The sequence below is a fragment of the Strix aluco genome, chromosome 3, assembly GCF_031877795.1.
Source record: "Strix aluco isolate bStrAlu1 chromosome 3, bStrAlu1.hap1, whole genome shotgun sequence".
Classification (NCBI taxonomy): Eukaryota; Metazoa; Chordata; class Aves; order Strigiformes; family Strigidae; genus Strix; species Strix aluco.
This window is the reverse complement of record NC_133933.1, coordinates 39782222-39891612: the sequence shown is the minus strand read 5'-3', so window position 1 is coordinate 39891612 and position 109391 is coordinate 39782222. Positions and strand designations below refer to the sequence as shown.

At 46.3% G+C, this 109391-nt stretch overlaps 4 protein-coding genes across 12 annotated transcripts; 1 reads left to right on the top strand and 3 right to left on the bottom strand.

The window, feature by feature from the left end:
* Positions 1–7139: 7139 nt before the first annotated feature.
* FAM98A (family with sequence similarity 98 member A) lies at positions 7140–25983 on the bottom strand. Of its 4 annotated transcripts, none has more exons than XM_074818234.1 (9): positions 25572–25983; positions 25200–25278; positions 22055–22203; positions 20143–20277; positions 17302–17486; positions 14909–14989; positions 13452–13568; positions 10524–10691; positions 7140–9005 (listed from the first exon to the last, which is right to left on the bottom strand). In XM_074818234.1, exons 2-9 carry the CDS (start codon positions 25250–25252, stop codon positions 8250–8252), a joined length of 1644 nt encoding a protein of 547 aa, XP_074674335.1. In that variant the 5' UTR covers positions 25253–25278; positions 25572–25983; the 3' UTR covers positions 7140–8249. The 4 variants fall into 4 exon arrangements, with proteins under 4 accessions (XP_074674335.1, XP_074674333.1, XP_074674334.1 ...); XM_074818232.1 differs by lacking the exon at positions 25572–25983 and adding an exon at positions 25469–25543; XM_074818233.1 differs by lacking the exon at positions 25572–25983 and adding an exon at positions 25377–25487.
* Positions 25984–36197: 10214 nt separating this feature from the next.
* ZNF318 (zinc finger protein 318) lies at positions 36198–64115 on the bottom strand. Of its 2 annotated transcripts, XR_012622456.1 has the most exons (11): positions 63644–64115; positions 57903–58048; positions 52532–53165; positions 49989–51413; positions 46890–46989; positions 45858–46144; positions 42825–43028; positions 42243–42342; positions 41099–41217; positions 36558–40652; positions 36198–36441 (listed from the first exon to the last, which is right to left on the bottom strand). XR_012622456.1 is itself a non-coding variant. In XM_074818225.1 (10 exons), the coding sequence occupies exons 1-10, from the start codon at positions 64013–64015 to the stop codon at positions 37230–37232; spliced, it is 6810 nt and encodes a 2269-aa protein (XP_074674326.1). In that variant the 5' UTR covers positions 64016–64115; the 3' UTR covers positions 36198–37229. The 2 variants fall into 2 exon arrangements, 1 of the variants encoding a protein (XP_074674326.1); XM_074818225.1 differs by having other exon boundaries at positions 36198–40652.
* Positions 63958–87051, top strand: ABCC10 (ATP binding cassette subfamily C member 10). 5 transcript variants are annotated; one of them, XM_074818227.1, is made up of 22 exons: positions 63958–64009; positions 71361–71557; positions 72493–73861; positions 75127–75354; positions 75560–75716; positions 76305–76444; positions 76908–76987; positions 77135–77306; positions 77937–78035; positions 78246–78435; positions 78822–78899; positions 79289–79480; positions 79902–80037; positions 80391–80586; positions 81361–81704; positions 81864–82033; positions 82338–82498; positions 82921–83174; positions 83498–83643; positions 84110–84207; positions 84407–84519; positions 86542–87051. In XM_074818227.1, the coding sequence occupies exons 2-22, from the start codon at positions 71397–71399 to the stop codon at positions 86675–86677; spliced, it is 4620 nt and encodes a 1539-aa protein (XP_074674328.1). In that variant the 5' UTR covers positions 63958–64009; positions 71361–71396; the 3' UTR covers positions 86678–87051. The 5 variants fall into 5 exon arrangements, 4 of the variants coding, with proteins under 4 accessions (XP_074674328.1, XP_074674329.1, XP_074674327.1 ...); XM_074818228.1 differs by lacking the exon at positions 63958–64009 and adding an exon at positions 70126–70457; XM_074818226.1 differs by lacking the exon at positions 63958–64009 and adding an exon at positions 70625–70928.
* Positions 87052–87719: 668 nt separating this feature from the next.
* DLK2 (delta like non-canonical Notch ligand 2) lies at positions 87720–95855 on the bottom strand. The gene is made up of 5 exons (XM_074818231.1): positions 95783–95855; positions 94115–94178; positions 91510–91640; positions 91011–91155; positions 87720–90007 (listed from the first exon to the last, which is right to left on the bottom strand). The coding sequence occupies exons 1-5, from the start codon at positions 95853–95855 to the stop codon at positions 89230–89232; spliced, it is 1191 nt and encodes a 396-aa protein (XP_074674332.1). The 3' UTR covers positions 87720–89229.
* Between the last annotated feature and the right edge of the window lie 13536 nt (positions 95856–109391).

Below are 109391 nucleotides of genomic sequence, written 5' to 3'. Positions count from 1 at the left end.
TTACATCCTTTCATCAAGTTATAAGCCCTCAAGACCAGAGAGTAATTTCATAACTTCCCTAACCAAAACTGGCAGCTCTGTGGTAGTTTAACTGTAATCTGCAGCGCAACTACATGATGCCTGCTCAGGTTTACATCTTGAAACCTGCAGGTTTCCTTTGTTTTCCAAGTAATGATGTTAAATCTGGGGAGAGAAAAAAAACCAACATGCTCTTACTGTGTTAAACTCAAAAGAAAGAAGGACTGCAGAGAGCACCAATTTCCAAGCTAGGACGAGGGCCAGCAGCATACTTCACTCTTACTGCTGTGGGCAAAGGAACAAGAATTAGCAAAAATATGGTCTTTAGTTCCTGTGCTGGGTCAGGTGACAGGTCACAACAGGCTGACCGCATAGCTACCGTTACAGCGTACAGCTTGCACACAATGAAAATTATGTGGTAGAGAATTTGAATAGAGAAATTTGGTCATGATCCAGGCTGTTGATGGATCTGTTCAGATAAGCCTTTTAACGCTTTATAAATGAAAGGTTCATGTGCAACTTCATTCTTAACATCACGTTAAGAGTATTAACCAGCATTTAGTCTGTAGACCTCATCCCATTTCTTGCAGGCTTTTAAAAGTTAGTTGTAGCTCTTGGTCTGAAAAGTACCTGCTTTCCTATTTCTATCAGGCCCACAAGTCATGCCTGTCTTCATTTGGGTTTTAGACAAGAATGTTTCTTGTACATAACCTTCTCACCCACTCCCCAAGATACTTAACAAGTTTCTTTCCTAAACTGTTTAAAAGGGTAGGTGTTCTATGTCCTTCAGAGGAAGGCCATTTCAAGGACCCATTTTTTTTCCATGTATACTGTTACCAAGGCATAAACTCATATTAAGCAAGAAAAGTGATGCTTTCTACAGAAGCAGCTCCCACTTTCTGGGGAACTGTTCTGCTAGCAATTAGGCTGCTTAAGCTTCAACCCACTGTAGAGACTTCATCAATACATCTCTTGCAAGCCTGGTAGCTTTGGTCGGTTAGGTGCTTACCTCAGCAGCAGCTGCAGATCAAGCATAGACTGCAGGCTCACACAGCTGATCCCTCTAAGCAAAATACTGCAGTGTCCAAGAAGGACTAACGCTAGGTGAAAATTTCAAGCATCTGCTCCTGCTGGCAACCCTTTGCTTTAGGCATGTCAAGAAGGAGAATATTGAGAGCGTGTTGCTGGCACATTGGAAGTGTTCTTGGCCACTGGAAAACTTGAGAAAAAGACACTGGGTAGAAATAAACCCTTTTTTCACTTTCCCCGCCCCCCAAAAATGAATAGATTCATCATAGACAATGTAATAATTACAAAAAAATTTAAGCATTAACAGGCTGTTTGCAGCAGAACGGTGATCTTCTAGTTCTAGTGCTAGCAAGCACCTGAGTGAGGAGAGCTGACAGGGCATGAACAACCATTTTAAGAAGTTGGTGTAAGCTCTTTACCTTGGAGGAAGCCTGAATACATGAAATGAAAAAATCTTTTTCTCTCCTTTCTTTAAGTTGACATCTTTTTGTAAAGAGGGGCAAGACTTTTCCTCACCTCACAAGAACAGTTTTAGTTCCCCAGTCTGGGCAAAGCAACAAAGAGTTTCTTGTTGCCCTCCCCTTACTTAACAAAAGGCAAGACCTATCAGCCATATCAGTTCCTGACTGAGCTATGTGCCTCTGCTGGTCCTGGTGAAATCCTGCCTGCTAGAGGTAGAGCAATTCCAGGAGAGTGTCCAGGAGAAAAAGTGTCGTATGACAAGAGTACTGGATTAATGAAGTAGCTAAAGTGACATACAATCCCTTATGATGCTGGATGCTTCCACCACATCTGTTCTTCCCTGTCTCAGGATCTTTTAAGAAACTGAGGGGAAAAGGAGGGCCATTTAAAAAAAATCCAAACAAACAAAATAAAGTGGAAGGAAGGAAGTTTATAATCAAACCTTATTTACAGCCTGATCTGCAAATGCCAAAGAATACAAGCAACATGAGTAGGTGAAAAATGCAAGTGCTTGGATAGACCCTGTAAGAGATGATTTGGCTGTTTGAGCCAAACCCACTAGGACTTTCTGTGCTTGTGTAAAACCTCTGCAAAGCCCTGTGTCGCAAATAAGGGAGCTTCAGCTTTGCTGTCAGCTTTATGGAGTAGCCCCCTGGGTGCTATACAAGGAGTCCAAGAGGACACTGGGCTCCCTCAGAGTGAAATGCAAAACCAGGTTTGAACTGTAGTGCTCTCCTCTGCTCTAGACTGCCTGTTTTGCCCTCCTCTGCCCACCCCCACCCCCCACCCCCCCTCATTTTACCCAGCTTTTGGGCTTTAAAAGAATAATCCCATTTTCCTAGACAGAAGCTATCTTCTGAGGTGCCTTCCTCAGGCAGGTGAAGGCTGAGGAAGGGGAGGTGAGGGGCACAGTAACATACCTGCTGAGCAGAGCTAGTCTGAAGCATGGATTTTCCCCAGCTGGGAGAGGTGAGCTGTTTTCCTTTCAATACAGAAGATAAAGAGCTCAGCAGCAGAGCAAGTTTAGGGGAAGCTGCTGTCTAAAATTTTATATTTTCCAAATGGAGTGGACTGGCTGCTGTCACTTCTCTGGAGTGTTGCTCAGGGACTCCTCTTTGGAAGCCAAAGCGAAAGCATGCCCTAAGGCAGCCCCCAAGGTCTTCCTCATAGCCAGCCTGAAAGCCTTTGGCTGAGCCTGAGCAGTCACAGGAGGGTCCTCACAGCCTGGGACACTAGTTCCAGAAGCTTTAAGCATCTGTATGGGAAATAGTTGCATGTCCAGATACTGGACACAGGTGGAAAAAAACAAACAAAAAAAGAACTAATGACAGACAGATGGGGAGTAGGCGTGGGAAGAAGCATATTAAGAGAGCTCTCCCTCTCTACGTGACACCAAAAATGGAAGGGAATCGCAATGGAGACCGATCAGAGGGGGAAGGAAGGAAGGAAGAAAGGAAATCTGAATGCAGATTTTGTGAAGACACAAGAGGCAGGAGAAACAAGGGCTTGTTCTTTCATGATTGTCATAGACAAAAAAAAATCTAACCAAGGTTTGCTTTATTCAGTATCAGCCTGCTAACTGATAGGCCTCTGTGCAGCACAAAAAATAGCTCCAAGTACTTCTCAAGCAAGTCTTGACAACAGAGTTGGCCCACCCAGGGACACCGGAGAAATAGATGTAACTTTGGAACAAGTTTTTGAGTTATCAGCACTGATTTGAACTGAATTTTCAAAATAAGCACTGCAGCCAACAGGCTAAACTCATTGGAAAAATCTGTGTGCTGAACTCTGAAGTGCTGTTTACAGCTGCTGACAATCTGGTCCTAGGAGACAGAAAAGCCATCAGCAAAAGGCTACTGCTGGGGCAGTATGAAATTTAGCCAAAAAGTCTGCTTTTTCCATGAGTTAAGCTAATGCCGGAAAGTTTAAAGAGCCTTTATCACCTTCATCTCTGCTTCATGTGTGAAAACGAGTTATGACCTTCCACCTGCCCACAGCGCAGGCAGACTCCCTCTTTCTTTGGTTTTACAATAGTGTTTTCCTACTTTTTATACTTGTTTTTCTCTCCTCTGTTGTGGGAAAGACCCACGTGGACAAGAGGGGAAATTACTGGACAATAAAGGGGAAACAATGACACTGACAGCACTCAGAGCTGTAAAAAGCACAAAGTAAACACAAAGGAAAAATATTTTTTCCCTTCTAACCTTGTTTGTTAAGCCATTAGAGGTGTGACTTATTTTCAGCCAAAGAGGGGAGAAGGCAATGTTTACAGCTGGAAAAAGCACTTGCTTTTTCAGTTTCTGTGCCTTTGAAAAGGCATAACATGAAATAAACAAGCACACAACTATTTTGAGAGCCGGCACAGGGGAAACAGAAGTTCACATCCACCTCGGTGTATGCTCTCCAATCACAACACTGGTGTGACTCTAACCTAAGGGTATGCTAGGAGGCTGATAAAGGAAGCTTGCAGTTTAGCATGAGCCAGCTTATTTGGGACTGTTAAATCACTCTCAACACCTTAAAAATGCACACATATTTCTGTAACATCCCTGTCATCCAAGGAAAATCCAAAGTTCAGAGAGGAAGCGAGATCACAAGCCTACAGTCTTTAGCAGCAACACTTCCAAGACTCTCTACTACAGACCTAAATATAGCAGAACTAAGAATAAATCACGTGAGATGAGCAGACAGATGAAGGCTTTTTGTGTGCTGGCCTTCATTAACCAAACAGGGAGCTGAATTAGCTTCTAGTACTTTAAGGACCCACAGGAGCCTTTTGGACACCCAAAAAGAGTCATCAGATCTGTGAAAATCGTCTTACTCCTCACTCAACTCTGCCCACTTCAACACAGTTTCATTTTAATTTCCCAGATGCATAACCTGTTAATGGGGAATACTCATGCCACAGGACTTTTCCAGCTCCAGCCACTTCTCAAACTGTCTACTGACACAAATCTTGCTTCCCTTCTTCCCAGTTCTCTCATAGGTACTTGACTGGTAAGTGTCTAGTTTCCAATGAGGCCAGGGGTTGGTTGAGGCACTTGCCACTTTCATTGACTAAGATGCAAATAGCAGTTTAATGGACACACATAATCAAAGGCCCCACCACGTTAAAGCAGGTTACCCACATGCTCTGGCTGAGAAGTCTAACCCATAGCTAGAGGAGCCCCTCTGGGGGCCAACAGCTATAACGGCACTTCAGGGGTTTGACTAGAGAAGTGGAGGAATCTCATCAAGCGAGCTAGGGATTACCAGCCAACACCAATCCTAAAGATGACAAACTACTCAAACTACTCAGGGAACAGCTACAAGCAAAAAGGCTTCCTGGGGTGCGTGATGCATAGTGCAAGTTCAGCTTGATGCCTTCCCTTGTGTTACCATTTTACACACAATAAGGAATAAATTTTTATCCATTCCTTAGACCGTCAAGGAAAACCCAACTGTGACCACAGTGCACATAGATCGTAGTATTCTCAGTCACATACTAATACGTCTGATGTGGGAAGAAAGCATGTCCCCTGCTCCCCATAGTTATTTTACCACACAACAACACTTGAGAGGGTGATCCTAATAGATGGAATGGAAGGGCAAAGCAAGCAAAGCCTTTAGGAAACAAAAGTTATTACAGAAAAGCAGATGGGAAAAACAGAACAAGATGCCTAAAGCTTGTAGAAGAAGAGTGGCAAGAACAACCGTGGTCAAAAGGAAGAACACTATTCCCCTGTATAAATGCTTGCTTACTTAATTGCCTTCTTCATCTGATGGTGTTCTGCTTTCAGTCACGACGCACATGAAATCAAGCACATCTATCCAATCCACCACAAGCCTAATGATGTCCACAACCCATCTCTCGTCTCCTAGCTTCCAGTTAAGAGATACCTTCCAGTGCAGCAGGAATCATCTTTGGAAAACAGTAAATACCAGAGCATCATACAGACAGTAACAAAGCAGTGGCTATTTGCTTTCATTAATCAAAGCTGCTCTTCTCTACATATACAAAGCTTGTTTTCTCTGGAGAAGAACAAAGTCACAGCACACTAGGAGGAAACAATAGAGTAAGGAAAAACAACAACAGCTGGCAGAAGCAAAGTGTTTTCTTTCCTGTTGGAAAAGTAAAGCCTCCTGTTTTGCCACCTTCTGAATTGATATTTTTTTTTTTTAAGCTTTCCCCCTCAAACAGCAATAAAGTGGGACTCAGCTTACCGTAAGTCCTGGAAGAGAGAGGAGGAGAAGCAACATATTTTGAGGAGAAAAAGCTAGCTGGAATAAGGGGAAAGTTCTGTGCTCCTACTCCACCTCAGCATCATTCACCATGTCACAATGTGCAGAGAGACTATCCACTGCAGCAACAGCCATAGCCTCACAGAGAAACTGTCAGCTCTAGCACAGAAAGAAGTCTCTGAAGGTGCTGATTCAACTCAACCAGAGGCTCTCTTAAGAGCCTCCTGGGTTGCCTCTTGCTAGGAACAGGTTTGCAGCACTCTAATGCACTGATAGTAAACACCAAACTCTTTACAGTGAGGAGTGGTGTGAACAAAAGCAGGTGTCACCTTGAAGATATCACATTCCCAGAAAAAGGCTCTTTAACTCTGTCAATCTCTCTACCAGTCCAAGGCTGACTCTGTTACAGGAATCTTAATTCTTAAAAAATTCACTAATCATTTTTGCAGCTAGTTACCAGCCAATGCTCATGACAAAGGAGATACCTTCTCCGGAGCACCGTCCTGTGAGAAACCATCAATACATTTGTGAAGCAGCAACATTAATTTTTAGATGTTCATAATTTGAACTGTATTATGCTGAGATAGATCTATATCGGTGATCCTCAAAGACCTGGATTCAATATAGAAAACTTTTCCCTCGTCAGGCTTGTTAACGTTGTTTGAAACATTAAAAAATGAGGAGACGTTAAGTCAGATTCCCAAGTGCCTTTCAGAGACCTTTGCTTCCAACTTGTGAATCATTAGCAGCACCTAGTGGCTGCAATAAATTAAACAGATTTTCAGGTTGATCATGGAATTAAATACACAGAAATGTTCTAAACAATGTTTATCAGCTTATTTACATGATTGGCTTGAATTACAGCGTCACACAGATTCTCTCAAATGCTCTTACTGTTTCTGTAATCCAAGGAACTCCTCCTGCCTGCATCAATCTGGGCTGAGCCCCAAGGACACTTCGGGTAGCCAGAGACTGCCATCAGCACAGCCTCTGCTACAGCAATCCAAGCACAGTAGCAGGAACCTATGTTTTCCACAAGGCTGGAGAGCATCAGGAGAATTCCCAGAAGCAGCATACCATGTTCACATGGCATGCAGAAGCATCACCTGGGAGATGGGTGCTCACACAGAATAACTTTATACAGTGACACCCAAGAGAGCCCATACTGTTACACCAGGTCAGAGGGAAGAATAGAACAAAACTCAGAGCAACTGAAGATCAATTCCTCCTGTCCACTCTTGCTCTGACAGCTTCTCAGGGCACAGAATACACAGTACGGCTGGGATGACTAGAACATCTAAAATAGATTAAAACATAAAATAGATGAAGCAGAGAGAAATCCCCACAAATTTCCAGCTACTGTAGCAACTGCTTTTTACTACCACAAAGAAAAAGAAACTAAAGCAAAGTGAACATACAGATACTTTTATTGCTCACCTTTTATACAACAGCACACCTTCAGCCATTTTCTTTCACAGCTTGACAATGTTTATGTACACAAAAAACCCAGCAAGAAGCATTATGTGGCTTTCAGTAAAGAAAAAAAAAATTAGAACATCAAACTCAGCCAGGCTTTGTTTTCTGCAGCAATAATAAAAGGGCTTCCTCCAGGCAGGAACTAATCTTCCCAGGCCGTAGTGCATTTCTTTAAAAAGACAACCCCCAAAACAAATTGCCCTAGATTTGCTGAGCCAGTGGTATTAACTTGCAAATAAAATAAATTTCAATTTGTCATTTCTTCTAGCTGATTTCAAGTAAAAATTAGGTTTGGAGAAGGAGCAACTTGTTTTGGATGGATGCAGGTCAGTTTGAATTGCTACACCTAACTACAGGCCTACACACACTATCGGTTCACAATTTAGCTTAGTTTTAAATGATCTTTGCAGATTTTGGCGGCAGTCAGTCTTCAGAGTTGAGCAGGTGGGAAAACTTTGTTTAGCAGGAGATAAGGCTACCGAACATGGCATCCATAGCAGAGCTCATATAATAGACAAATAACCTGTTTGTCAGAGGGCATTCTCTGTGCGTGCGCACAAGTGTGTGTAACGTCTTCGTGACTAAAACAAGAGGTCAGCAAACCAAAAAGCAATACTCAGAACTGGTTTTAGAACATGTAATTGAACAATGATTGGGGGAAAAATGCAGAAGTTCTATTGTGTATTATAATAGACAAATCAGACCAGACAGGTCTTGATATTTCTCTAAATCAAAACAGAAGGCAAACACAGCAGGTAGTTTCAGAACAAAAGTGTTTTGAGCAGAGGGAACCAGTCCAACACCTAAAAAGCATGGCTACTAGTTGATGTTTAGGGTGCAGTGGGTAGGGATGATGCATTTAGTTCAGCAAGGTTGGGGGCCGGTCTACAGAAAGTTGTTCTTTGCTCAATGCAAAACATCCCACCCAAACAGATTCTACTGCCATGTACAAACCTGTACTAATTCAAGCAGCAATTAAGCCAGGCCTCTGAAACCAGGTTTCCATTACATGAACTCTGCTGAAGCAAAAATTTTTAGCAGCCTCAGCTTGTGAAGTGTCTTCCTTGTCCAAAGCCAGATTGATTATACTGATAACCTCCATGCTGGAAGTGCTGCTCAAACTGCCCCCCTTGATTAAAGTTCTGTCCACCTCTGCCCCCCCAGCCTCCTCCTTGACCTCCACGGCCACCACGACCGCCACGGCCACCCCTCCCTCCTCCACGCCCACCCCCACCTCGGTCACTGTGGGACCCACCATCTTGGTATCTGTTGTCTTGCTGGTAGCCACCACCCCCTTGGTAGCCACTTCCTGAATATGAAGATGACTGGTAGCCACCATAGCTTCCTCCTTGGTAGCCACCGCCACCACCACCACCATGGTAGCCGCCTGTTTGAAAACCTGCCTCTCTGTAGTTGCTCTCCCTGTAGCTGCCATCCTGGTAGCCACCACCTCCACCATCTGTCCAACCTCCTTGAAGCTTGTTTCCTCTTCCACCTCCTCTGCCACCATGATCATAACCACCACGTCCTCCTCGTCCCCCTCGGTCATGGCTTCCTTGTTCATGACCTCCTCGCCCTCCATATGATGAGTCATAGCCTCCTCTTCCTCCTCGGTCATGACCCCCATGGTCATAACCTCCTCGCCCTCCATATGAGGATTCGTAGCCACCTCTTCCTCCTCTGCCACCTCCTTGTTGCGGACCAGCCTCTGGCCTTTTCTGCCACGGTGGCATCTCAGGGGGTGGTGGTTCAATTTCATTGGGCCTTCCTCCTCTGTCAGGCACTCTGCCCATTAGCACCTGCAAAGGAAAAGGGAGAACTGCTGTAGGAGTTGTAACACCTCACAGAAGAGTCACATTTACTGATACACACCACAAACAGCAGCCACTCAAGAGTTCTTGCATCCAGAGGATTTCATCAAGGCAAACTTTTGTCTGTTTGAATGTGACAGACCTTCGTGCCCAATTAATAAAAACTGAATAGAGATTATCTAGTACTCCAAGCACTACTAACGAGACAAGTCAGGAGACCCGGGGTTTTTGTTCAAACAGCAGGCACACCAGTAGAGGCAGCATCAATACAGTCTTTCACTAAACTGTTTACTAGTGCAGACTGCTAGTCTCAAACAACCACAAGTATAGCGCAACACAGTCCCTCTAACTAGTGCTCTGAATTGCTGTAGAAGCCATTGGCTTGGTAAACAAACTGCAGATTTTTATTTTCAGTAAGGACACGCAAAAACTTAAACACCAACTAACAGGTGTCAGACAGCACTGATCAGAGTTGAGCAAGACTCTAGGGGTGTTTAGCTGTCTAAGGATGCTGTGACATTAAGAATTTAGCAAGACAAAATGGGACAGGACATTTGCATTACTTGAAGATTTTAAACGATGTAACAGAAAAACTTCAATGGAAGCAGGTTACTTTGTTACTTTATGTTACTGTCTTGGAAAATATTTAATATTGATAATGGAGATAACAGAATATGGATCGGCACCAGGGCAGTATTGCATTCCTAGTAAAACATACATATGGTCTGATGATAGTCACACCTGCCTTCCCATTTAATTTCTTACATTCCAGACTCCAACTACACTAAAAAGTTATTGGGGTGGAGTGGTCAAATCAGCACACCACTATTCTATCCCAAATTAATTAGAACTTCATCTGAAATACAGTTGGTACCCAGAAGGCAGAAAAGCATGCATGTGCACCCATAAATTTTAAAGGAACAAGTACACTGCTGTACATAGCTACTGAGCTTTGAGTTCAGCACGTGTGCTTTTGTGAGCCTACTAGTCCTATGAAATGATAATTTTTGAAACAAAGTAAATAGCTTAGTCTAAATCATGTTCCTACTATGTCTTACTAAGACTGCACACTTGACTATAATCTCTTTTATTTGCATACATAGGGGACTAACTTGTAAGAGCCTTGCTTCGTGATCTTAATACATTCCATTTAGGTAGACCAGAAAAACTGTTACTATGTAGGTGTTATTTTAGACACAGTGACAGAATTAGGTAGCAGCAGTGTAATGACATCAGTAATTCTGGTAAGACAGAGCAGGCCTACTCCCACTGAAAGTAATCAAAGATACTTCAGCAATTTTTTACTGTCCTAAGGAGCACTCTGAACCTAAAAGGTGAAATTGAAGTTCCCATAATGTACTGATGCATAATCTGGAGTACAGAAACACCAAGTTTCTCGTCCTTTATTACCAAATTCCACTTAAATCGTAAAAAAATGGGATTTATTACTACACTCAAATTAGTTAAATATTCATAACAGAACAAGCCATTTGTCACCAAAGGTACCTTATTAATGGCACATGCAGTCTTCTCTCGGATGGACCCACTGCTCGTTCTCATAATCTTTGACAGATCCTGCCGAGCTGCCAAGAGATTGGCAATGGAAATAGTGCACTTAGTAGATAAGAGGGCACGTTTTGGCTGATAGACTTTAGCCAGTTTTTCTGTTTGACTCTGTTGGAAAGAAGAGAAACAAAACCCAGTCAGCTAATGTAATAGGAAAGCAATGGGACACCTCACCAAAAGAATCAAATCAATACTGAAGAACAAGACACTACTACAAACAACAAAAATTAATATAAAAACAATGAGAACCACTTTATAACTAAGAATCACTGCAACAAAGCTAGCATTTGTCAAATTAACTTCTTAATATAGGAAACACTAATCTGAATTGCCAAGACACTGATCTTCTGACAGTTTTAAGATTAACAATATATACATGCAGACTGTATTACTTTCAGGCAATCACAGAAGTGTGTTGTATGGTTATACAACTTACTGCTAATGTCTAAAAGATACTGAAACACATCTGTGTCCAGCCTCCAGACCTCCTCCTGTGCCTGCACCCTGAAGCACACCCATTCCAGTTAGGCTAGCATCCCATCACCTATCTCAACACTGCATCAGCAGAAAAAGGCTGCAGTAGGTCTTTCACACTCTTCATTCCAGTCAGCTTCTTCACAAAGGCAAGCCGTCAAAAGGTACTTGCAGAATTCTCAAGTGCTTGCTCTAATTCAGTCCTTTGTCTCACATATGTAGTGCCCAGGCTAAAAATGACATCCTACACGTAAACTTTTCCTTGTATGTGGAGTATCTCTCTTCCTCTATTGCCTTTTGGCATTAACCATACTGGCTTTTTTGAACACCTCAAAAGTATGACAGCAGTTTTCCAGATGACGGAGACAACAGAAATCTGTGCCACCAGCCATGAGTTAACACACGAGTTACATCTATCTTCAGTTACCAACAGAGTATAATGTGTAGATACAGTTAGGATAAACCAGATTGCAATCTGCACACAGACAAAAGGGCTGCTTTTTGTCTGGACCCCAGATGACAGCAGTGGGGACAGGCAAACCAGGTTTTCCAACAAATCGCTTGACACAGCAAATTTTAAAATCCTATTTTCCATCTAAAGGCAGAAAACTGGAATTGGGAAGAAGTGAGAGTATGTATTTCCAGTCAACTCAGTGATAAGTTTTTAAACCAAAAGCTTCTACCTTTATATTACAAGTTGAACACAGTTTATTCCAAATGAAGGAAGACATGCACATCATTTACCTGACACTGGCTAAAGACAGGAAAAGCAACAGTATTCACCGGAGTAATAGTATATTTCTCCCTGGCAAGTTTGACTGAGCTCTGCGCAGAGCATTTCGGTGCTATGATATTATTGTTTTAGGTGAAACTCGAAATTTTTGAACTTAAAAAACCCCTAATAAAGTTTTTACTGGTGTTTCTACTATCTGGAGAAGTAGCTATTTAGTTATACTACTGAATTCTGATACTTTTCAAATTTTAAAATAAAAAAATTACCATCATGTATTAAAGCATCATGAAAAGTTACTGTTAAAACAAACTGTATTGAATGTCTGGAATACCACAGCCACATTCTCCAATTTTATATTGTTATGGTCCTAAAAACTTTAGATTTGCATTTCAATAGATAGAAATGCATATATATAATTCTTGTGAAACAATTTCACATAACTAGTCTAGTCCAAAGACACCTGGAAAGTCTCCTAAGGAAAAAACAAACAAACATAGATTTGGATGCCAAAGCTGCAACACAATTAGAAGCCCCTGGTTTCTAATCTAATCCATACTTTTCCCATTTTTCATTCACTATTAAAATATTCAATCAAATAGTTCTTCAGTCATCTACTAAAAGAACTGAGGAACACAAGGTTTAAGAGATAGTACACCAATAGAAATCCTACTCAGATGATGAAGTAGAAAAGGGGAGAGGTCACAGTTTATTATTAAAATAGTTACTTTTTGAATAAATCATTTATCAAGAAAAAACACTTGATGATTCATGTGTCACAGTTTATCACTAATAACTCAGTCTTAAGCACTGCCAGCAGCATAATCAACAGCATGTTAGCAGATCTGGTTTAGTCCTAGACAATAAATCATATGTACTATTTTTTAAATCTTGTCATTCCTTTTTCACTATGAAATACAGGAAATAGGGAAACCATGTCATTATTTTTAAAAGCAGAATATGTATCACACATTTGAGAACGGTCAGTGTTACGTTAACGGTTGGACTAGACGATCTTCAAGGTCTTTTCCAACCTAGATCATTCTGTGATTCTGTGATACTCAGAGAGAACAGATGTCATGTCACAGCCACTTGCACGATTCAAAGACAAAAGCAGCACATAAAATATTACTCTGTCTATGAGGTAAGAACAAGTAGTGCCTTAGCAGCTTTTCTCATGTGCATCTGTGGAGCTGTGCTTTCAGACACACTTTGAGTTAAGGAAACCTGACCACTGTGGACAGCACAACTTACTAGTTAAAGGATGGTCTAGAGGAAGATGTTTTTCTACCATCACACAGAGACAGCACTTAGTGATTCACATTATGGTACTCTGAACACAAAGGGTTGGATCAGTAATCTCCTCTTACTATTTTTTTCTAGTGGCCTATTTAACTGTATGTTTTGGCTTTGGTGTATAGTTACACACCATCTACCTTCTCAATTTACATACTGTTTTAAAATCCAAACAAATCAGTTTGAAGTAAAATTTTTTTAGTCATCTTACATTGTCATAAACTTCTTCAGAAACTCAAACCAAAACCAGACAACTCCTGTGATTATTTCTTACTCATGAAGGATGAAACAACAAAGAAGCAGTTTTCCAGAGATACTTATTATAAAGCATTACCATCAACCAGAACTTCACAGCAAGTTGTTTGTACCTTAGCTCTATCTGACCAGCCAAAGGACTGCACAGTAACATCCAAACGTTTGACTAACAGTTTTCTTCGGACTTCATATTCATTGACTATGGCTTGATTAATTGCTTCAATTTTTTCCTGAAACAAAAAATTTGCAAACATAAAACCTAGAGATTATAGATAAAATGTTTCTACTTAAGATAATAAACTATGTGGATGGGAAAGAATAACCCACAGAGATATTAAAAAGGGCTTAGGTCTGCAATTATCTACCTTGTCAAATGGGCTCACAGCAAGCTATGCCTGCTGACACTATTTTTCTGAAGGCTTCAAAGGCTCCGCTATCCTCATGTTTAGCCTTCTACCATTTCTAACAGCACAGTTGTCTTGTTTTTCAGAAGGGACATAAAAACTGCATGCACTGCTGAGGCATTTCTCAACACCCACCAGGACAAAGAAGTGAAAGTGAGAAAATACTACATGCTACAAACTGAAGGGGATGCAAGGACATACGTAAGTCCTAGGGACCAGTGTCCTTGCCTTTTTAAAAAGTAGTAAGCTTAAGGACAAAAGATAGAGCAAAGAAAGAGGACTAAAAGTAAGTAACGTACTGTAAGAGGATCTTGATTAAAGCACAATCTGCATACAGACAAGACAACTAAGTGTCGCATGGGGAGAAGTCACCACTAGAAACACACCTGGTAGCAGACAATGGTCTAGTCAGAGCAACAGTTGAGATATGCACCATTAAGGAAATAATTTATGTATTGGCTGAAGCCTGGCTGGATGGGGGCAGTGGGACCCACTTTCAGCCTCAACAATACAAGCACTGAAGGAAGCAGACTGCTGGGACTAGATGAGCAAGAGACACAAGAGAGACTCGCAGTCTTGCAGCAGTAGCCATAGTTTCGTGCTGGTGCAGCAGCAGTATCTAACACAGGCACCATCCTTCTAAAACCCAGCTGGAGATGATTGTGCCTCTGCCACCTGCCACACAGCCTCTCCCAGCTTTCACCTGCACACTCACTGCTTCTTGGAGAAGAGGCTATGAAGGAAGCAGACTACTCCAGCAGGACAGAAAGAGAGGAAGAAATGATGGGAAGACCCACAGGTTAGCTGGAAAGAAGCCACAGGAGGGGATGTGACAAGATCTCAGCAAGGCTAGGTCACACAGACAGCGCTGGCAAAGGGCAGGAGAGGAAGGCTTAAGCTACTGCACAAGCATGCAGGTCAGCACCACCACTGTAAATCTCCCATTTTGGAAAACTTTTGCCTGCATCTGGACATACAGATTCACGAGCCTAAGATCTTACCAGTTGCTGAACATTTATTGTACCAACATATATGTAAAGTACTGCAAGAAACTGTCTTATTTTCAGAAAGAGATGAGAAAAATCATTTTGCAACATTACACACAGAATCAGTATTTTTATATACCTGAAAAACGGAAATAAGCTTTAACATCTGCAACTACTTACCCAGTGAGCTGGTCCCAGTTGTTTCTTCAATAAAGGTTTTCCAACATGATTAGGTGGAACCTTTGCTAGAGTTTCCTTCAGCTGTTAGGAGACATATAAGACTGTAAGCATTGGCTAAAAAAAAAAAATAAAAATATCAGCTTTTCAAAGATTAAAATTACAGGAGAGGACTCTTGGACAGTCATAGGCATGTCAGAGCAACCTCCAATATCAAGTTGTTTTCTCTGGGACAGAGAACCAAGCACACTTCCTTTGGAAAGCAACTATTTTTATATGTCTGGTAGTCTTGGCTGTAATTATTTAAAAATTAAGAGAAGGAACTATAGAGTAGATCTACAGTTAAAACAGAAAGATACCATGAGGTACAGTGCCCCTTGAAGACAGAGGGATTATTCTACACATCATCTCTTTAATTCTGAAAAAACCCACACTTGCATCAAAGAGTTTGTATTATGTGAAATATAACACAACCTAAAGAAGGACCCCTCTTTACAATCAAAAGGAGAAAATCTTCAATATGAAAATTTAAATTTAACTTGCATTTTAGAAGTTTGGGCACAACTTTGGTTATCTTTCACATCTCAGGATTTCTGAGGACTTCACGGGGAAGAAATGGAGTAGCAGCGACAAAAAACTTGGAACAAAAGCAGGCTGGAGTTATGAAAACACTTTTCCACTGCTGCAAGCCACATTTTTCAACTTCCTTAGCTGTTCATTCCAGCAACTGATTTAACACAGTGACTGACTGGTTTTCCAAAGGTGCTGAGCCCAATTTGTTAACTTGAAGATTTTAAAACCAAGTGCTTTCAGAACAGTAGAGGTAGCAGTTCATTCAAGTATCAGCAGTTTCTTTTTTAATGTGGTGGATCATTAACAAAGAGAGTCAATTATACAAAGATCCTGCTCCAAACTGTACTGTGTATGTGTGAAGAAAAGGATAGCTTGATTTTCACATGCTAGATCAGCATATTGCCATTCTAAGACTCACTTTTTAAAAATCAAGAAAACTTTAGGGTGATCTCTTAACTATAATCTTACAGTCAAGAGTCAAATTTTCACTCTATGTTAGTTTTCACACCTTCTCAACTTTATGATGCAATCTCATTTACAAAGTGAAATAATTTTTTTCAGTTATTAGTCAGCTTTACTTTCTTCTTCTCAAATACTACCAACATCTGAAGTCTTCAGACTGTAAGCACCACAGCTATATATGATTTCTAAAAAATCCTGTAGGTTAGAAATTCCTGATGTATTAAGCTATAAGGACTGTTCCAGTGTTTTTTTAGTATAACCACCTACGGATATAAATAAATCAATGAGATAACATTCATTTAACCTTAATGATTTCACAAGGTGTATGCAAGTTTTGACTTTAAAGAAGATTTTGATCTACTTTGTGTTCTGCATTTTTATATAGTCTCTTTCACCAGCAAAGCTTGCTAGCATTGTTCATTGTTATGAATATTTTCTACCTTTTACAGAAAACAGAAGCACTATTTAATGCCCCAACCAGAAAACAGACTGCTTCCATTCTACACCTTGGACTTCTGCTGGAAAACCATCCTCCTCTTCTTAAAGAAGTAAATCCAAACTGCTTTCTTGCAAAGAAATGAAGCACTATTTTCAGTTGCTTGGGTTTAAGTACAACGCAACTAAAAGGTTAGTCAAAAAACTTCTCAAAGTATTTTGGGGAGTTGTCTTTAAAGTTCACAAAGGTTCTCTTCTGCTGTTCTGCTCTCCCCTATCCTGCAAGTTATTTAATGTAACTTAAAAACTTTCTGTCCTCCACCTTGGGTCTGTGCACTGGACAGTCCACTCCATTTCTCTGCTTTATAAAAATTACTCAAACAAGAGTAAATTTATTTTTAAAAAAACCCACAACAACCTGGAGAACACATACATGTAAAGGAACAAAAATAAATAACGGAACCACAAGAACTGATGAAGCCTTAGGGAAAAGGTGTAAGCTTTACTTCAGTTACAACACCTTTTAACCTAAACATTTTTAAAACAATAGGTTCCTGTAAAAATTTATTTAGGTGTATGCCTTGGAATATGTTTCTCCTTAATATTCTTCCTGAGGCCTAAGGTCAGCATTTTCCATGTCTTCTGCAACAGGTGATGACATTAAAACCTAGAGCGGTAAGAAATACCTCACCCCATAAGGCAATGATAGCAGTAGTCCCTGACCTCGTGCCTTGGCGTGGAAAAAGCCTTTAAATTCAGTTTCAAAATCCTGACTCTTGGCATACTCAGTAAACCATGTTAACTCTCCTTCACAATTCAAACACTGGAGTTTCACAAGAGGCAAATCTGTCCCTGGTAGCAGAACTATTTTCCATCAAAACAGTAACATCATAAATATTCTATTTTTTTTTTCCTTTGGATCTTACTTTTTTTTCAATTCCACTGAAGAACTGGAACATCGTTATGTTGGCTGGAGGCTTGGACATGCCTAAAGCAATACATATGCCTTTTAGCTCCTGAAAGACTTCACTGCCACCTCCTTCCTGTGCTTTTTTAGGAGGGGCGTTCACACACAGCATTCTGGCAGCTTCCAGTTCTGAGATGAGGTATGCTGGGTAAGAAAAATTAGATTTCAGCATCAGATATAGCCGAGTTAAATTATTTTAGAACCAGTGAGAACTCAAGTGCTTACAACCAACAAATGTGCAAATGGACTGTTTTAGAAATAGTTAGGGCTGTAATTTTGGTATCCACAGAACGCTCATATTTCTACTAATCACTGACCCCAATGCTAGAAACACAACAAACAGGGGAAAGGTTTAGTACAACCAATTAAAGCCTGGAAAAAAATCCCTATGATTCCAACAGGTATTAATCACATAGTTCAACAGAACACAGCTCTTTTCCTTCAGGCTTTGCCCAGCAAAGACAGGAGACTAGGAACATGGAAGTAAGCAGGATGAGGGACTGGGACATGCACTTTAAGCTAGACAAGCAAGCACTCGTTAAGGCTCTAGGAAACAAAGCAAGGATATGAGTAAAGAGAAGTGAAATGCTGGATGAATCTCCTCTACTTTCCAAGACAAGATGCAGAGTGGAAAAATAACTCCACTTTTAAAAGTACTGTTGAGAATTCAGGTATATAGTAACTCCAGAAAGAAAGGCAGTAACTGATGAAATAGAACCTGCAGTGTTCTTCAATATCAGAACTGCAAGAGCCTATCATCACATAATTGTTTTATCTAACAAAAAAAAAAATCAAACTCACAATTTCTGAATGTGATATACACCCAAAATTTCAGCATTAAGTGTCATTCACTGCGATACAAATTTAGCACACAGCCTCTCCTTGCAACTGTCACAGCTTTAAAGTTTGAATTGAAAAAATACAGAGGTTTAACAATACTTTTATCATGAATCATACTGGGTGGCGATAACAGTAACATAAATATTTCTAAAAATAAGGATTGAAAAATAGATACTGCACTGATAAAGACAGACTTGTGAGCGGGGATGTAAAACCCACGGCTATACAAAAGATTAAGAAAAGAACAAAACATTTTAGTGATCTCTAGAATTTCTTCTAGATCTCCAGAATGTCTTCTGCTAAAGACGCAGAACACCTTATAAATGATAAAGTTCTTAAAATACGTAAAGCAGTGAAGAATTCTTTGTAAGTTCTGGCAATGGTATTTTATACAGATTTTTCTTGTATTCAACTTCCAATTATTTACACCCTGTTAGTACCTCCTGAAAAAGAAACCAGCAGCAGAATTTTGTTTCAGGAATTCAGAGATCACTTTCAAGCTACCTTCAACCTCCTCTGACAAAGACTGAAATTTTTAAGTCTACCACTGTAAATATTCTCCAGATAGTGATTCTTTTTTGCAGACCTTTTCTGAACCAACCTGAAACTCCTGTACTTTTTATCTTTGCAGATGCCAGTACTTAATATTGTATTTTCGTGATGCTGCACTCCAAGATAATCCTAACTACTTACATTTATTTGGTGCTTTCCTCTACCAGCAATACTACCACATCTTCCAATTGACATAAACTGTGCTGCACTTCGTTAAAATGTAAAATAACCTGGCATTCCATTAAAGAAAGTTATTCTGTTTCTCCTGAAAAGATCTGGGTTTACAGCTCACATACAAGAGGATACCCAATAAATTAGCTTAATGTAGGTAAAGAAAGCTATGCAACTATCATGGTACACAAAAAAGGAGTTTGGCATCTATTTCAATTCCACATTTGAGAGTAAACACAGTATTCCTGCCAGATGGGATACCAGAGCTCAGCTTCTGAACATAGCCTTATATTACCAAAAGGTACATCACAGAGGACCTCTGGGATAAACTGTGTGTCACAGACAAGCCAAATTTATTGAATGGCTTAGCTTCCAGAGAATAAGCTGAAGGGCAGATTGTTTGAGCTACAAAATAGTTTAAATGCAGTAATTACCTCACTTCATCTGACATTTTTGAACATACTATCAAAACAAATTCAGATAAAATCTTACTACTCATCTTTCTCCTACTGTTGAAATACAGGAACCTAGTCCGTAATTCATTTCTTACATCTTAGCTGCAGGCAGAACTAAATTTCTGTTTTGAAAAGTTACAAGAATCATCAGCAACTGAGGAAGCAAATAAAACATTATTTTAATGTTAAATTTAAGATCAAATTAAAATTAGTATTACAATTTCTGACACTTGCAAAAATCTTTTTTGAAGCTATTTGCTTAGGGAGATGATCAAACAAACTGGGAGCCAGGGTAAAACATTTTCTCTTTTTCACAATTCCAATGGCTGTCAAAGTGTAGGAAAATGCAAGTCTTAGTGCACCTTGCAAGTCATCATGGTGGGGGCTCCAAAATGATGATGCATCTGATGTTAGTGGTCATTTTTACAACCCTTCTAAACAAAGTTCAGTGATTAAATAAATCCTGACAGAAGTCTTCAAATTATTCCCTCTTCAGAGAACCTTTTGAGAAGTCATAGGACAGGCTTTTTGCTGGTGAACACGAAAAAGGTTAATACTCAAGAGTATCTTCCATCATATACTGGCTGCAGAGTGACTGGTAAATTTGAGACCCAAAAGTATAATATTCTGACACTGAAAATTACAGTGAAAAACAATTCATAATTTTAGGTAATGATTTTTATACATTGTGGTAAACAAAACAGTATCTCATTAAGTGTAAGAAACAATACTATGATTCTTTCACAAAACCAGATTTGCTTGCAAGCACCCCTTTAACTTACTAAGCAGCAAGAGACAGTTCTTCTGATTATGAAGGCGTTTTGTCACATCTCCCGATGTTAATGATGCATATGGACAGTTCATTTCAGCCAGCAACCCACTCATTTCAAGTTGAAATTCTTCTGCTTCATTTGGACCTTAGAAGGAAAAGAATAATAATTTTTTTACAGTAAATATATATATGGCTATGATTAGAATGAATTAGCTATTTAAAAAAAAAATAAATTAAGCTTTGCTCCAGCTGCTATTTAACATTAAAACCTCGCTTTTAACGGAAGCCAAATGCTTTCTTTGGGTTTCTCAAAAAGACAGCACAACCTATTTGAAGCCATGATATTCCTCATTATTGTAAAATTACATTTCATTGACAGCTTTTCCCAGCTACAACAGACATTGGCAACTTCTACAATGAAAAGCGACATTAAGAACATCACAAATTTTACAGGGGTATTTTAAGTATCAACTAACTCTTCCCACTACAAATGTATTAGATACTTCTGAATAATATGGTTTGAGCTCTTACGTTTTTACTACTTCTCCCTGTAAGCTCAACATTTGTCAACTGATCTTACTTCATACCAATATCCTTTAAAAATAATTGAGTCACAAAACTTAGACTGATACTTGTGTCAGAAATTAGTGAAACTAATCTGAATATGCTAAGCCAAGTTATGCAAAAAATAGTGATTAATGAGAGGTAACAAGTTTTTCTTCTGTTGAAAAGGGACTTCAACCCAAAATGTCTGTTATTCATAAACTCAAGTCCCAAAATTAAGGTAGGACTTGATGCTACTACAGATGTTTCTATCACTGTATTTAGAGAATTTGAAATAGGTGTTAGAATACTTCTGGCTTGTATTTTTACACAAAATGTATAGTAGGAACCTTACACTACTAGAAGAGGTGAGGTGATGTATTGTTACAGAGAAAGGGAGTCAAATACACTCAAAGAAGAAAGGATGGACATGTCAAAAACAGAAAGAGGAAAAGAACAGATGTTGAGGTGAAAGGCAGCAATCTTTGGCCACTGAGTAGATTGATAGTTAAGCTTATAAAGGCATTATGAGTTAATAACATTAGATATTCAGAAGTACAGGTTATCATAACAATTTGATCTGTAGAATGTCATGACTAGTTGACAAAAAATAACATTTTTTGAAAACTACAGTTTGCTTCCTCCACCAAATCAATAAACAAACATTTTATGACTAGATATTATTAGATATTAGGAAGAAATTCTTTACTGTGAGGGTGGTGAGGCACTGGAACAGGTTGCCCAGATATGTTGTGGCTGCCCCCTCCCTGGAAGTGTTCAAGGCCAGGTTGGACGGGGCTTTGAGCAACCTGGTCTAGTGGAAGGTGTCACTGCCCGTGGCAGGGGGTGGAACTATATGATCTTTAAGGGCCCTTCCAACCCAAACCATTCTATGATTTTCAGGCTCCTTCTCACAGTGTTTGATCAAGAGGGAAAAATACATAGTAAGCATAGAGTTGAGGTAACCAACAATAAAAAGAAAATATGGTTACTGTAGTCATGAGAATTTTTCCCTGAACAGTAGGTATTTCTTACATCAAAATTACAGACAGAAGCATTGAAATAAAAGTATTCTCATGATCCGATTAAAAAAACCCCATTGTTTCCTTAAATCCATCCAAGAACTTTAAAAAAATATCTATGGTTGAACAATTAAAAGAAAAAGCTAATTTCAGAAGAAAGACCGTTTGATCCTCACTATTATTTCCACCTCTACTGGCTATTCATTAGGCAAGTTTGAGGTGGAAAATATCCAAAATCTAACAGCATAGAGACAATACTCCTTGGTACAACAGATTTAGTAATTCTCAGCCCAAATCTTTACGGCATGCAAGAACACACATTAAGTGCACGTTTGTGCTAGAGTTATGGCTACTTACTGTTAGTTGCCTGCACATTTTCCTCTAGTTTACAGAACAGCCGTAACTCAGATACCAACCAAGCACAGAGTTTGGTGAATTCAGGGGAACTGGCTCCACGAGAGACTGCCTGAGCCAGCGCTCCGTCATCTAACAATGGACCTTTGTAACTGACAAGTAAAACAAAAGCACAGTTCATTAACATTTGCTATGACCGATGTCCTGTGATATTTATTTTATGCTGTATACATATTGAGAGCTACACCCTCATCATATCTGCAATGCTGAACATCTAAACTGATAAGTACTGAACTGTAAGAAAAAGCATATTGAAAACATCTGAGTAAACTCGGTATTTCCATGCACATTAGCTTACTGCCAAAGAGACTGTGTCACAAATTATCAAAGGTTTCATCCTAGAGAATGTCATCACATATACAGTGGCAACTTCTCTGCCTCTACCTCTTGAAGATGTTACTTACAATATAACTATCTAGGGCAACAGCAGTTTCAAAGTATCATTCTCAAGCACTGCTTTACAGTATGTTGAATAATTACTGCTGAACTAGTGCATCTTTTCTGTTATTTCCTATCATGTATTAAAGGATTGCCATGCAAAACAATGCCTTCAATACAAATGTTATAAAAGTGATCTGCAAAACAATATCCTCCTTTGAAAAATTACCTTTTTTAATGGGCACAAGAAAAATAAATAGAAATATTTCTTTGCATAAACAAAATAAGCCAAAATGAGGCCTAGTGTAAGAAAACATGAGTCTACAGATCGGGTCTTAGAAGACATAGTTTTCGGACATCTGTGTACTGATACTCTGTCAGGGGGAGGAAGAAGAATAGGGAGAAGAATGCCTTATTAACCAGGTAGAAGCACAAAGTCTGAGCTTACCAGAGTATTTAAGAAAAAATGCACAGTATTGTTTTGATAGACTGCATCCAAAACAGAAAGACATCCAAGAGTGAGCACAATCAACCGAAATCCCTCTTTCAAACCTCCAGGCAAAGTCACCCACTATGTCACAGCAACCCAGTGAGTCCAGTCAACTCTTGGCAAACCTCAGAAGTAAAAAAACCCCTCTCAAACAGCAAATTAAAATGTTAATTTCCACACTTTGTTCTTGTGCCTAACATCACATATAAAGGATTTGGACTTCACTGTAACAGCCTGTTACTTCATCCAACCAAAATGAAGAAGTCACACTCAAAAGTAACTTTTACCTCACAGAGCAGCTCGATTAGTGACACAGAGTTAATCTACTAGCAGCTGGTGGGAAGCTGTAATATGATGTATGACAACGCTACTACATTACCACAGTAGGCCAGACAATTCCAACAGGCTAATTAGAAGTTGTTTAAGTCCTGTCCCAGGGACATTTCAGACCTACACATGTATAGGCACATCTGGGACTCAGAACAGAAACATTCAGTTACAGATCAACATAGAAGGGAAGTGATGACAAGCCTTTGGCTTTGGCAGGATCTGTATTTAATCACTGGTCACATCAGAGGACCCTTTTCTAGAATTTTTCTTTGACAGATATGACATTTTGTCTGTGTTATCTCTGCTATTTATGACTTCAGCTACACATCTACCTGGCCAGTAATCCAACTTGGAGATTCCTGACAGCAAGCAGCTTTTTCCTTCCATTTTTGCCAATGGCACATGTTCTAGAGCTACACTTCTCTTTTGGTAACATTCTGCTGTCCGGTTTGTTTGCTTTTTTGATAGTTCAACAAACTGACTTACAAAGCAAGAGGCCACTATTTGAGCACCTCAAGCACAAATCCAAAAAGAAACAACTCTTTGATGTGTAATGCTATTAAAAAAAATAAAATCAAGTAATATATTAGAAATGTCTTCAGTATCTGGTTAGAAAAAATAAGTTGAACTGTGAAGGACCATGTTGCTACTGCCAGATCTTAGAACCTCAAACACCCCAGTCCTTCCAGAGACAAGGAAACAGAAATCATTTAGTCACATGCAGCAGTTTTCCTAGCTGTTACTAATAACTGTTGAAGCCCCATGTCTTTTGCCCTCCAAATTTTCTTTTCAACCACTGTTGACAATCTTGGTTGATATGACTTATTTTTTAATCTCCTTTCATTGTTTGCTTTATTTATTTATGTCAAAAATAGACAGCAATGTTTTCTGTCTATAATTACACAGATAAGAAGCACAAATCACAACTCCTTCAAGTCACTAATATCCTTTTAAGCATATGGCAGAAAAAAGAAGCCAATCACAGTATGTGCATCATGGCAGAGACCTTTTCACATTTCAGTCAGAGAAATACCTGTCAAAACAGAAGCCTATTTGTCAAGCTTTGGAACTATCATCACCAACTTAGCCTGGAAATATAATCTTTGTTGCAGTATAATGACTCTAGCCACAAAGTGATTTATGGGAATGTGGCCAATGTGAGTAAATACAGCTGTTTGCCTAGCAGCAGCAGTAAAATTGTAACTGCTTCTTGTCTGAACTTCAACAGTTTACAGACATGCAAGCTTACAGTAGGGCACGTTCTCCTTGCTTTCCCTTTCACATTTATATAACCTTTACTGACTCTGACAGAGTAACAGGTTTAAACAACAAGTTTCTTGTGCTATCTTATATTTTTAAAAAAGGGAAAAATACTGTCATTTTTCTTGCTATTATTTTTCACGAAATATGAAGCCTGAAAGACTTCCTCTCCCCTGACTTCTCTTAAAAGGATTCTTTCTTCCTTCTTCACCCTCACTCCATCGAACAGAGGGGTTACCGATGAGATGGCATCACGAGAATCAAGGAGATCAGCACGCACTTGGAGATAAAATGTTTGCAAAGGCCGTACCGCTAAAACACCGCCTGTTCGGCTTGGTACTTTTCTCAAGCCCAAGCGGCACCACCACCAGCCCCGCTCTGGAGGCGGCACCCCAGCTCTGACGAAAAGAGACCTCTCCGGGGGCTGCGCTGGGCCGCGGGCCTCCGGGGCGACACCGGCCCCGCCTGCCCTTGGCGCCCAGCGGCGCTCCCCGCGCCAGGGAGCCGCACCGGGGCCGCCCTCCTGCTCCCGGCCCACACCGGCCGCCCGAGGACGCCACGGCCCCGCCAACGGCCGCCTCCCCCCGCCCCAGCCCCGGGACAGGGCGTCGCTCGGCCGCGGGCACCTACCCCAGATCCTCCAGCGACTCCAGCACGTCGCTCTCCAGGAGCTCGAACTCCATCCTGCGGCGGGGCACGGGGGGCGAACCTGCGCGACAGCGGGACTCAGCACCCCCGGTACCCTGGTACCCCCAGTCCCGCCACCCCTCCCAGCCCGGCCCGGCCCGGCCCCGCGGGGGGGCTCACCGGTCGCACCCCGCACCCGCCTTGCGGTGTGGGGGGAGCGCGGAGCCCCCGGCGAGCTCCCGTCCCGTCCCCACCCCGGCGGCCCCACGTACGCTGCTCACACGCTGCTGCGCCGCCGACTGCCGGGTTGGCATGTCAGGGTGGGGAGGGAGGGAGGGGGGAAGGGAGGAGCAGGGCCCCGGCCTGACCCCTCACCCGGCTTTTCGAGGGCCGCCCGCCGCCACGCCTGATCAGCGCGGCCTCCTTCCGCGGCGGTCTCCGCCTACCCCTCGCGCCAGAAGCGTTGCTAAACGAAGACGTGGGTGCGAGGATGGACGCCGGGGTGCTTCTGTGGGGAGGGAGCCCGAGACGCGCAAAGGATCCCACGTTTCTGTTCAGGCGGCACGGCGGGCAAGCCCGGAGGAAGGACCCCCCTCCCTCCCCACCGCGGAACCCACGCTGGAATGTGCTGTGGCGAGCGGTGCCGCGGCAACAGGCGGCGGGGGACGGGGCGGCAGAAGGGTCAAAATGCATCAGTGAGCGAGCGCTTCCCCACCCGGGAGGGCCCACGGCACCACCGGGACCACAAATCCCAGCATGCCCTGGGCCCCGCGGGGACACTAGTGGCCGCCGTCGGGCCGCCTCCCGCCGCTGCTGGGGGCCCGGTGAGCTCTGGCGGCGGATGGAGGCGGGGCCTTGTAGCAGATGTTGCGGTTGCGGGGGGAAATAAAATTAATAAATTGAAATTGCTGCTTCCGTGGGTCGCGTTTCTCTCTAGGCGGGTTTGCGCCAACCGGTGTGTGGTGGCCTGTCCCTGCCGAGGCGGCGGGAGCCCGTGCCCGGAGGCGGCAGCGGTGCCTCGGTATCCTACTGGTGATGTGGTTTTTGAGGATGCTGAAGCAGTGCTGGCCATAGCAGAGCCTGCCCCACTTTGTGCTGACGGTGAAACTCCTTAAGGCATTGCTCTGGCAGTTTATTGAAATTGTTTTAAACTTTGGGGGCAGGGGAGGGGTGCAATCAGTCACTGCTTTCAGTTGCTTAGTTGCCAGCATCTTCAGGAAGGAAAGCCAAGCATGTGGATGAAGATGCATCATTAATAATGAAAAACTCAATTATAGGGTCATAGGGAATAATTCTGTTTGCTCTTTCTAGTTCTCTTCAGCAGTATTGCCATATTGCCTGGGACGCAGCAGTCCCACAGAAAGCACATCAGTACTAAAAAGGAAGCATGAGTAAGAGAGCAAAGTATGTTGTAATAGCTAGGCCATGCCAGGGAAAGCCAAAAGCGCTCATGCCAAAAATAATCACAGTCTGTCACCAGCAATGAGTTGATGCTCCAGCAGAGGAGTCCTAGCTGCCTGTACTTCATGAACTTGTCAGGCATAAAGAAGAAAAGCTGTGGTCAAATAAGTAGGGATCTTGTAGCCTCATGATAGGTAGGAGGACAAAGAAACTACCTTGAAGGGCTAGAAAGAAGAAACTTCACTACCAGCTCAGTCACCAGTTCTGCTATATTAAAGACAGGTCAATCTACACATTTAGGAGAAAATTGCCTTCTAAAGACAACTTAATGTGAAAGGAATAATATGGGTATTCCTGTCTCTTTGTGTATTTGCTTCTAGTTGTATAGTGGTTGGTAAAGGGCAACCATAGGCTATTTCCATTTTTAAAAAAACCTAAAATAGATTAAGGCTCCTGGCAAGCTGCCTTATCACTGCTGGTCTAAACTTGGCTGTAAGAATTTCCTGCTTTTCCTTTAGTCTATTCATTTTGGATTTATTCAAAGCATCTCAGGTGTTCTGCCTGGGAGCCTTGCCTGGGTGGGCAGTCTAAGTCGGGGGTTTGGGGGACTGAGTTTTTTCCTCCCAAATTCAACATAGTGGCTGAAGGCTTGTAACACTTTTTTTGATGCAACGGTTGGGTTCAGCTTGCTTGCACAGCTGGAAGTGTACCGAGCAGGGCAGTATGTCCACAGTCTGCCCCTGCTCCTCAGTTCCTGCTGCTTCTGGTCATGATAATGTTTAGCCCTTATTTCTGAGCCTGCTGCTTTTTTTCTTGTCCACAGACAAGGACTAAACATAGGGCTTAAAAGTCTTCATAGTAGCAAGCAGTACATGATACGATTAATTTTCTCATATGAAGACTGTTTTTGTGTCAACTCGACTCTGCACATGTTGAGAAGCAAGGATTTTGTGTTAATTTCATGGAAAGACTTGCTGTCTTATCCTATATTTACTGCAGGTGAACTCTGATTTACACTACTCAGATGATTCAGATAAGCATAGGCACAGGAGAAGGGTTGTATTCATCTTGGTGCTCAAGTTAACACCTGCCTTTTGTTTATTTCTCTCTTTGATTCAGTTGTGGCAATACTGCAGGGTAGAGACAAGATGGAAGGCACCCTCTCTAGTCTGTATCATTCAGTTCCACAACTGCCTTATTGTCCTTTCTGTGTTGTGGGAACCAGCGATTTCTTGAAAACTGTATGGATCTCATGGCTGGGGAGAAGACCAGTTGGAGTTGTGATGCTAACCTGGAGCAGGCAGCTACAATTTGCCCTGAGGACAGGGAAGAGAGCTTTGCTTTGTCATTCTGTGTCTTGTCAGTGGTGATATTTTTTTTTTCCTAGCTATGTAGGGTTTTTTGGAGGCATGGGAGGTGTGAATGGCAACAGTGCAGCATCCTGGCCCCTCTAGAAGAAATTCACTTGGACTCTGTACAGTTAGTTTTTGTTTTGCATCCCAGTGTTTCTCAAACAAACTAATCTTGTCCCAAGCAGTTAGCTGTTGTGCAATGAGATCCATGGCTTTGCAAAATGGTTACTTCTGGGAGCAGCAGCCACTCGGGCTGTCACCTCACACCAGGGCTGTAACTGGGGTAGCTGATTTCCATGGGCTACCCAAGGCTCTGCAGACTTGTCAAGCTGCAGAACTGAGCACAGCTCTCCTCGTGTTTGTTCTCTTCCTGGTAGGGTTTGTTATGGCTCCTTCCTTCCCCACCCTCACTCACAGGGAGTTGTAGCTCTGGGAGGCCACATGGTCCTCAGGCAGCCGCACTGCAGTGTGCTGGCTGGAGCCATACATGACTCCCTACACTGTGCCAGCACTGGAAAAGCCGTGTAATACCAATTTCCCATATGGGAAGAACCACACCAGCCCAGGCTGATGCTTCCTGTCCATCGGACCCCTGTAAACCCCTTCCAGCCCCCTTAGCCCTGGGGGGATGTGGATGTGTATGGTGGATCTTGGTCAGGTGCTCTCAGGCTGTGACACATAGGTTAAGGAAGTTGGCAGCCTTTGCATGGCCTGAGGCTGTGCAGCAGCCAGAAATATTCGGAGAGGTGTGAGGTGCTCCACTGCTCTGATGCCAGTTGTCATTTAACAAAGGTTTGCTGTGTATTTGCCTTTTGTGATTGATTGGCTTTGGTGTCCAGGATGATGTGAGCTCTGACTGAAGATAAAGGACTTTGTCCTGAGCAGATTCTCTCAGTCTAATAAAGTGTGAGTTGATGTTGCAGCCCCTCCTTCAGCTTTGCACCAAAAGAACCTGCCACCAGTGTGGAGACGACTTGTTGAACTTGCCTGGAATGGGTCACTGAGTTTGAAGATAACACACCCTGATGGTTTAAACCTCACTTCCATAGGAAACCTGGCCAAAGATTACAACCTTAAAGGGGGCATTATTTCATTACAGCTAAATTATTTTCACAATGTTTACACCACCCCACCTCAGGTCTTGGCTGTTTGCTCTACGGTCATCAGAAATCCCCATGACAGAGGCATCCTGAAATCTGCACTGGTGGAACAGCATGAAACACACTTGAGTGTTACAAAGTGCAGAGTGTGCATGTTAAGGTGCTGCTAATCACTTTTGCATCAATATCAAATGTTTTACTAATTTCCCTGATGATGCTGCAGCTTTTCCAGAGTGCCTGGATGCAGCAGTATCCAGCCACTGTGTTGCAGATAAAAGCCCACTACTGGCTGCCAGACATACAGCTGTATTTACCAGGTATCTAGGAAAGTCAGTTCTGGCTCAGACCATGCTCTGGTTAGCCCAATAGCCTGTTAGTAGTATTAACTAAAACCAGATACCATGGGAAGATCAAGATCAGGACAAGCACGTATGACACTCGCCCTAATGCTCTTCCAGCCTCCAACTACTTTCAGCTCTCCAGAGTTTCTTCAGTCCTTACTACTGTGTGGTCAGGTTCTGCCTGAGAGCGCTAGAGGTGAGAGAGCACCAGGGCCAGGTACAGGGTGGGCTGCCTAAGGCCAGTTATTGAAGGGGTCCACAGTCTGTGTGCGCCTGTGTTTGTGGGTGCAAGGGGGTCCGAGTACCAGCAACCGGAGTGGGGCAGTGGGCCTCGGGGGCTTATATGACCAGGTGCCTGCACCTGGAGAGAACAAGGATCTGGGGCCAGCTAATGGATAAATGAACACTTAAGGCCTGTTCCTGGAGGGACCCATGATGTACCTATGTCTGTACGTTCCACTAAGGACCTTCATTCCAGAGAGGGGAACAGGATGATGCTGTTGGTCCTGTTTCCATTTGCAGAAGTGCTGTTTTCTGGTTTTATATGTGTTTATCTGTGTGGTTGGCCATGTGCATACACATACATGTGTTAGGGCATGTGTGTGCCTACTGGGAGTACATACTCAGTCTTGCTACTGGCTGGACCTGGGGAGATGGAGGTGCAGGCAGCTTCACCTCTATCAGGCTACCAGGTTTAGCAACTCCAACCAACACTTTTCTCCTACTGCAGGCAGGAGCTAATTTTTGCTAAAGAACAAATTTAAAATGCAGCCTTTGTGTGGCAGTTAATTTTTTCCCTAGCTATACTGTACCATGTTCATGAATACCTTATCAGCAGAAATACATGCTTATTTAATTTTCTAGAGTAGCTGGATCTCTGCTACTCTGCTGCTTTGGTTACTGAAGAAAGGGAAGAAAGTACAGGAAGTCTTTTCTAGACACAGTGTTCGAATCCATCCCTGGATTACAGCTCTATTAGCCAAAGGATGTCAGCGCTACGGTAATTAGTTTACCAGTCAGTCTCTGCAGTAGCAAATTAAGGAAGGAGAAAGGGCAAGTTGATCTACAACACAACAGCAAGCTGAGAGCTGACAATTCAATACTTAAGGTTATACAGATGGGTAAGACTTACCAGGCACTGCTGCTAGGAAACACATTAGCATTGTGTGGGGAAAATAAATATTTCTAAAGTGCTCTTCTTCCCTGAGCAGCATCAACAATCTAGTTTGTGTTTTTTCATCACATATAAAGCAGGATGAGCCTATCTATATATTGTAAAGCAAACTCTTACACATTATTTTATAGAATAATCAACAGCTATGATAAACCTATGCAAAAAAGCAGCCTGTCTGTTGTTTGTCTTTATTCTTTTACATGCTTGGTAGCTGCTGTCAGCACATTTATGTTGTTGAAACACAGCGCCATCTCCTTCAGGTGAAATAATTATGAAAAGAGTTAACAAGGGACTTCTGTGAACACATGACAAAAAAGTTCGCATGAATAATTTAACATGGTAGCTGAGTTTAAAAATAGCTGGAAGATTCCAGATTAAGTATAGATACAGGAGTTTTAAAAAGCCTTTTCCCTACTTTAAGTAGCTCTTCCAAAAGATACAGAAACTACTGTTATTGTAGGGCCATAAAGTCCATGAATCAAGAAGCTTCAGAATCTAGCGCCCTCTCTTGCCACTATTAATACCTTGAGTAGCCTGCATTTTTTTAATCCTCTTCAGACAATAATTTTTAAACAAACAGCACTCAGGATCCAGTGTTCTTTCATAAAAGTTTAATGTTTGTTTTTAAAATAATTGTTTAATCAAGAGAAAGGAAGCATCCACATGTACACAGTCTTCCTGGATGCTGGCAAAAGAACTTAGATTACAGACATACCCATGAACAGCATGTTTAACCATTAAGAATATAGAAAAAGCCTCACTGATTAATCACATTAATAATAATGAAATGAATGTGCCCTCATACCACAGAGAAGAGAAGGATACCATTCCAGTCATGCATCTGCACCCACCTTCTTAGAACAGGATTCCAGAAGTCCAGCAGTTCCAGATAACATTTTCTTAGCTCCTGTGGAAATTAACCAAAAGCCAGCAAAGAAAATGGGCTTGTTACAGCAAACTCAATGTTCATCCTAAAATCCTGCTTGTTGAGCATCTGGTGAGCTTGACTGTTACATTCCCAAATCTGAGGCCCTTTTAATTATTTTCCTCTCTGCATTAAAAGCTTTCAATACCAAAAGCTTTTGATGTAGTTATGAAGAAATCTAGCAAGCTTAATACAGAATGAAAACAGCTGAAGTTGAACAGACTGTGAATGTAGGTAGTGCACTAGGAGAGGAGATTTGTAAGAACTAGGATAACCTAGGATGGTAACCTATAAAGCAGAGGGTTGCATCTTACAAACCTGAAATAAACTTTCAACCTGTAAGCCTTTCTTGCATTCTGAAACACAAATTCAACACTCAGAGGAGTAATTACAGGTCGTTTAGGATCTTGGATAATCTCTTTTCTGTAGACATTGTAGCCAGCTTGAAGCAGGCTGTCCATGCCTGTATCATATCAAATGCTAGATAGATCAAATGTGAATTATAAAGTACTGTAGCAAATGCAGATGCAGGATTTTTTTTTTCCCCCCCTGGCCAAACTGAATCCATTGTATGAATTCATTGCACTGAATACATGAAATACAAGTGCTAATTGCTTCTGTAATCCTATCTTGGATGGTATGGCTGGAGACACAATTAAGGTACACTGGTTTTGAACCTCTCTCATACACTTGGTAAAGCAATATAATCTGTGAAACTAACTGGCAGTGGACATGAAGTTTAAACAGTACCTTGAAAGCATGATATTAAATGGGTTGAATTGCCTCAAGCCTCCAGTTCTTAGGAGAAAAAGCAGTGACTGATACTCCTTTGCTAATGGACTTTATTCTTTTTTTCTCCGCTAACAATACCCATCTTTCAGGTGCATAGCTACATGAGTCCTTCTCTAATCTAATTACTTGACATTTACCGTTAATTTCTGTTTTTTCATATCTGACAGGAGATGAACACAGTCTAATGCGAGTACTGATGTGAGGATCATCCCTACCATTTTTTTAGCAGATAGCTGTTACAGGGCTTTTCATATTCTTTACAGCTACCATCGCTCCTGAAGTGTTATTTTGTTCCTGCATTCATACGAAGTATGTAAGCAAATTAAACAGGGTGGTATCCCAGGTGACTGGTACTATTTCAGTGTTGCTTAGGTTCTGGCTAAAGCTCCCTTACAAAAGCAGTTTTTTGAAGAAAAATTGTATCTGATTAAGAATTGAAAACATTACCTTGTGTGTGTGCTTTCCTGTCTGTAAACTGAAGATTCTTCAGTCAGCCTACTAATAAGAGGGAGCATTGCTTTCCTTGAAGCAGCTCTGATACAGGTTTCATCTGCTGCAGCTACTGAACTATTCTCCACCACCTGCCTGAGCAATTCTGATGGCTCTGTTCTTTGCACCCCACTGCTGTACAGCTTCATGGGAATTATCACAGCAACTTGACTCATTTTACTAGAGCCTAGAACTGCTAACATATGGTAATCAGCCTTCTCATTGCAAGCAACAAGACAGCCCAAGAAGAGGTGGAGATGGGATCGCAAAACAACCCCCAGAAACTAATACTAAATATGGAGCCTCGGGTTTCTTCTCTAAGGCAGAATGTAAGAGTCTGCAGCTGTGTTATTTTGCTCAAGCTGGTTACAATCAAATATACATCCATATTGGCTGAAAACAGCTAGCAGAAAGGATGGTCTAGCAACCATAACCTGCATCTCTCTCTCCTTCATCCTAGGCAGAGGCAGAGGAGTCAAGTAAAATCAATTTTATGGCTGCTTTATACTCCCACAGTGGCGGCACATAGGCTGTTTGCACTTCAGTGCCACATAAAAAACTATACCATGCGATTTCTCTTGCCCTTTGCACTAAAGAAATAGTTTTATCACGCTTTGGGATGCACTAGTTTGGTAGATTGTTGTGGGTTTGTTTTTTTTAAAGAGACTTCTGCTACCAACACTTACTTTCACTTGCTATTTCTGTTTAGGGTTTAGCAGGCTAAAAAATTATCTGGTTTTGCCCCCTTTTCTTACCATCTGTTTCCATAGGCAAAATTTAAGATCTCTGTGCAGCTTCCCTTAGCTAAGAATTAGGCATTTATTTTCACCTTTGGCAAGAATTAAGTAATGGCAGAGACCATATATCTTAATCTACTGCTTGTACTTTTTACCACTAAGACACAAATGCATTTGGAAAAAATTAACAACAGAATGCTGGTTGATACATTTCTTCCCTGCTCACAAGTCATTTAAAAGTCTGTAACAAAGAAACAATCCTCCCAAAAGCTTATCTGCTGCTTAGTTAAAACTTAAGTCAAAGAAAAAGATTCCAGCAAGCTAGAAGCAAGATTTATCTGCCCAAGAGACTACCCAGGAAAAAAAATTTACTGTATTTTGTCTAAAAATTACTTTTGCTTTTAAAGTTCTCTGCAAATCGTAAACATTTGAAGGCTGCTTCTCCTTTCCAAACGCAGCCACAAATGTTAAAAGAAACTGGAGAAATACTAAAAAAAAACCCACCAGGACATACAATACAATGACAGAACACCAGCAGCTTTTCCATGGCACTTCTTCCACTGCCTCTCAGTAAAGCTTGGTTTTGCAACAAACTTCATCCGGGAGAAAGGCCTTTCTGCCAGCCTCCATCATGGCAAACTAAAGGTTGCAGCATCAAATGAAGGCTTAATCCATTGTCCTTTGAATTCACTAGGTATTTGTGCCTGGTCTGAAGTAGTGTAAAGAAAGAAACATTCAAAGTAGGCTTATTTTCCTCCCTATCAGCAGCCTTCTAAAAATCAGGAGAAAGGTAACTTCTTATGCCTTATGCAGCTTTTAGAGAACTAGGTCGGGAAGGAGAGGTAATGCTGTATTGCACCGTTCAAACACACAAGTAAATCCCCTCCATTAACTCACCCCTCCTCCTGAGGATCTGGAGTCAAGAGTCCAAGGCCAGCCTAGAACTTAAGGCTTCCCAGTCAGTGCACTATGCTACAGCTCTGCCAGCACAGGGGACCAGTACAGTGGATAAATCATTTACTGCATGCCTCTGGAAACCACAGCAAAAAAAAAAAAAAAAGAAAAAAAAGAAAAAAAAAGAAAAAAAAAGAATACATAAATAAAAATATATGCCATTTCATGAAATTGCATGACAGTGTTAAAGCCTCTGTCTGGCAATCTGCCTAGATGTCATCATCTACACCATCTGTTTTGTTCTTGCCCATTCCAGCAGTTCCAGGAGTACCTTTTACTCCTACCTCAAAAAAGACCAAATTAATCTTTCTTCCAGTGTGGGATAGAGCCCTACTCCACTCAGGGATAGAGGAACAATTATTTGAATAAACAGCATGAACAGAAGTACAATTTAATTTGTACCATAGGAAGGTTCAGCTTCTGGAAAGCTGAAGACAAATATGGGGTAACAATTCTCAGTTTCTCATTTGCAAAGCTCTTGCTTTCCCTTGGTGCTAGCTGCTCTCCATTCGTGGCCAGTCAGGTTCAGCACTGAACACCACTACTTATAGAAGCAACTGTAAGAGAGCAGATAACAAGGATATTGGATTTACATTGATGTCCTTTCCCCCAAAATAAAGTTAATCAAGAGTATGTCCCACATAGGTATCACATCATTGAATAAGGTTGTCTGAAGAAGACAATTGTCCAAATTACTCTGTTTGCCGTTGCATGCACTGAGACCTTCATGAAAACCAATCTGCAGCAGGAAACTAACCAGAAAGCAGGTCTGTATTCCAAAACACCACCATCTAAAATGCAGAACTGTGGAAAAATTCAGCCTTCCCTTTAATATCTTCCTTCCCTGCACTGATATCCCTCAATACAAGGCAGGCAAGAAAATAAGTTCCCCTCTTCCTCTGTGGATTTACAAGGGACCAGGCACTTCACTGAAGAAATTGGAGAGAAAATGGGGGGAAAAAAATTTAGCTGTCAAATGTAAACAAATAAACTCAGATATATAATTAAAAAAAAATACAGAAGAAAACTGAGAAACACAGGACTTATTTATAAACCAGCATTTAAGCAATCTCTACTCATTACCCAACTCCATTTTGGAAGTATCAAAGCATGTCAAACCCTGCTTTCTTTGGTTTTGACAGCAAATGGTTATTTGAAGAAAGTAGGGCAATGATACTAACAAAGACTTCTTATATTCAGTGCAGTAACTGCTTAACATCATAAAAACAGCTTAAAGAGCCTTTCTGAAAATGCTCTTCCCTTCTTAATTACCTTTTTTTTTGGTGACTTGACCATTTATACTAGATTTCCAAATTCAGCTTAGATAGTTCTTACATTTCTAATATGAACACCACCACAATGACTCTGAAAAATGTTTCATACCTTCTTCACACACAGTCATGGAAACTGAAGAAAAATGGTGATTTTTCCTCCTCTGGAGGTCCACACGCTGGTAGTGATTACAGAAATATGAACTCTGCTTGGGTTCCCCCCCCGATGCCCCATCTCGAGCTTTACATAGGGCTTAGGACTTCAAACAAACTTCCACTGATGATGCTGACAGTAGTTCTTCCATTGACTTCAGCTGGGAATAAACCAGTTTTTTACTGAGCAGGCTAACTGTTGAGTATCTTCATCATCTACAGTTTCTCAATTTTATCAGCTACTACAGGAGTTAGAAACTAATTGAAATAAAACACTTTCCTTAAGAAAAAAAAAGAAAATCAAGAAGAAAGTCTTGTTGACCACCATATGTTTATTTTTTAAACAATTTACAAGTAAAAATGTTATATTTATCCAAGCAAACACATTTAATACTTTAGTCTTTAACAAGCTATACAAATGAGAACCACCACACTAGAGCTTTTGATAGCTCAAGGACCATTCAGGGTAGGCATGCATGTGTCTGTATCACATGAAGCGAGTCCAATTCCTGACACCAGGGTTCTGATCTTCTGCTTCTTCAGAGCTGGTCAGCTGCTAAATGATTTAACACAAATAGTTACTGGATCACAATACAATGAAAGAAAGCCCATTTCAAATCATGTAAGTGACCTCAATATGTCTGGTCCAGGTGTCAGGCCACAGAGCCTTACCGATTAGTCTTCTTCTCCAAAAGCCAGTCGGACAGATTTTCTCCCCTTGCTTAGTGATGTGGCATCCATACATGTGCTTATACAATACAATGAAACAGCTTAAGCACAGATGTAATACAACAGTAATTACAAATCACAGAGACAGATAAACAAACAAACAAAATCAACTCTAATCACATTCTTGCATTTCAAACAATGAAAGTAAACAAAACCATGCATTACAGTTTAAAGAAATTTTCAGGTTTAGCTCTTCTGCAAGTCTCCATTTCCTCAAGTTCTAAATTGCTGTTCTCAAGCTTGTCCCAGCGGCTGGGCTACTCATGGTGCTACTGACACAAACAGGGTGAGCTGGAAATCATCCAAGAATGGTCAAAGAATAAAAGCCCCCAAAATAAACAACAAAGACGCACGCATTATAAACGAGAGATTCCATTTTAATAGCAGAGTGTAGAAAAGAAATTGGCAAAAAAATTCACATGAAAAAACATTTTACACAATTAATTATGTACAGAATAAAGTATGTGTCTGGTTTCCAATGATGTAAGTTTCACTTTAGTCAAATCCTACCACAGGATGCAAAATACACCCAAAACCCTCAACTGGAACAAAAAAACAAACATATACATAATCCCAGCTCTGGCTCCTCAAATATTGGGACTGGCTGGGTTCACTTCAACCCACTGGGCTTTCTGCTAAACTTTCAGCAACTCCTGAATTTGTTGTAGCTTCCAAACTATTGTCAGCAATTTCTGTTTGCTCAGTCTTCTTGCTCTGGATGGTGCGCACTCCCTTGCCTCCCGAGCCACCCTCCTTTTCATGTGTTTCTTTGAGCCCAGGAAGGAAAGTTTCCACACACCCAGAAGCCTGACTTTCTGTGCGGCCTCCATCACAACTCAGTGATGGCATTTCAACAGCACCACCTTTGCTCTCCTCCATTTGCAGAAGGATCTCAGACATGGGAGAAATGCCCTGTATTTCTAGAACTGGCATGACCACTTCTGTAGTGTCACTATTTGAGGACTGCAATCCCAGCTGCGGCATAGCTGTTTGAGAAATCCGTGTGCAAAATTTTTCTTCCCGACTACCAGAAGTCAATGTAGCAAAATCAGTAATCTCTGTCTCATCCACTGTTTTTTCAACGCCCAGCTTCTTAAGTTTACTAGACTCCAGCCTAATGGATGCAATAGTTTCTAGTTTTGAGACTTCTTCTGTATTCTCATTTAAAAGTCCTGCTGTAAGGATGCTGAAGCATTCATGTTTTACCTTAGTATCTCCTAAACTGAAATCGGTGCTTTTGAACTCGAGCTCTGCTTTCTGGGAGGAAATCTCATTATGTTTCACACCTTCTGATGTCAAAAAAACTTTCTTGTCATCCATGTGAACATTTGCAGAGGGACTTCCGGATTGCTCAGTGTTCAATCCTGAGTGAGTGGTATTCAGATGAAGGTCGTTGCTCACTGAGGTTCTTACGACCTTATGCTTTGTTTCTGGGGAGTGGACAGCTGCTTCTGAAAGATGCTCCCTATGGAAATCCGCTGATAAAGCAACTACTGACTCCTGGACAAGATCAGAGCGAGCTCTAGAAAAACCTCCAGTCCCTACTTCTTTTGCATCTCTCTTGATAAAACCATTATCTAATGTTGCATCAGATCCAGTGTGTCCTAATGATTTTTTTTCAACTTCAACTACTAATTCTACACTGGATCTGAGTTCAACAATGTTCCCAGAGCAGGCATTGACTAACCATGCAACCTCCTGCCTTTGGGTTTGGTTATCTAACACTGCATGGCCTGAAGGTTCAGGTCGAACTTCTTGAGCTTCTAATATGCTACTTCTAGTTTCTGTGTTGGCGAGACATCTGTCTGGCCGTACCTCTGTCAGATCTGAAGCACTAACTTCATTAGAACCAGTTTTTATTTCTACATTTGGAGTACTTGATAGATCCCAACCACTTTGAGAAGAAGAACGGTTTGTGATGAGCTGTTCTTCTCCATTACTAGTTCTGGAAGTGTCCCATTCACCAGGACTTCTTGTCATTTCTGAAATCTTACTTTGGGTTCCGGAAATTCGGTGAGCTTCGCCAAGGTCCCCTGGCTGAGATACTTCCAGAGCTATGCTTTTCAGTTTTGCATCTTTTAAGGAGGCATCAACAGAATTCTGCTCTGTCATTACTGCTACTAAAGCTTTTTCTTTTGAAGTGTTTTGAAAATCACAGAGCAAATCTGGACTATCAGTTTCTGAGTGAGTTCTACAGTTATCACTTAACTTTTCCTCTACCAAATGGGAATTTCCCAAATTTTGAATTTCATTCTGTGCTTCAGGTAACAAAGTCTTTGGATGTAAGCTAAGCTCAGGCTTTACCGCTTTTAGTTCCCAGTCTTTCATCTCTGCATCTTTCTCCAAGGTACCAGGAATGTTTGTGTTAGTAACCACAGTTTTATTTGCATCTTCCTGTCCAACTTTCTCTTGGGCCTCTTTTTTCCGTAGATCACAGAGTTCCTGACTGCCTACCTGCTCTCTACCTCCTATATCCACAAGTCCAATTTCTGCAGGCATCTGGATACCAGAAGCAGTTTTGGTTTCTGGCAATTCTGTGACTGACATTTCTGACAGCTGGGGCTGAAGCGGTTTTCTGTTCATTTCAGCCTGATTCTTGCCAAGAATCCAACTCCCTGTTACTTGATTACACTGTGAGGAATCTTCTTTCAATTTAGTCTGAACATCTGTTGAAAGAGGAGTCTGAAATTTTTGTCCTACATCTTTCTGAACACCATTTTCAATATCAGGGCTTATCTCAGTATGAAGTATTAAAGTCTCCTGAATATCAGTTTTCTTCAGTTCTGAGCTCCTCTCAGCTGAGTGGACTTGGCTAACTTCAGCAGCCACATTCTGAGAATCCTCTTTCAAGGAGGATGAGCTATTATTTGTTCTAGGGTTTGCAGATAAGTCTGCAGGTTTTGTTAGATTACAGTTTTCTCCATTTGGAAGTGCAGAACTTGCAAGCTTGCTGTCAGCTGAACCCTTTCCACCACTACTATAGAAAATATCATAGAGATCTTTAGCATTGGCTGTGGCCAAGCAAGAGTTTCGTTTCTCTACTTTTTTTGCCTGTTCACTGAAAGCAGTTGAAGGTGGTGGTGGAGGGGGTCTCACTGGCATTGCCAGCATTGTCTGTTCACTTTCAGACACACCTGGAGCTACTTCATCTGCAGGGATGACAGCTGTCTGCTGGACTGCTGCTGAAAGAGTGGGTGGAGGTGGTATATCAGAAGTCTGAGAAGACTCACTTTTCTCTGCTGTTTTCAAATCCTCCTCTGCCCCTTTTAAAATTACTTCTTCCCCTCCAAAAGCTTTTGAGATGATATCTGGTGGCAGCAGCAGATCTGCATTGGTTTCTTTCACCACAGGCAGTGGTTTGGTGGTAGCTCCAGAGGATTTTATGGATAAAAAGGTGTTCAAAGGTGCTGGTTTGCTAACTGTTGCAGTAGTAGACTTTCTGAAAATCATGGTGGGGACTGGTAGATTGGGTAGCATTTTTGCTGGTGTTGAGGTGGAAACAACTGGTATCCATGGGCTTGTGTGTGGAATAACAGTTTTCCCAGAAAGCTTGATTTCAATGGGCTTGACGTGGGGTTTCCCAGACTGACACTTGTTCTCCTCTTTGTTTCCTTCTGTACTCTCCTCCTTTATAATAGCTCCTCCAGGGGTTTTATCCTCTCTCTCAGCCTTTTTCCAGCTGAATTTCCCAAAGGAAGTCTGGCTTGGTGATTCTTTTTTAGATTCCTCTTTCTTTTCTTCTTTTTTCTCCTCCTTATCCTCCTTCTTCAGCTTAAGCTTGATACCCATTTTTCGCCCAGAAGAATCTATTTTGCCTTGAGTTTCACTAGTTCCTTCTCCAAGCTCCGGGATGCTCTTTGCTTCCTCTTTCTTTATTATTTTTTGTTTCTTCTCATCCTTCTCTTCTTTCTGTTTCTCGACTAGTTTCCGTTTCAGCTCACTCTGCCGCCTGCGCTCTGTTTCCAGAACTACAGCCAAACCAGCCTGACGGTCTAGATTTCTCCTCTCTTCGTAAAGCGGGTTTTCATCTATGTATTTCTGTGGAAATAAATGTCACAATTTTAGCCACTGTTTCCATGAAAAATAAATACATAAATTAAGCTCCGTAACAGTTTTGACTTGTTTAGTTAGTGCCATGTCAACACTAAGGGAGCAAATTACTGCTTCCTACCATGAAACTGAGATGCTACAAACTCCACATTCTGTAATTTAATGTGAATTGAGTGGTGGCTTGCAGCAATGCTGTCACTTTACAGAAGAGTTTGAAAATCAACACTGGGACTTAAACGCCATTTCAACCTCATGCAGATGAAAGATTAGTCTCTATGTAGTGGGAAGTTCTGCTTATTTAGTTCAGTAGAACGTAGTGAAGATAACCAAATACATATACTCCAAGGAGTCAAACGTCACTCTTCAGGAAAGAAGACAGAACAAGTAGAAGCTAACACAAAGAATGACTCAATCCTGGTACACCGGTTACCAACCTTATATTTCTCATTGTGGGGATGACTTTTCACATGCTGCTCTGCTGAGATTTGATCTCCAAAAAATTCATGACAGAGCTGGCAATAATATCCAGTGATGGGAATCAGAAACTCAGAGCCTGAAAAGGCCGAAGAAAATGATCAGAGAAACGAAACTTAGTAAGTGCCAAGCTCTTGACAAAGCCAGATAAACATATCAAAGAACAACAGCAAAACCTCCAGCAGTTTCTTTTAGAATAATTAATGCTGCTCTCCTTATGCTTACAGTATGTGAAACATCACTACCAGGAGCAAACATGTAAAGTAAAGAAGCTTGATTACACTGATTAAATAAATTATTTTAGTGCTCTCCATCATATTAAGGCTATCCCTTATTCAAGTAGGTTAACATTTCCTACAGTCTTAATCTATTTTCTATCTTTCTGGCATAGTCTGTTCAAATACTAAACACCTGGTTTATAAAAAGAGCACAAGTATTTTCACTGAAGTTCGGCAAGACTGCATCCTTGTGCCTACAGAACCAGCTGCACTTATCTAACACACTGAAGATTCTCCTTTAGTGGGCACTACTAGAAGTACACAACGGATTAAGAAACTGAGATTGATCACTGGCAGATCTATTTAGACACTCAAATTTTAAATCTTATATGCATTTTCAAATCATTTACAGTCCCTTCCATATGGCTTTCTCAGACTCTCTATCTACACTCTACCAAGTACTCATCAGTGATTTTTCAGGGACACCTCTACTAAAAATGTATTGAACAGAAGAGTCTGTTGCAAAACTTTGGAGTACTGCACAAGATCTGCCCAAACACTGCAAACTCTTCTGGTCATGTTCTGAATTCTAATATGTTAGCAAAAATCACTTCAGAACTACACTGGAGAAAGAAAAAGTCACCTGGTATTCGAAATAAAAAACTAAACTCTAAAGAAAAGAGAAGGAACCATGCTATGTTTTCCTACACTCTTGTTTCATGACCACATGAACAACCAGGAAAGTAAATCATTTGCCTATTACCTAATAATACAGTATATGTACTCCTATAATAACATAAAAGTTTGAAATTCCTTTCTGTGAGCAACTGGAACCTGCTGGAGGGCAAAGGGAGACGATACCCAAGTTAAAAAAAAATGAACGTACCTTTGGCAGGAACAGTTATCTTATCGATGCGTTTTATGGAGTCTTGTTTGGTCTCACTCTGGGTCTTCGAAGCCCAAGGTCTGTTGTAAGGATCCAGGGTCTATTTGCACAGTGACAGAGGTATACAGGCTCATATATTACACTAGCAAGGCAAGTACACTTGTCTTTTTCCTTTTTAACATCCTTTCAGAACACTGAACATTAAAATCAATGTGCAAATATTTACAGCAACTATGTTTTCCTCTCTTTCCCCTCCCATTTTGCAATTTACAATGAGAAAATAACCTGTGAAAAGGGTAAAATGTAAATGATGGCAAAGAACAGGTAAACATATGAAACACAAATATCAAATGCTAGTTCCAAAAGAAACTGAATACAGGCCCCATTTACACTAGCTGGAACACACCGGTAGCTGTACAAACTGCTCAAGTCCAACATTAGGGAAAAAGAATTTGATAAGCAACTTCTTTGGTTCATTATTACTTCAGGTTTTCTTGTAAAATGTAGTTCTGCGATGTATGTTCTAGTGTTAATACTTATAGCAATATGAAATGCACTTAGTGAAGGAAGCCTGCAACATACCTGTCTGTGTTTCTTATTATGCATGTGTGTGAAAAAGTCAAACATGGTCCCGCAGATGGTATTGCAGTCTTTGCACCAGTGATTCCCTGCATCATAATACTCATAAATATTGGCCAACTGGAAAGGGTGTTTGGAGGACTGTGAAGAAGATTCTGATGGCTTCGGGCTTCTACCTCTGGATTTTTCATTAGGAGTTTTTGATTCCTAAATTGAACAAAAGGAAACACTTCTCTAAGACAAGGCAGGACAGACATAATGCTCTAGAACTCAGAACCTGCCTCCAGCAGAAGCCACACACACCAAAAAAAAAAAAAATGTATCACCTGCTTTTCAGCGCCCAGGCTAATTCCACTGTTTCAGAGAGCTGGTATTGCCGACTAGGACGCTGCGTGGCCACAGTGAAGAGCTTCCAATAAGGCTCCCAGATGTAATGGCTGGATGGTTGTAGGTAATCAAGGAACCAAATGAACAAATTCCCTACGGCATGCACCCTTCCCACTTTATGGGTTTCACATAAAGATCTGAATAGTTCCAATTTATCATACTAGTCAGACAGTGCCCAGAAGACCTAAAATGGTTCCCCTAGAAGCATTCAGAAGTTACTGTAAAAGTAGCTTGGATGAAAGAAGAATGAAAAAGGAAGTAAGAATTATTTGACTGAAGGTATTGAACTCAATCAGCTTTATCAGATTATTTGAGAGTTCCTGAATTCTCCAGAAGACTCGTTGCTTAGCAATAACAGAAAGATGATGTTTTGTTAATTACCTAAGTATGTAAGGTGAAGCATCCTGTGATTTAAGCATGTGGTATCTGCACTTACATTGATTTGTCCAGGAAGACGCCATACAGTGATACATAAACATTTCAGGACTCTGGCCAAAATTTATACTAAACTAACACTGCAGAATAGCAAAACAAATAATCCCTGACATAGATCATGAATGAGCCCTGCTAATTTAGATTATGATAGTACTAGATGTATTTTGAGCTTTGAGTTACATTTTCAATGGCTGAAAGCCCATTATGTGTTATCATTTCTAATCTGCATGGCAGTCTGTAAAGAATAGCATGTTAACTTAGCAGACCTGAGTTGACTGCATGATTTTCAAGTTATTCACTGTTGGCGTTGAACAAATTTACTTAAGCAGATTCAAAATCGTTAAATAACATCTGCCTTACTTGAAATTCCTTTTGATAAACAAGGAGAGATTCTCTCCTATTAACACCACCCCACACAACATACATTGTAAATCAAACAAAGAAGACACTCAGGCCACTATGCACCCCACAGATATCCATATCCCAATACCATCTAGTCTTGGTAGCAGAGTAGGAAGTCACCCTGTGAATATTTGCATATATCCTCTCTGCAAGAACACAGCAAAGCTGACATTCTCTTAAACAATGAGATCAACTTATGATCTGAAGGAAGTGCATGAAAGGATGTTCATGATGTCATTGTTTATGTTATTTACAGACATACACCCACCCAATATGCCCTATAAAAATACTATCTCAATCAGAACTTTAAAAAGACAATGCTTCTCACATAGATAGGTGACAGCCAACTCTTAACCCCAGTTTGTGCTTAAGAGCCCAGAAGGAACAATCTGTTTAGTACAACAAAGCCAGCTTCGCCTCTGCACTCGCTACATAACTACAACACACAGACACAGGTTCAGCAGCAAGGGACCACAAGGTAGCTTGCAAATAAGCAGAAAGGCATATGTTTTTGCCCTTAGGTTGGCAGAGTCAACCGATCTCAGTGTCAAGAAGCCTGCACCATCTTTCTGTTCATTTAACAATCAGAATTACAAGGTGAATCTCGGAGACTAAAAGGTATCTGGAAATATTAAATATTCCTGGCCAGAAATCAGAATTTTCCATGTTAAAATAAGGAACTATGAAAAGCGGATCAAGTCATTATGGGTTTGCAACAAAATACAAACAATGAAAATTAAAATAATGAAAAATGTATTCACACATGCCATATCTCAAGAAAAGAAAGCAATATAACTTAATGCAATGTAGGATTTAACAGACATTGTTGCCTACTTTAGTTTTATGATGCGGTGACTGAAGCAAAAGATTTGTAAAAGTAAGTGGATACTAAACTTCAGTGATATTTCAAGAAACAACAAAAACAAAACACAAAAGCAAGCCTTCAGATTAAAGACATCTAATGAGTTCTCTGAACCAGACCAGGATGAAGTAAGGAAAAGTTTACAGGATACACAGATTTGAGTGACCTTGTAGGAAATACTTCTTACCCTACTAACATCTTCCTCTCTGCAAAAAGTACACACTAAGGTCTACACAAAAAAGCATCTACCATCTCCCATCAGATATTTCTGTTACGTATTTGAATTAACATCTGAAAAGCAGGATAATTAATCTCCTGAATACATGCATAACCTTTCAGATGTTACTATCATACACTACTTCCAAAGTAAAAACGATCTTCTGGAATGCAATAAGCCTGTTTTGGTATATCCAGCACTCAACTGTATAGACCATGTCAGAGAGACCATACTGATGCATACTAACATTTCTTAAGAGAGAACACGTAGTGTGTACATAATAATCTTGTTAAACTGACAATCGTATGTAAGTCTTGCGATTTGTTAATATCACCACCCAGTGAGAAGACCAACATGGTCTAAACTTGCAGAGAGCTTCGCTGCTACAAATATTCCTCCTTGACAGGCCATGCCAGAAATGTTGTAGAGAAAAAAAGTCTGTCTTCCTGGTATGGCACTGAGACCGAACAGCTACAAACAGTCATGATACTGTTCAATCCGACCAACACCTCAGCAAAACCAAGATCAAAAACAGTAAGTGGTACTGAAGTGAGGGAAATTATAAACACTGATACATTGACTCTCACCTGCATGCACCATCAAAACCAGGGTATGAGATGTGATAACAAATGACATCAAATGATCCTCTAGTAAATGTTTGGGAGCAGCTGTCTCCCCGGTGCCCTCTTCTCTTAGTGGGAAAATCATTAGCACACAAGCCAGAAGACTTTACCTTGTTGGAGGAAGATGGTTTCTCCAGACCTTTTGCATTTTCTGACTTGCTAGTCTTTTCCAAGGAATCTTTGGTTTCCACAGGTGGTTTTCGGGGTTTTTCAAATATGTTAATCCCCAGGATTTGTGCTACTTTGTCTAGCTCAGACTGCTTCTTGTCAGCTGCATCAGATTCTTTATGCAGCTCTGAAATCTCCTTCATAATATTCTCTTGTAGCCTGTTCACCTCTACCAATAACGGGTCTTTGTGTCCATCCTTCTCACGACGTTTTTTCCTCAACATCTCTCCTGAGCCAATCAAGGAAGTAGAAGAGTTGGAAATGCAATAGGAAAATTGTCTTAAGATCTGTACAACTATTCCAGCAACAAGTAAAATACTAATATAAAATACTACATCTAAATCTTGACTAGGAAGTTGTAAAGATGGAACCGACTCTCAGGTACAGCATCTACACGATCCACCTCTATAAGGACTGCCTTAATGTACACCCCTAACAGAGGCACCATAATCATCAAGAGAGAGAATCAGTTTAATAATTGCCACTTCCTTGTGTGACCAAACAAGCAAAAGTTAATCATACATTCTAACCTGAAAGTATAATTTTCCAATGGTGAGGGAAATCAGTACTTACTTGGACCAAACAAACATTTTAAAAATAGTTAGCTCTGTCTAGAGCACTTTTCCTTCTCCAAATAAGATTCGTGAAAAATTGAAAGGCACAGTGACATGTCTTTAGTTACTATTTCAGTCACTTCTTCTAAAGAAGCACTAAAATGCACAAAGTGCAATTCATTTTATTTATCAAGCTGCAAAAGAAGATGCAAGAGCAACTGTTTGCTTCAGTGTAACAGCCAAATTTTGACATAATTAATTTTAATATAGTAATTAGGTCTCTGCCTTCTCGAGAGTTCTGCATTGCCCAGAGTATGAAAATATTAAACTATAGACTACTATTATTTTGGTCTTCACTCTCCTAGCAGGTACTAGGACCCATACCAGTAGAAAAAACAAAGCAGGGGGGATGCACTGTACCTTGCTGTTTACGAAGCCTGTCCAATTCAGTCTTGAGATAATAAAGCTTCTTCTGCCGTGCTTCTCGTTCGTTCTTCAGTTTTTCTCTCTCTTCTATCACCTAAACAGATTGGAAGTGGACTGGATTTTCTTCTCTTCCCAACATAAGTTAATCAGTCTTGCAAGAATGACTGCAAGACCTCAGCTTGCCAGTCACAGAACACTGCTCACTATTCTCAAAATGTTCTTGAGTATTTTAACACAACAAATATACCTCTTCCTCTACAGGTAACTATATCATGTGCTCATGCTATAACCCTATATAAAGGTGATTTTTTTCTTTTGGGCAGTGTATTCCCCAAAACTGCTTTGTTTGTTGCACCATTTCCCAAGGCACTTAGGCTCAGCTGACTATCTTCTACAGGCGTGAGCAAGACCAATGCTAAATGACTCTTCAAAACTGATGCAGTATCTCTACAGCTAGCATGTTTCATCTGTGACAAAAGACTTCACAGCCCTTCACCTTGCCTCCTACTTTGACTCTGGTCAATTTTCACTACTATTTAGGCTTCTGCTTCAATCTGATCATAACCATATCACCAAATATTTTGCAGGCAAAACTGTCTGAAATGAAACACCTGAATGAAGTTTGTTTCTTGGTCAGTAAGATAAACTCTGGCATGAGGAGCTCACAAATCCGCTTTTCACTGGTTTCCATTGATTCTCACAGAAGGAAACCAGGCAATATGAAACCTGAAAAGTTCTTTCAATTTCCTTCACAGCTTTATTTTTCAAGACACAAATTCCAATTTTTTTACCTTCACAATGTTCCTGAAGTTTACTACTGACTCCTCCCTTGAACAAACAACAACTGACCCAAGGCCTCATCGTCCCTAAAGAATCACTACTAGTATGGCAATGTAAATGTTGGCAGGATCCCTAGATCCTGCCTGGAGTAAGCCCTGGAAGGAGTTCTACCAACACAGTTAAGCCATGTCTTAAATGCCACAAGTTTTTTTAGGTTTTTGTGTTTTGGGGGTTTTTTTAATCACCATAACACCCATTCTGCCATTAGGGGCATCAACTGGAACATGTGTTTTTATACTCCAAGCCATACCTGCAAAAAAATGGTGGACTAAGCCCAAGCAAAAGACATTTGTAGTGCAGACCAAGCCCAAGCCAAAGACGTCTGTAGTACAGACAAAGCCCTAGAAGTTCGGCCAAGATGCACAGGTGAGCTACCAGGGTATGTCACGGCAGGAGAAAACCACACACCTTCAGCCAACAGAGCTCTTCCAGAAGTGCCAAGTTTCATTAACAAAAAATTTCAAACATGTCAGCTGAAGAAATTATTATTCCTGCAAGCAGTGAAAGCTCACTTATCTGCTGATGTAGCACATTGAGGAAGTACTCCTCTTTAAGACACCTCAAACAAAAAGCAGAGAGGTTATCTCAGACCAAAAATTTAAAGTGACTTCTTTTGAGGCTCTCTTTGATTCAGTGGTCCATTCTTCCATGGTCTGATTTGTTCTGAGGAACATGATATAACTGAGAAGGAAAAAAGCTTCCAGCCTCTGCCATGTGCTGCTCTTCTACTAGCCTATCAACACAATGTACCATTAGCACAGCTACACTGAAAAAATGTCGCTAATGCAGATACGCATACATAGATGAAAAATTAGATATGAGCTGGCAATGTGCGCTTGCAGCTCAGAAAGTAAACTGTATCCTGGGCTGCACAAAAACCATGGCCAGCAGGTCAAGGGAGGTGATTCTCTGCCTCTATTCTGTTCTTGTGAGACCCCCACTTAGAGTACTGCATCCAGCTCTGGGGCCCCCAGCACAAGAAAGACATGGACCTGCTGGGGTCGTGAAAATGATTAGAGGGCTGGGACACCTCTCCTATGAAAAAAGGCTGAGAGAGTTGGGGATGCTCAGCCAGGAGAAGAGAAGGCTCTGGTGAGACCTTATTGTGGCCTTTCAGTAAAGGGGGCTTATAAGAAAGATGGAGAGAGACTTTTTACCAAGGCCTGTAGTGACCAGACAAGGGGCAATGGTTTTAAACTAAACGATGGTAGATTTAAATTGGACATAAGGAAGAAATTCTTTACAATGAGGGTGGTGAGACACTGGAACAGGTTGCCCAGATACGTTGTGGCTGCCCCCTCCCTGGAAGTGTTCAAGGCCAGGTTGGATGGGGCTTTGAGCAACCTAGTCTAGTGGAAGGTGTCCCTGCCCATGGCAGGGAAGCTGGAACTAGGTGGTCTTTAAAGGTCCCTTCCAAACCAAACCATTCTATGGTTCTATGGCCTTATTTTAACAACAAAGACTGAGTGGACACCAGTTTGAAAACTCAAACAACTTTCAGGAATCTTCCAGTCCTTTGACAGTTATGTAACTACAGTTTCCTTTTTAAAATACATTCTTCCCCATTATCATACAAACCAAGGTAACTAGAAGAGGAAAATATTAACACCCATAACCTAAACTGCTGTCAGATGCACCAAGTAAAGAAGAGTTTCCCTGAAGTTCTTCAGATTTTGTGATTCTTGTAAGAGATAATTAACACTAATGTAGAGGAAAAATTGTGTGCAACTGTGTATGACAACATCCTTTAGGATGTATTTAAGACTGTCTAATATAGATAGTATTATTGTACCCTGTACCATGTTCAGATGGAGCCTCCTGTGTTTGTGCCTCTCATCCTGCCACTGGGCACCACTGAAAAAAGCTCAGCTCCATCTTCTTTATACTGTCCCTTCAGGTGTTTATATACCTGGATACCTTCAGGTATTTCAATACTTAAAGCTCAGCAGAGTAAAGCCAAGCCGTGGCCACCATGTTTTTTCTGTAACATTTTGACTGGCCCCAAGATCTTCAACTTTGTGCTTGATTTCATCTGTTCAGCCATAACCTAAGGGTGTACAATTTGGGGGGATTTTAAACACATTTTTTAAAATTGTCGCAGAGTAATACAGACAAATGCCTGGAAACATTTAACAAAAGCAAATTTAGTCCAACTGCTTTTAAACTGGAGCTACTCAGGAAAAAAAAATGTGCACCTGAAGACAGCAATCAAGCAGTACAACATATTTTGATCTATCAGAATACATAACATACCTTCTGCTTTTGAGCTGCCCGATTTTTTTCATCCGACATCTTTTCTGTGGTATTTTTGAGAGGGTGTGAAGACAAACGAAGGGGCACTTTGGAATGGGTAGGAGTGGTAGGGACATGAACGAGCACAGAACCATCTCTTTTTAAATCAGGGACATCCTTTCCCATGGAGACTGTCTCAATCACCCGGAGGTTGGGACGCGTGGGGTTTGCTGACATGGCCATAGTAAGAAGACCATGAGCTTCTGGCAGTGTAGGATTAGGCTGCTGAGCAGGGGGGTACATGGTCCAGCCAGGGGCTGCATATGCCATATAGTGCCCATATGCATCATATCCTGGAGGAGCCATTGTGGGAGGTGGATAGTTTTGGGGCATTTGAGTGGCAGTGAACTGGGAATAGTTAGGAATTTGGTACTGGGAAACAGAAGTAGGTGTAGGCGGCAAACTAGCAGGAGTTGGTGGAACTGAAGGAATGAGAGAGACAGAAGGAAGAGGCTGTTCTGGTGCACATGGAGGTATATCCTGTCCCACTGGCTTATTCTTAGTATATTCTGGTTTCTGGACAGAGGATGCATCTTTAGACTGCTGGAAAGAGACTGGAGGTGATGCTGAGCGCTGCTGGCCCGACTCGGGAGAACGAGTGTCACTCCGGCTGCGACGCAAGTCCCAAGGATCCAGTCTGCGAGGATCTGAAGAGCGACGATCCGGAGAACGAGACGCCAGCTTTTTGCCATGAAGGCGTTCCTGGGTACGAACAGCCAGTTTTCCAATTTCAGCAACACCGATGTCAAGTCCAATGGTTTTGAGTAAGTCATGGATCTTAGCATACTCAGCATTAGGCTCTTCTAAAGGATCCAGCTTGACAGCTGGAGCAGGAGAAGGAGGTGGACTCACTTTCTGGCTTATTACCTCATTGCCACAACTTACTGGGGGCTTCTGAATGGGGAGAGATTCAGTTTTGGTGTCTTCATCCTCATCACCATAAAGAAATTTCTCTTCATCCTCAATGTCAGGAAAACTACGTCTCCTCTTTTCCTGAGCACTGACAGAATCAGCCATCATGCCCAGAATTCGGGAGAAACCACTGCCATCCTGACTGGCCCTCTCATGAGGCAGCAGGAAGTCAGTATGGCGGTCAGCAGGCTCTGACTTGGGTTCTACCTTTTCCTTGTGACTTAAGAAGTTTCCAAACTTCTCTTCAAATGTGAAAGCATCTTTGGGAGCTCCAGAAAGCGGGCTCCACTCGTATAAACCATCACGCAACTCCTTGTTTGCGGACTCCACAACAGAATCTTTGTTAAACCGTTTGAGAAAGTTCTCCACTTCAGAAGCAAAAGGAGCCATATCATTGCTCTGGGGCAAAGATGAATGACTAGAAAGAAGTGGAAGATCCTTGCTGGGAGCTGGACTGCTTGAAAAGCCTTCAGGCTGAAAGAGAGAGAAGTTACTATTTACTACAGTACCTTCTGAGGCAACTATGCACCTCACAGAACAAACAAAGGAACAGGTTAATTTCTCCTTGAGTTCATAGCTGAAGGAAGGAGTTAGAAAAGACAATATACAGTTGAAAGAGAACACAGAAGACTACAAAACAAGTTGCATAATGGTTCTGGAATGTCATGTCCAGCAATGAACACTTATCTCAGAGAATACACAAAATCACAATTATATTTCTTGTAACTTTTTTCAAGCATAAGAACTGAAACTTTTAAAATTAAACCCCCTAACGTAATTTCGGCTATGCTTTGAGTTTAATCACAGACAAATAGGATTTCAACACATTAAGACAGGTAGAAACAACTGCACTGGGGTTACTCCCAGTCATTTCTTCAGATATGCATAATTAATGTCATGTTAAAGAGGATTTCCAATAAAAGGTATAGAATGGGATCCTCAGTATTGCAGGTGAGATAAACATGTCACTGTCAAACCAACACTGATCAGTACAACAGGCAGATCAAAAGCGATGCGCTAAAATATGAGAAAAGTGGATTTATCACAGTGGTTGCAAGCCCTTATCTTCCCATTGCTCTAATTTTGAGACTCAGTTGGTATAGTTTGGGTACAAATTAAGTAGGGTTGTGGGCCTACAGTCCAAAGGGAAAAAAAAATAAGGAAATTCAAAGTTGTTTTCAGTCAGAGGTACTGAGGATGCACTCTTAAGTCTATAAAGAAACAAGAAAGAGGCCTTGTGACAGGCAGAGAGCTTTGATCAATGGACCAACTGCCTGTAGTACAAAAAGACTCAACTCCTCTATAAAAGCTGGCCCAGACCTCAGCATCCAGGGCTGAATTTCAACAAGGACATTTTATTCTGCCTCAGATTTTACATATATATGATTCTTGAATAAATGCCTTCACCATTGGAAGTTTCTAATGCAATCCTAACTCGTATAGGCCTGCAAAAAGATACCTGTCCTCTCAAAGACAGAAAAACATGAAGATCTGGCTTTTCTATTTTAGAACTCAAACTAACATTCTGTATCATGAAGTGACTGTTTTGGGAAGTAGAAACGTAGAGACAGACAGAGAGACAGAAATCGAACCTGAATAGGAGACTCTACTTCCATCTCCACTCGTTTCTTCAAAATAGATTTTTTGGGCATGGATGGGATTTCCTCAGGCCTGTATGTATACCGAGGTTCCGAAGTCTGTAGTGTGTTAGTCAAGCCAGGGATCACATAACCACTGCCTGAAACATCATGATTCAAGTTTCTACTACGCTCTTCTTCTTCTCTTTTCCTCCTTGCACGGTCAAGCTCTCGGAATTCTTCATTCAAGTATGATGGGCTTGGGCTTCTACTGCGGCTGCGGCTTCGTCTGCGATAGTTTCGTGTTCCTGATGAGAAACTCTGATGCTCTCCACTCACACCATGCATCTTCTCATCTTTTTCATACCGTGGACGCTTTATTTCTCGTCCCCTCTCTTCTGGCCTCAATGGGTAGGACGATTTCCTGAGTTTGTCACCATCTCTGTCAGACCCACGAGGCAGCTCTTCTCGACGACCATAATGTGGACTATAATCTGAACGATGGAGGAAAACATCTCGGTTGCGGTAGTCTTCATCATGTCTCATGATGAAGGGACTTGAAGGCTGATCTTCATGCGATGGGTATCTCTCAAGGCCTCGAGGACATGAGAGGCCTCTAGTGAATATTGGACCATCAGCCATATCATCCCTGTATAAGAAAAGCATAGAATAAACGTAAGTACTTGAGTCAGGGTAAACTAAGTCTTACTCCTACTCAAGAGTAAGACATTTCCAAATCTGTTTCAGAAAACATTTCCATCATTAAACAGAAGCAACGTTTTATATACTTAAAGGGCAGGGGAGAGAGGGAGACAATGGTACTATACATCCCTCCTAGGAAGTCACTTGCAAATGCAGTGACATGAACAATTCAACTCACAGTGTAGAAGGAGAACCTTGAAAAACTGATAGGATGGATTTATTTCCGTGAAGGAGAAAGACTACACGTTTTAAAAAAAAACTTACTATCATATTTCAGACCACAATCCCTTTCCTCACCTCTCCCAGCAAGACGCCAAGCTCACATTTCATATGAATTATTCAAGGTACAATTCAGTTTCACACTCGCAAATGTAACCAGATCCTCTCTTTATTCAGCTGTGGACAAGGACCACAAATTCTAGCAGCATTTTCTGTTGCAACAGATCTGTAGACTGGACTGTCACTAATCACATGAACTGCTATACCCAAAAAGCAGCACAGTTTTTGATAAGGTATCTATGAACCAGGGATAGTAAATGTAATAGTATCATTCCTTTGTGCCAGCCCCTGCACACACAGAGGACGTGCAACTGGCACACCACCAGAATAGCTAGCTAACATCTCTTGGAGTATCTTCTTTTGGACCAATTCCTACACATACCTCCAATTAGGCATACTGCTTTAACTAAGGCCTTTTTCCCCAGTCCTAAAAACTTTCCTGGGACTGTTCTTTAGATCAGGCAGAAACAAAACAAACACCAGCTGCTGTTTTTACTCATAGGTATTTCAAAAACCCAGCAAGATCCTTCAAGAATGAAAAGCAAATGTGCTCCTTAGTATGTATCATTGCCTGAATCCTCAAAAATCATCTCTCCTCCTACTAAGAAAAGTCTCTTCATAGATCTGAGAAGGAACAAATCAAGTCATGCCAGGTGAAATCTTAAAAAAACCCTGCAGATAAATTACAGCCCCAGTTTTTAAAGTCACCAGACTAAAGAATAACAGGCATAAACAGACAAGGTCTTTTTCTTCAGTATTTTCATAGTTTACACATGGATATTTAAGAACAAACCAACACAAAACTTCAATTTATCTCTAATCTGCATCATTGCAAAGCATTTCATATGTTTTTAGATGCTTTATCAGTCAAACACATCTTACAAGGCAAATATTGCATATACCAGTACCCACAGTATTAAATGGTATTTTTCCAGTTTCTAGCAAACTACACACATCCACCCCCTCCAAAAGCATGAAAATATCTAAAAAGTAGCTAGAATTAAATTTCATACATAAATTTTGCTGCTCACAGCCTACATAAAGGTATGTCTAACCCCAGTGTCCCCTTTTCTGAGAGACTGCTAAACCTACACAGGCTTCATGAACACACCTGGTGGAGTAACAGATGTATTTCACCATACACCTTCAGCTGATTTCTGTGCAAATAATTTGCATGCATGCTTGCCAGGTGTCACCTACGATTCAAATGCTCTGACTGCAGTGATAAAGCAGAAGGAGTATTTAATCCTACTTTGGAAAGAAAGGAACAGCAAACCTACCACATTTACAACTAGAAAGATGTTCCAAATACACTCTGAATGGCTAAGATGCAAATATAAAATTCAAAGATTAAATACAGGTATGAGGGAAAGGATTACTTGCCTTACAGAAATTGTAACTCTTAATATGTTTTCTGTAAATAAAGTCCATCAGAGATATGTCCCTCTTACCTGGTTTGGGTGCTTTTAGCCAGCAATGTCTACTACAGGCCATTGCATCCCTGAGAGAGGACACAAGGTGGTATCACTGTGACCATCCCAATTCCTTCACCAACACAGAATCCATGCATTACTGGAATTTGCAGTTTCCAAGAACAGACCACAGACTACATAGACATGATGCCTCAGAGAACCAGTGTAAGGTAAGTTTACTTTTTGCATATTTATTCACATACACAGAAACAGAAATAAATAATGGTATTCTGCTGTCAGCAACCAACAGGACTCCACCTTAACACACAGTATTTGAATAGGAAGTCAGATGAGCTGTTCATACTCAAGCCAACTGTCACTCTTGATATTATGCCAAAAAAATGCTATTTCAGAGCACAGCTTAACACAGACCAAGTCTCTGAAGTGATATGGTCTAATCTTTTGGATTAACCTCAGATGAAAGAATTGGTGGGATGCTCTGTATAGTTTATGCCAGCTCAGATAGTAGTAAAATGTCTTTAAAATACTGACAGAGGGATAGATGGAAGACAGGGAGAGCGATAGAATAACTGAGATTCTGGAAGACAAAGAAATACTAATCTGCTCAAGTAGAAGACTGAAGATGCTTGGGTGACCTTGAAGTCAGCAGCATTCAGTATTCTTGCTTAGACATGTGCAGGAGGCCAGCTGCCCTAGAAACTCGGGGCAAGTTCCTACAGATGTTTTAGGATGGACCTGCACGTGAACACACACCCTGAGAAATTCTCCTGAGGCATCCTGAAAAATCCACTGCTGCAGGAGAATCCAAAACTGTCTATGATTTCCATCCTTTGGTATTTTATTTCCTTCATACGCTAATGAACCTCTCTACCATTCCAAGCCCATGCAAATTACAGAGAATAACTTGGAAAAGTGATTGCCTGAAATCTCTGAGTAGTTAGCAAAAATAGCTGAGAATAACTAAATTCAGAACTATTTGCTCCAACTACTTCACAATTTGAAAGACATCTTCAGAAAACACTATTTTTTTTCTTTTTTAAATGAGATTGAGAACATACCACATGCCAAATAAGAATGCGGTATGCCCAGTATTAAACCCAATGATGATTCACAACGAGGGCTACTTTAAAGCCCCATGATAGATATAAAGTCAGTGTTCCAGTACCAGGGCAGCCTCTCAGAGGGGAAAAAAAAAATACATGGTGAAAAAATACATGATAAACAACGTCCTTAACCAAATACAAAGTGTCTTTTAAAAACAACCAAAATGGCTAAACAGGGAAGAAATTTGGAAGTCAGAAGCAGTACCTAGAAGATTTAGGAAAAGCCAAGGGATGACTAAGTTGTCACACACTTTAAGGTTCTGGACAGTGGGCACCACTCAGACAAGTGCAGCCAGCACAAAGAGACTGGACAAAAAAAAAAAAGTAAATGTTACCCCGTGGAGTTCTTGCATACCTACACTACAAAATATGGGAAGTCACGTAAAAAATGAGGTCTACATGGTCTCACTTTCTCTTATTCTGATTCATCTGTCACTTTTATACCTTCTCAGGAGTCTATTCTGACCATTTTTTTACATCCATGGGTCCTATAACAGAGATAGCAGAAGTTCTTTGTCATTTTCACTCTTACATTAAAATCAACGCCGCTGTACTCGATGTTACTTCTAACCACGCATCATAACCACAAAACAGGTCAAATATAAAACCTCACTGGAGAGAAGGAAGCAATGGAACAAACACCACCCCCCCATCCTGCATGTTCTTAATTTGCCAGAGCACTGCCAGTTCTCCTACATACCATTCCCTGCTCCTTCCAACCACTGTAGTCTCCCTGGGTATATGCACTCATATCATTCAGAAGACGGCAGGCTGCACAGGGGATTTACAATCGAACACTGATCCCAGGAGAATTGAGGTAAAGCCATAAAAGTGACAGTACTGAAAACTAAACTATCATTTGGTTTTTCGCACCTGCTGAAACTTAACCTTACACTTGAGAAAGACGGGAAATTCACTTATTCTGCTCACTTCCCTCTTTTTCTCTTGCTTTTTTTTTTTTTTCTTTTTTAACAGTTGGGGATATTTGCATCAAAAATGGAAGTTACAGTGCTTTTTTTGTGCTGGATGCTTATCGCTGACCTGAAACTGCAATTGTATGCTCTGGGGCACAAACTATGCCATCTTTAACTACACAATTCAAGACAGAAAATTATTTTATTTGCACAAAATCTTCTGATTTTACCAGATTATACCTGTTCTCCTACTGAAGGCAAGTATTTCCAAACACTATCTATTAATAGTTATACTTAACTGTTCACAGTGGTATTTTTAACATAAAAGATGTCTCTTCATTAACTGTTTGCCTCCAATTCCAATCAAGGGACCCTGTTAGAATTCTAACACTTACTTGTATGAGACTGTCTGACTACATTAACTTCCATTCTGCAGCATTTTTAAAGTCAAAATAATAATAATAAATTTTCTTTAAACGACACTAGAGCCTTCTTCAAGACTATTCTCAAAAATCAGAAAAGTAGATTACTCTTCCCAATAAATGAGGAAGTTGAAGCTTTACACTATCCATAAACAACCTTCCTTTCAGTCAGGACTAGGTAGGTTCATAAATGACAGAGAAAGGTGGCTGAAGCTGTGAAACGTCAAATGAAGCTCCTCCCTCCTGCAGTGTACTGTGTGCACTTTTAGTTTATATGGGATTTAGAAGCAGCTGACAAAAATCAGAGAAGCAATAGATGTTTAAAGCTACTATGAACACAGGCAGGGACTTCTGTTCAGGAATCCCCAGCACCACAACTTGCTGGAGGCTGGGGGAGTATTCCAGGGAAGCATCACTACATGCTTGCCCTCTTACCCTCGTTCCCTAATTAGATGTTTGGTCTCACCCACTACAGCCATTCCCACATTCTTACTGTTTCACACACTTGAATCCCCATCTGTGGAGGACCATACCTGTCACTCAGGTTATCAATTGGTGAGCCCAGTCTATCAGGCAGCCTCCTTCGCTCTGGTGTGCCAATGCAATACCGGTCATTACCAACAGTAATCCGCAAACTCTGTTCCAGTGAAGACTCAGAGCGGAGACTCGGTGAACGTCTCTGTAAATTGAAGAAAGAGTGCAAGCCCATCAATCAGGGAACTTTAATCTCAGCTACAGAAAGGCAAGTGACTCTGCTCTGCTTAATATATGAGACTTGGGGTGGATGGATCAATTAAAAAAATCAGACTAGAAGAACAAATGTTCCAAATATTTCAACTGGTTTTAGTTACTAAAGAAAGGGGAGGTTATTAACTGCATTTCATTTTTCATCCTAGCTGCCAATAACATGCTCTGTATTTACATTATCCAGAAGGGAAATTTTCAACACAAAAATACATTTCATAAAGCACCATTTTGGAATGTGGAAAAACAGAGAGAAGTTCAAGAAGTCCCAGATTTGCTGCTGTCCTCCTTTCTTTGTAGAGGAGAAGCAGCTAAACAAACATTGCATAAAAAACAGTGCCAGGAATTTCTTAATAAAAGTGTCTGGATTTCTGGCGCTTTCCAGCTTTAGTAACAACACGAACCAAAGTATAAAACAGTGTAAACAAAGATTTTCCTAGCAGTGATGTTTTCGAAAGTTTTCCTCACCTCATGCTGCTTCCAGCAGATAAGCGCAACATAACGCTAAAAACACCAGTGACTATAGAAACACTTTCTATAGTAGAATTCCCACTATCATTATTTATTATTGATAGAGCTAGACCAGAGCTAAGTAAAGTTGCCTTTGAAAAAACTACAGCAGAGAAGGCCTGAGCTAACTGCCTCTGCACAGACCTTCCCTTGGACACATACTCAGTACAGAACATGTCATTACTGGCAGGTTATGCTCAACTAATTACACCTCACATCATTCTAGAATATGGCACTAGAATACAGGTGTCCTGGTTTCAGCTAGGATAGAGTTAATTTTTCTTCTTAGTAGCTAGAATAGTGCTGTGTTTTAGATTCATTATGGGATTTGGTATGAGAAGAATGCTGATAATACACTGCTGTTTTCAGTTGTTGCTAAGAGATCAAGGACTCTCCAATTCCCCATGTCCTGCCTGTGTGCAGGTGTACAAGAAGCTGGGAGGGAGCCTGGCCAGAGCACCGGACCCAAATTAGCCAATGAAATATTCCATATCATGCAATGTCATGCTCAGTATATAAAGGGGTGGCCGGGAAGGAGGGGGTTCTCTCTCGCTTCTGCGATTGCGATTGGGGGATCTTGGTATTTTGGGATCACTAGCCGGGCACAGGCTGGGTATCAGTCGGCAGGCGGTAAGCAATCGCATTGTGCATTACCTGTTTATACTTTCTATTATTGTTATTGGTTTACTTTATTACAATTATTAAACTGTTTTTATCTCAACCTAATGAGTCTCCCTTTACCCCTCCAATTCCGCTTCCCATCCCCTGAGTGGGGGGAGGGTGAGGCAAGTGGCTATGTGTGTTTGGCTGCTGGCCAAACCATGACAACAGGAATGATCAAAGTAAGGGGAGTTCCATAAGAAACATGAGACTGCTTGGAGATGGAGATACCTGATTTACTTTTTTAAACCAACATGGTTTAGATTCTGCCTAACAGGAAGCAATGAAACAGCTTCAGTTCTGCCAAACCAGTCATGCACTGCATATTGCTTTCACCGCTGAAAACTGCAGTAGCAAGCAGCAGGTGCACTATGTTGTCTGCATCCACCCTGAGAAGATGCAGCAGATTCAGCTCAATCCTCCAAGAGACCAAAAGAAGAACAGTACATAACCTCCAACAAGAAAGCAAAAGAATTCCCTCACAAATTTGCCTGTACTTGCAGTACAAATGTGCCCTGGAATCCACTGGGCACATAACCTTGTCAACATATTAATGATTTCTGGTTTGCTCCACTAATCTGAACCCCAGCATTTCTCAGAACACATTTTAATTACTTTCTAAGGCCAACTGTGTTGCATAGCACAATATGATCCTGCAACAGCCTGGCTGAGATAGAACATATAGAACGTGCATGCTGAAGGCTCACTGGTGCCCAGTATAACACTGAATTTTGAGGGCTGCCTCAAGAAGAGATTATCTTGAAGGGCATCTTCTTGCCATCGAGACTGTTGGCAAGTTGGGCACATACGTGACAACCATCTCCAGGAACTGGAGACAGAAAAGTGATGATTACATCTCAGAACAAACTTCTGGGCAAAGGAAAGAAAGAGTTTACACTTACAAAGTTTGGGATTTTAGGATTGCCTGTGACCACCATACAGACTGTGCAAAGACAGCAGTTATGGTGGTACATATTTGAACTTTACAATTATTTTTTTTCAGTTTGAGAAATTCCAATTTTAACAGCTTTTTCATTTGGAGCACTGAACACCACCACTAGTCATTCCTATCTATACACTGCACTGCATTTTCCTCCCTTCCTGTTCTGGCACCTAAATTGCAGTTATCATTGCCAGATTATTGCACAGGTAGCATACCAGCTCTTCATTTCTTCTTTCTCTGTTGACCCAACGTGCTCCAGTCCTCTAATTTCAGCCAATTTTCTTACAAGAAAGCAAAGAAGCTGAGAGAAACTATAAAAACAAAGCACACAGGTCGGCAGGGACAAATAAAAGCAGCACGTGTCAGTCTTGCAAGAGCAAATAAAGTCCGCCAAAATCTCTCACTGTACAACCCTGACCTTCCTCTCCTCCATTACATTTTTCAATACTCACCCCAAACCTTTGCTGTCACTCCATTCTCCTCCAATTTCCACAAAGTTTTCCCCAGCTGCTAAGACACTAACACCATCCGTGCCTACAATGTCCAATACACAGCTCCACCAGCAGTCAGCATCCCAGTTATGCATGAGAAAATGGCTAATGATGCTCATAACCTGGGAATGCATACACTCCATCTCAAAAAAAAAAAATCAAAAAACAACTCCCAGAATCAAGAAAAGGGACTAAGAAATCTCTAAGACTGCTCCTTCCATACTCCAATTCATATGACGAGCAGGGACAATAACTTAGAGCTTTTTCTGCATTTCAACCCCATGCCCTTACCCCATCAGTGTCTTCATTCCACATCCTGTATCTTCCACTTTACACATATACTCTCCTATTTCAAGCCCTCCTTCTTTCTGTCTCAATTCATCTCCTTTCAGTGACAGCTCCAAAATGCCATTTATTCACACATTTGTGTAACTTTCTACATTTTCAGACTTTGTATCTTCAAACTTCTGGAGAGGGGGTCTTAACACATATAAATCTGAAAACTTTATTAAAACTTTACCCGATCATGCTGACCCAACATATCTGCTGTCTGCTTTGTTTTGACCACACTTAGATCCACTGTTTGGAAAACATCAGCATAATCCCAGCTTTTATCTTTCTCTAATTCTAATTTTGTAAAGAGTACTTCTAAAAAGTAAAATCAACTGTATACGTATTTTATGCTGTGTTGGTCAAACACCTGGACAAAAACTTCCATGGAAAAAATGTACATAATATATACTCTAAATATTACTTACACTGGGCTTTAGCATATGCAAGAGACAGCACAATACACGTTAAAGGGCTATATTTAATTGCCTCAAGATCCCTCTTATTGTGAGAGCTTCCTCCTAGAGAAAGGTTAAATGCAGTAATATTCTCGTAAATAAAGAAAAAATCTATTTGGCTTAGCAGTTCAGCACTAGTTAACTCGCTAAAACCTAATTTCTAGGATTAATAATTTTTCAATCCTTCTCTGAAATTAGAATAGGCAAGAAAAACATCAAGAATCTGCAACAATTTGCCAAAATGACTACTGTAACTTGAACCAGAAGGCTGGCTCAAGAGTGGAAGAATAAGACTGGAAGAATAGCATTTGTCAAGAATAATGTTTGTGTGAAGTGGGGGGTTTTGGTGGCTTTTTTTTTTCCCCCTAAAGGGAAAGTGGAACACTTCCAGTCAAAAAGTCCTAGTTCAAATTCCTCCAAGTCTGAACCACCAACACATTTGCCATTGAAGGTTTTGTTACAGCCAGCATAGGTTCAGAGCCTACCATGGATACAATGAAATGGCAGACCGAATGATGGTGAAGTCCGTGTAAGAAAGTTCTGCTCCTGTATCCCAGTTTGTCATTCCTCAAGTTGTGACCATGTAACTGTCAATTGAGCCACGACACGAACAGACACGAATCAGATTAAAAATTATCTCCTTTAAAAAAGTTACTTATTTTGAATCTGGGCCTTAATAGCAATGTAATTTGCAGGGCAGACAACTTATAGGACTGAGATAATGGTGAAATACAGCCTAAAACCAAATGGTTCTCGGCCTAGCTTGGTTTAACTGTCAAATACAACATTATCTTCCCCTACCTCCAGGACAGCTCACCTTTAAATAACAAATAGCACCAATAGCTGAATTTTAACTCCACTACAATCACCTGTGATCTCTTCTACGGCTCCAGCTCCAAAGAAATCCAGTAAGAACCAGTACTGCCATCAGAAAGAGCAATCCCCATTCTCTCTTGGGGTTCCATTATGCAATGAATAATTGCAGACAATATATTTTTGTTGGATCAGCCATATCATTTCCTCAAATCGGCTCATCCTGCAACTTCACAACTACAAGTGTGAGCACAAGGGAGGGGGGCAGAACAGACTGCACAACGGGAGGAAAAAGCAAGTGTACCTTTCTTTTTAATTGTACATGTGCTGGATTGAGTGATCACAGAACCATAGTCTAAAATATCCCAGTATGAAAATCTCTTCTTTCAGCAAACACTCGGTGCATCTACTACATACCGTAGGTAACAGTAACCAGACAAGACAATCACTGCACCAAGGAGTAACAAGAGAAAACCCAAGTAAGTGAATGCCACTCGCTCAAAAAAAAATAGTACAGCTATACACTTTGGTTTAGCGTGAAGGCGTCCACATCCACGATGGTATCACTTTGGACGCCAAACCAGAGTTTCACGTGCCCAAATCAGATCTTGCCAAGACAGAGTGAGAAGACTGGAACACCTTGTACACAGCTCCAACTACAAAGTACTACCTATCAACGAATACCTCTCCAAGATACAAATCTGTAACAGAGTCTGCTTTGTACGCCCATGAGAGCAGTAAGAACTCAGACAAAGTACTCATTCAACATCCTATTAAAAAAGTTATCTTCCCATAAATTAAACTGTATTTGTACAATAACACAAACCACATTAAATGGAGGAAAGCGACGAGTTACATCCTTTGCCTTAGCAAAAGATAGCATCGTTTTTGAGCCTTATCTAAAATGGCTCTAACCGATAAGAGAGAAATAAAAACGTAACGGAAATTAAAGGAAAAACAGTATTTAAAATGGAAATTGGTGATTTTAATTTCTTCTGCCATTTGGCTCTCTAAGGAACAGGGGGAAAATCGCCCTTCTCCCTCCGCACAGCGAGAGCCCGGGGCCGGTGCAATTCCGCAAGGACCCCGCGGCGCCAAGTTTGGGGCCCTCGCCCCGCTGCTCCCCGCTCCGCCGGCGGCGACACGGGCTGCCCCCAGGGCCCAGCCGGCGGGTCGGGGTACCGCTGAGGGGAGGCCGGTGCCGGGAGGGAAACGCCCGCCATCGCCGGGGGCCGCGGAGGCGGTGGGGACCCCCCGCGGCCTGACAGCCCCGAGGGAAGGGGCGAGCCCCGCACAGAGACCCCTCAGCGCACGAAAGTAGTTACCCGGCTGCTGCTGCCGTCTCCGTGCTCGCTCCCCCGGCGGCCCCGGGTCCCCCCGGGCCCCGGTCCTCCCGGCGGCGATGGCAGTCTCCTGCTGCGGTGCGGCGACGGGGATCGGCGGGAGACGCCGCGGTGGCCCGACGGGGAGCGGTGGCGGCGCGGCGGGGGACGGGGCGAAGCGGTACGCGGCGGCGAGGCGGCGGCGGCGGCGGCGGCAGCGGCGGCGGGCGGCGGCATGGGAGGCCGGCCGCGGCCTGGCCCCGGCCCTGACGTGCTGGAGCGGGAGGTGCGAGACCCCGACGAGCTGCCCTCTTTCAGCCGGTGGGAGGAAGACGAGGACGAGGGGCCGGAGCGGCCGCTGCTGGAGCGGTACATGATGGCGCCGGCGGCCCGGGGGTCCCGACGGCCTGCGCGGGCGCCCCAGCTCCAATGACCCGGCCCCCCCCCTCCACGGCTGCCCCCCTCTGCCCCCCGCGCGTGCGCGCCGCCAGCCGCCCTTGCGCGCGCTCCCGAGCCAGGCACCCCCGGGCCCGGCGGGGGAGGGGGGGGGCGGGGTGAGCCCAGGCCGGGGAGGGGGCGGGGAGCGGGAGGCGTTGCTTGGGGGACGCCCGCACAAAATGGCGGCCGCCGGGCCCTCGTCACGTGTGGCGGGGCGGGCTGCAGCTCGTGCGGAGGCGGGTGCTGTGGCCATGCTCGGTGGTGCGGGACGCCACTTCCTTCCTTTCTTCCGCTGCTGGTTCCCGGCGGCCGTGAGGGGGACACGCTCCGCCGCGCTCTCCTGTTTGCCTCTCCTCAGGGGCTTCCCGCCGCGCCGCCCTTCTCAGCCCTCCCGGTCGGGAGGGAGGGCGGGGAAGGAAGGCGGTGGGGAGGAAGAGAGGGAGCTTCGCCTGGGAGGCCGGGGCGGGGAGGGCTTCCCTCTCACGGGCGCTATGGGGAGGTGGGCTTCCCTCTCACGGACGCTGAGGGGCGGGCTGTGAGGCAGTAGGCCTCAGTCGGACCTTGCCACAGCTTGGTGTGCCTGTGGTGGCCGTAGCTTTTAGGTTGAAGCCAAAAGCAAAAGGGCTTTGGTTTTTTACCCCTGCACTGTGCCGTTTTGCTCGTCGGTATGGGTGTTGTCCTTCAGTAGAAGTGTGTTCAAGAGCAATCCTTGGCTGGTTGGTGAGGTGAGGCTGAGCCTTCAGCTCAGAAAATTTCTGAACAAATTCTGCAGTGACTGCCAGGAGCTGGGATGACATGATAGGGAGAAATCTCTTCCCGCCTCCCTCTCACCTGAGCACCAGCTACCGACCATGCTTAGTGCAGGCAAGTGAGTATGACAGTTTCGATTCTCATAAGTGAAGCATGAAACGTTTCTCTTATTTCATGCTGGGGGCTGTGTGGTGAGGAGGAGAAAGACCCTTTTTTTCAATTAACTGAAATGGGCTAGCAGTAGGAAGAAATGAATGCAGGTAAATTAAGGTTATGATAAAATTCTCCATTTCCCAAATTCCTCAGGCTTTATATCTTGTTTAGAAACTGGGAGAAGTTTCATGCATTGTGTTTTATTATTAGCTAGATGACATGTGAAGGCTTGTATTTGAAGACCCCAACAATTTTTGCAGACTTGGATGAAATTCTGCCTGTGGCTTTTGGGAACGTGTTTGCTAGAACATAACACACCACTTGAAGCGTACTACTTACAGCAGTGGCAACAAAGAGCAGCAGGCTGATGGGTGGGGGTCTGTCTGATGCTATAATAAGGTATTTCTGCTGGGAGTGGTTGAGTACAGTTGTATATTAAAACTAACAACCCCACCTTGACATTTTCTGAGTGAGTGCACCACTACACAGGCTCAGGAAATATGCTCAGTTATGCCAATCATCAAAATAAGCACAAACTATATAAAGACTATCTTATTTTCCGTTACCATTGTCCACTCCTCCCCCTCCTCTCCTAAGGTTAATAATGTTTATCTGTGACCTTAATTCAATTATAAGTATCCTGGGATAAGAATTTCATCTTTGAAGATGCTCATCAGACTGTGGATCTGCTTCTGGTGGGAGCAAAACACAATGACAGTGGAGGCAATGGATATTCAACCTGTTCCAAATAACTACCCTAAGCAGCAGACTTGGTGACACTCGGAGAGGCACAGAGCTGTGCTTTATGATCACTACAAAACTGATGCGTACATAGAAATTTCCCCTCTGGCTTTGTATTGTAGATCACGTCCAAGTTTATCACTATAAGGCATATACCATTATCCCAAATGTGTTGTTTCTCAATTAAAAGGAAAACCATGTTTTCATGCATTAGTGTCAGGTGTCTGTGTCAAGTGCTCAGTTTCACCAACTGAATTAAATAAAAACATCCCAGCAAGAGGGAGAAAATGGATTTATTTGGTTTTGGACATCTCTTCTATGCTGTTGCTTTATTTACATCAGCTTTTTAAAAAAATGGTTTTAAACCACAGTTTGGTTTTAAAAGTCAAGAGTAAAAAGCCACAAACCCAAGAAACCCAGCAAATTTTTTCTTTCTGGCAGTTTCATATAGTTATGTATATAATACCTAAAAGCTTTGCAAAATGCCAGAACATTAAAATATTTTCTAACTCCTTTTTGCCTTGTATCCAAATGAGGTCAACGGACGTCCTGGTGGTTTCTGGTGATAGATTTCAGTGGCATTTGGAAGGTGAAGGAATCCAGATACCAATAACTAATCAGAAAGCTCGTTAAAATGTCTAACCTGTGCACCAGTAAGTAACCTGCTCAAGGGAGGAAGGGTAAAAAAAAAAAAAAGACAGTTTATATGTTGCGGTGTTAAAAGAGTTCAGAAGAGAAAGATTATGTTTGTTAGAGAAAAATACTTGACTGACTAGTGCTCACTAGCATTTTGCAGCACCCTGTCATCTTACTGAGCATCACTTTACAATTACAATTTATAAACTCATTCAGTACTAGCTGTAGTGTCATCTTTTAATCACATGCCTTACTAAGTTAAGTTTTTAAAGGGACTGAGCACCCGTAGTGGGATTCAGATAAATTATTCCTAAAATCAGTACTGAAATTTCAGCCCAATGGTGCAGAGCAAATTGAGAGTTTTCACATCTTTGCAAGAGGAAGCACTACAACTTGTCTCGGGGATTGAAGAAGCCAGGCAAGGTCCTTACCTGCTTTGCAGAGGCTTTTGTAATACTCCTGTGAATGATGCTCCTGACTCTCACTGGACAAAGGTGCCAGTCAGTCTCCTCTGCTACAAGTTCAGCTCCCAAATGCCTCTTTGGAATTCCAGAGCTCATCATTGAACTTGCAATTAGCTGCTGCTTGTAGAGATTTTAGCTAATTGGATGGTGAGGGCAATGTTGGGGTAATAAGGTGTCTCTGAATTCTCGTTAGGCCTCAAATAAGTAAGTCACAGGAGCAGAAGCAAACAACACTGAGAAAGAAAACAGACTGAGAAGAGCTAGCAGTAGCTTGGTATGAACAAGTAAACAGAAACCAGAATTGAATTCAGGTTGGACCGTTAGGTTAAAAAGCAGTACTGTAACAGAAAAAAACATAAGCCCTTAATTGTCATTTTTTACCTTCTTATGTCTGAGCCAAGACTAGATCCAGGGGCCTGAGATAACCGTGCAGCACTCCTTCCAGTGTTAAATAGCTAAGCTACTAGTAAGAACAAAGACAATTTCTGTGTTTTTATGACAGAATAAGTGTTCTTGTGAGAAGGTGCATGGAAGGTACTCTTCTGTCTTCTGAACTTTGCATTAATTTTTTTCCTGGAAAAAAGGGCAAAATATGTATGTTGTGTCTTCAGTTCCAGCCAAAGCAGCCTGTTCATGAAAAATTTCAGACTGAGCCAAGTAATCAAGCCTTCCTCAATTATGACGTTGTGGAATTTGAGGATGGTTCAGCTGATAGCAGAGCCCTGGCTGGAGCACAGAAAACGCATCCAAACAGACAATTGCTTTCAGAGATTTTACATCTATAATTACAAGGTTGATATTTCTGAATGTAAGGCTTGTCTAGGCTGGCTTCTCTTTCAGCCCAGTATTTACTTGTAGCTGGGAAGTGTTATGGGCATGCAGCCTGCACTAGTTCCCTGACTCCAAATCCTGGGAGGGGTATTAAGTAATCTGTTACAAAATAAGGTGGGCAGTCTCCCTTTGCCAGACAACTCTTCCTCACTGTGGGTATATCAATCTAGAGCATTAAAAAACTCTGGATAATAATAAAATCTGGCCTGCATTGGCCTGTGGGGGTGGATTAAATTAAACCTGATGTTGGGTGTTTTTTTTTCAATTTTGAATGCTCTGATTTTTTGATAACTGTCAGGTGTATGATTATTTTTAGTGTGCAAGGTACTTTTTAAGCAATATACTCACAAGCCTGTACTCCACATGGCGCATATCTTAAATCAGTCAATGTCACAGGTAGCAATATTCAGGAAGAGGGCAAATAGCCAAAAGGAGGAATGTCTGTTCAGATTCCTGCTGTGCTCCTGTTTAAATGTACTTATGCAGAACAGGTGCCAGTGATTTCAGATCAGTTAGGGTGGATTGCTGTTCTCCTAGGGTGTTTTTTTTTAAATACCCTTTATGTTTGTCTTTGCATGTGAGTAGATAATGCTGTCTGGAGCAAAAAGGGATCTGTGGCATCTGAAAGCTCTCCATCTTTCAGCTGAAGTGGAAAAGTTCATGGTTTTGAACATGAAGAGAGGTTAGGAGAGATGAGCAAGCAGAATGCAGCACATGCAAAAGCAGGAGGCTAGAATGCAATGTGGCTGAAATAGAAAAGCTCTGAGAGTGATTAGCTCAAGAAAGAGGATGGTCTTTGCCCTGATATCTGAGAACTTCTCTGGTATCTTAAGTTAGGAGAAGTGGTTGTTTGGTTGGGTTTGGTCTGGTTTTCTGTTTTTTGGGGGTTTTTTTGTTTTTTCATTTGGAAATAAACAAGACATCAGAACCACAAAATCTGAAAGTTTCACTTGTGTGCAGCTCATGCTGCAGCCTCACATATCCCCTGATGCTGTCTTGAGAGTTTGCAGCTTTCACAGCATTTTTTTGAAGGGAAGCTTCCTTGAGCAGAGAAGACATAAAACTTATTATCAAGGCCTCTACAGCAAAGCTTATTCTAGAAACATTTGGACAACCTGTGGGGGAGAGAGCAGACTGGCCACATACACACAGCATACCGCATCAGATAGCTTGGTCATGAAAGGGGAGCCTTGCAACTCTGATGGACAGGCAAAGATTACTTTCACAGCTGTGAGAAATCAGCATCCTCAGACACAACAATTAAACAAGAATATATATAGAGAGAGGACTTTAAGAAAACTGCACTCTTGTCCTGTCCTTTTCAAGGAAACTATGATTAGAGGGTACTGTGGCCTGCAAGCTCTTGCTGTTATCTCTGCTGTTACACACTCCATCAGCCAGATCCCTCTGTTTTCTCAGGAATGTTACTGATATTTTCCTTCCTCAGCACCCCACCGATAACACTTCTAAGCTCAGAACACACTTTATGTACCTCTGATGAGCTGCATGTTGAAAGTAAATCTTGCTACCTGTGATGAATTATTTATAGGGACACACTAATTTTCCTTAGCAAGAAAGAGTACTGAAGGGAGGGTTTGGGAAAGTGAAGTATCCAGAGCATCTGCTATAAAAATTTACCGCACGCTCCTGTTCCTGTAGAACAGTCTGGAGGGGATGCAGCTGGATGTCCTCCTGGGTTAATTTTCTCTCAGCTGGAAAGCTGAGCGCTCACCCGCCAGTGCAATGTGCTCTTGTAGTAAAGACCGAATGTCCTGTTTGGGGATGCTGCTTGCATGTGTGTGTTTATGCTCTGGGCAAACATAGTCACTGTGCACAATACAGGTAAAACTGAGTGGTTTTGTTTACCTTGTGTTATTCAGATGATTGTATTAGGTTAACATAATGATCTTGCTTTGTATGGCTGTTACTGTGCTAGGAGAGCTCGGCCTCTTCAGCTATGCTAATCTATTGTTGGCAGAGCGCTCTTGCAGTAATGTCATCTGCTACAAAAGCGCTTTTATACCCGTAAAAGTACTGCCTGGGCTATACCTGCCAGTGCTGACTTCTGGATGCCCAGTGGTGCATAAATATTCCTGTGCTGGTTGACACAGCTACACTGCAAGTCTGTCACATGTGTCTGGTGTGTGTTGGTACGGAAACATTCACGGAGTGCCAGGCGCTGTGGGCCAAATATGATAGGAGAAGGAGGGGAGGGATAAAGATGATCACCAGGAAGGAACTAGAAGAATTTTGAGGAAAATCACGTTTGTTTGTGACCGGGGACTGATTTTTAGTTTCTTTTTAACTAGAAGATAAACGTCTGAACTAGCTGCTCGTGTTTCATTCATTTGCTTCTTCTCCTTATCTCAGCCTCACGTTTTTGACCAAATCCCTGAACGCCCTTGGGTTCGCCACCTCCCTGCCGGCGGACGGCACTTCAAAAGGCAGCTGAGCTGGAGCTGCGTGGGAAGAGGCGACAACCGCTCCCAAGCGCAGGGCCCGTGTGCGCCTCCCCCGCTGCCTGCGGCCGGGCCTCGGGCCTGGGCCGCCGCCGGGGGGCCTGGCGCTCCCGCCTCCGAGCGGCCTCCCTGGTCCAGATCGCCCGGTTTGACTCGCGCTCTCACTGCGCTGCCCGCCGGCTGGCACTCGGCCCCGGTCCTACAACGCCTTCCCCCGGTCTCCTGCCTGGGCCGCTCGGCACCCCCGCGGCCCGGCCTGGCCCGGGGCTGCAGCGCGTCCTCCCGCCCCGCAGAGGGCGCCCCTGCGCCCTCACCGCCCCTACGACCGGGGCGGGGCGAACTGAGGTACGGCGGGGGGCGGGGGTCAAAGGTCGCCGTGCGGCGGGAACGGGGCGGGGGGGAGGTGGCGGTGCCGCTGCACGTCGCCCCGGTGGGAGTGGCCGGGGGGGCCGGGGGGTCCCGCCCGCTGCAGGCCACGTGCCGGGTGCTCCGCCTGCCCCTTGGCCCAGAGAGGCCGTCCCCAGGGCTGTACCGGCGCAGGCCGGGGGCACTGCCATGACAGGGCCCGGTCCCGGTCCCCTGGCTCTGGCGCTGCGGTGGTCCGTTACTGCCCGGCGAGCTCGGTCCTGCGCGCAGCCTCTGGCTGGAGATGGGGCTAGCTGGTGCAGACAGAAATGGCTGTAAAGTCGAGGCGTGCTCCAGGCCGGGGGGCGGCACACGACCCCCGACTCCTGCTCGTGCCCTTGTCCGGTGTAGCTTGGAGGTACCGGCTGCTTTTCTGGATGGACACCAGCGGCCTCCCCTGTGATCTGAAGGGTGTGTAATGTTACACGCTGTCTTAAGGAGTACCATTGTGGGAATTGTTTTGAAGATGGAAATAGATTATTAAGCAGCTCAGAGTATTTTTCAGAGTGATCAGTGGGAAGGCAAATGCTTCCTGCTGTTAGTTTCAAAGGGTAAACTGGCCATGTGAAAAAATCAGCCTGGAAATAAGCAAAAAGCTTCAAATTCCCAGAGCATTGAGGTCCCAGAGTGTCTTGAGGGGGCAATCAACATAATTTTAAACTGGAGCTTAATCATTTTGTAAAGTAGGTGATATGATAGCAAGTGCACAATAACAGAGCCTGGACTGCGTGACCCAGGAAGTTACTTTTAGCCCTATGTTCATTTCTTATCACAGTCCACCTTGGACTGGGGCTGTACTTTTTTCATTTTGTACCTCATGCTGTTTTTTCTTTTCTACCCTAGGAGCTTCTGTCTCTCACATTGAATTCCCAGCAAAGGATGGAGAACATCCTGGCTGGTTTGTGTGGGACCAGCCCAGAAGATCCACTCCCTGTGTGGGTTCATGGCAGCGTTGGCCATTGCTTTAATCAGCTGACATTAAATGTGATTCCTCATGTGATCCTTGCAGTGGTCAGTGCCTGCTTCCTTGGCACTCCAAGGTATGACAACTAACTTGTCTAGCTCTTGTTTATTATGCAGGACTGGAGGTGGGGTAGAAAGGCTGGAAATTAGATCACCCTATAATGTGCTAAATATGTAATTAGAGAAGGACACAATATTACAATGCTAATATATTTGTCATCATCCGTCCTAAATCAGAGTACAGTGTACAGCTCTGGTCCCTCCACTGCAGAAAAGAATCCAGAAGGAATAGAGAAGGTAGCATAAAATCACAGAAAATAATTCAAAAGAATTTCAGTGAATGGGGATTGGGAAAACTGGGAGTCTTCTGGGAGAGGATGTAAATCCAAGGTGTCATGGAAGATGTATATAAGGTAATAAGGGGTTCAGAGAAACCAAAAATTGTTTTTCTGTTTACCCCCTTCTGAAATTCATAAACATGGCGATGTTCACTGATACTGAAAGGCCACAAATGATAATGAATCAAGTAGTAATGAAATATTTTGTTGGGCAATACATTATGGAGTTTACATACACAGCATCACTGAAATCAACAGTGATAATGTTTCTAGACAAAATACCACGAAGTCAAAAGAAATCAAGGATCAGAGATGTGACCCAGAGAATTTTATCATCCAGAACTTCTGTTAAAGAGGTTAAATATACTTTTGTTTTGTTAATCCTCAAGGATTGGAGTCTGATTTGACCACAGAATATGGCAGTTTGCAAACAAATTTCTGTAGAGAAATGCTGTTTGGTAGCATCTGAATCTCTGGTATTGATCAGGTACTGGGCTATATTGACCTGATGTGGTACAGCAATGCCTACAGTCTGAGAAAGTTACAAATCTAAGGAGGTGAATCCATGATGTTAAGTAAGAGTGAATAGATAAAGGGGGGAAGAGGAGAGGAAGAATAGAGATGTGGTGAAATTTCAACTGTAAATTTTTTCTCTGCTCTTTCTTCCACTCCAGATCTGGCTCCAGGGTGCCTTGCAGGCCAGGCTGGGGGTGCAGAATCACCTCCTCCTTCATACTTGCTGGCCTATTCCTTGCCGATACCATCCCAGCCACCATTTTTCAGCAGGAGCTGGGCCCTGTGTACCTGGAATTGCTGGCCAATGGCACTGGTGCCCTGACATGGCTCACGCACGGCCTCGCTCTTCTCATGCTCTTCAGGTCCATTCACAGCTCTACCAGGGGCCCGGTGGCCCTGGCTCTCCTCGCTCTCTTACCCCTGCCTTCCCTCATCATCACGCTGGTGTGGTACTACCAAAGTGGGACGGCTTGGTCCCCTGCCCACCCTGCTGCCTCCTCCAGGTTCGCCATTCTCTGTCTGCAGCTGGCCTCTCTGCTTGTGTATGTGATCGCCTGCCTCTTCCCCACCGCTGGCAGGCAAGACTTCCTCTCCATCAATCACTCCTGGCAAGACGACCAGCTTGTCTCAGAGCCAGGGATCCCAGTGCCTGATCAGCAGAGAGTAGCGGAAGATGGTGAGAGCTGGCTCTCACGCTTCTTTTATGTTTGGATGAACCCTCTTATGAAATGTGGCTATCAATGGAAGCTGAACAAGCCACAGGATGTCTATGTGCTTCCTCGAAAGCTCCAGGCTGCCAGGGTCTGTGATCGGTTCTACTCTTGCTGGCAGAAGAAGGCAGCTCTGCACCAAGTAGAGGAGGAGACAGTGTCTCTTACTAGCCCAATCATTGCTGGAGGTGATGGGAGTAGTGATGCCCCGGACAGCTTGCACCGTGCCCAGGAGGCTGTGCGACTCTTCTCAGTCCTTCATGCAGCCTTTGGGCTTCGTTTCTACTCTCTTGGACTTCTCAAGCTGGCCGGCAACCTGCTGGGTTTCTCGGGTCCTCTGCTTCTGAACCTGCTGGTGAACTTCATGGAGTCACGACAAGAGCCCCTGAGCCATGGGGTGCTCTATGCCCTCGGGCTCTTTGCTGGCTCCTTTCTGGGCGCTCTCTTGCGGAACCAGTTCAGCTATGAGGTGAACAAGGTGATGCTGATGGTGCGGGCCGCCGTCATCTCTGCCATCTACCGCAAGGCTCTGCGTGTCAGCAGCACCAGCCTTACCCGCTTCACCGTGGGGGAAATTGTCAACTTCATGAGCACAGACGCTAGCAGGTTGGTCAACTTCTGCCTCAGCTTCCACGAGGTATGGAGCCTGCCTTTCCAGTTTGCCATTACCCTCTACCTCCTCTACGAGCAAGTGGGGGTAGCCTTTCTGGGAGGCTTGGCCCTGGCACTGCTGCTTGTGCCCATCAACAAGGTCATAGCAAACCGCATCATGATGAACAACAAGGAGATGCTGAAACACAAAGACACACGGGTCAAGGTGAGGGGCAGCTGGTGGCTCTCTTGAGTTTGTTGCTGTATTTTCTCCCCGTTTCCCCCTAGAACATTGGCTTTTTGGCCACTTGTCATGATCCAAAGCAGATTAATTTAATCACAGCTGTTGAGAAAAATGCTGGAGGGGGTGCGCACACACACACACACACACGTTTGACTCAAAAGTGTTTCAGGGTGATGCAGTTTCACCACCCACAAGATAGTGAACCTCTAATGCTTGTCTTGCCCTTTGGGCTAATTCAGGTTTCCTTGCAGGTTTCTGTGTGTAGTAGTTAAGGTTTTGCTTCCTCTAGAGATATTTCATTCAGAGGTGCTTCCATCCTATTGCTCCACTAGTGCTGTCAATGTTGAGGTGGAGTCTGAAGAAAGGCAGTGATCACAGACACAGTGGTTTTCTATTGCTTCAGGCTTGGCACCCCCAGTCATCTTTTCCACAGCTTCTTGCATATTTGCAGTGCCATCTCTTTCCTCGCCACATGTCAGACATTTGATTCCCACCTTTTAGCCTTGTATCTCTGATGTGAGGGGACAGCACTTTCACTCGCCATTTCCATCATGCTTTGGAAGCATGAAACATAAGTCAACTCCATGTCAAAACTGTTGGGAGCTTTAAAAATACTTCTCCCAAGAGAAGGTGCATCTAGTTGTATGGGGTGTGTTGAATTTTCTCCAACTATTGTAAGACTGGTTTGCTGAGTGAAACCTCTCTTGTTAGTTTTCTTTCATGTCGGACACAGACACATCTCAGCTTGTTCTGCACATGCTGACCTGAGAGCAGAAATGAGAGGACAGTGTGCTGCAGGGACACCTGAGCTGCTGGATGTGAGCCAGCCAGGCTCTGGGTACAGACTGGCTGTGTCATGGCAGCACCGGGCCGGAGAGTCGGGTGTTATTATCTCAAGGTCAGGCTCTAGTAGGTAAATGGCATCCAGGCTGGAGCTAGTAATTCCACACATCCCTTCACCTGTGTTGCACATCCTTCACTAGGGAAGTAGTGTAATATTTTTGCCTTTTCCTGAGCTGAACACAGCAGGGGTGGCTGAGGAAGCTGGTGGAATGAGTGAGAGCAAAGTTCCCAGTAGCTGCCACTTGAGTTTATGTCTTTGTTAGCAATAAATGGTTCCTGCTATCTGTAGCCTGGCCCTTAGCAGGAGGCAACTGCAAACCTGGCCCCAGCCCAGATGCCTAGCTGGCATTTCATGCATTAGGCAGGCACTGGTTGCTCTATGTGCTTTTCCTCTTTGCTTGCAGCTAATGACAGAGTTCCTGTGTGGCATTCGTGTGATCAAGTTTTATGCCTGGGAGAAGCACCTCAGCACCAGGATAAATGCCTGCCGGGCTAAAGAGCTGCAGAAGTTACGAGCCATCAAGTACTTGGATGCTGTGTGCGTGTATCTGTGGGCAGCACTGCCTGTTGTTGTCTCCATTGCCATCTTCATCACCTATGTCCTGTTGGGTCACCAGCTCACTGCCACGAAGGTGAGTAGGTAGTAGGGAGAGCTCCAACCTTGTCTCGTGCAGAGGACAATCTATGATGGGTCTGCAGTCATGAGGCATCTCCTCTGGGAAATAAACCCAACCTGTGTCTCCTCACAGCTCTTCAGGCTCTCACTAGTGAAGTTGTTTGGAGGATATGCAAGGGAGGTGCTGCCTCCAGCTCATGGTCGTTTCCTTACCCATGCAGGTGTTCACAGCATTGGCCCTTGTTGGGATGCTTATTCTCCCCCTCAACAGCTTCCCATGGGTGTTGAATGGGACCTTGGAAGCCAAAGTTTCCCTGGATCGAATCCAGCGTTTCCTTGAACTCGTGGACCAGGACCTGGAAGCTTATTATGCCCTAGGTAATGGTGAAGGGTGCTGCTGGGCTTGGGCCCTGGGCAGGGGGCATTCAGAGTGGAGGCCTGAGGCCCAGGGGCAGTACTGGAGGGCAGCTGGCTGTCACTTCATGATTCAAGACATTCGGTTGTCAGAGGCAGAGTAAAGGCACTTCATTTCTGTGGAAAAGGGGAGACAAGGCTATAACATTTCTCTTTACCAGCTGTAGGCCATTGCTTGTCCTTACAGAACCCTGCCATTTGTGACACTTTAGAAGAAGCTTTTTGCCTTTTGCCAGCTCCCTGACATTCTTTTTACCTTCAACAGTAATAAAACCAGGTTATCCTTACAGTGTCTCCCTGACAGCTGGCAGGTCACCATGTGTGTCTGGTGGGAATTGGAGACAGGAGGGTTTTAGGAAGGGAGGTATAAGTTTAAGGGTAAGTCAGCAGGCAAATGTCTCATTCTGTGGTTGGGTCAAGGGCATCATGGCGGTGCCCTGTCTGTGGTCTCATCTATTTTGGAGCAAAGCTGATAGTATTTGTGATGCCAGGTGCCTTTCATTTTCTGGCCTTCTCATAGCATTGCAATGCTGTGCTGCTTTTCTCTTGCAGATAGCCCTTCAGGTACTGCTGCTGCCGTGGAGATGCAATGTGCAGCCTTCTCATGGGCACCAGTTGAGGAGGAAAGCACCAGGCAGCCCTTATCCACAGGCACTCTGCAACTGCACGTTGAGAACCTGTCAGTGAGGAAGGTGAGCAAGGATGCAGAGAAGAATGGCACTAGAGAAGCCAAATAATGGAGCAGAAGTGGCATGTTTTCCTGGTCTTAGGAGCCGTGCATCAAATTCATTTGTTTGTCAAGAGGCACAGGACACATTACATCTCTCAGAGCTGAAGGGTGCTGGAGGAGATCCAGGCATGGCTTACAGAAAAGAGATGAACCAGCTCCCTCTGCTTTCTACCACTGCTGCGGGAGAGGACTGGGCAGGGAATACAGCTCGGCTCCAGAGTTAACACTCCTTGCAGGCTTATGTCCTGCCCTATCAGGAGTCTGGTTTGCCCAACATCTGCACCCAGCTCTGCTGCTGAACCTGTGAGATAGTCCTAGTTTAAGACAGCAGTCAGCTTTCTTACAGGCTACACATGGCTCAAAAAATGTGTATGAGCCACCCTGTATTAGCGCATCACGTTGCTCTTTTTCATTTCCCTTTGCAGGGGATGCTCCTGGGGGTTGTTGGGAAGGTCGGCTCTGGCAAAAGCTCTCTGCTTGCAGCCATCACTGGAGAGCTTATTAAGTAAGTAGTCTAAAGACTTTCCATGCCTGGTCCCTCCATGCCACAGCAGGCAGGGACTATCCAGTGGTATCTCTGTTTGTAGACCATTTTGATTTGCCAAGAGTCCTCCTTTGTTGCCCTTTCCACCCACTTCTGGTGTGCTTGCAGACAAGGAGGACGAGTGTATGTTTGTGACCTGGAGCAAGGATTTGGTCTGGCCACACAGGAGCCTTGGATACAGTTTACCACTGTCCGTGAGAACATCCTTTTTGGGCGGGAATATGACGCCAGGCTGTACGAGGAGGTGGTGGAGGCCTGTGCCCTCTCCGAGGACCTGAACGTGAGTGCCTAAACTTTAAATGTGACTGGGCCTTCTTGACCAGTTTTTGCATCCAGCCTGAGCCTCAGTGGGAGCAGTCCTCATTCTTTCAGGCTATAGACTGCTTTTCCAATGTCCCAATCACACAGCGCTGCTCTGATTACAATCCCAGACCATGCCTGGCCCCACAGTTCTTTAAGGCGTGAAGTCACTCTGGTAGCACTTTGGATGGTTTCTGCTGCTGCTGAGCCAAAAGCTCTTGATCCTGAGGAAAGGAGATGTTCTTGCAAAGCTGATGACTACTGTTTTTTTCAGGCAGAACCTATCAGCAGCTGATGCTTTTTTGGATCAGAAGGATCTTCCCTGGGTTCTGGAAGGTCTGAGTCTGTGGTCCTCGTATTAGTAATACACATATTCTAGGTTTGAGGCTTATGGCTGTATTAGCCAGTAAACCTGGCTGTTATATATGGTAGGAATCTAGCCAAGCTTGCCAGTTGTCTGCAGAACCAGTGTATAGACTGTTGCATTGTTTAATTTTTGGTAAGGTGTCACCCTAAGGACGCCAGAGGCAGGAGAGGGACCCCAGTGTTCTGGTTTTGGGTCCCCAGTAGTTTCTTGTCCCTTCTAAATGGATTTTCTTGGATGTTTCAGATTTTACCAGCAGGTGACCAGACAGAGGTGGGTGAAAATGGTGTGACACTCAGTGGGGGACAGAAGGCTCGAATAGCACTTGCCAGAGCCGTTTACCAGGTAAATAGCAAAGAAGTCATGCTGTGGGAGATTGTGCCCAGTGCCAAGTCAGATGTAAAGAAGCTGTACAATGTGCTTGTCTTAAACCGCATCATGCTGGCCTAAAGGTGCTGGCAGTGTGCCACACAGCAGCACTTGCACTTTTCTCTACAGTACTGCCTGCTCCGGCAGGGCCACCAGCTGTACCCCTGTCTTTTGTCTCCCTCTCAGGAGAAAGAGCTTTACCTCCTTGATGATCCCCTGGCTGCTGTTGATGCAGATGTAGCCAACCATCTTATGCAGAAATGCATTCTTGGAGTTCTCAAACACAAGACCAGGATCCTTTGCACCCACAGAACAGAGTTTTTGGAGAAGGCTGATGCCTTGTTGTTGATAGACAATGGCACAATAGTTAAGACAGGTATGCTGGCTGTCTTCTCAGGCATTCCTTTGTGCCTGTGTGCCAGTCTTGGAATGGCTTGAGCAAAGATGGATATAAGGGAGTAGGATTAACTAGTAGGGAACCCAGTGATAAAGAGCTTGAGGACACTGCATGAGGGCAAAGATGGGGTGGAAGGGAATGTGCAGATGCACAGATGAAACAGGACACCCCCAGAGGTGGGGAGCTGATAAGGCAGAAGTCCATAGCAGGTTGTATGGAGCAGGGCCTTCAAGGGTGCATGTGCTGTGAGAGAAAATAGGGAATGTTATGAGAGAACAAAACTGGGCCATTTCATGCAGGAGGCAGTGAGTAGCTTGCATCTGTTCCTCACAGACTCTGAAGCATTTGCACATCTCTTTTCGCAGGCACACCAGCTGATATCTTGCCACTTGTGGAAGCCTTCCCCAAGTTCAAGCATATGGACAAGAGGCAGAAGGATAAAGGTCTATACCTGGCAAGCTCAAGGGTGGCTGGGGACAGCCCAGCTGCCCACCCAGACAGAACCTGTACTTGATGGCTGCTGGCTTTAGAGCAGATCTCCCACCACCTTGCTCTGCTGTGGCAGTGCTGATTTGTGGATAGTGTGTGCACAGAGGGAGAGGAGGCCCATGTATTGTTGGGTGTTGATCTGGAGCAGTATTTGGATTTGTTGTTCCACTGTGGTCCAGCTTTGGATGAAGGTCTGCCAGGATTGGTGCACCTGTCTTGAAAGAGGAGAGAGGAGGGAAGAAAAGTCTCCCTCATAGCCTAGTCTTGCTTTGTTCACAGCAAGGAGCGGCTGCAGGAGGAGCTTACGTCATACTGACCTTTGATTTTGCTTCCATTCCCACAGCCCCTGATGAACAGGGTCAAGAAGAGGCCATAGAGACAGAGGCAGATGAATCAACACAAAACAATTATCTCATCCACAAGGAGGAAGAGAAGAAAGAAGGGGCAGTGGCTTTTCAGGTGTACAAGGCATATTGGATGGCAGTGGGCAGCTGCTTGGCGTTATCCATCCTCTTCTCACTGCTCCTGATGCAAGGTAAGGCAGTGGCCCAGCAGCACATCTCTTAGACTTTCTTCTCTCATTCCCGGGTTGTGTGGAGTCCAGGGAAGAAAAGAGGCCAGGGGTTTAATCACTCTCCCTGCAGCAGGAAGACCCCTTTTCTCTTCCTCAAACTAAAGTAGCACAGTTGGGGAGGTGGCACATGTGGGAACAGGATCTGGTGTCTCACTGCTGCAGTTGCGTCTGCTGCTCTAACAGTGCCCTGTCACTGCTGCAGCTCAAGGCTGTTCCCTTGCTCCTGCTCTACTACTAACGGTGGAGAATGAAGGCAGGGGAGGACTAGACTGGGCAGTGAGACAGTAACAGAAGTTGTGCAGCAGCTTCCCCTCCAGCTTTTCTGCTTATTTGATGATTGGAAGGCTGAATCCCTCTTTATGCAGTCTGTCTTTCTCTGTAGCATCCAGAAATATCTCAGATTGGTGGTTGTCACACTGGATCTCCAGCATATCCCAGACAGCAAATACCTCAGTGATGGTCTGCTCAACTTCCCCGCCTTCCCCGGAGCTGCTTCTCTTCTCCGTTGTTGGGCTTGTGTAAGTGAGTCTGGTCAAGAGATGCCAAAGATAGATGGAAACACACTCCCATTTTGCCCTTAAGGACATTTCCTGTGAAGATAAAGTGACCACCCCGCTGCAGGGGATCTGTGTGGCTGCTTTGAGAATGAAAGAGACTCGAAAACTCTGACCTGATGAGGTGCCTGAAGGGCTTCTGCCTGGGGCTGACGAAAGACCTCTAGCTGCACAGTAATTGGAGTGCTTGTCCCAGCATGCAGGTGGTTTCTCACAGAAGTATCAGGTCAAAGTATCCCAGGTTCTCATGACCTGCCTGTGAGTTACTGTCATGGAGACCTTGGCAGATTCATAATCTTCCTCCTTCTGTGTTCCAGCTCCCCCATTCAAGCTCTGGACACCACCCCAGTCCCTTCCAATGGCTCACTGGATGTGAATTTCTACCTGATAGTTTATGGGAGCATTGCAGGGGCCAACTCCCTCTTCACCATTCTTCGGGCCTTCCTGTTTGCTTACGGTACTATCTGTGCCGCCACTGTCATTCACAACCGACTGCTTCAGAGGGCTCTGAAGGTAATGGTCAGAAAGTCCAGGGCAGGCTGGGTCTCCTGCAAGTCACTCTGCCTTGATGTTCCTCTCATAGTTGGGAGCACGGGTTTGGGAGGTGGATTAGGGTTTCTGCTGGTATTAGCTGATGAGCTCCCCATAGGGTTGTATTCAAAAAGGGCTGCACCACAGCCAGCACAAGGAGCCAATGAGCTGGCATTCAGAATGTGTCCTGTGAGGCTTGTTCCGTTCCATGGAGGGGCATTCCATGGCTGCCACCTGCATCTGTTCACTCATTAGGTTTAGATATATAGCCAAGGTGAGGGCCAATTGAATCGAAGTAGCTTTTGCAGAATCATGAGCTCAAATTCAGATGAGATTGGAAGCGGTCATTAAGCAAGATTCAGGGCTGATGCTGGCATGTGCCAGTTAACTTTCTTTAGGATTTGGACTTTCTTGGGTCCTCAGGCTAGAATTAGGATTAGAGGATTGGAAGATAGGATTAGAGGCTAGGATTGTCTCACTGGCTACTGGTTGACCAGTATGGGATCTGAGTGACTGCTGTCTTGGTAGCTGTCTGCCATTTGCCACAGAAGGGCTCCTTCCTTTTACCATGTGAACTGCATGAGTTTTTTGGCTGAGAGTGGATGCTGGCTTTGGAATTTGAGACTTCTTCAGCTGAGGAAAGGAAGCGGGCTGTGGGTTATCTGCTCCCCTTGGTGCTGCTCTCCTGGGCATTGTTCTGTGGCTAGATATCACTGCAGCTGACGGGCTCTTATTTTCTGGTTCCCTTGTCGCCAGGCCACAGTCACCTTCTTTGACACCACACCAACAGGCCGGATCCTGAACCGCTTCTCCTCAGACCTGTACTGCGTGGATGACAGCCTGCCATTTATCCTCAACATCTTCCTGGCCAACATGTACGGGCTACTGGGCATGCTGGTGATAATCACCTATGGCCTCCCTTGGATTGGTCTGGTCTTACTCCCTCTGGCTGCCCTCTACTTCTCCATCCAGCGCTATTACCGGCGCACGTCCCGGGAGCTCAAGCGCCTTTATAGTGTCACCCTGTCTCCTATTTACACTCACTTCTCAGAGACCCTCTCGGGACTGAGCAGCATCAGAGCCATGCGGGCAACACAAAGGTGAGTGGAAGGAAAGAGCACCCAGAGAGACAGAGCTTTGACTTTATAGACCAGGGCCTTCCTGATGTGGGGCTGGTTATAGGGTGGCAGGAATGCCCCTGGTCTGGGGCAGCAGGAACAGAGGTTGAGTGGAGCAAATCTCTGTTGTGCACCTGCCAGGTTTGAGTTGGAGAATCAGCTGCGCCTGGAGCAGAACCAGCGCTGCCTCTTTGCCAGCAATACAGCGATGCAGTGGCTGGACATCCGCTTGCAGATGATTGGGGTCGCTGTGGTTACTGCTATTGCAGGAATTGCCATCATCCAGCACCAGAAGCAACTGGGAAATCCAGGTAGGCTGCCAGGGCTTGTTCTATGCCCACCGCTAGGCTGTGGCCCAGGGGTTCCTCCTCTCCTGGCCCAGAGCTGCACATCTTCCTACACTGGGGCAAGATCCAGAGCTTCTGCCTCTTGTCCCTCTACAAGTCACCCACAGTATAGTGCTTCAGCTCCTGTCCCTCTTCCTGTGTGTCCCCATCCTCAAGTGGGATCCCAGACTCCAGAGTGCTGTCTTCTCCCTTGTTTCTTTGTCCTGCTACCAAGATCCTGTCTCCTTCCCTGCCAGTAACATTCTTTCTTATGCTTTTGTCCTCGCAGGACTTGTGGGCCTGGCGCTCTCATATGCCCTGTCTGTCACAAACCTGCTCTCAGGCCTCATTTCCAGCTTCACTCTGACAGAGACCATGATGGTGAGTGTGGAGCGGACAGAGGAATACACCACAGACATCCCCACGGAGCCCCAGGATAAACTGGTCCAGGTAGAAGCTCAAATATGTTCTCAGGGACTGGCTCATCTTCTGGCTCTGTGCCCTGCACTTGCCTCCTGGGGAGATCACAGGGTTCCGGTGAGTGGGCGGAAGGCCCTCACCCACAGAATCCACCTTGATTGTTCATCCTTTACCAGTACAGCCCCTGGGGGGAATGAATCTCTGGCAGGAGTTGGTGAAGGTTGGAATGACGGGAAGGGGTAGGAGAGCAGAACGGGTGCTAGGTCCAAGCTGTGAGACAAAACCAAGCCTAGGAGGGGTCCTGCAGAGTTGGAGCTGGGCTGTGCGTTGGATCTGCTCAGGAGCCAAGCAATCATCCGAAGGGATGGATGGGGCTTGGCCTGTGGGGCGGTGAAACTGAAGATGACAGTGGGTCGTGGTCATACCTCGTCTCACCTGGGTGTCCCTTTTAGGTTGCTGCTGACTGGCCAAGCCAGGGGCTTGTGGAGTTCCAGCAAGTAGTCCTGGCCTACAGAGCGGGCTTGCCTAATGCACTTGATGGTGTGAGCTTCACCGTTTACCCCGGGGAGAAGGTGGGGATTGTGGGTCGCACAGGATCTGGAAAATCCACCCTTTTCTTGGCCCTTTTCCGCATGCTGGAGCTGAAATCAGGCCGGATTCTCCTGGATGGTGTTGACAGCCAGCTGGTGGGCTTGGAGGAGCTGAGGTATGAAGGGCTGAGCAGAGTGGTGGGTAGCTGACAGGGCCTGGAGGCTGAGAGCTCTCAGTGGTTGGATGCCAAAAGGAAGAGTGAAGAGCAAAGGACTTACTGTCGTGGCACCCTCTAGTCTGATTGTGGCAGCTTCTTATGAGTTGTGCTGTTGTTCCTGAACAGCTGTACTAAGGAAACCAGGCTGAATATGTGACCCATGTCTCTGTGCCTCTAAGATACGCAGCAAGCCATGACACCCCACCCCAGAAAAAAAAAAAAAAGCCTTTGCTTTTCTGCAGGACCCACCCCATGAGCCCTCAGCTCTCGTTTGCTTGCAGATCTAGGCTGGCCATCATCCCCCAGGATCCGTTTTTGTTCAGTGGCTCAATTCGAGAGAACCTGGACCCCCAGGGAAAACGGACAGATGCTGAGCTCCACGAGGTGCTAGAGCAGTGCCACCTGCAGGATGCTGTTACTCAGATGGGTGAGTCTGAACCCAGTGAGAAGGAGCTGGTGAGCCCTGGTACTGGGAGGAGGGAGAAGGTCCCAGTCAGGGAGCTGAGGAAAAGGGGCCAGGTGGATACAGTAGGGAATTGGTTCGGTGAGGCCACACTAGGACCAGCATGGGAACAGGTCAGTGAGACCCGGTGGCATTCCCTCAGATTTAGTGGCAAGGGACTGGCAGGTGATGGATTGGGTGGCAGGATCTTGCTGATGAGACCAGCCCCAGTGGGTGTTTGAGCAGATCCTGAGAGATAAGCCAGCCCCTAGTTCTAGGGGAGCATGTGCTGGATGTGGCTTGCGTCCAAGCGGAAGGGGTCTGGTTCCCAAGGCCTGGGCCTGAGGGGGATTGGGATTTTGAGTGCTGCTGGGAAAACCCCAGACTGGGGGAGCTGTCTGGGGCCCTGTGCAGAGCCTGGTGGGGTGACCGCTGAGCTTAACCCCTGCAGGTGGATTGGACAGCGAGCTGGGAGAGAGGGGAAAGAGTCTATCCCTGGGCCAGAGACAGCTGGTGTGTCTGGCAAGAGCCCTCCTGACGCAGGCCAAGGTGAGTGCCCTGCCTCCATTGGAGCGAGGGGGAGGACGAGCTGTTGATGGCTGTGTTGGGACAGCAGGACAGAGCACTCCAGAGTTGGGGGTGTGATGGGAACAGACGGCCTGTGCCACCTTCTTGGGCTGTCTCCAGGCAGGGACTGGGGTCTTCCCTGTGGTGCTGGGGAGCTCCCTTCACTCTCTGTCCCTGGCAGGTGCTGTGCATCGATGAGGCCACAGCCAGCGTGGATCAGAAGACAGACCAGCTGCTGCAGCAGACCATCCGCCAGCGCTTCGCTGACAAAACTGTTTTGACAATTGCTCACAGGTATGGAGGAAGCAGCGCTCTGCGCCTAAATTCATCCTACTGCTCACAGGTAGGGCTGGACCTGGGCCTTGAGCTGAGCAGGGAGGTCTGTGTGATGAGGCTTTTCAAGTGCAAAAGGCTGACCTTGCCTATTTGCCTTTTCTGCTTTATTAACCTCTGGGTGCTGGGAACAACTGGATGTGAAAACGTTGTACCCAGAAACTGGGGGAGAGCAAAGGGCTAAACGCTACACCGTATGGCAAATGGCTCTTCCTGGGCACCGCTTAGTGGGACCGGGGGAGTGAATTGGACCCTCTGTCAAGTTAGGGCAAGAGCAATGGAGAACTATCCTACAGAAAGTAGCAGCGTGGAGATGGAGGAGGAGTGGGTGTCTCTGGCTCAGTAGAGGGCACTGCAGGACAGCCAGCAGCTGAGGGCTGCAGCCAGCTCCTGGCCGGGGGAGGCAGAACACTGGGTAGCTCTGTTTTCCAAAAACTTGAGGTTTGGTCCCAGCCTGCACCCGATGCCAGCAAGCTAGACCTCCCAGGCAGGACAGGGCAACAGTGCTTGCCCTACAGTTGAGAGGTTTAGTGTAGGAGTACGGGCAGTAGATGGTTACGGGCAGAGGGAGGAGGGAAAAACATGAATGCTGTGGACACTGAGAAGGGACAGGTTAGCATTAGGCAGTGCTCCCACTCTTGCCAAGTGGAGGAGAATTTGGAGGAGGGTTAGGCACTTGCATGGAGCGTGTTTTCAAAGCACAAAGGTTACCACAAAAATAAATTAGCAGGTGGCAGGGGCTGGTGTCCTGCTGCACAGAAGTGGGAGTGACAGATGACAGTCAGGGTGGGCTGGGCCTAGCAAGTGAATCAAGTGAGTCTTGTTTAATACATCAGAAAGGAGGAAGCCAGGAGGGGTGTGAAGGGACTGTGGTTCCTACACTGGGGATATTATGTATAAATAGAGTAGAAAGGTGAGGGCACTGTGGGCTGAGGTGTGTGTTTGGGTTGCGTAGGGCGAGGCCACCTCTGATGGACTAGTAATTGGAGAGGAGAACCAGCAGAGGAGGGAGTGGCAGAACGCAAGGCAGCAAGACTGAGCTGAAGATGGCCTCAACCCTTCTTCCACTGTGATGAAGGGAGGTGGGGGAGAACATTAAGGAGGGAGAGGTGGTGATGGGGCTGTTTTGTACCCATGGTTCTTCCATGCCATTCAGCTTCAGGTGAACCATTAATTGGATGGGTGAAATCTAGGATGGGAAGTGACTCAGTACTTGTCCCTTGCCCTTCCAGGTCACTCCCAGTGCAGCAGCCTGGCACTCTTGGGGATGAATGTGTAACCAGAGTCCTGAACTCCATAACTCTTTTTACCTGTTCAAATCCTCTGCAGTGTCTTCCCTGGACTTGCAGCTTTGTAGGGCTGTAGTTTTTCACTGAACAGTACACGGCTGTGCAAAGGCATTCCTGCTGTCCTGTCTTCCCTCCCCAGGGTCAGAGGTTGCTGCCCTGCTCGCAGTCTGGGCAGAACTGAAGGCCTACATGTGCTGCGGGTGCTATGGTTGGCAGTCTGGCAACTGCAAATCCCCTGGTGGTGGCAGCATAAGCAATGATGCCAGACTGCTGGGGATAGCAGCTGGTGCACAAGTCCATTTCTGCTGCCCCCAGGAGGTGGCAGTTGAGGAAATGTAGGGGCAAACAGAAGCAACTCAGTAACTCTCCTGTGGGAACAGAGACATCTTGTGCAAGCCCAGAATCAGTCGTGCCCTGAGCTCTCCCTCCACAGAGCTTCCCTCTGCGCTCCTGGTGCCCTGCCATGTGTAGCAACTGGAAGGCATCGCTGCGCTCTCCTGAGAGGTGGTGCGTTTCAGCAGTGTGCAGAGGATCTCTGAGGAGCTGGACTGCAGTGTGCCCGAGGGTACGAGGAGTTGCTCCACAGATCCTGATGTTGGGCATGTCTTGAGGCACCCCTTGACAGCAGGGGAAGCAGTATCCAGGGTTTCTCCTCAGATCCACCAACATGTGTCCTGGCGTTTGCTGTCCACAGGCTGAACACCATCTTGGACTCAGACCGCGTGCTGGTGATGCAAGCTGGGAAAGTGGCAGAGCTGGATTCACCCACCCGCCTAAGCCAGAAAGATGGCTCCTTGTTCCAGCGCCTCCTGCACAGCGGGCAGCAGTGACACCCTCCCGGGCTGAGCCCAGGCAGCCCTCCTGGCTCTGTGCCTGGCTTTCCTCTCGCCTCAGACATCAGCCCTGTCCCTGCAGGGCCAGGATCTGCTGCAGTGAGGGAAGGGGTTATTCCTGCCTGCAGACAGCGATTGTGGGTCCTCAGGGACGGGAGCATGGCACTGCAGCCTTTCCTTTAGTAGGGAAGATGGGACCTGGTGTTTAGGGCCATGCAAGCCTGGCTGGTGGGATACTGCTCCCCTCCAGGGCTCCCCTTTGAGATTGCAGAGGAATTTTCTGTTCACTGAAAAATCAGTGACTCCTAGTCTGAGACTTAGTCTCACATGTGTAATTTAAAATAAAGTGGAAACATCCTTGTGAAGCTCCATTTTTCAGGTCCCTGTCCCCTTTTCCCCCTAGAGTTTCTTGTGAGATACTGGAGTGGTACCCTCTCTGCACAAAGACAACCCTGCCCGCTCCCTACTGCTTTCAGAGGGCGCTGACCTTTCCAAGCCCAGAAGGCTGCACCCAGGCACCTTGCTGCTTTTCCTCCAGTTTACAGTGGAGAAGACCTTCCCCTGAAAGGCCAGAATGGGATTACATTAAAGGCCTCTAAGGCTAGTTTATTTCAAGACCACTTTTCCAAGGGAAATTCCCTATCCCTCCTGCCCTGCTCGCAGCTGCAATACCCACGGCAGCTTTCAGCTTTAGGATCAGATTGCTCTTCCTGTTGGCATCCTTGGACTCAAGTCTTGGGTTTTCCCCTTCTCCCCAACACTGTAAAGCAATGCCGAGCAGGCACACACCTTTGCTACGCTGTCCTGAGGCAGGTCCCATTCCTCCTGAGGCTGTGGGAGCCATCTCCACCCCTGCAGCCAGTGTATGGGGCAGGACAACTCCTGTGCCACTATCTGGGTTTGCATTTTTGAGGGAAGTGATGGAGATACTCATCCAGAACAAGGAGCTGAGCAACCTGATCTAATTGGACCTGCTGAGAGCAGGAGGTTGGTGTCCAGAGGTTCCTTGCAACCTAAATTATTTTACGATTCTCTGATACACTGTTTCTGGGCTTGTGTTTGTTTTATTTGATAAAGGTACATCATCCATCCATGTATTAAAAAAATAATCTTTCTGGTGAAGCCCCAGTCCCCTCTCCCAGGTCTCCCTCCTGGCTGAGTGCTCACTCTGTCTGCTCTCCACACCGTCTTGAACCCAGCTCTGCAACCCTTCAGGCCAGTAGTACGGTTTGGGTTGCGGGTTTTTTTACCCCTCTGCTTAGCCCTCTGTGCACAGAAAACCCTGGCCCTGGCAGGGAGACGCTGATTGCTGCACAGCCAACCAGGACAGGCAGGAGCAGACCTAGTACAAAGGCCAAGTGACCTGGCCATCTGCTGCCTCTTAGCCGTGCTTTAGCAATGGTGGAGAAGGCAGTATTGTATCTACTTCCTGTGGTCATGCCAGGCTTGGCAGCCTGTCCTCACATCCAGGTTAAGGGGACCTTAACCTTTGTTGTATCAAGAAACGCTACAATGGCTGATTTGAAGTTAGAGCCAGCTGCCTGCCTTGGAGTGACTGGAAGAGGAAAGGAGAATCTGGATCTTGTATTGCTCCTGAACCAGCCTTGTCTGTCTCCAGTTTCACCTGTGAGGGCATATGAGAAGGACCAGCTCAGGCCCAGAGGACCCCAGAGGGGAGCAGGCCGTGCTCCTCCTTGTCCGCAAATGGGCTGTGGGACCTCCTCAGCAAATGGGGAGGCAGAAGTGCACACTGGAGAGGGGAAGGAGCTTGGTCATTTGTGGCCAGACCAGAAAGGACAGCTTGGTAAGTAGGGGAAGAAGATCATCGGGAGGAAAGTACAGAATGTGTTTGTAACCCCAAGTCTGACAGCAAGAGGAGGGGGCATTACCAGGGCAGAAGGGCACAAGGAGACCCCAAATGATCTCCAGAGTCTCTTTGAACTGGCTCACAGAACCACAAGGCCAGGGAGCAAAGGTGTTTGCTTTCTCTCTAGGGACATGGCATCTGAAACAACAAGCTCCAGAAATAGCCGGGTGCCACCCCATCCAGTACAGGGGCAGGGAGGCCTGTGCAGCCACAGCTGTCCCGAGAGCCCCAGAAGAAACATCCCAACACCAGCAGAAATGAGGACAAAGCCCCTTCCAGTAGTCACAGAGAAGAGTTACAAAGGGCCTGGCAGAATTTGGGCTTGCAAGAGGGCTGTGCCCTCCTCAGCACTACCCGTCCCATTTCTGAGAGCTCACGTTGGGCCATACCGGCACTGCGTGGCGTGGGCTGCCGCAAGTGGCATGTTGCCACTCCCCTGCGGGGCTGCCCCAACACAGCCCGGCTTTCAGATGCCTGTGGGCGCCAGCTGGGCGGGAGGCAGCTCAAACCCAGGCGGGGCCATCACACCCATACTTGACACCCAGGGGTTTTGTTGATGCGTTCGCTGCCCTGGGAGCCCTTCCCCGCTGCCCAGTTTGTGCTGGCGTGGCTCCCCAGGCTGCAGTTCGGGGGGTTTGCTAGCACGATGACCTGCCAGGGCCCAGCTCAGAGTCCTCGGAGGTCACAGCTCTGTTGTCTTCCTGGGCTCGATCAGGATGGTGTTGAGCATGCCCACCTGACACTCCTGGTCTTGGAGCTTCCTTGCAGCCTGAGAAGGGCTTTGGCACCAGTTTGACCTCTGACGGCCCCTCTGCCAGTTCCTCAGTATTAGCACAACGGTGATGAGGACCAGCACTGCTGTCAGCACCCCGAACACCAGCACTGTCACCAGCTGGGCTTCGCTCAGCCCCGAGTCCCTTTGGGTCACCACCTCCTTCACGGAGATTTTCAACAACCCTCCCCCTGGCTCTTTCTCGCTGTGGTTGGCCACGCGCCGCCCTGTGACCGCAGTCCTGACAGGCTCTGGCTGTGTTACCACTGGCATCTCGCTGGTGGTGCTTTTCACACCCCCACCATTCTCATGGTTCACAGGGTGGTAGGGGGGAGCCCAGGTGGGCTCAGGGATGGAGATCTCGCAGGTTTTTCCAGTGAAACGGTCGGGACACAAGCAGTCATAGTCATTGATGCGGTCATAACACTTTGCCCCGTTTTTGCACGGCTGGCTGGCGCAGTCGTTGATGTTGATGGTGCAGAAACGCCCTTCGAAGCCTACCTGGCACTGGCAGGAGAAGCGGTTGATCCCGTCGTGGCAGGTGGCACCGTTGGCACAGGGACGCATCAGGCAGTCGTCCACGTTGTTCTCACAGAGAGCCCCCACGAAGCCAGCGAGGCACCGGCAGGTGAAGTTGCTGGCAAAGCCGTTTTCGTCTTGACACTGCCCCCCATTCTTGCACGGAGACCTGCGTGGAGAGAGCAAGGGCAGGTCACGGCCCTGGTGAGCAAGCAGCTTCCCCTGCCCCATGGAGGTAAACACAGCTGCTCGTGTAGCCAGTGAGTCCGGCACTGGCTCTCTGCATGGGGGCAGCTACCTCCAGAAGACCAGGCAGGAGTTTCTGCCTCCCCGAGTGAGAGGCTGTGGGACCTCCTCAAAGGCTGTGGCTGTGCACGGACCCACCACCCACCAGGGAGGGTCTTTGGCCAAATGATCTGAAGAGGAAATGTGCCCTGCTGATGCTCCCCCAAAGGCATGACGGGTGTCAGCTCATCACACCTACAGCAGCGAGGGACGGGAATCTGTTCAAATCATAACACAGACCTTGTCCCAGTGGGACTGTGTGGTGCACGCGGCTAAACCAACGCCAAAGATGGTTTTGGCTTAACTCCATTAGCGCATGGAAATCCACAGATAACGTGCCAAGCTGGGCCGCCACTTGGCAGCGCATGACCCAAAGCTACACTGAATTACTCGAGCGTGTCCAGAGAAGGGCAACAAAGCTGGTGAAGGGTCTGGAGCACATGTCGTACGAGGAGCGGCTGAGGGAACTGGGGTTGTTTAGTCTGGAGAAGAGGAGGCTGAGGGGAGACCTCATCGCCCTCTACAGCTACCTGAAAGGATGTTGCAGAGAGCTGGGGATGAGTCTCTTTAACCAAGTAATGAGTGATAAGAGGTAATGGCCTCAAGTTGCGCCAGGGAAGGTTTAGACTAGATATTAGGAAGCATTTCTTTACAGAACGGGTTGTTAGGCATTGGAATGGGCTGCCCAGGGAGGTGGTGGAGTCCCCATCCCTGGAGGTGTTTAAGAGTAGGCTCGACATAGCGCTTAGGGACATGGTGTAGTTGGGAACTGTCAGTGCTAGGTTAATGGTTGGACTAGATGATCTTCAAGGTCCTTTCCAACCTAGATGATTCTGTGATTCTGTAATGCTGTCTGTAATCTCGCTGCCCTTGCTGCCATGTCTCACCCTGCCTTCTCACATGGTCCCGTCTTCATCTCACAGTCCCTTCCGTGGAAGCCTTCTGGACATAGACAGGAATATTCCCCATCTCGATCGTAGATGCACTGACCCCCGTTCTGGCATGGGGATTGGTGTTTGCAGATGTGTATGTCTGAGGGGAAAGAAAAAGGTGGGAATTAGTGAGAAAAGAGGGGTGATGTGGCCAATTCAGTTTGAACACAGCCCATCAAACCCAGTGGGCATGCAGAAATGATCAGAGCTTCTCCCTCCTCCCTTCCAACAGGCAGGCCATGCAGCCAGGGAGCAGGTGCTGGCAGCCTGACTTACTCTGCAGGAAGGGGACAGTCCCAGGTGTGGCAGCCAGGCAACATCCCATCTCCTGGGCAGCACAAGTGGCATCACCCAGGTGGCTTCTGGCTATGCTGGCTCACCCGCCCATGCAGGGCGTGCTAGGCTTCTGGCCTTAGCACCAGAGGCTGGGATGTCCAGCCCACGACTCACTCACCTTTGTCACAGAACTTGCCGGCCCAGCCAGTGTGACAGATGCACTGCCAAGGCTGGTGGCATGTCCCATGGAGACACCCCGGCATACGCACGCACTCCTCGCAGTACTCGCCCTCCCAGCCTGGATCACACCTGCAGGAGGACAGGGCATGGCAGCATGATAAAAACCAAGCAGGGGCTGCAGAAAAGCCAACTGCCTGCCATGCAGGGTTCCTGCAGATACGGCAGCACTGGGAAACCCTCCCAAAGCCCCCCATGAACCTGCTGGCACCCTCCTCCAGAGGAGGTCAGTATTGACCTCATCTTTCAAGGAAGCAAGCAGACAGAGCGGGAACAAACTCACCCTCTGCAGCCAGGGAGAGTGAGGGAGCAGAAACAGAGCTCAGCAGCTTCAGTTTTAATGCCCATGTCCCACTGCTCTCCTCCAGCAAACCGCTCTATATACACCACTGCATTAGCTCAGCAACTCCTGCCCTCCCTCATCGCACAGCCAGTCTGGCAGGCAGATAAAAGACCCATCCCTAACCCTGAACTCCCTGAGGGAAAGGGACAAGAAGCCCCTGAGGGCTGCGTGTCTCATTGCATCCCTTTGCATTATAACGTCATTTTTCATCCAAAGTGCACCGTAATCCAGCTGCGAAACCTTGCTTGCCACGGCTGGTGTATGGAATAGACTTATCAGCCAGCTCTCAAGGGCAGCATGATGGGAAAACCTACATCACACAACAAGCCTTCTGGCCCCAGAAGAGTGGGGCAGTGGTGATGGCTAAGTAAAGCCAAGCTGCGTTGCTCCAGTGGCCTCCCTCAGACCTGACAGCTCCAAGGGGGAAGGTAAGTGACAACAATACAAGAGCTGAATGGAGGTGGCACCAGCCGCAACAAAAGCTGTACTCAAAACAGCACGAAATTAAACCTAACAAAACCAACACAGTCTCTAGAGTAAGCAAGGGGGTTCATTTTCATGGCTGGGGCTCATTTCAGTGCAATATGTGGTGACTGCACCTTTCCCATGCTGGTTCGAGGAGACACTTTCACACCTGGACTGGCTATTGTCACTGCAGGTTGTTCCATGAGGAAAATGATTAAAAAAAATAAATATATATGTTAATTAGAGGCTTTTTGATGAGAATGGAGGCGATACCATGTGCCCGATAGAGTCTGGGGAAATGCATTCATAACTGGACAGCCATGAGCTTACAGAGGGCTGTGAGCACCCCTACCCTCCAGTACCCAGAGGGGGCAGGGAGCAGGCACCATCAACTCTTCCCCTTCTCTAAAACGGAGATGGACAATCTAAAAATTGCCAGGGAGGGGGCCAGGTAAGCGGCTGAGTCTCCCTGAGTTTGAGGTGATTTCAGTGGGGTACTGACAAGCTGCTGAAGGGTTCAGCAAATGCTCTGCAGGCCTGAAATCTGGAGCAGCAACTCATGTGTGCCTCCACTGGAGAGACCTGCAGCTGGACCACCTGCCACATGGAGAAGTGCGGTGTCTTTGGCCAGAGCTTCGCAGCACCGAGCTCCCCCAACCAGACGCAGCTGCCAAAAGGGCTCAGGGAGGAGCAAGCACTTTGCAACTGCAATCGGGGGCCCAGCAAAACCAGAGCTGGATGCTCCCTGATGCTCCCCAGTGCGGTTATGGTCACTGCCAGGCCACGTCTGCTCCATTAGGTGAGAACAAGTGGCCCGGGCGTGGTGTGTCACTGGAGGCTGTGCTGCAGAATGGAGCTAAGCATGTCCCAGCGAGGAGAATGGGGTGGCAGTGGGCAGTCAGTCTGTCCCCTTGCAGAACGTGTCAGGGCCAGTCTGAAGCAGCCTGCTCCTCCTGGGGCTGCCCTGCAGGATGGGGTCTTCAGGTGGCCCTACAGTGGGGCAAGAGGCAGTGTCTGGGGCCATGGCAGCCCAGGGCAGCCACGTGGTTTCTCCCTAGGCTGAAGTGCAGGGTCAGGCTCTGAGCTTTGCCCCCACCGGATCTGGGCACCAGATGGAGCTGGGATGCCAGGGATCACGTGCGCACATATGCTGCGGTAGCCCTCAGCTTGCTGGTGAGCCCTTTATGAAAACACCTGCAGATCCCCACCACAGCCCAGGCTTCTGAGAGAGGACCCCTGATGCCCTCAGACATTTATGTGCACACTGGCCGCTCTTTTCTTCCATGCCCCCAGGGAGAGCATCCCCATCTCAACCAGTGAGGAGGCCAAGTAAGCTAGCTGACCCCCAAGCCTGCCCTGCTGCCTGATGACCTTCCCCATCGTATCTGAACATGAAGGCTGCCACCCATCACCCAGACATGGCTGGGCTGTCCTAAGCTCTCATCTAGACAAAAAGGGCTCAGCAGAACAACATCAGTCAGTGTGTGGCAGGGGGGACCCTGGAAGCACTGAAGTAAAGTCTGGAGGGGACCAGCAAGAAGTTGAGGGATCAAAATCTCCCACTCCAGAGGGTGTCAGGTAAAAAGAGAGCAAAATTGTCGATTCCAGGTGTGGGCGAGTGAAGGAGGAGGCGCTTCAGCTCAGGGCAGGGGTGTAGGCACCGGGGACACAGTACCAAGGGAGGGAGAGCAGTTACGGTCAGGGGCAGCAGGAGCAGAGAGCCAAGAACAAGCCATACCTGCACTTCCCATCCTGGTCACAGCAGCCGTGGGCGAGATTACAGCGCTCGCTGCAGTCATCACCTACAAGGCAGGAGATGGGTGGAGCTGGATTAAGCAGAGACCATAGATGACTCCCTGCTGGCTCACAGCCTTTTTTATTTTCCTAAGCACTCAGCCTGCCCTTCCACAGAACTGTAAGGTGGGGGACTTCCCTTTCAATGGCTGGATGCCACATGAGAGATGAGGATTTCGCAGTCACGCAAGCAGTGGTAACACTGCCTTTGAGAAATGGGACCCTGCTTCAAAACTACCTGGTCTCTGATCATCTCCCCACTCCCCCTCTGCTGCCTCCCTTAGACTTTGGACCCTTCTGGGCAAGAGCTGGGGTTGCCCGTGCATCAAGGAAACCTGTGTAATAGGTCCTAACACACCTGGGACCTTGGTCCCATGGTAGTCCAGCAAGTATGGTGGGAAAGCTCAGGGCCAGGTGTTGCAAGGGGCACAAAGGGATCAAGGATGGAAATGGAAAGAATGGCTCCTCTTTATCTCCCAGGATGTCCCTTTTCCCAGGGACAACTATTGGCATGGAGCAGCCTGGTCAGGGCTCTTGCCCTCTGCCAGAACCCAGCTGCCAGCATTCCCCCTCCGGCGCGGGGAGGCAGGACTGGGCATCACATGGGGCCAGGTATCCAGTTCTGTTTATTTATTTAAAGGCCACAGAAGCTGTAACTGAGCCATGGCCTCACTGTGCCACTTCTCATCCTCTGCTCAGCGCTGGCCTGCTTTCTCCAGCCAAGTGTCCCCTTTCATCTCCACCTTTCCCTCTGTCCCATCACTTGCGGGCATCTTAGCCCCAGGGAAGCTGGCTTGCTCCGGTTCCATAGGCAGTAGAGCTAGAGCAAATGTCAGGAGACAGGGGGTTTCTCCAGGAGCCCAGTGTGATCCCAGGCCAGGCCCAGGAGATGAACGCCCTTACCTGACTGAGCCCCTCCACCCTGGACCGGGGCAGGTTAAAGCCCCCAAGCCAAGAGGTGCTTGCACAGGCTTTCCCCAAGCTGTGTGATGTTCTGCCTGGGAAGTGAGCACGGGAAGAAATCCCCCATGCATGCATTTTTGCTGCAGTGAGGCGGCAGGTCCCACTGGTCAGGATAAGAACCTCCCAAAACAAGCCACTGTGGGAGCTGGAGCAGAATCCTGGGACTGCTCAGCTCAAGCCTGGGTATCATTGACTTTCCTATTTGTAATCAACTCTCCTGGCAGATGGCTTTGGGAATTCATTGCTTATCCAGAGCAGGGGGAGAGCAAACTAATCTTTGGGAAGGGATTTTGTCTCATGGGATCCAGGATTAGCTGTTCAGCTTTGGGATCTTCTTTCCCCCTCGCCCTGCCTCTCCAAACAGGCTCCTTGGTTCAGGCTCTCATTCACCCTAACTGAGAGACAGAGCAGCGGGACCTCTCACTGCTGGTCTGCTCAGGCACTGCCACCCCCATGGGCCCCAGAGCGAGAATCTCTACAGTTGCCACCAGTCACCCCCCAGGTGCTGGAGGACCAAGCAGCATTTTCTGGTCTTCCAGCTCACGCCAACTCTATTTTGCATGGAAAACTCAGGAGACTTCAGCAACGCCAAGGACAGATTTGGAAAGATGGATATAAAAGAGAAGGACCTGTGTCTACAGACACTCACCTTGGGCAAGCTGGTGATGGGCCAAGAGGATCCAAACCAAGGACATGAGCTGGAGACAGAAGCTCCTGAGCATGGTCAGCGTGGCCCCACCGAGATGAACACCTCCAGAGAGGAAAAGAGCAAGTTCAGAAAAATCCCCTGGCTCACACTGCAGCTTCACTTTACGCATCCCTTCCTCTCCGCTACCTGGGAGTTTTGAGTTGAAACATCCAGTTTTGTACAGACTTGTCACCGCACTCCTCTCTGTCCTTCCAGACTCCTTCCTCTAAGGCAACGTTGGAGCACTAAGAATCAAAACGCCTTTTAAAATGTATGTAAAGGAGAACTGAGCGTTTACACTCAATCCTGAGCGTGTAGTAGCTCAGGCTGTTACACCGCATCTTGGAGCACCTGCCCCTGCTAGCTGCTGCCAAGAGAGCAGAAGCCTCCAGAAATACCAGCCCAGCTGTGGGGACCTTCATCTTCCCTCCCTAGGTCCGGGGGGCTTCCGCTTCATGTTAAGCAAGTTTCCTCCCGCGCATGTTTGAATGAATAGATGGGCTGACTCTTTACACAGCACCCAGGCTGCTTTTCAAGCCCTTCAGGAGGGCAGGGAGTCGAGTAGATCTAGCAGACAAGCAGTGGTAAACAGCAGCCCTATTTCATTTTCCAAGCAAGGGAGTGAAGCGATAGGCACTAGACCTGGGCTGCAGCCCCAGGTAGCAAAGGCAAACATGCAACTCTCGCTAGGTGCGGTCCTTTTCCTCGGCTGTCCTGCAGAGAGCCCTGTCAGCCCAGGGTTCCTGCACCCATCTATTTTCCGACCGCCTCCTGCCCTCTTGAAGTAACATTAAATAACTTTCCAAAAACACTTCATTCCCTCCCAGCCTTCTGGGGTTGTTAAGGGCAGGAAATTCGAGGGTGATATCATAAATATATTACTATAATGAGATGGGAGGGGTTAAACAGTTCTGCTAGAAGAGTGGTGAAGGTATGGAGCAGACTCCATCCAGCTGCGTGGGTGTGATGGACAGGGGCCATTCCACTTTCAGCTTGACTCGGTAGCTTGGGAAGGTTGTGCTGGGTCAACAGTTGCATGAAAGACGTCTCAGATGGGGACAGAAGCCCTCCCACCCACCCACACATACACATGAATTGCAGGAAGGGGTTTGGGGGGCCCTGCCTGGACCAGACAAAATAGCCCACAACAGCAATGATGTTGCTCAAAGCATCTCTCCAGCAAACAAACCATCACCAACGAAGGATGCAGCATTTCCAGAGAGGCTACAGGATGTTACTGTCACCAGCCCAGCCAAATCCCAGCACGGACCGCTGCATCCTCCCTCCCCATGGTCCCCTTGTCCCCATACTCGCAGGACCCTACTTCACCTCCTGCCCCAAAACACTGGGCAGTGGCAAACAGCTGCTGCGTTTCAGGGGAGGTGAAGCAATTCCTATGAAACTTATAAAATAATTTAGGGCCGAACAGTGGGTATATCGTGTTCCTTCAGGGCTGTGGGGAGCTCAACATTCAACCACATGTCATTGCAAAGGTCGTTTCCCCCATGGCTCCCCACAGTCTCCCACTTGAGGCGCAGCCTCTCAGACCTCCTGACGTAGCTGCCCCACGGGCGCTGCTCCCAGCTCCCACCCAGGGGCTGTCCTGGACCCCAGCAAGGCGCCGGGGGCATCCTGGGGGGCAGCCGTTGCCCCAGGGAGGTGTGAGCGGCACCTGGGCTGGCCTGGCTTTGGGTCGCAGGGACACAGGGGAGGGAGATCCCTCCATCCCACTCCTCTGTTACCGCCTGGCCAGGCTGGGGGCTACCAGCCCCCCAGGGACTGTGGGCTATTAGGGATGCCCCCGAGGGGCTATTAACCTCCCCCTCGGGGGTATTAGGGACCTCCGTACGGTTAGGGGCTACCAGGGACAACCTCCGGAGGGGGCCTATCAGGCACTGCCCCCGGTCTGGGGGCTATGAGGGACCCCTCCGGGCTGGGGGTCCGGGGGCAGGGCTGGGAACCCGGAGGATGCCGCGCCGCTGCGGCTCGCCGCTCCTGTCGTCGCATCCCCCCCACCCCCTCCCGCGCCTTTGGGACCACCCCAAGCCCCCAGTGCCCCCACGGCGGGGCACGGCCACGGGGGCACCCGCCTTCCCCCCACCCCCACGGCCGGCCGGAGGGGACGCTCCGCTGAGCCCCGCACCGCCCCGGCCCCGCCGGTCCCCCTGCGGTGGCGGCGGTGCGGGGGGGGGGGGGGGGGGGGGTACCCGGGGAGGCGGGGGGGGGGGTGCCGGTCGCCGCCGCGCGCTGCCCCCCCGCCCCCCTGCTCACCTCGGCGACGCGGCGGGTCGTGGGGCTATCGCGGGGCGCGGCGGCGGGGGGCGGCCATGCCCGGCGCGGCGCGGCGGCGGCGGGGCTGAGGAGGCGCGGGGCTGCGGAGGGAGCTGCCGCCGCGTGTGCCGCGCCGCTCCGCGCCGCTCCGCCCGCCGCCGCCGCTGCCGCCGCCGCCGCCGCCGTGCAGCCCCGGCCGCCTGCCAGCGGCTGCGTGTGCCTGCACATCCCCGCTCCCTCCCCGGGACATCCCGCCTCCCGCCGCCCCAAACCGCAGGCAGCCCCCGGCCCGGCCCGCCCTGCCCGCTCACCCCTGCCCTGCTCCCGCCGCCGGGGGCGGGGGGGGCGGGGGGGGGACACGGCCCCACGCGGGCCTGCCCGCCCCGCAGCGCCCCGGGGGGGTGGCGGGGGGGGGGCTGCGTCTGCGAGGGGTCACCGGTCCCCTCCCCCAGGACCTGCCCGCAGAGGATGGAGGGGTGCCCCGGGCTAGGGGTGCCCCCCCCCCCCCCCCCCCCCCCCACCGGGGCGCGGCCCTGCTGGGGAGACCCCCGCCCGGGGCTCCGGGGGCCACAGCGCTCGCCCCCCTCGAGGTTGCCCACACACGCCTGGGTAGGGGCCCCGGCCTCCCGCGGGGCACCGCCACCTCGACGCTTGGTTCCTCTCTCAGAAAAAAGGTGCGGGATGACCCGAGCCCTCATTTCGCTCAAATTAACCGGAATAAGCGAAAACGCCTCCTGCAGCCCTTCCCTGATGGCTTCGGGGGCCACTAACACACCTCCACTGGCAAAGCCCCGTCCTCAAAGTAGGGTGCAACGAGGAGCAGTCGCCCCACGAGAAAGAAGCCATCCGGCAATGCTGTGGTCCCTGGCACTTCGCTGGCTGCTGCTGACAAGCCATGGACACCAGCACATCGGTGAACAATAAGACAACCTGGGAGAGGGGTTGGGCCGTCACATCTTCGGGAGGAACAGCCGTCCGCTCTCCTCTGCACCTTGCATGGCGTTTCTGCTACTTGACATGATCATAGCTGTCATTTTCAGAGGTCCTAGCAACCCTTAATTAGACTACAAGTTCACTGCAGCCAGTCCTCTTCTACCCCTGTGCCCCACGAGTTTTTCTATTATCCACCAGGAAAGAAGAAGAACCACATTCTACTGGCACTTATGTGGATGCTTCCACATCCCATCTCACCTCACCAGACAAAGCTCACCTCATCCCTGATCTCACCTTCTCCAGGCTGCCCAGCCCTCTGCAGTTCCTGACAGCCCCATCAGCACCACGCACCCTGTGGCAGTCGTGGGTGGCACTGTGGGCCCCAGCACCCCCAGAGAGCCCAACAGCCAGCAGCCCCATCAAAGCCCAGCTCTCTGCTGGCTCTGACTGCAGACCCCTGCTTGCTCCATCCTCGGCAGGTCTGGACAACACAACCCTACTGAACAATAACATGGGAGCCTCCCACCCTGCCCACTGCTGCAGGAGCTGCCTCCTTCCTGCCTCTTTCCTGCTCTTCTGTCAGCCAGGAGCACTGCCTTCTCCTTTCTCTGTCACCCCACCTAACTGCTCCAAGTTCCCTGAGGGCCAAAGAGGTCTAAACCTCCTGCTGCTCAGGCTGCTCCATCAGCTCCTCAGGTATTTATGGGACAGGTGTGCACCAGCTCTGTCTCAAGATGCTTCCTGTGGTCCTCCATCCATTCTCATCCCCCAATCCTTCACGTCCAGCTCAGCCTGCTTCTGAGTCCTGGTTTACACCATATCTGGGGCTTACAGCAAAAGGGAGAGGGGGAGGCTGAGAGCAAAGCGCAGCTCCTGGTACTCGGTTAAAAAACAGACAGCCTCTCCCTTAGTCACTGCTGCTCTAGGACCTGGGAGGATCCACCTTTCTCCTCTGACCCCTGCAACACCCTGCCTTGCACTCTTTGCTCTGCCAGTCATGGTTGGAGGCCAAGTTTTTACTGGCGGCACCTCCAACGTTGAGTGTAGGCTGCTCAGCCTCACCCTCACCTCCTTCTTGGAATCCTACTGCCTACACTGTCTCAGGTACAACACCATGACCTGCAACATCCTCACCTGCTCTTGCGCTCCTCTGCTGGGATCTGCCCCCGTCCTGACCACGCTGTGCTGCAACGCCATTGCACAACTGTGCCTCACTTGGTTAAATGCACCTAAGAAAACCCTCTCGATGCTCTGTGTGCATTTGAATGGGCAGTTAGGAGGGTGCTTGTGGAGGGGTCCCTGCGCAAGTTGATATCTGTAAGTATCTGTGTCCACAACACGAGTGCTGCGGGAGAGGGAGACGCGGTTAAGTTTTAGTCAGTGGAGCAGGACACATGGCTCTCCCCATACCGCTTCTCTCAGAGGTGAGAGCTGTTGCACGGAACGAGGGCCATCCAGGCTGAGGAGGTAAAGCTGGTTGCTGGAGATCTGACCGCCGAGGCAGGGGAATGGAGAACAGAAACCAGCGTGGGATTTTAGAGCAGGGGAAATGGGCATATTTGAGGAAATGGGGTTTGGGGTTTGAGATTTAGTTTTGTGTGCGAGTATCACAGACAGAAGCAGGCAGGGATGGGTGGGAGTAAAAATGGTGGGTACAGAGGAGGGGGAAGGGATCACAAGGGAACCCCAAGCACCATGGACCTTGGGTGCACTCCTTCCTCAGCACTGAAGGGCTCCTGTCCTGTTCCTGGGAACGCTCCTGAGTCCCAGGCTTGCTCTGGCAGCCCCTGGGCTGCCCAGGGTGATTCAGGCAGAGTAGCTCTATTTGTGGACCCAAGAAATGGGCGTTGAGGAGGGGATTCCTGCACTTGGCTTAGACCCTGCTCTACTGGGCTCTGATCCCTGCCATGCCATCCCTAGAGGCGTCTCAGATGCAACAGCTGCTGGGTCAGAATTAGGAAGGATTTTTTCCTAGCCATAAGAGTCCCTCCACTGCTTTTCCTTCCAGTGAAGGAAATCCCACAAAGCAGAGATCTGGAGTGGGAATGGGAATGATCCGTCGCCACAGTCTTCCCCTCCAACACGTGCCAGCTGCAGGCTCCCTCCCCTGCCGTCCTTCAAACACACCATCACTGCTCCCAGCCGGAGGGAGGAATTACCTGTCAAAACCAGCTGGAGCTGCTTCTCTTTCTTCCAGTGTCTGGAACCTGCACCTTGGAGGCAGCCGGACATCAGGGGTGAGGAGCAGATGCTGGGCTGAGGGAACAGGTGATGTCGTCTCTTCTGTTCCACCGAGGAGCCTTCCCCAGAGCAAGGAGAGAAAGGAACTCTTCCCTGTGCAGAATCCCAGAGAAACTCATCCCTTCCTGCCCACTCTAATCCCTTGAGGGAAGCAGAGAAGCAGCACAAACCAGCTGGAGAAAGACCGCAAACACCTCTGAGCTGCCAACTCAAATGATCATCCTCTCCCGCAGCTCTCGCTCCGGATCACCCTCTCTGCCTTACGCACAGCACCAGCCCGGGGTCTCTGGGTTAAAACAAATGTTCTCCCCCATCCCACCCCCCTTGCTTTTCCCATTCCACCCCAGCCCACAACAAACATCAGCAGCTCGCTGGCCCTGCAGCCATGTAACCCAACCCCAGCCATTGTTCCCCCTTCCCCAAGGTCTATATTTGACTCTGCAGCAGCACCGTGGCTGTGCGTGTGTGTGTGCGTGTGTGTGTGTGTGCGTGCTCACTGCACACGCACGCTCCGATATTTGTTCAGACCCTCATTCCCCAGATGCCCGGGATTGCTTAGAAATAGCTTCCATGGGCAGTAGGTGTTTGTGCCTGCAGCGGGGAAGTGGAGGGGGCGGGTGAAAGAGAAGCAGGGAGAGGGTGAAGGTCGAAGGTGGAAAACCTCCCGCCTCTTCCCTCCCAATTTTCACCATCTCAATGATCTGCCACTCTGCGGAGCGTGGCTGGGTTGACAGATGACAATGCATACACTCAACAGCAGGACTGGCAGCAGATCTGGGGAACAATGGAGAAAAGGCCAAGCTGTGGTCTTGGTGAATCCATCCTGTGTTGCCCTGCTTTCAGTTTTGCTCTCTGGTGGCAAAAGTGCAGTTCAGCCTCCAAAAGCCCTTCAAACCTTCCTAGGTCTGGTGGCTGAGGCCACCAGAAATGACCCTGGGGAAAGGACTACCTAATTCCCTTGGCCTGGTGGCTCTGCAAGGGGTGCCTCAGTGTTTGAAAGCTGCCCTGGGATTCACCCTCCTCTGTTTCAGTACTGCATTAAGGGTAGCCACCCTGGGCTACCCCAGGATGTATTTTGTGTTTTCCCAAAGCCTCCAGGAATGCTGCCCAAGCCCAGTGTCACATTCCCTGCAACCCTGGAGTCCCCGGGAACACTGCCTAGGCTCAGCATGAGCCTCTTTTATTTGCATCCTTTGTGGTCTGCCAGGACACACGGCAAAATCAGAAATAAGTGCAGTCAAAATGAATGACAGGAAGGATCGCCTTTATCCTAAACGCTGATGATCCGGTTAACTCATTGCCACAGAGTAACAAGAAAAGGCATTAATTTAAATAATGACCAGGCATTTATATAGGTAGTGAGAATAAATAGGAGTGAACTCCAAAGAGCTGTAAACCCTCTTGCTCCAGGGCACTGAAGATGAACTCCAGGCCACAGAGTAAGGAGCAGCTTTCCATGAGGGCAGGTTCTTCAGTAATTTTGCACAGAGCAATGCTTGAACCTTCCCCTGAGCCATGCGGACCTGGCCCTGGGAGAGGAAGGATGCTGGGCGTGAGGGGACACCATCCATACATACCCACTGGATCCACTGGTGGTCCAGCACACATTTCCCATCACCAAGGCCAAGGGGGGATGGACTGTATGGATGCTCTGGTGGTGCCTGTGAGATGTCCTGGAGAGGTGATTCCTGGGTATTCAGAGCCAAATGTCAGCCTCCGTCCAAGCTTCTGACTGCCAGCTTGACGCTCCTTCACTCCGAGACAGCTACGGGGAGTACCTCATCATCAGGGCTGCTGCTTACTGGTGGGGTGCCTGTACCCTGCACTGGCCTCCAGGCAGCTGCCCTGTTGGGACTAGTTAAAATCTGACTGCCTTGTGGGCTGCTCCAATAAAACAGATCCTCTGAGTGTAGGAGAGTGCATGTGTCATTGTGATGGACTTGAGTTCAGTACCTGGCAGCCTCCAAACCTGCTGTGAGGAGCTGGAAAAGTAAGCTTAAGTCACATGTTATTTTGAGATACAGATTCCCTGAGCCCACCCTCAGTACTTCTATCCAAAAGAGGACAGAGCCACCAGGAAAAAAAAAAAAAAAAAGGTGCAATACTGGAGGCAAGAGGAGTTAGACTTGAAGGGTGAGGGAAAGAGACAGAGGTATAGGTGGAGGGTGGCTAGAGAAAAGATATTTTACCTTGCGCCCCCACAGCTTAAAAGACTGAGTCATCCCCCTTCAAAAAACCCCCATGAGTTCATTGAGAAGGTGTAGGATCTTGTTTTGCCCTGTGATTTCTGGCTTCCCTCTGTGTGCGGGTGTGACAGCTAATGTCAGGGCTCTCCCAAGGGCACAGACTTCAGGGAGTGTACCCCTTTCCCCCACCTGCCTCCCACTGCCGGGAGGAGGTCTGGAAGGACCAGAGAGGAAAGAGGATGTCTGCCAGGCTTTCCCTTTGCTGGCACACAGCCACAGGTGCCTCGAAGCCCACCTCCAGCCATGCCCTCTCCCTTTTCCTTTCCAGCTGGCAGCTCTAGCAATGAAACCTCTTAATCTCACCAGGAACGTGCAAGCATTTAACGGGAGTCTCTTGAAGCAAATGTTTTGAGCTTCCTCAGTGCTTGCCTCTGATCTTGCTTCTGGGTGTTTACAGAGGTCGGCATATCTTGGCGTTTGCAGTGAAACCTGGCAGGAGAGCCTGTTGCAGTGAATTTCAAGGTCGTTTTACGAAACTGCTACGGCCTGTGCTTAGAAAGGCTTGAACCCTGGGTGCAGAAGAGAGGAGTCCGTAATTAGCAGCCCCAGGGGATGTGGACGAGTGCTGGGGGGGAGGCTAATTGCAGACTGACTGGCTCCTTGGCCTTCAGTAGTTCCCGTGAAGCAGGGAAGCAGTGTGCTCAGCCAAGCACCAAGCGTGTCCTAGGGAAAGGTAATTCCTCCCTGGCCTGCCTGGACCCATCCCTATAAACAACAAGAGCTGCATGGGGAGAGTAGTGCTGCAGATTTCACAAAAAAAAAGGTCTCTGTGAGCTGGAGACGCGTGCTAGGCATGCAGAAGGGCTCCTCGGGAGATGACACGCAGCCACGTGCCTCTACCTGAAAGAGCCTGTGAGTCCCTGCTCTGCCCTCAGAGGGATTGGGGGATCATCTCCTTTCCCCCTATTTGTGCACCCTGGTGAAGTGCTGTCCCCGACACCCTAGCGTGCAGTGTCCTCCCCTTGCATGCAGGTGAGCGCTCTGCCCCACACCTGGACAAAGCCCCGTCCGCCTGCGCACACCAGCGAGAGCCAGCGTCACGCCTAACCCCTCCGCCACTTCCCCGTGTGCTCTGGTGAGACATCCTCCCCCTTCCTCTCCACATACTTTTAACTCAGCTCATTTCAAACACTTTATTAGCATGACAAGCTAAACAAGTTTTGACAAAGGGGAAGGAAGGCAGAGCCCCTCGAGTCTCGGTCTGAGGCTGACACCGTGACTCCAGCCCTTGCTTCCCGTAGAGTTTTGCCTTGCATTGGAGCAGCCATCCTGCCTGTCGGGCAGACATGCCACTTCACTCCTTCACCAGGCTCAGTCGCTGGCATGAGAGGGCAACTGCCCTTCAGTCTCTGTTGCACAGCAGCACCCACACTGCATTTAGCACCCGTTGGGGCAAAGGCTTTACAGGGAGCGTTGGCGGGGCTCGGGTGAGGCTGCTGGGAGGAGAAACTGTGCAGTGCTGGGGCAGCTCCTCCTGCGGGGAGCTCCCCCCAGGGAGCAGTGGTAACCATGGCATGGGTCCCAGCTGGGAACTGGCTTTCTGACAGAATACCCTGTACAAGATCACAGCCCAGTACCTGGTCCCTTGCAGAGCCATGGTGCCATGCAGAGTAAGAGTTGGAAGCACCTGTGCAGCGCTTGGTGCAAGAGCCGGGATCGGTTCACCAGACAAGTATGGCATGGAGCCAACGGTGAGAAGAGAGATGAGGATGAGGGGGATGCCACAATCAAATACTTGAGGCCAGAAGACCCTGCTTTCTGCTGCCTGCCCCCAGGAATGATGCAGCTGAAGCAAAGTGAGGGCAAAGAGTGCAAATCCACCGCTGCCAGGCTGTGCGCTCCCTGCCCCCCTATGAAAGACTGCACTAGGGGCAGGGCAAGAGGTGAGAGGAAGCTGTTGCTGCGCTGTTTTATGGCTAGTTAGAAATGGCCAGTAGGGGTCACCGATATCTATTTCTTTTATTCTATTTTTATACATATGCATTTATAATTATAAAAAACATGCATAGGTGGCAATTGTAATAGGGAAATATTGATGTGCAATGTATTCATCAAGCATACAGGTTGGGGGAAAGCACCCCTAAGTATGTCTGAAATACCAGTGTGAGCTGTGCATCCCTCTCTGCTCAAACCCCGTGGTGGCATGAAATCATGGAGCCATGCCAAGCACCAGGGTACTGCAACAGTGGGTTTCTGTCATTGTTCTCCAGTTCTGCCTTTGTCCTCCATCCTGTATTGGCAGAGATGCTTTGAAAGAGATTCAAGAGGTTCAGAGATTCAAGCCTTGGGGGCAGGATATTGTGTCTGCTTGTCTTTCTGTGCAGTGCCCAGCACAATTAATCCCAAACATGATGGGTGCCTTTAGGCAGTCCCATAAGACAAATAGCACTTTGGGCTGGGATGGGTCAGCACAGTTCTGTTCTTCAGCCACTGTTGCTGGAGAGCCTGACAGCTAAGCACTTGCCTGTGAAAAAACTCCAGGATTTTTCTGAGGGTTGCGTCTTCATGTAAAAATTGAGCCCCAACCCTCACTCTTATGTAGCGGGATGGACTGAATTATACACGTGGGTGTTGTTAGCAACTGTTTTACTGGTGGGTTGTATTTTTCTGGTAGGTGCATGCTCCAGGCATACTGGCAGGATGTGTTTGGCTGTCCAATTCTGCATCCACAGACTTGTTTGGCTGTCCCAGACTGGCTGTGCTTCACTGATCTTATTGTTCCCGAGATGCTGTTGGTTTTGGGTGCTGAGCTCCTCTTGTACTGGCATATCCCAGAGTGCAAGCTCTGCTCAAAATATGTCTCAGATTTTTTGGTTTTGGTGGGCTCAACTCATCCATGAAACCTTTTCTGCCTCTGAGGGTTTCCCAGCTGAGGTCTACTGGGGAATCCTCTGTGTAGCTGGAGTCAGAGAGGGTAGCGGAGGAGGCATGTGTTTCCTAAGAGTCCCTTCAGGACTGCAGCATCCAAGCTGGAGGAAATGGGACTTCATGCAACTCTCAGGCGGGTGACAGCCTCTGAGCCAGCCACCAAAGGGTGGTCTGGCACCCGCCATCTTCCCTGCTTGACCTGGGTTAGCAGGGAACTCAAGAGGACCAAGCCTGCACTGCCTTCTTCTGGTGGGGAAACATTATTTCTGGCATCTACTTCTTCACTAGCCAAGACCGTAGGCACTTCAGAGGGATTTGTCCCTCCACAGGGTGGCACCTGCCCCTCCAGGGGTTCCTTTTATACAGTTACAGGGGTCTATATAAAGTGCTGCCAGCTGGAAAGTATTTTGAAGAGATTCTTCCCTGCTCTTCACTAAGGGTCATAAATTCAGCTGGTATTTGAGAGAATCTCAAATGTACTTCCAGGACTGTTTGCTGAGGGCTTTACATCCGCCAGAGGCCCCTTAAAATAAAAGGATTATTGGGAGTCAAGTGTTAGATTACCTGGTGCTTGTTAATTGAACTTCAGAGGCTTTAGCGAGCAACTGGCTCTAGCAGGGAGCAGCACTTTGGTATTAATGGTGTTATATAAATGAATATAATGTAACCTAACGTCATGCTTCTGCATCATGTCACATCTCTGGGCTCAGGGCAGTGGTCAGTCCAGCTCACAAGCATACTGGATACAGGAAAAGGCAGGGTGGATGTGTGAGGAAAGGGAGAGGGATTGGGAATCAAGGCTTTCGGGATCCGAGGAAAGAGTGGGTTTTGGTGCTCAGAGCAGGCGACTGGTGTTCAGGCATCCAGAGTTCAGTTCCTGTCTCCTTTTGGCTGTCTGACCTTGGGATGTGATTTTGAGAAGAGCTGAGTTTAATGGAAGCAGTAGATGCTGAGACCATCTGAAAATCAAACTCTCTCCCTCCTGCGGGGCTTGTTTCACCTAGGCTTGCAAAAAGCTTGAAGATCCTACTCTGACAGGTCACCGAAAGCAAGCACAGGACTGTAATCATTGCTGCCATCAGTGCGCACCCACGGAAACCTGAACAGACCACAACTGTGAAGGCTCCAAGGCAGCAAGGCCCGGTGGAAATGAGAAACCTCATCAGCTATGAAAATTTCATCAGCTGGTGCTGTGGAAGCAAGAATCTGGAAGTGCAGAGCAGATGGGCAGCCTGGATTCTTGGAGCCATTGTCCTTCTGCTTGTTATCTGACTCCGGCACAGGGAGGATTTGGAGAATTTATGGGGGCACGAGTACCGAAGGCTTTCTTGAAATATCCCTGGCTGACGTGTGGCATGGTGCAGACGGCACTTGCTGGGTGGGCAGCAGACGTTTTTGCACAATATTCCCAAGGTCATGGAAGCAGGGTCCTGCTGAGCACCTGTCTTTTATTGTGTAAGAGAGGGGACCATTTGGGCAGAGTTTGCAGTGCTGCGAGCCTGGTACTACCTGAACACAAATCTGAAGGATTTGTAAATGTAGTACATTGAGGAACATCATCCAAATACTATCAGGACTTTTCTCAACCACGCAAATTTCCTCTGGACTAGGCTCCATTATTTACCATGTGAATAATCAATTCAGAAGATGTTTGTGAAAGAAATTATAACAGGGAAGGGGAGCAGAGGGTGACTAAGTCTGTGCAGCAGGCATGAGGAACAATGGACAAAGTACCTCTGTGAGCTCAGAGTGTAATAATGGGGCAATTTGGTTCAAAATTAAAATGTATTGACTTCTTGAAGTCCCAAGGCTAGAACAATAGAGTGGAGGATATTGCAAATAAAGGCCAAAGCACATTACCAAATTGTGTCCAGGTTTGACTAGCTCTTGTCCTCCTTTGACTGGTACATGCTGCCCTCAGGCCCTCTCCTTTAAGAAGCAGGCAGTTGTTCTTGAGGGTTCTAGGTGGATTTTTCCATTTACTACTCTCCCCCTCTTCCTCCTTCTCGACCTGGCTCCACAGACGGGCTTATATACTTCTCTAGTGACAGGATGTGGTATGCTGCAGACTGTCAGGATGTTTCTCAAAAACTGAGGCATGTAACACGGGGAAGGAGCTGATGCTGGACACTGGCTCCTGTAAATTGTCCTGGCTGGCAAAAACCTGAAGAGGGCAGATCACCCTGCAGTTACTGTGAGCCCACTTTGGGGTCCTGAGCACACCCGCAGGCTCTAATTGCCGTGATCAGCCTATACTATTTTTCTTCTGTCATCTTCATCAACTTGAGGGTTGAGCTGCCTCTTTTGAAGGTCTGCTCTCATCTGCGTAACCTCGGAGGCAGCCTGCGAGGTGGCCAAGGGCTGCAGCCTGGCTGCTCTGTTGCAGCCTCCAGAAGCAAGCGCAGGGGCAGGAGCAGGGGCAGGGTCTGCATCCTGCCCCAGCCAGGCGAAAGGCCTCTGCCAGAGCCAGGCAGTGAAAAGCACCTGAAGGACAGCCTGTCGGCCAGTCCTGTGTCCTTCAATACATTTAAAGACATCTCAACCCTGCCAGTTTCCTACCTGAGGGCACGTGGGCCCCGGTTTCTTTGTTTACCCCTGTGCCATGTCCTTGGTGGTACTATTTGAGCCGGCCTGTCTCATTAGGGATATTTATTGCAATATGAACGTCCAGGCTTAGCCTCGTGGTGTGACCGCGTCCCCAAGTGTCCCCACTGCCAGAGCCGTGCAGAGGCCTCACGGGAACCTTCTCCTAGTGGGGAGTGGGGGGGGGGGGGGGGGGGGCGGTGTAGGCGTGGGGGGAGGCCTCTCCACGGGGCCTGCCGGGAAGGAGCCCGAACAGCCTGGCAAAGCTTTCCCAGACAAACGCGGACCTGCCCGAAGCTCCCACCCGCCACTTGCTACCATGGCCTCGGACCCCACCAGACCGCAGAGGACAACCGGGCCCAGCCGGCGCGGCGGCAGCCTGAGCCCGCTGGCACCGCTGCTACAGAAGCGCCACCCGCCTCGCCCAC

Coding starts and splice junctions, on each gene's coding strand:
- DLK2 (XM_074818231.1), bottom strand. CDS start 95,855: ATGCTCAGGAGCTTCTGTCTCCAGCTCATGTCCTTGGTTTGGATCCTC. Junction 94,179..95,782: donor CCATCACCAGCTTGCCCAAG/GTGAGTGTCTGT, acceptor CCTGCCTTGTAG/GTGATGACTGCAGCGAGCGC. Junction 90,008..91,010: donor GGACCATGTGAGAAGGCAGG/GTGAGACATGGC, acceptor CTCTCCACGCAG/GTCTCCGTGCAAGAATGGGG.
- FAM98A (XM_074818234.1), bottom strand. CDS start 25,252: ATGGAGTTCGAGCTCCTGGAGAGCGACGTGCTGGAGTCGCTGGAGGAT. Junction 22,204..25,199: donor GAGTCGCTGGAGGATCTGGG/GTAGGTGCCCGC, acceptor TTTACTTGTCAG/TTACAAAGGTCCATTGTTAG. Junction 9,006..10,523: donor CTGCATGTGCCATTAATAAG/GTACCTTTGGTG, acceptor TTTCCTTTGCAG/GTGCTAATGGGCAGAGTGCC.
- ZNF318 (XM_074818225.1), bottom strand. CDS start 64,015: ATGTACCGCTCCAGCAGCGGCCGCTCCGGCCCCTCGTCCTCGTCTTCC. Junction 51,414..52,531: donor AAGTAGAGTCTCCTATTCAG/GTTCGATTTCTG, acceptor TCTCTCTTTCAG/CCTGAAGGCTTTTCAAGCAG. Junction 46,145..46,889: donor CAGGCTTCGTAAACAGCAAG/GTACAGTGCATC, acceptor TGATTGGCTCAG/GAGAGATGTTGAGGAAAAAA.
- ABCC10 (XM_074818227.1), top strand. CDS start 71,397: ATGGAGAACATCCTGGCTGGTTTGTGTGGGACCAGCCCAGAAGATCCA. Junction 78,436..78,821: donor TGGCACAATAGTTAAGACAG/GTATGCTGGCTG, acceptor CTCTTTTCGCAG/GCACACCAGCTGATATCTTG. Junction 83,175..83,497: donor GTGGGCTTGGAGGAGCTGAG/GTATGAAGGGCT, acceptor GTTTGCTTGCAG/ATCTAGGCTGGCCATCATCC.